At 34.6% G+C, this 118,755-nt stretch overlaps 7 protein-coding genes across 10 annotated transcripts; 2 read left to right on the forward strand and 5 right to left on the reverse strand.

Annotated features, from left to right (window-relative positions):
* The first annotated feature begins 6,310 nt into the window (after positions 1–6,310).
* LOC138316693 (uncharacterized) lies at positions 6,311–8,764 on the forward strand. The gene has a single exon (XM_069258355.1). It carries the CDS (start codon positions 6,311–6,313, stop codon positions 8,762–8,764), a length of 2,454 nt encoding a protein of 817 aa, XP_069114456.1.
* A 2,946-nt stretch (positions 8,765–11,710) lies between these two features.
* LOC138316694 (sulfotransferase 1A1-like) lies at positions 11,711–20,319 on the reverse strand. Its single transcript, XM_069258356.1, has 6 exons — positions 20,289–20,319; positions 16,046–16,246; positions 15,407–15,724; positions 14,832–14,932; positions 13,609–13,789; positions 11,711–12,276 (listed from the first exon to the last, which is right to left on the reverse strand). Exons 1-6 carry the CDS (start codon positions 20,317–20,319, stop codon positions 12,167–12,169), a joined length of 942 nt encoding a protein of 313 aa, XP_069114457.1. The 3' UTR covers positions 11,711–12,166.
* A 66-nt stretch (positions 20,320–20,385) lies between these two features.
* LOC138315824 (protein-glutamine gamma-glutamyltransferase E-like) lies at positions 20,386–41,306 on the reverse strand. 3 transcript variants are annotated; one of them, XM_069257114.1, is made up of 16 exons: positions 41,131–41,303; positions 39,674–39,869; positions 39,260–39,505; positions 36,439–36,717; positions 35,431–35,582; positions 34,509–34,622; positions 30,744–30,921; positions 30,286–30,430; positions 29,655–29,767; positions 29,009–29,171; positions 28,500–28,606; positions 28,019–28,107; positions 27,587–27,797; positions 26,316–26,476; positions 24,925–25,064; positions 20,389–23,489 (listed from the first exon to the last, which is right to left on the reverse strand). In XM_069257114.1, the coding sequence occupies exons 2-16, from the start codon at positions 39,795–39,797 to the stop codon at positions 23,348–23,350; spliced, it is 2,364 nt and encodes a 787-aa protein (XP_069113215.1). In that variant the 5' UTR covers positions 39,798–39,869; positions 41,131–41,303; the 3' UTR covers positions 20,389–23,347. The 3 variants fall into 3 exon arrangements, with proteins under 3 accessions (XP_069113216.1, XP_069113215.1, XP_069113214.1); XM_069257113.1 differs by having other exon boundaries at positions 41,127–41,303; XM_069257115.1 differs by lacking the exon at positions 34,509–34,622 and having other exon boundaries at positions 20,386–23,489; positions 41,127–41,306.
* A 1,652-nt stretch (positions 41,307–42,958) lies between these two features.
* LOC138315826 (glycine cleavage system H protein-like) lies at positions 42,959–60,380 on the forward strand. Its single transcript, XM_069257118.1, has 5 exons — positions 42,959–43,117; positions 53,219–53,298; positions 53,903–53,966; positions 55,565–55,696; positions 58,452–60,380. The coding sequence occupies exons 1-5, from the start codon at positions 42,991–42,993 to the stop codon at positions 58,544–58,546; spliced, it is 498 nt and encodes a 165-aa protein (XP_069113219.1). The 5' UTR covers positions 42,959–42,990; the 3' UTR covers positions 58,547–60,380.
* A 2,306-nt stretch (positions 60,381–62,686) lies between these two features.
* On the reverse strand, positions 62,687–81,747 carry LOC138317012 (phosphoethanolamine N-methyltransferase-like). 2 transcript variants are annotated; one of them, XM_069258646.1, is made up of 12 exons: positions 81,413–81,747; positions 78,437–78,608; positions 77,042–77,191; positions 72,129–72,262; positions 71,470–71,597; positions 70,476–70,670; positions 69,703–69,792; positions 68,901–68,993; positions 65,336–65,461; positions 64,769–64,900; positions 64,329–64,445; positions 62,687–63,541 (listed from the first exon to the last, which is right to left on the reverse strand). In XM_069258646.1, the coding sequence occupies exons 2-12, from the start codon at positions 78,604–78,606 to the stop codon at positions 63,428–63,430; spliced, it is 1,449 nt and encodes a 482-aa protein (XP_069114747.1). In that variant the 5' UTR covers positions 78,607–78,608; positions 81,413–81,747; the 3' UTR covers positions 62,687–63,427. The 2 variants fall into 2 exon arrangements, with proteins under 2 accessions (XP_069114747.1, XP_069114746.1); XM_069258645.1 differs by having other exon boundaries at positions 70,476–70,673.
* Positions 81,748–97,777: 16,030 nt separating this feature from the next.
* LOC138315827 (uncharacterized) lies at positions 97,778–105,806 on the reverse strand. The gene is made up of 5 exons (XM_069257119.1): positions 105,650–105,806; positions 104,939–105,137; positions 103,709–103,848; positions 99,003–99,156; positions 97,778–98,039 (listed from the first exon to the last, which is right to left on the reverse strand). The coding sequence occupies exons 1-5, from the start codon at positions 105,675–105,677 to the stop codon at positions 97,865–97,867; spliced, it is 696 nt and encodes a 231-aa protein (XP_069113220.1). The 5' UTR covers positions 105,678–105,806; the 3' UTR covers positions 97,778–97,864.
* A 1,082-nt stretch (positions 105,807–106,888) lies between these two features.
* Positions 106,889–112,924, reverse strand: LOC138316695 (uncharacterized). The gene is made up of 5 exons (XM_069258357.1): positions 112,894–112,924; positions 112,298–112,574; positions 111,900–112,039; positions 109,254–109,407; positions 106,889–108,423 (listed from the first exon to the last, which is right to left on the reverse strand). Exons 1-5 carry the CDS (start codon positions 112,922–112,924, stop codon positions 108,243–108,245), a joined length of 783 nt encoding a protein of 260 aa, XP_069114458.1. The 3' UTR covers positions 106,889–108,242.
* Between the last annotated feature and the right edge of the window lie 5,831 nt (positions 112,925–118,755).

The raw sequence follows: 118,755 nt of genomic DNA on the forward strand, positions 1-118,755 counted from the left end.
AGCATTGTGCTTGCTACCCCGATTGCAGGATTGTAAAAGGCAACTTAATTTAGGATCTTCTCTTTTCTTTCTTCCTACTTTTGTTTCTTCTTCCTAACGTCTCCCTTGACACGACTTCACTTTTGTTCATTGGTTGAGATTTTGCCAATATGATGAAGGCTCTGGGTTTTGTCTCCTGACCAAGACACACAATATTCTATAAAAATGATAGTTTCTTTTCCTGCTTGGCAGACCGGTCTTAGCAGGTAGGGCGTTAGAATTGTACCTGCATGATCGTAAAGGCGACTAAATTTAGGATATTATCTTTTCTCTTCTTCCAAACTGACTTTATGTTTCCTAATGCCTCCCTTGGCACCACCTCACTTTTGGTCTTGAGTTGAGCGTTCGCCCCTGTGAAGTAGGCTCTGGGTTCTGTCCCCTGACCGAGACACATTAAAGTCTATAATAGTGATAGTTTCCGCTCCTGCTTAGCGCTCAGCAAACAGGGAGTGGGACGACTGGTTCACCCGTTGTCAGTATAATGTGAGACACAAGAAGACACAACACAAATATACCTCAGTATCCCGAAACACGCACCTTGCACTTCACACACGCTACACACTGAATACATGGGAGGCCGTCCTTACATGAACCTGGCTGCTAATAGGACGTTAAAATAATAAAACAAACAAACAAACAATCCTGCTTAGCGCTCAGCATAAAGGGAATGGGACGACTGGTTCGTCCGTCGTCAGTATAATGTGACCGAATGAGAAGTGCTACTTGATGTCTTCGGCGGCATGTTTCAGTGATAAAAAGGGCAAGAGTTCCACTATACAAGAAACACAACACGAACATACCATAGTCTCCCAAACCACGAATCGCACGCTACATACACACAAAATACTGCATAGATGGGAGGCCGTTCTTACATGACCCTGGTTGTTAATAGGACGTTAATTAATCAAACAAACAAAATCAAATATTTCAAAATGATCTAGATTCTAGTTTGTGACAGTGCAACGAGTTAAACAAAGTTGTTGACAAAGTAAAAATTAAAAACGCTCAACAATGTTTATCTAATTAGTAAATATTTGTCTTCAATTTTTTTAATAGTTTTTTTTTATACTTTTAGTTACATTCCCATGGGCAAGAAAATATCTAGGAGATTCACGACAGTCTAAGCATGGGGTAAGTCTTGAATCTCATCCTCGGGTACAGATTTATCTGTCCTACACTTGAGGTACGGAAAGAACCTATTAGCCCATTGCCCAGATGCTTTATTTAGGCCGATGTTAAACATTTAAAACATTCTATTATGGTGTGGCGCACTGGATTCGTAGGGGCAATGTCATGCGGTGTGACGCCGCTGAACGGCGTGGCTGGGGGTCCCGGAACTTCAGATGCCCGGGTCCGGATTTTACTCACGCCGCTGCGCGCCGTGTGCAAAAAGATGAAGAACGCTGAAGAAAGTTCACGTGTTGTTGTTACAGTTAACACACGTCGTAAACTGCATCTAAGATGCCTTTGTTGCACAAATACGGGACGTGCCACAACAATGTAAGTAAAATCAATAGTAGTTTGTTTAGGACATTTAAGTGATTCCTCCCTTTGTTTTGTATCAATTGTAATTTGTTTAGGACCTGTAAGTGATTCCTACCTTTGTATTGTCATAATGTGAGCATTCAATATCATACCTACACTTATGACCTCTTTGTTAACAATTGTAAGAAAATCTGTTTTTTCTTCCTGTACTTTCAGCATTTACAGCTATCTACTAATAAAAGATTACAGCAAATTTGGAGTTTGTTTTGGTAGAAGCGACACAGTAAATGATTGTTTCCAGACTGTCCCCAGTGAGAACCCATGCTGCGACCGCAGGTAAACAACCCGTATCCAGCATCCGATGTACGATCGACCTAGCCAGCCCACAATAGATGTCAAGGACTTCATGTCGGCTCTTTGCAACTTGAACGAGTTTGAAGACTATGTTACCGTAGTGGTGACATCATATGGTAAACACCCCCTCCCCAGATGTGAACTTTGAATACAGTTCAAGAGACTGAACTTTGTGAATAGGCCTAATCCAAGTATCCAATTGTTGACATTTCATTTAGTAAAGCTGTGTTGACATTTCATTTAGTAAAGCTGATTAACATTTTAAAGACAATTATCAGCTACCCAATTAGTGAATCATTTCTATTTTAATTAAGAAGACTTTGATTTCTGAACAAGTTTAAATTTAGAATTTAGAAATTGAACATTTAACACAAATCAGAACAAACATTTTCACTATTGCCTAGTAGGCAAAGGTTTCATGTGTTGAGCATATTTTATAAGAAATTGATTTGTTGTGTCATTTAATCATTCGATTGATACAAATCTTACAGTTGAATTTGAGAAACATTTTATATCCTTTCATTGTGTGTTTAATTGTACATATATATATCTGCATAGAAAGGCTACTTCATTAATGATCAGTCACACAAAGAACATAGTTAAAAGTAGCACAAAGGTTCAAATTCATATTTGAATTGAAATCAGAATTTGGTATTTCATGTGACGCTGTAATTGATAATCATTTATCGATTAGTGGTTTTACAGACATTGAGGTATTTAATTTTTATTGACATTATTATCATTGAATGTTGAACTTTGATTACTATGTGAATTTATTATGTTGTATATTTAATGCTTAGTTACTATAGAATTAGTGTAAATTTGTTGCCTATACAGTGTGTACATAAACAAAACATTCGAAAATGTCTCACGGTAAGCCTGAAATTGTGACCGATCCGTCCGATTCTATAAATCAGGCCGCGTTACCTGAGGAATCAGGTTCGAATGATGGAATTAGCGATTCTGAGACTTCGCGAGTGCGTAGGTTAACCGAACAAGGTAAAGAACTATTTCGACTGAATTTAAATGAATTATGTTATAAAGCTGACCAAAAATGGTTAGTGATAGAAAATATTGGAATCCGAACTAGAAGTCAGAACATTACGACAAATGAAAACTGATGTACAAAAGGTGAGAAAAGAATTTCTGGATAAGTCTAACGCAGTGTCGGAAATTTCTTAACAGAAATAGGTCAGAGGAAAGTGTAGATGAACTTAAAACACACGAAGAACAAATGGAACGAAAGGTAAAGATAATAGCCAGACTCGCTAAACGAATAGAGGACGCATTGTTAGACAAGACGGAGACTGCCTCAAGAAGCTCCAGTTCATCAAAGGTAACGATTCATAAAAGGGAGGCAACCCTCGCGAGAACACGATTAGATTTTCTAAAAAGGGAAGTTGAAATAAAACAAGAACAACTGAAGCTCCAGGGTGAAATGGAAATTTTAAAGCAAAGCGAAGTTGTCGCGCGTGCTGAAGTTGAGGCTGAAGACGCTGATGATTCAGATAACAGTAGTCACTATATTTCACCAAGGGTTGAAACCATGACTGGACCTCAAAAGGTACAGAGTTATTTAGATGAGCTTCCTCCCATTAGTCAACCTACGGTCACGGCGCAAACCGGATTTCCGTTGAATACTATGGTCACATCGCAAACCGGATTCTTATATAACCCCAACGCAACGACATTTCAACAAAAAATGAACACTTCAAGGTACGCGTTACCTAATCCTACGCATACTGTTACGACGGCGCCAACAGGGTTATTCACCATTACGCCTACTACCACGGTCAGTAGTTCGAATCACATTCCGCTCACAACCACGGTGCCTATAACGTCAACCGTCAGTAATCCAGTTAATCCGATAGACAATTTAAATGTATTCTCAAACTACCTCATGAAGAAAGAGTTGATGATTTCAAGATTTACCAATTTTACCGATGAACCAGAAGCATATAATGCATGGAAAATAAACTTTGAATCCATTGTGCGTGATCTATCGGTTTCTTCATTCGAAGAGCTACAACTTCTTGTCCGGTGGCTTAGACCCGAATCATCTAAGTTCGCGAGCAATATACGTCAAGCTAATGTGGAAAACCCGTCTGAAGGGGTTCAAATGATTTGGAATCGACTGAACGATAGATACGGAGCTGCGGAGCTCGTAGACAGTTCCCTAAAGAGTAAATTGGAAAAGTTTCCGTCGCTGACAGTCAAAGATACTAAAAAACTTTTCGACTTAGCCGATATTCTTACCCAGATTGACGGGATCAAAAGAAATCCGCAATATGGCACTATGTTCTCGTATTATGACTCGCCTGTAGGGATCATACCCATCATCTCTAAGTTACCTCACCCTTGGCGCGAAAAGTGGACGACAAGAGCTTCCGACTACAAAGGAAAATACGGAGTGCCATATCCACCGTTTACCGTCTTAGTTCAGTTTGTACAAGACCTCAGTCGTACCCGCAACGACCCAGGCTTTCAATACCGCGACATAGCTTCAAAGAAGTCAGAAGTAGTTAAACCTGTGTCCGTTCATTCGAAGAAGACCGAGTGTGAAGGTGTTACGCGGGAAAATGTTCCTAACGGCCAAGTTAGCAAAAAGTGTCCCCTACACCCAAATGACTTCCATGTAATCAAACGTTGTAGAAAGTTTTGTTCGCTTCCTATAGAAGAACGTAAATGCTTGATAAAGGAGAACGGTCTGTGTTACCGCTGCCTTGAGTCAACCCATCTAGTTAAAAACTGTAAAGCAAAGCTAAAGTGTGAAACTTGTGGGGGATCCCATTTAACCGCCCTTCACATAAAAAGAGATTGCGGGAAGAAGGACGGCGGGGAGAAACCAGTTGACGATACTAAGGTTAAAACTGTTAACAACATGTGTACGAAAGTCTGTGGACCTGAATTTTCTGGTAAATCGTGTGCTAAAACTCTTCTAGTCAATGTTTACCCTGATGGACATAAAGAGAAAGCAAGACGACTATATGCTATTCTGGATGACCAGAGTAGCCAAACTTTGGCCAAACCAGAGTTCTTTGATATGTTTGATACAAGTACTACGACAATTTCCTATAACTTGTCAACATGTAACGGTGTCTCGGTGAACACAGGCAGATGTGGCCGGGATTTTATAGTCGAACCTATAATCAATAGCAGCGTTGACAACGCTACCAACATACATCTCACGAGAGTTATAGAGTGTGGTGATATTCCTGATAATCGATCAGAAATTCCCTCTCCCAGGGTAGCCCAAGCTTACCCTCATCTATCCGAACTTGCAGCCGAAATTCCGGACATCGATGATTCGGCCGACATTTTGCTCTTGATCGGTCGCGATCATGCAGATGCCCATCGCGTTCTGTCGCAGAAGACTGGTCCTCGTGGATCCCCGTTCGCTCAGAAGCTTCCGCTTGGCTGGGCCATCATCGGTGAGTGCTATTTAGGCAAGGTCCATCAACCTTCAGTGATAGTTACAAATAAGACACACATCTTTCCGTCAGGTCAAGGTACTACCTACCCTCCATGTCTGACACATCGCAAGATAACGGAAACTGATAAAGATCAGGACAGTCTCAATAGCAGGATCCTATCTTCCAACTTACTCGCGACGACAATGAACTTGGATTGTCCGTTGAAGATCGTGAGTTTCTGGATATTATGGACAGAGAATGTTTCAAAGAGGATGGTTATTGGACAGCACCACTGCCTTTCAAGAAAGACAGACCCAAATTACCTAACAATTGTGGACAAGCTCTGAAAAGGATGAATTCCCTCGCATCAAGCTTCAAGAAAAATCCGACTAAGAAAGATGACGCCATAAAGTTCATGGAACGCGTTCTCAAAAACGGACATGCTGAAAAGGCCCCACCTCTAGAAGAAGGTGAGGAATGTTGGTTCTTACCGATCTTTGGGGTATACCATCCCCGCAAGCCGACCCAGATTCGTATGGTATTTGATGCTTCCGCCTCTTTCGCAGGGAAGTCGCTGAACTCTGTTCTCCTACCAGGGCCCAACCTGACTAATAGTCTACTAGGTATTTTACTTCGGTTCCGTAAAGAACGTGTTGCGGTAGCTGGTGATGTCGAACAGATGTTTCACTCGTTCAGAATCAGAAAAGACCATAGGAACTTTGTACGTTTCGTTTGGTTCGAGGACAATGAACCCGAAAAACAGCTAGTTGACTACCGGATGTGCGTTCATCTGTTTGGCAATTCGCCATCTCCGGCAGTCGCGACATACTGCCTCCGTAAGTGTGTAGGTGACTCATGCTACCATGATGTGAAGGAGTTTGTAGACAACAATTTCTACGTGGACGACGGTTTGGTCTCGTTTACTACAGGACAGGAAGCACTTGATGTTCTCCTACGCACCCAAGCTACTCTGATGGAAGCTGCGCTTCCACAAATTCGCCTCTAATGATCCACATGTGATGGATTCCCTTCCCCCGAGCGACAGAGCCAAAGACCTCAGCGACATAAACCTTGAGCTCAGCGCTGCTCCTACTCAACGTAGTCTAGGTCTTGGCTGGAACCTTGAGTCAGACACCTTCGTCTTCAACATCACCCCAAAGGACCCCCAGGTTAAGGTTACGAAAAGAGAGATACTCTCAGGCTTGAACAGTCTCTATGATCCTCTTGGGTTCTTGGCCCCCGTCATTTTACAAGGACGATTTATCTTTCGAGATGTCGTTAACTCCACCTCAGAATGGGATGAAGCAGTTAAGCCGGATGTTGAGTTAAGATGGAGAAACTGGTGTCACTCCCTACACAACTTATCGGACTTGAAAATGCCCAGGACATTTGTACCCACATCATTGAAGGATAGTGAAAGGATCGAGTTACATACCTTCTCGGATGCCTCTGAAAAGGCAATTTCTGCGGTTTCCTTCCTTCGTGTTACCAGTGGTATAGACACCTTCGTTGGATTCGCCTTTGGTAAATCGAAACTATCTCCATGTCACGGGCATACAGTACCGCGTTTAGAACTATGTGCTGCAGTTATGGCTACGGAAATCGCTCAGTTTGTAAGTAAGCAACTTGACGTTACGATTCACGAAAGGAAGTTTTTCACAGACAGTCGTGTAGTACTCGGGTACATCTACAACAGGACCAAACGTTTTCATACCTACGTGTCAAACCGGGTCCATCGTATTCACCAGGAAACCTCACCTGAGGAATGGAGTCACGTTCCAACAGACCAGAATCCAGCAGACATAGGAACAAGATCATGTATGACAAATGAACTCTCAGATGGAATGTGGTTGAATGGACCTACCTTTTTGCGAGACGCCAGTGATGTGAATGAGGTAACGGAGTACCCTCTACAAGATCCCGAAGACGACAAAGAAATCAGATCGGAAACTATGAAGACCTCTGTCGGTCACACCCTAGGTCTTGAGAGGTTCGAACGATTTTCCTCGTGGGTCTCAGTGGTTCGAGGAGTCGCCAGACTACACAGTTATGTCAGGAAGAAGCAAGGACGTCCGCCGTACGACGACACGAGAACATATAGATCGACAGAGACTTACCTTATAAAACTCATGCAGAACGAGAAGTTTCCTCAAGAAATTGCTAATCTCCGCAGTAAGAAGCTTGTGCCAAAGAACAGCCCGTTAAGATACTTAGACACCTACCTCGACAATGATGGCATTATACGCGTTGGTGGTAGAATCCGCACAGGAGATGCATTATCTGGTCAAGAAGGACCCATTGTGATCCCTGGGAAAACTCACCTGGCCCGACTGATTGTGCTTCACTATCATGAGAAAACAACGAAACATCAAGGTAGAAACATCTTGGAAGGCGCAGTCAGATCGGCTGGTTATTGGATAATTGGTGCCAAGAGACTCATTACGTCAGTCATCAACTCATGCGTCATCTGCAGGAAACTTCGCCGGAAATTGGAGTACCAGAAAATGGCTAATTTACCTGAATTCCGCACGCAACCTACTCCACCGTTTACCTACGTAGGTGTTGACACCTTTGGTCCGTGCCAAGTTTCAACTAGGAAAACGCGTGGTGGTGCAGCTAATGCTAAGCGATGGGCGATACTTTTCACTTGTATGACCAGTAGAGCCGTGCACATAGAACTTGTAGAGGAAATGTCTTCAGCAGCGTTTATCAATGCTCTTCGTCGTTTTGTCTCATTGCGCGGAAAGGTTACACAGTTCTACTCTGACCGAGGTACTAACTTTGTCGGCAGTACAGACGCACTTCAAATGAACACCGTAAATGTCGAAAGTCCTACTGTTAAGAAGTTCTTGGTAGAAAACTGTACTACATGGATCTTCAATCCACCACATGCATCGCATATGGGCGGTGTCTGGGAGAGAGCCATCGGCACAGCAAGGAGGATTCTCGAAGGAATCATCGTATTAGAATCACGACGGAATCTTACTCATGATATTTTAAGTACATTTATGTGTGAAGTATGCGCGATTATCAACAGTCGTCCTATCGCGCCCGTGTCGGTTGACCCCTCGCAACCATCTGTGTTATCTCCGTCAGTTCTCTTAACTCAGAAAGTGGATGTGGACTTGGAACCATTTGAGGAAATCGACATCAAGGACGCGTATAAATCAACTTGGAAACATGCGCAAGTTCTAGCGAACCAATTCTGGAAAAGATGGCAGATCGAATATCTACATTCGCTTCAGTCGAGACGGAAATGGCTCGACACTAAAGACAACATTCAGGAAGGAGATGTTGTTCTACTGAAAGAGGAAGGTACGGTTAGGTACGACTGGCCTCTAGGACAAGTTCTTCATACTTTTCCGAGCAACGATGGAAGAGTTCGCAAAGTTGAACTTCAAGTAGTTAAGAATGGTCAAAAGGTGACTTATGTGAGACCGATTACTCGGATTGTGTATTTGTTTTCGAAGTAGATGTGTGGCGTCAATGAGTGAATGACGCCAGGCGGGGAGTGTGACGCCGCTGAACGGCGTGGCTGGGGGTCCCGGAACTTCAGATGCCCGGGTCCGGATTTTACTCACGCCGCTGCGCGCCGTGTGCAAAAAGATGAAGAACGCTGAAGAAAGTTCACGTGTTGTTGTTACAGTTAACACACGTCGTAAACTGCATCTAAGATGCCTTTGTTGCACAAATACGGGACGTGCCACAACAATGTAAGTAAAATCAATAGTAGTTTGTTTAGGACATTTAAGTGATTCCTCCCTTTGTTTTGTATCAATTGTAATTTGTTTAGGACCTGTAAGTGATTCCTACCTTTGTATTGTCATAATGTGAGCATTCAATATCATACCTACACTTATGACCTCTTTGTTAACAATTGTAAGAAAATCTGTTTTTTCTTCCTGTACTTTCAGCATTTACAGCTATCTACTAATAAAAGATTACAGCAAATTTGGAGTTTGTTTTGGTAGAAGCGACACATGCGGTTTACTTTCATAATTCGCCGATTTCACTGAAAACGCGGTGATAGCGAATTACACTACCCGCGAAATTACCACTACAGTGTATCAAAGGTTTACAATGTAGACATTGTATTTGTACCATACCAGTCAAATATAGCATACACGACAATAATAAGACATAGCGTACATAATTATGTATTCATATACAAAGAATAAGACATAAGAAGTTTGGTTCCTTATATTTGTTTATTATATTAAAAATACTAAATCATTAGATTCACATATATTTCTTCGGGTTTTTGACTTCCTACAAACGTTCTTACACCTGAAATTAGAAAGTTCTTAAACCTGAAATTAGAAAGTTTTCAAAATTACAAGATTTTATTTGAAATATTCGCAATGTTTATCAACGTTAAAATATCGCCAAACACAACAAGAAACTGTATCTGTCGGCATTGGCTGTTTGTAACGGAGAGAACCGAGTGCCTCTTTAAGTTCGAAATCGGGGTCGCTGAAAATCTCATCTAGCTAATGGATATAGATGTAATGAAAACACTAAGATGCCACTTATATTTTATCGGTTACATTGGCCTGATTAAGTGTTATAGCCGATACATTTACAGCGTATTTCAGTGGCGTAGGAAGATGAAACGTAATGGGAAATGGGGGGGGGGGGGCGGCAAAGGTCCTCAATATTTGGACCTCCCCTCCTCGCCACGCACCCACAGAAGGAGATTAATTCTTTAATTCAACACACAACCATATATACTTTTTTCATATATGGTTAAGTAGAATGCTTTTACACATTTAAAATGAATACGCAAATTACCATGCGAGCGCCGAAGGTGCAATATTTTGGTGTTTTGGGAGGTCCGAGAGTCTCCTACGAGAAAATAATATTCCGATTTAGAATGGCTTAGATGAGTTTTACGATGCATTTTGATGAATTTGCGAGCGCCAAAGACGCAAGAATTTGGTGTTTGAGGGTCCGGTGGTCTCCCCCAGGAAAAATATTACGATTTAGAATTTTACAATGCATTTTGATGCATGTGGGAGCGCCAGAAGGCGCGAGATTTTGGTGTTTGAGGGGGTCCGAAGGTCTCTTCCCCTTGTGAAAATATGACGATTTAGATTGGATGTGATGAGTTTTACGATGTATTTTAATGATTTTAAAGCGTTCTTAACATGATGCTTTTTATTTAAAGTTACCTGCATTTAGAAATGATAATTGTGAATGTCGTCACATCATTATGCAACTCTGCTCGTTCTGAACATACCGGCTTAACACCATCGGCACATTGTTGTGTAACACAAAATAATAATGAATTAATTGTCTTGCTAAGTCATATAAACAAATGAATCTTTTAAGAGAATTATTTCAAATAGTAAGTAGAATCCCTTCATTGAATTTTTAGTCTAGTTCAACGTTTCAACATTATGTGCATACATGAACGTTTAAGAAAATGCGTTGCGTAGCGGAAAATTGTCTAAAATAAAGTACAAAAATGTGCAGGAGGACCCTTTTTCTTTCAAATGTGCAATTTTAGAACATTTCAGTCGGTGAAAATGAGGGAAAGAGGGGGGGGGAGGGGCGGTGGGGGGGTGTTGTGTTCAAAAAGACATGTTTGCCCCCGTCAAAAGGAAGGGAGACAATTGGCCTCCGACCCCCTCCAACCATCAACCCCCCCCCCCCCTTCCTACGCCCCTGTATCTAATTGCCAGTAAAACAGCATACGTTCTCTGAAGCTTTAGAGTATTTGATGAAAATATGACAAGAAGTGAGAGGTATTTTCACCCGTTAATTAATTATGTAAATATTATACATGAATACAGGTATACATATACATTATTAAGGAAACATATACATAGGTCTACAATGTATATATAAGGGATATTTTGCTTTGAATACATAAAAACACACATAAAATTTAGATATATAAATAGGCTGATTTTTTAAAGAAATCAGATCGAAAAAGATTATATAACTAGTGACATGTAGGGGAATGTCCATTAGACGGATAAATACTATAACTACATGTAGGTATATAAAGGGAATGTTCATTAGACAGATATATATTATAACTAGGGCTATATAAGGAATGTCCATTTGACGGATAAAGACTATAACTAGAGATATATAGGGAATGCCCATTAGACGGATAGATATTATAACTAAGGATATACAATGTATAGGGAATGTCAAATATTGATATAATGATAAAAGAAATAAACATACTTACTAAGTCCGCTAAACATGCCTATATTATCAGTTTTTCCCCATTTTTTCCTTATTATAAACTCTATATATGAGGCCAAAAAAATTAGTCTAATAATTATTTCAGGTTTAGCAGCCTAGTACCTATTATCATGACAAATGGAAATAAAACCATATAACATAACGAAAACTCTTCTTTATGGCTGCAAAAACCTGTACAGTATAGGATTATTTACCTTACATAGTGTAGAAACTCTTCAAAAAACTTCATCGTTTATTAGATTTCACACAGTAATCAGGAACCTGTAGTAGATAAATTTGTGTTTTCAGTCAATAGCAGATATGTCCATTAGACAGATGAGATTTCCTTCGATCGGATGTTTGGAATGTTCACGCATCGCGCATGCACATAGTTATTGTTTACACTCGCCGAAAGATAATAATATGAAATAGTGTCTAAGTCGTTTCTATTTATCTTCAGTTTTTCTCCATTTTGAACAAAATGGTTATACAAACTTTGAAATTTTCTTATTAACACAAAGTACACAACCTTTACAATTATTTTCAGATCAATAATTCTTTTTATCTTTTATTACATGATTTATTAACGATTTAGTCCCTTTAACAATTCGAGTATTGATTAAGATTCAAGGTAACATCTCTCATTCATTCTGCAAGAAGGCGCATCATTTTTATTGTTACGAAAAGTCAAACTTAAAGGAACAGCCTTCCATCTTTTCGGCGAATAGTTCGTCAAACTGTTCACTTTGCGCCACTGTCATCATGTTCTTCCAGTCCCCGATCTCACCTTAAAACAAAAGTAAGGTTTTAATGGAAACGAAAGAAACAAGAGATGCTACGTAAGTCTGCAAAATCGTCGAAGACCAAATTTATTGAATATTTAAAGAATTGCAAAGTAAGCTGCTATACTGGTAATGTAATGAAAGGCATAGAATCTGAAATTTACAACAGATGTAATTACTATGTATGTGTGCGTAGTTATAACAGTATCACTGAAGTAATACAATTCTTGACAAAGGAAGAGAGAACTCAATGCGGAATGAAGAACGAAATGTTGAAACGTGATATTGTTTTGGAGATGATATGTTTTACGGGTTGTCAACAGACCTTTTAAATCAGGCTTAACGTAACGCAATTTGTTTTCTTATCTTTTTAATAATGTAGATTGACACTAAATTGCAAAATTAATATCTGATACGAATGCAATATATAACGTCGATGTCAAATCACAAATCACTTCTTAGTGTTTACAGCTTACAGAATGGACAGTTACGCTTTAAAGACACTACCTTCAAACACCATGTCTAAAGTAATTCTTATTCTCTGTTGCTGGGATGATCGATGTATCGTATGAGACAAAGGACAAAAAATATTTGCACGAAAAATACATTAACTGGCTTAAAATAGATGAGTAAGCATACGGGAGTAAAAAACTATTGCATAAATATGCCGATTTAAAAATCCGTACTCAATATTCACATGTTCTAATATTTTTCAAATACTCTTAGTCAGTAACACAATTATATATAGCATACGAGACCCTTATCTTTCTCAACAATATTGCTTTTCCTAAACCTATGATGGTGAGTAATATATGTATCAGGAAAAATACCATCGGTTTTATTATTTAGTTTCATGAAAATGTACTAATGAATCGCGGAAGATGTGAAGCGTTTGACGATATTTGGCTATTTGAATATCAATCTTTAAATCGCATCTTTGTTCAAACCAAGTTTTATCATGGACTTTAAATATCAGAGAATAAAAAGGAAAACCTATATCCCGGAGACCATTTAACGCTTCGTTAGACAAAAATTAGTAACATTTTGATATTTAATTATGGTTGTTTTGACATGTGTAAAAGGAAACGCGCCAATCATTCGACATCAAAAGCGACCCCGTCCAACGAGAGCGTTTGCTAATATAATATGATGAGTAAGTCATTAGACAATTATTCTTATTACATACTGTTGATAATTTTTGATTGCTTATAAATATTATATGCTGAGCGTGATAGCGATTGTAGTATTAAACCGTTACGGTATTTAGGGAAAATGAATGTTCCTTCATAAATATATACGATATAACTTTCAAAGTCACAAACTATGTAAATGCAAACCTTTTCGGTAATGGGCTCTCATTAAGTCAATCTCGAACATGAATTTTTCCATTTCTTTGACGTTACCACTTGCTTGCTTCATTTTGTTGAAACTGCATGAGTCTGCCACTGTCCTGACAAATATGTCGTCACGATCAGTGCCGAGGAATTCCGAGAGACTTTTAATAGCACGAACAGGATCCTAAAACACAGACACCCTATAAACTAACAAACATCATAACAATTAACTGGACAATTAACGTTGCGACATTATACTAAAAATGACCAAACCAAGTACAGTATACCAAGGTTACACCGGACTACTAAGGATCAACAAAGTTACCTCGACATACACATATGACGTACAAACATCGTTTAGAAACCGTGAGTATAAAAGAAAAACTCTACGTTATGATCAGAAATGTGTAGGGAGTGTGTTCGATATAAAAGTGTTTCAATAATATATGTGTTTTGTTTGCTAATGACTTAGATTCGATATTTATAGATAAAAAAACCTAGGTATTTCGCAAACATAATAAAACATTTAATATATTAGAAGCTGAATAACATTTATACAATAACCCGTAAAATTGATATCGCATATTTTTCATACGTTTACGATAAGACATTATACATTTATTGCCCTGACGGTAGGGAGACATGACGCTTTGTTTACCCAAAGCATGTCATATTTCCCGAGGGCATAGCCCGAGGGAAATGTGACTTGCCGCGGGTAAACTAAGCGTCATGTCTCCCTACCTTCAGGGCAATGAATTGTTTATTATACCGAACAAATAAAGTTTTTCTCGCGCTAGAATACAAGTCTAACGTAATGGCTAGACTTTAAGTTGTTTGCCCAAAACATTGTTGCCGTGTTGGGCTAACGCTAAATCAGCCCAAATCAACTCCTTAGCATGTTACTTCATATAAACATTACATGGAGTTTAATTGTGTTATCTGTATCCTTTATCATAAGAATATGAATACATTTCCTCGGACGGGAGCGTCGTCTGCCATCCCTTTTATTTGTTATCGGAATACCTCGGAGTGTTCCGTTACACGAACGATAACTCTTGCTAATCGTACGAGGGGCTCCGCATGGGGGAAACATGATTTTTGAACATGACGTTCAGCGGGATACACGATGTTTTGTCGCCCTCACACGTGACGCCCCTCAACCAATCAGCGACTGTGACTCATCGGTGAGGTATAATAATAGCAAATAGCTCCGAATACTCCGTTACCTTCTTCAGTTCCTCGTAATAGATAACATGGATATCAAGCTCAGTGCCTTGAACAGCTGCCGCAGCCTCCAGGGTATAATCAAACCAACTCACCATAATACCTATAGTAACGAAATTATTCATAGTACAGTAAAACATACACTGGTTTTTGACTTGTTATTTCCAAAATTACCTTGATGTTTAGTTGTTCTCTCCAATAAATTAAGTATAAGTTCAAGTTTAAGTTACGGTAACGACAGCAGCTTAACTGTACTACTAAGTTATCAAGTTTTTTTTTTTGTTCTGTTTTTGTGTGTGTGTGTGTGTAAGGTTTATAAATTCATTGCCAAAAATATTTAAGATTGTTAGATAAACACACAAATAAACCGAACTATGAATACTGAGCGAAGTTATGAATATCCTAAATTACATACAAGTAATGGCATTTCAATTAATAAACAATTTTAAACAAAATTATTTTCGTTCAGCATAAAGGGTATGAATAAATCAAGTTAACGATGGGTGGTAAAATAAAAATGTAGTCATTAAAAATTAAGAATAAAGGATCTAGGTAATATATAGATGAAGCTAAATACCATATTTTGTAAAGAGCGTAAAGAATTCTTCAAATGTTCCTTCGAATGGCGACATTTGTGCTTTCTGAAAAAAGTGAAATGCCGAAACCATAACATCCTTAGGGTTTCTTTGTACAAATATGATCTTCAGTTTTTTATCTTTCACTTGCTTTGGCAACATTTTTAGTGGAAGGTGTGTGTTAAGTGCCCTTCGAGAAGGAATGAAGTCTAACTCCTCCGGATAGTTGAACTCCAACATGGCGGCCTCCTTCGGTAGAGTAAGATATTCGTGTTTCCCTGTTGTCAGCATGTTGGTGATTTCCCACACCCAATGTGTACCTAAAACGGCATATACCTACATCATAAATAAGGAAGGGTCTTATTAAATGCCAAATTCGTTTAATATCCTTCAATCGGGACTTATATCAATTATTTAAAGTTCACTTCATTTTATTATTTGAACGCAAGTATCGACATCTGTGAGAAACTTTCTAAATCGTACAAGTTCCGTTCTTATACATTGGACTACTATACATTGCAATTTTTGTTCTCATTCTCTCTTTCGGAAAGCCATTAAGCATTTTATTAATGTATTAGTGAATATTAGACATTTACCAAAGGATGAAAAATATATAAATACAATATCTCTTTAACACCGACCTGATCTGGTATAGGCACAAATGAAAATGTCGTCATCTCTACATTTCATTTCGCGGATTTTCTTCACGTTTTCTCTCATATCCGGGATGTTTCCACTTTGGATCATTCCAAGAGGGACCACTATGTCCTCAACATTGATCACTTCCTTTATGTTGCCGTCATCATCCTGTATTCGGACAATTTCTTCCTCATTTATTTCGTCTGTTATCAAACAGAAGTCACAGTTTACTAAGTATAGGACACCACATGCCTTACTTTGTATTTGCAAATAATGATACAATTTCCCGTGAAATTTCATATGATACAATAGGCCATGGGCTAGGAGGGTCCCACATGCACCCCCCCCCCCAAACCTCCGAACCAATATTTTTCTTAACCCTTCTGACCCACTGATCACAAATCAAAATGTTAACATTGCATAAGTTGGGATGAACTTCCGGTTATGACGTCATCAAGATGGCCGCCATCTCGAATTTCAGTAAAAAAATGAAAATAGTCATAACATTGACATTATGCAACCGAAGTAGACAAATGAGGTATCAAAATGACCATAATAGAACAACTTATACATATCAGGACCAAAAAATCCAATATATGTAGTGATTTTTACGCAGGAAATGAAAAAATCGGATTTTAAGCGCAAAAATGGTAATTTTTTTACCAAATTTTTCATATATTGCTTGACGCAGCAAAAATGTTTTCCAACAGCAAACTATTATTTCTAATAAGTTTTTTGACCACTTATCAATCAGTTCAAAAAAAAAAAAAAAAAAAAAATGTTAATATTGTATAAGTTCCGATTATGACGTCATCAAAATGGCCGCAATCTCGAATTTCACTAAAAAAGTGAAAAATATTTAAAAATAGTCATTACATTGACATTTTTCAACTGAAGTAGACAAAAGAGGTATCAATATGACCACAATAGAACAACAAATACAAATAATTCAATATATGTAGTGATTTGTACGCAGGAAATGAACAAGATTTTAAGCTCAAAAATGGTAATTTTTCAGCAAATTTTTCATATTTGACTTGAGCAGCAATAATGTTTCCCAACAACAAATTATGATTCGTAATCAGTTATTTGATCTCTTATCAATCAGTAAAAATAATAACAAAAACAAAAATGTATAGAAATTGCAAAATATATGCCCTCATTAGGTTTTCAAAACATCATCAGGTGCGTATAATGGGCATATGCTATTTTTCGAACTTCAAACCGTTGACACTACCGTTTCCTGGTGTATTATATTTTTTCCTTAAATAGAACATTGACGATTGGCGATTTATAAATAGAAAAAAATAATGTAAAGTTGACAGAATATCTAGGTGGAACAAGTAACAGTTTAACATAATCCATGTTCATGTTTGAAATGTTGGAGATTACCAGCGTCTCAAAAATACCTACTGATAGCGTAACAAATGTAACCTAAGCTAAGCCCGTGTTTCCGTTAATATCATTAACAGTTTCCAGAGAGTTTGTGTCTTTGAAAATGAACACTTTCATTGTTTATTCCCTATGCATAGCATAAGCAAAATGTCAGATGGTTACTACAGTGTCACATATTTTTTCACTGGTTCTTTATGATAACCATTATCATTGCGTGTGCTTTTTTGCCTCACTGCTCTATCCACTGAAGAGACTCGGCATGTCTGGTAGCTGGTAGTCCAAATCAGAGTAATCGAGATATCAGTATTAAATTCGTCGAAAGCCATCAATGCCGATGAGCTGATGTGACACTACATTACCAGTGTTGTTCTAGCCTGTCTTCTTTTATGACCCATCCATGGCCAGAGTTCATATCAGGAACAACAGGTTCAGAGATGTGGGATCTCCTTCAGATTCTTAGATATCGATATGCTGTTTCAGACTTCTCTGGCATTATGGAAATTACACCAGAACCACATTTTTCGAATGGTGAAATTGGTTCTCCTTTGCACATTAGCTTCATAATTCGTATGAAGTACCATTCATCCATCTTGTGGACCCTTGTGCGACCATAAATGGCACATGTGTTATCATCGAGGTCATTAATGAGGCCATAAATGTTAAATGTTTTTCATTGGTCTGACTTTCCCACTCCCTGGAAGGTGCTGGTTGTGTCACATCTGGTATTTAAGTAAAGAAACCATTGAAGACTCTCAAGAAAATAGTTCTCTACAGTGCTTTCCAGACTTGACGAATAGTGGAACTTCACTGCAGACCTCATATATGACCTCAAGAATCCTCCTGTGCCATCTATGGTCACTAAGGGTTCACAAGAATGAGGAATTGTGCTTCATGCGAATTAAGGAGAACCAGCTCAATCCTTCGCAGAATGTGGATCTGGTGTCTTTTCCATCATGCCGGGAAAGTCTGGAACATCATATACGATATGGGAATCACTAGGCTGGAAACAGGAAGAGCTCCCACATCCCTAAAGCCGATGTTTCTTATGTTAACTCTGGCCATGGACGGTTGACAAGTTAGAACCACGATGGTAACCCAGTAATGTAATGTCACATCAGTTCATCAGCTCATCTATTAGTTGGCGTTTTGCTGTAATAATTCATTTTGAGACGGTAATAGGCTCCATAATATCGAACATGAAAATGGATTATTTTGAAGTCGCACTTCAGCCAACTTTAAATTCAAATTTGTTAAGATTTCAATCGTCAATAGCCAGTGTCATATTCAGGACATTCTAAGACACCAGGAAACTGTAGTGTTTGTGGTTTGGAAAAAATAACAATCATATGCCCTGTATACGCATCCGATGATGTTTTGTAAACCAAATGATGGTATAACAATAGTTCTCTTTTGCATTTTTATATATTTTGTTGTTATTTCTACTGATTGAAAAAAACATCAAATAACTGATTACGAATAATACTTTGTTGTTAGGAAACATTTTTGCTGCGTCAAGCCAAATATGAAAAATTTGCTGAAAATTTACCATTTTTGAGCTTAAAATCTTATTTTTTCATTTTCTGCGAACAAATCACTACATGTATTGAATTATTTGGTCCTGATATGTATTTATTGTCCTATTGTGGTCATTTTGATACCTCATTTGTCTACTTCAGTTGAAAAATGTCAATGTTATGACTATTTTTCACATTTTAGTAAAATTCTATATGGCGGCCATTTTGATGACGTCATCACCGGAAATTATACAATGTAAACGTTGGTTTTTGTTGTTGTTTTTGTTTAAACTTTCTGTCCCCTGGCCGAGACACACCAAAGTCTATAAAAGTGGTAGTTTCTGCTCCTGCTTAGCGTTCAGCATACAGGGAGTGGGACGACTGGTTCGCCCGTTGTCAGTATAATGTGACCGGGTGGGGTGTGTTGCTTGGTGTCTTCGGCGGCATGCTTCAGTGATATAGCACTATAAAAAGGGCAACAGTTCCACTATACAAGAAGACACAACACGAACATACCGCAGTCTCCCAGTACACTCACCTCGCACAACATACACGCAACACACCGCATACATGGGAGGCCGTCCTTACATGACCATAGCTGTTAATAGGACGTTAATAAATCAAACAAAAACAAAAACAAACAAGTTTAAACTGATTGATAAATGGTCAAAAAATGTATTAGAAATAATAGTTTGTCTTTGGAAAACATTTTTTCTGCGTTAAGCCAAATATGAAAAATTTGCTAAAAATTTACCATTTTTGAGCTTAAAATCCGATTTTTTCATTTCCTGCGTAAAAATAACTACATATGTTGGATTGTTTGGTCCTGATATGTATTAATTGTTCTATTGTAGTCATTTTGATACCTCATTTGTCTACTACGGTTGAAAAATGTAAATGTTATGACTATTTTCATTTTATTAGTGAAATTCGAGATGGCGGCCATCTTGATGACGTCATAACCGGAAGTTCATCCCAACTTATGCAATGTTAACATTTTGATTTGTGATCAGTGGGTCAGAAGGGTTAAGAAAAATATGGTTCGGAGGTTTGGCGGGGGTGCATTCGGGACCCTCCTAACCCTTGGCCTACAACATTTTAGAATAAAACTTAAGAATCAGTTAAATTACATCAAAACTAAGTATTTACAGATTATGTATCAGAAATATACTGATTTATGAAATAGCAGTCTATGACTTTGCCCAAATCACACTAAAACGGTTCGTCATTTTAATTACGAAAGTTTGAAATCCAGACGATTTTACAAAACACCTTGTTAATGCTGTTACAGAATTATGAATCAGCATCAAAACACCATTTAAACACCGTAACTTACCAACTGTATACCATGGTTTGTCGTTTGCCATTCTTGTACTGATAGCAGGTCAAGAAATAAAATTAAGCTGCAATTAAATCAAGTAATATTTTTAATAGAATATTATGTAGCTTGTTTAATACTGTTATAATACATAAATGTTTATTTTATATTTTTGAAAAGATATATTCCTAATTTGTTTTCATTGAATCATCCTTTACTGTATCAGTCTGAAAAAAGCTTACGGTCCACCTTTTGATATAATTCAGAATTACTTGAACAGAAATAGTTCCTTCAAGGAAAGGCAATTTATACCGCATGTGAATCCATAATCTTGATTATGACAAGAAGCTAATCCTCAATCGAAGTGTGTTTAAAAACAAAAATGAAATGAAAACTAATTGTCGATGTATTTTATATGTTCTTTGACAACTATCTTATCTATAAAGTCCTTTTGTTGATTATATAGAACCATTGACTATCATTATCACACAATAGCGTTCAGCAAAGGTAAAACATATATCTTACCGTATACCAGATGGTTGTTCTTTACACTACACCTGTGTTGAGATGTTTGTTACGTCTAACTATGTTTTACATACGGACCATACCATCTTAACGAAACATGTGATAGTGACAGATAGCTTCAGCTGCTGGTAGGTGTGTCGTCAGCGATGTATCAATTTGATATGCTCTATCATTTTGTGAAAGTTGCATGTCAAAATGGTAATAATCAAAATCGATACTGTGTCGTTTATATTCGCGAGCGGGAACGTTCGGGACCAGTTCGTCGGTATGAATAAGCTTTTATAACCATTTAGATAGCCTTAAAGGACATTTTCTCACGATATATACGTAACTGGCATTGAATGATCCACTACAGGTCATTCTTCATCCTCATAAAACACATATAGTTTCATCAATTAATCAATTATACTTCCAAGAAGTATGGTTGGTCATTTACAGATTTATTATTGTTTCGAAGTAATTCATCACGAGGAATACAATCGTGAGTATTTATTAAGGATCTGGTTCAATTTTCTCAAAGATTAATCTCTTCCTAGAGAAAGACAAGACATCCCACAATGGCGTGGGTAAAGTTGGTGTGTAAAACACAATACAAAATGTCGACCAAACGTTTGTTAATTAATATGTAATGATCAGGGATTGGTCAGCCAATAAAAAACGTTTTGGCTACCGAGCCATGTGGAAACTCAAAGTGATAATTTAAAGGCATATCTAGGATATGTAATCGTATTCCCTTATATATATATATAACATCTATATACAGGAATGGTTTAATTGTGACATGTTTACATGTAGATATTCGCTGCGTAATTTGAGAGCAATAGTTATTTCTACACTCATATGTCTCACCCGTCATGTGGGGATGTGAAATACATCCATGTACATACATAATTGAATAATTGGAAATTGTAAATGCATCGGAATATTAGTTAACATCTTTGTTTAATTAATCCATATATTTTACAGTTTAGAATACAAAAATATTATTTATTATCCCGACAGTTGCATAATTTTTAAAATACCCCTATTTTCGCCCGTCATTCATAAGTCCCCACTAAAAGTGAAGTGATGACCCCACGTTTCCTGCCGTATTTCGGCATTGACAACAAAAGAAAATAGTTCCCCGTTTCTTATGATTTTTCACGGTCACCATGTCATAAAAACATTCATTTTTAACAAAATAAATAATTGCCAAAATCAATTAAATATATTAAACAAAGCTTTCATGTCTTTACAACATTTCTTTACATTTTGCAATATGAATCGGCGCACGTGTTCTTCTATCATTATACACTGATAATGATAAAACTAGAAAGCATGGTTATTGAGTCCATGTCAGTGCAAACTGTAAATATAAGACATTAAATGAATATGATTGGAAAATTTCGTAAATTTCGAAAGCACTGAGTTATGACTTATATGTGTTAAAGTCTGATTTTGTAACATATGAACTGTATGTTGATCAATACCTGCTGTATACCCGCATTACGATTAAACTATATACGTCAATGTTTTGTAGGTTTCTTTTTCGTGATGATACAGGTAGGGAGAACAGGTGTTGATTGTAACAGATTCATGGCTGCTTGATTGAAACTCTTGAAGAACAACCTTACAGTAAGTGTTGCAACAACACACTCCCGTGCTGTCAATTACAGTTGCTAGTCTATGGCAAGTTATTATTGCTTAATAATGTTATTATTGTATGAAGTTCCACAAGTGTTTTTTTTTCATGTTGGGTAGTTCGATCGAGTTCTTAGCCTCTACTATATCGCCCTTGGTTTTTTCTTAGATTATACACACACACACATATATAAGCGGTATTTGTAATAGGTATAGGTTAAAATTTAGGTATATACGTTTACAGCAGTAAGTCGTTATATAACGGAAAGGATTACGTCAATTTGGAAAATGTTTGTCAACATGTGTGTATATTTTTAATTTGATGTAATGGAATGCTTTCCTAATGCGCCCGGCGGGCTAGGTTGGCAAACTGATATGTTTGTGTTGTGTCTTTTATTTAGTAGAGATTGGACGTCGGGAACAAACACTATAGTCCCCTCCGATTTCACCGGCAGGGAACTAGTACAGATACCTTATATAATGCTGTCCGTTAGTAGTAAATATGTTGGTAAGTAAATCAAGTAGTAAATATGTTGGTAAGTAAATCAATTTCGTCCATTTTCAATGCATTTTACTTCTATTTCAGAATCACAATATATAATCACAAGTCACGTATATACCTGTAATGGTCGAATCATGAATACGAATCGAGAAGTGAGAAGAGTTGACAATAACCACGTAATGAGCTAAGAATATAGTTCTCTTTTACAAGTATGCACGAAGATCGTTTCCGCATATACTCGATAGGGCGATAGGCTATACTTCTATAACGTCGGCCGTCACATGTAAATTCTCCGTACGTCCATTCATACTTCTTTGAACTTTGAGTATTGCATCTGTCATACACACATGAATGTTGAGTATTGCATCAGTTATAATCCTTGAGATGGAGTATTGCATAAGCTATTCATCCCTGTCTTTTGATTATATAATCAATCATACACCTGCAGCTTTGTCACTCCTTGTATGCCTGGTATTTCTTTACATTCGAATGACACAAATATAGTCCCTGTACCTGACTTTTTCGCTGTCACTGGTACTGTCATGTGCCAGCGGCCATGAGGCTTTACGTTCCTACAAACAGAATACAGTTTCAACACAAATGACATAAATGAAAAACAAAGAATATGTGTGGTAAAGTATAGTCAGAAATGACGAAGTTGGAATATTGTACACCAGTGTTTAATCGTTATAATTAACTTTGTACATAGCCCCCTTATTATGATAATGGAAGCTCAATCGGTGACAAGGGAACGCTTGCAGGTGGATTAGCTATAGATTGTACACTCGGATCGACTTTACACTTTACAGAATGCAAATTTACACTAAATATAAATTGAAAATAAGATAATAAACCAAAGTAAAGAAAATGAATAGAATAACGCACTATAGAAAAGAAAAGTATTTAAATGTGTAGATTTCAAATTGTCCACAAAAACCCGAAAACCCTCCGTAAGATGGTTATTTTGATGGTTTGAGAATAAGACTGGCACGGAGCGTACATGTTTGAATAAGAAATCTACCATCAACAATAATACAAATGTACTATATTACATGAACTATTTAAGGATGCTCCACCGCCGAAAGCGCATAAACAATATCTATCATTTGAACAATATCTGATTTTAATCGTGTGTATTCATGTATGTCTAATTAACACAGAAATTTTAGCGTTCCATATACGGCATAGTGTCAGGGGTTTATTCAGGATGCAAATAATTATTTTAGATAATTTTATATTGAAGTGAAATAAGAAGCTCAAACTTTCCACTGATGGTAATAGTGTAAAATAAGTTACTTTTGCTACTGTAGTAAAAGACTAATTCATCTGCTTCTGTTTTTATTAGATAAAAATGCCATTCGTCGGTGGTGTAGCATCTTTAAAAATCTTATAGGTATAAAATCATATATAAAAACAGTTTTAAGGTTCCTCATTGACCGGATTTGATTGGGCATTGATTCGACACTACGTGATAACTCGTTTTACTTTTGTCGATGATTTACAATTTTCACACCTGTGATTTTATATGTAACCCCTAAAACCCCACTGGTTCCCAGATGATTAAGTAGACCGATATAATCTTTTTGTTGATGTCTGATATAGCATTCATTTTAAATATTTCAATGTAGGTATGAATAAGGTTTACGTTTAAGTACCATACCGGCGATTAAAACAGCGAAATACCACACAATGTTCAGTTACAATTTTGCAATGTCATTGAATACGTAAAATTAAAATCGGGTGAATTTATGAAAATCTAAAACGTCAAGATTTAGAAAAAGATAGGTGAAAGAAAGTTGCACGAGCGCATAACTACCCATCTGTAACATCTCTATCTTCTGCATAAATATAATCAATAATGCGTTTATATAAGTGGTAATTACAGTCATATTGCCGCATTGATTACAGATTTAGACCGACAAAAAATACCTTCAAAATGTAACAACTAACTTATTGATAATTGTAAATAAAATCGGCTGAAAATAACTACTCTGTGAAAATACATACGGCTGTGGTATGGGTGGAGGTGTTCCGAATAAGTTTCCTTCAATAGATACCACACAGAACGTCAACCACGTGTCATGGAACGGATTCCGAAGGATCAAATGAACATCTGTCGGCTCATCAACTTTACAGTGGCTCTGGGTCTGGAATGTTTAATAAATATGGAGTTGGCGGTAAAATGTGCGATTTCTGATCGGGACCGGGCAAAAATCATCTCAATATGTAATAATATAATTGTCGTGTAGTGTAACAAAGGTATTTTAATAATGTGCGTGTAAATTAATAATTATACAATTTTGGTTCTTAATACCTACAGAAACATCCAGCTATAGCGAAGATATAACATGTGATGTAATCTTAACATGGGGAGATAACTCTGTCTAGACTTATGCGACTCGGTGAGATGTTAGTCTAGTTTTACAAATGCGCTTTTAACAATATGACCACGATTTTGTGAAAAGACATTACAAGGATAATAAGTTTCACCTCATCTAATATGTATTGAAAGCGCATGATAGCAATAGAGTGGATTGCTAAAAATGGTAGGCGTAACTTATTTTTAATGCAGAATATTATTTTTTTGTTGTTGCACCCATTGTCATAGATTACAAGAACAACGTTTCCGCAGGAAATGGTAAAAATGTAATTGGCCAAATTCAACTACTGTCTAAGATATCAATGCGCCACAACCCAATTTGTTTTATTGTAAAATAAAATAACGCAGGAAAACTAATACCTAATATTAGTACCTCACTGAGTTATTTAAATCAAATTGTAATCATTATTTGGGATAATGAAGTGGCGGTTTGTCTATGACTTATGAGACCCAAAGGATAATGAGAATAATGCTTAAATACACTTGAGTGATACTTCTAACATCGAACAGAAATCAAAATAGAATTAAACCATAGTAAGCTTATGAACTTGTCTATCAGAGAAACACGTGCCGAGTGTAGGAGGTGGGTGAGATAAGCTGGCAACTACTGAAAAAACTGGTGTGGAATGACAAGTGTCAATGTTGATATGTGTAGACACCCTTACAGTTCATCCACCACTAGCCCCATAACAATGAGTCACTGTAAAACATTAAGTCTACTAACATTGTTTCTATGATATATTCTTTACTATGTTTAGATTTGTGATGCTGACTTATCAATATTAATTTTAGCTGTTTCGCTCATTTTGGCATTCTTCAATGAAGCAGAGAACTATTAATGCAACTAACAATAAATACTCCAATGATACGAAATTCCATTCTGCAACAACTATAATGTTAAACATTTACTTTAGTATCTTTAGTATATTTACACGGACTTACCTAGAAATAATAAAGACTTCAGTATATTTTCTTCTAATCAATACGATTATTGAGATGTAGTCCTTATCAAAAATACCTGTATGACAACAGTAGGAGGTGTAAGACTATAGTCCAGCGCGGCCACGGCAATATTACCGGTCTCTTTCACATTGGCAGTAGCTTCCACCTCAAATATCAAAAGTGGTTTCAGGCCGAGGTCGTAATCTGCCGGCGAAACCCGTAACTGGTAGCTCAGTACTAGAAACAGAACACACATAGAATTAGGGGTGATTTCTGACATTGACAATTAAAATATATACAGTCAATTTAGAAGAAAGAGTCAAAACATTGGCGATACACATACATGATTGATATCAAACCACTTATTCGCACTGTTAAATATAGCATAACATAATAAAGCTAAAAGCATTTAATCATCCTTGTATTCAAACGTTAATACTGTCATCTTTTTTTAAAGGTTCTATATTTTTCTATATTTTGTAAGAAATATGTCATGAAATTTTGTAAGATAACACTACTTCCAGATCTTATCCTTATTTGACATGAGACCTACAATGTATCATGTACTTGGACAATTGAAGATGAATAATTTCCTAGAACTGGACGAGTATTTAAGTACTGTGTGTAACGAATTACGTTACATAAAGTACTTGTCGAGGTCCGAGGATTGGTGTTTTCCTATATATACTCCTTACTATATGGGAAATAAATACAATGTGATACTAAACAAAATTTGAGTTGGATGTTTCCACTATACTAACCTTGCCTGCATTTCAGTTGAATATTTCCACTATACTCACCTTTCCTACATTTTAGTTGAATATTTCCACTATACAAACCTTATCTGAATATTTCCAATATTACTAACTTTGTCTATATTTTAGTTGAAAAGTTCCAATATACTAACCTTGCCTACATTTTAGTTGAATATTTCCACTATACAAACCTTATCTGAATATTTCCACTATTACTAACTTTGTCTATATTTTAGCTGAAAAGTTCCACTATACTAACCTTGTCTATATTTTAATTGAATATTTCCACTATACTAACACTACATTGTATCTATGTTTTAGTTGAATATTCCATACTAAATTTATATATAATATAGTTGAATATTGATACTATATATATACTAACCTTGTCTATATTTTAATTGAATATTTCCACTCTACTAACCCTACTTTGTATCTATGTTTTAGTTGAATAATTCCTGCATAATAACCTTGCTTATATTTTAATTGAATATTTCCGCTATACTAACTCTACATTGTATCTATATTTAGTTGAATACTTTCTGCATACTAACCTTATCTATATTTAGTTGAATACTTCCTGCATACTAACCTTGCCTATATTTGAGATGAAGGCTACTGTACACAACCTTTTTGAGTGGCGTTACATCCCCACCAGTATATACGTGAGTTGTTACCGTGATAACCAGATTACCAATGGTCAGTTCTTCATACTCCCGGCTGATATTGGTAACTTTAATTGTAAAATACACGTCGGAACCAACCATTTCTGACCGCTCTGACACAATATCCAGCACGATATCCTGAAGCACCGTGTCCAAACAATAATACAAAATATAGTTATACTTCACTATAAAGAATAAATGAAAATAGGTCAATATTTTCAACATTTTTTTATGATTTTATCTTAATGTTAGGCATTCAAAAATAAAAAAATATCCAAGGCTACTATCATGAAAGGAACGTTATCGCCATATTTTAAGTGTTCATTGAGACTATAACACAGAAATATATCAACATTCACCTGTTTTGCAACTTCGGCGGTCTCTGATTGGCGTTGTACCTTCATGCTACGTAAGGCGTTCCTCATCACGATCTCTGATTCTTCGCTGTCTGGTAGGACAGACCGTTATTAAACAGCAATTACCAGTAAAAGAAACCAATATCGTATCATATAAACATTCCAGCTTTAGCTCATAACATGATTCCAGCTTTCAATCTTTTAGTTTCTCATAAAGAAGCTTAGTTTCCCAGGCGGCTAAGCTAGTCATTATGTATTTGCGATCCTTTTTTTGAAATAAATAATTATATTATTTGTTTTAGCTAGCGAAATTAAAACAGACACATTTGTGTCGATTTCCACGTTGACATGCAATGAACAAACATATAGACCGAATGCTTCAAGAAAAAGATGAAGGAATTGAATTTGAGAAACAAAATTATCTCGTTTTGTCAACCTGGAAAATTAATAGATATGACAAAATAACGGAATATGCACTCATTACCTTCCGGGTACTTGTAAAACTCCGTCAGATCATATCGGTTGGCTTCCGTGTCCTCCCCAGTGTATGGACGACCGTCTGGGTATTTGGTACTGATCTTTTTTCCTGAACTAAACCGATTGAAATAGTATACGGAAGTTAAAGGAAAACCAGGAAAGGAGATGTTACATGGCCGCCCATGATCAATTTTAAAGTTTTGAGTACAAATGCATCAGTGTTTATTTCATGAATAAAGTATTCCCGCCCTTATGTACAGCGCTACCTTTTATCAGTTGTACTTCCGACTCCTACTTGTGTGTCTTTAATGTAACCTATATGTAACACTAAATCAATATAGTGAACAAATAAATATGACAAATTCAAATGTATAAAAATTGTACATTGACGGTAAAGTTAAGTTCTAAAACAATACTTTGTATGTGTAATAACAAAGGCATTCTTGATAACCAAGGGCAAAACGTTTAATTTGAAAAAGAAACAAAAAATAATTGAAATGGAAGAAAATAACCTACATATTAGAATTTTCCTTGATTTTGACCCAGTTTACCCCGGCTCGTCTCTGCCAAATAGTTCTACCCGCATTCACTTCGGAGAAAACAAAGGCCGTGTCAAAAGCTATGTCACAGAGCCCTTTCCTCACGGCTGTCACTGGGGTAGGACCACACACGTATATATCTGTAAAGAATTATTGAGTCAACCACGGTATAACACGACCTAGTCGTGTGTACGTTCTTTTGGGGTGTGGGATTTTGATATAATTTCGTGCTTAGACGATAGGGCAATAACGTATCGTTTTCTAAATCCAAGGTATCACAGCAAGTGGCCACACAACATACATTTGATGCTATACAGTACATTTCACTAGGTCTGAGAACACATTTTGTATTGCTGTAAATAAATGCAGGTATAAGATTCAGCTTTTGACACGGCTTGCATTTATAGATTTGTATCTCTAGTGTGTCGTACTTTGAAAGTTTGGTATTTTCTTCACATTTCTTTTTTTCGCCTTCTATTTTCCTATCCTTAATAGTGTTATACTTTCCGAAAGGTAATGCACCAAATGGGACCATACCTTTCTAAAAACTACAATCACAACAGTCAAATCAATATCAAAAAAATGTTGTAATGTTACAGAATACAAAGAAACGTGCTTCTTACGTCCTGAAGGTTCTTGTGGAGTGGGGTCGAGAACCTGCCAGCCACTTAATTTGTCAGGTTTTTCTGGCAGGTCTGGTCTTTTCATCCATACCTCATTCCACACGTGGAAATCCCTGTCAAAGAGAAAAAAAAAATTGATTACTCTTTTTTTCATTCTGAAAACAAAACAAAATAGTATGGCAAACATTTTATACAATACATGTATACTTGTATAAATTGAATTTGTCACTACAGGTCGTATTGCGATAATGTAAAATAATGTGTTCTTGCAATGGGCAAATACATGAGACACTTTTTTAAAACCGATCTTAAACCAATAATTGCCGTAGTAGGGTAACGAGCTCATTTGATACTCGTAACATACGGACATAGATATATCTTATCCTTATCATGCGGTAATATTTATAAAATAATTTTCTCTAATTGTTCCATTTTCCCAGTTGATAAATGATTCAGCTCGTCGCAATATTCTCTTATACAGTTAAGATTACTCCGGTGAACAACTGTTCTAGGAAACTTATGGTAATGTTTCAAATAAGCCTGCTTTCGATAATAAATAACAGCTTGAAATACACGTAACAAAGAAAATGTACTTAATTCGGCGTAATAATATTTTCGAGCAAACTCTCACCACAGCGCATGTGTATCTACCACCTTCTCCACTCCGTTAAACGGGTCAATTGTGTAACCTTTGTCTATGGAAAGGTTCCGGTCGGGGTCATGTGCAGATACAAAGTTAGTGACACTTCGGCACGGCAGTCCAAGTGCCCTACAAACTAAATTGATGTAGACAGGATTAGGGATTTAACGTCCGATGGTTACAAAAAGAAAGCTGTGCTGGTGTACCTTGGTTTGGACTATACTATAATTACAGATGTTTCAGTTATTGGAAAGTGGTGTAATAATTCAACTTTGCAGCGAAAGCAACCTGTTAATAAACACATTAAGAATATTTATATATCATTGGCTTGACAAAATATATTCGTATACGTGTTTTCTGTTGTCACTAACATAGAAATCGTCATGATCTCATCGTAGGAAGAGGAACAACTCTAGGTAGCCGTTACATACATTATATACGATACTTACCGGTAGTGTAGACCCCAGAAAACACCCATGGCTGTCCGTATTTGACAGGTAAACCGTTTTGTTCATTATACATCTTCAATATCCGTGGACTCCCTACCCATGCCGTCGGTCGAACACCGTCAGCAAAGGTCCCGCGGTACCTCCCAGTCATTACACCAGAACCATCTATATTGTTTATCTGGTATAAAAAGGATGGTACCATGGTTACTATTTTACATTGTAATGTCTACTTCGGTGGAAAGGTTACATTTTTGTATCGTTAGCTTTCTTAATCAAAATAAGGTGTTCTATAAAACTACGCAAATGATTTGTATAGGCCACGCGTACTGCGAAACATACTGAAATCTGAAATACATGCTACATGTAGTAAAATGATATATTATCATATACTCTCGCTCTCAAAATATTAAAATATACGATCAAAACAAAATTATATGATGTACGTATTACGAACGATACGACCACTGATCTCATTTGTAGGTTGTAAGGAATAGGAAATAGATGTGCTGCGGTAATAACATAATAGTCATGCCGAATCAGGTTGGCATCTTTATTTACTTTCTTAGAATTTCTACATTATCTTATATTACTGCCCAAAATATAAGCATTTTCGTTAATGTATCAAACTTTAAAATTAAGGTTTCTTTCCGAAACAAGATTAAATATTGAAATCTGCTCACTGCTATGCTGTGCTATAATTATAAGTGTATGGGTTTAATTGTGTTTGAGAGTGAATAAATAAATGAACTAACAACTCTTGTTAAGGCTATTCCTATTTGTGTTTAGCCATTATAATCATGAGTCATTAACTGTCTAACATTGATGTTTATCTTAATATAACGGTTTACCACAAAGCTAATGAAAGTATAACGAATACTGTGGCACAAAACTGATGAAAGTAATACGAATACTGTGGCACAAAACTGATGAAAGTAATACGAATACTGTGGCACAAAACTGATGAAAGTAATACGAATACTGTGGCACAAAACTGATGAAAGTAATACGAATATTGTGGCACAAAACTGATGAAAGTAATACGAATACTGTGGCACAAAACTGATGAAAGTAATACGAATATTGTGGCACAAAACTGATGAAAGTAATACGAATATTGTGGCACAAAACTGATGAAAGTAATACGAATATTGTGGCACAAAACTGATGAAAGTAATACGAATACTGTGGTACCAAACTGATAAATGTAATACGAATACTGTGGCAGCACATTGCTAAATATAATACTAATGCTGTGGCACCAAACAGATAAAAGTTATAAGACTACTGTGGCAAAAAACTGATAAAAATAATACGAATACTGTGACACAAAATTGATACAAGTAATGCGAACACAGAGGCATCAAACTAGTAATACAAAGCTGTAAGCTGTAGTACCAAACTGGTAACAGTAATATGAAAACTGTAGTACCAAACTGGTAACAGTAATACAAAGCTGTAGTACCATACTGGTAACAGTAATACAGGTTGTAAGCTGTAGTACCAAAACTGGTAACAGTAATACGAAAGCTGTAGTACAAACTGTTAACAGTAATACGAAAGTTGTAGTGCCAAACTGTTAACAGTAATACTAAAGCTGTAGTACCAAACTGTTAACTGTAATACAAAGCTGTAGTACCAAACTGGTAACAGTAATACAAAGCTGTAGTACCAAACTGGTAACAGTAATACGAAAGCTGTAGTACCAAACTGGTAACAGTAATACAAAGCTGTAGTACCAAACTGGTAACAGTAATACAAAGCTGTGGTACCAAACTGGTAACAGTAATACAAAGCTGTGGTACCAAACTGGTAACAGTAATACAAAGCTGTGGTACCATACTGGTAACAGTAATACAGACTGTAAGCTGTAGTACCAAAACTGGTAACAGTAATACAAAGCTGTAGTACCAAACTGGTAACAGTAATACAAAGCTGTGGTACCAAACTGGTAACAGAAATACAAAGCTGTAGTACCAAACTGGTAACAGTAATACAAAGCTGTAGTACCAAACTGGTAACAGTAATACAAAGCTGTAGTACCATACTGGTAACAGTAATACAGGTTGTAAGCTGTAGTACCAAAACTGGTAACAGTAATACGAAAGCTGTAGTACAAACTGTTAACAGTAATACGAAAGTTGTAGTGCCAAACCGTTAACAGTAATACTAAAGCTGTAGTACCAAACTGTTAACTGTAATACAAAGCTGTAGTACCAAACTGTTAACAGTAATACAAAGCTGTAGTACCAAACTGTTAACAGTAATACACAGCTGTAGTACCAAACTGGTAACAGTAATACAAAGCTGTATTACCAAACTGGTAACAGTAATACAAAGCTGTAGTACCAAACTGGTAACAGTAATACGAAAGCTGTAGTACCAAACTGGTAACAGTAATACTAAGGCTGTAGTACCAAACTGTTAACAGTAATACAAAGCTGTATTACCATACTGGTAACAGTAATACAAAGCTGTATTACCAAACTGGTAACAGTAATACAAAGCTGTAGTACCAAACTGGTAACGGTAATACAAAGCTGTAGTACCAAACTGGTAACAGTAATACGAAGGCTGTTGTACCAAACTGGTTACAGTCATACAAAGCTGTAATACCAAACTGGTAACAGTAAAACGAAACCTGTAGTACCAAACTGGTAACAGTAATACGAAAGCTGTTGTACCAAATTGGTAACAGTAATACATAGCTGTATTACCAAACTGGTAACAGTAATACAAAGCTGTGGTACCAAACTGGTAACAGTAATACAAAGCTGTATTACCAAACTGGTAACAGTAATACAAAGCTGTAGTACCAAACTGGTAACAGTAATACGAAAGCTGTTGTACCAAACTGGTAACGGTAATACAAAGCTGTAGTACCAAACTGGAAACGGTAATACGAAAGCTGTAGCATCACAACGATAAAAGATGCGAAATGTTAAGTATATAAAATGTAACTGATATATGAAGATAAAATGTACCTGATAATTAAATATGCTCCACTAATGACAAACAGAAGCAGACTGCTTATATTACATCATTACCATCATTGAAAAGTTTAAGCTTTTAATTTTACTTCAAGATAACAAGACTAAAAATAAATTATTGCGTCCCGAAAAACCATGTTCAATATGGAATGAAGTACTGATTGCGCATGCACCAAAAGCAAAATAAATTGGTTCTTTTTGTGTTAATTATACATATATATACACAATTTAACAACAATTATTGGTCAAATAATAAGTATCGTTAATGCTCTGTCGGCGATTGAGTGTCTTTAATTCAATATGAAAACGATAAAGTTGACTAATCATTTTGTCATCTCATTACCAAAGTCTCCATATAAATGATTGGATTAAAGTGTCCGATAATGTTTTTCAATTTTTTTTACTTCAGTAAAATAAATGGCAGTTTAAATATTGTTTTTTAATTTGCGTAGAAAGAGACTTCTTATTAAATCATTAACGTCAGGTATCATTATTTGCAAAATATATATAACATGTATTACAAACTTTGCAATGAAACTTTTAAAAGCAGAATAGAGCAAAAAAAAACCAGTTAACGAATACAAAGTTACGGTGAAAAAGTCGATACACTTTGTTTTTGATAACAATGCTGCAAAACTTATATCATGGTAAAATTCCTAATGGTGGATGAAATTCGCTGAAACGACTCAGAAACCCGCAATATGTGCAAATATTCTTTGTTCGGTAAAATCAGTTCAATGTCAGATGGATGCGATACCTAGCCCCACTTGTTACTTACCACTTTAGTGAGGCCCCTTGACACCAATACGGGATCAGACAACTGACTCGTCACCTCAAAGTTAAAGGCCTTCCTCAGTAAATGAAGACTTATTTTCAAAACGTCCTCATCAAACTGAAAAATTCAATTTTTACTTGAAGGAAAATAAATTTGCTCTTATTGATCTTTTTTGTTACATCTTAAACACAGAATGTTGATGAATCCATATTATTGGTGATGTTTAGTTTTGTCGCTCTTTTCTATCGCTAGATAGGTAACGGAACACCCGTCGACAGTTCAACGGAACACTGATGTCTGACATATACATTCCCGTTGGGATTACTGGTTTTGGTGCATGGCAATGAAACAAGGAAAACAATGCTAACTACAACTAGAACACTGGCACGCCGGAAGGTGCCCCGCTCAATGTGCCTTACTATTAGAAAAGTAACATTTGACAATGAAAATTCATAGTTGAAGATATGACTTGAAAATGACTGATGGCAGTATTACAAGAAATCCGGTCGTAATGGAATCTACTAATAAAATTTGAGAAATATACCTTCAGCACTTTCTGAGAAATAGCGGTAGAAATTTTAAACTTTCAAATTCCAAAATGCATCCCTGGCGGCCATCTTGTTGACCAATCGATCCCAAAATGCAATATGCACAATTAGGGTTCTAGGGGAACCTACATATGAAATTTGAGACAGATCCTTTTAGTACTTTCTGAGAAATAGTGGTAAAAAGAAAAACGGACAGACACGCGGACGAACTGACAAACTGATTACTATAGGGCACCTGCATCTCGATGCCGGCCCAAATGAACATGCATGCAGAGGAAAACAATTTAGATAATAGATATAAGTGATTAGCCAATCCCCCAGAGAATGCATAGATATCACAACTGTATAAGTTACGTAAAGTACGTTCAGGCACATACCTGTCCATAGTTCCATGGTTTGGCCACGATTTTGTCTTCCCTCCCCATGAAAACAATTCCACAATCATTAAGACCGTACTCATCAATAGGTTCAGTGCGACCTCTCACTCCAGCTTCCGGACAGAGAACTCTGTCTATGTATACCTGATCAGCTGTCATGGAAACCAAGCATCGTCATAAACGGTTAGACGAAAAATAGACATATTAACATCCACGACAAGGGATACAAAGATCCATATAACTGAAAACCGTTTCTCTGAAATGTTCAACTCATCCGAAAGTAACAAATATTTAATGTAAATAAGGGTAAAGTTTGATACGTTTAAGATCGGATGAAATATCAAACACTAGATGGCACAGACATGGAATGTCGTAATTATAAATCATTTCTTCCTACCAAACTAAGATTAAAATTAGTTAACTACTTCATTTTTCTACATGCCTTGAGTGGGGGATTGAGAAGGTCACACCAATTAACACGACATGAGATAAATCAAGCGGTTCTTGTTGGACAATCAATCGTATACTGCTAATTAGTTGGGTTGTGTAATAGAACAAGGTTGGCGATAAAGCGATGTCCTATCAGCAGGCAATAGATAATATCTAAGCTTCATAAAAATGTCCGGCAGTTATACTGTCGATAAAAAGAAGAATTTATGCTACAGTAATTTTGATGTAACAATAAATTGATAGCTTTTATAACTAGCTCTCCTCTCGAAATGTCTTACTAAGGACAATATGTGACAGCTTCCTATCATTGCCTGATTTAAACATCAGTCGCCATATAATGGTCTGTTTTGTAATTAAACTCTAATGAAAGTGTAGCTCTTGTATTAAATAAAGAGTAGCACAGCCCAGAGTATTCGCCTTGATGTTGCGCAAACTTCAATTAGTTTATTAAATAGAATGCTTAAGAATACAATAAGCAGCAGCGCAAATGAAAAAATACATCGAAAAATTTAGTTCCCCACGCAATGGTTCTTGAGAAAAAGTAAAAGTAAAACGTACCAGGATTCCAAGGATTGAACAGTATGATGATATCCCCAGGGTATTCATATCTCAGCTCTCGTTTAGCAGGTACGTAAATCCCAAGTGTTGTCGAAAATATACTGAGCACCCACTCGCCAATCGTGCAATTAGGGGGCGTGGTCACCTCGAGTACCATGGACTTGTTGGATGACCTGATGACGTACATTCGCCAGCCATGTTTCTTCCGGAGTCTGTCGTACTCATCCTTTACATCTAGTAAAACCCACGTACCGTCCGCAGGATTCGGTCGGTCACTTCCTATTGAAAATGAAATAGCAATATCACCATAAACAACCGATATTGTAAGAGGAGTTTCATAAACATTATTTTATCGGGTTGTGTCGACTTTCCTGTTTCCTTTTTGTTTTATTTAACAGAAAGTAAAACTGGAGTTACTTTTTTTATTTGTAAAATTACGTTGTAGCATTTTTGATATAGTACACTGCTATCAAAATATCCAAAATTGGTTTGGAAGCATTCTTTTCAACATTTACATTTCAATTACATTGCAATATCATAGCAGGGATTAGAGAAGGGAATTATATCATTTTTGTAGTGCTTTTCATTGTGTCTATGGACATGATCACAGGGGAAATGGAGACATAAGGATTACTGTCCTAGATTACACAACCACCAAGCAGTGGATTCCTGGATGATCTGGCGATCACGGAAACAACCGATGTACAGCCATGGTGGATTCGCCCTCCATCAATAGTAGTCAACCTTATAAAGTGTTTTAAGAAATAGTACGATGACAGTTTGAAGGACTCCAACAAAAACGGAAAAATAAAGCAGCATATTTGTAAAGGACTGAGAAATATCGACAAGAAATATCTACTAGGAAAGGACTACATTACTGCCGCGGCTATCCTGACCACAGACAATACTTGCGATACCCTTATTAAAGTTGTATGGTCTATAACTTTTGTCATAGTGAAAACTGTTTTAAGTGTTATACACATTTTTTTTCTCCGTCTGTATGAGGTTTAAACTTCCCAATTTTACCACTTTTTATAAAAAAAAGTAAAAAAATCTGTTTAACGTGTACACGTGAAAATAGGCTCAAAAGATGCAGAATCATTCCGAATCATTCTGAACTCTTCCGAACATTGCCGTGACAATCTTGAATTAACACGAGAGTTGTTAAACCAAGAGTAAATGTCAACAATTTTTCATTAACAAAACATGACATCGACCTCAGCAGAGTGGATCTACAAAGAAAATAATGCTCACATATAACGATATTTGATACACACAATATTTACGGCAATGTGTGAATTGAATGTTTTAAATACTCATTCTGTGGACATATACCAACATGATTTGCTCATATTAGCCAGAAGGAAACGTTAATTTGCGTACAAAACACGTGTGCGCTTACACTAGTTACCAGCTGGCTCACCACGTGCAGGCCGTGCATGTCGACGTCAGTCATGTGATACGGTTCAGAATCCGACAAAACTCGAAGTCACTGAACATGGCGGTAATTGAAGGTGCTTTATTCAAAATCAGGAATATATTAAGGGAGCTAACTCATCAAGTTACATGTCAATGTTCAAATATCAATAGATTTAAGCGACATATCGTTACAGTGAAATTAGCATGAAATGTAACTTTATCATGGAGGGACTGGACAGAAGAATAAATATCTCAGGAAATGGTACGGCAGAGGTAGAAAAGAACAGACTACACCACAACGTAAGGGCATCGTTGGAACAGTCTGCATAAAAAAGACATAGGTTGGGATTAGATTCGGTTAGGTTGAACCAGATAAAAAATGCTAATGCTTAGAGAAAATAGTAAGCTCATAGCTCAACAGAAAATTAGACAAAAAGAAGAGGCCAGGAGGGTGGGTGCAGTGGGGATGGGGAGTCTACGAATACGGTGGAAAAACAACAGAAGAGATCAGAAATACCAACCATGGCAGCTCAAGTTCATTCTGAGAGCAGTCTATGATGTACTTCAAACCATGACCAATATGTGAGAGATGGAGATTCGTGAAAGACCAAACATACCAGCAGTGTGATAAGGACGGAAGCTAGAGGCCCATAATTTATCCATGTGAATTCTGCCTCGAGGTCGATACTCATGGAGACATGACTAGGCGTTCAGGCAGCGTGCAGACACTCGACAAAAGAAAGGAAAATATAATGGTAATGGTGGAACTGGCTGAGCTCTGGAAAACAAGATGTCAATCGGCGCACGAGTGTTAATTGCCACGACAATGTATACTGGGTTGACGAAAGAATATGGAAGGGTTGGAAGGCATGTAACTTCCCTGCAAGGTAGGCTGTCGATGATTTTCTAGCCAGTCATGCTGGAAGATGTTTGGAGCCCTCGGTATCACAGGGACGACAAGGAAGACTGTCGTTTGAGAGTTAGGGAAGGGGGCAGATAGGAGAGAGCATCCCGCTGGCTGTGGATGCGCAGAGGCACAGCGTAGCTGGAAGCCAATCGTAAGAGAGGTGGGGACTGATTACCACTACTGACCCACTACCACGAAGAGTGCCAGGACTAGGATTGAAACCCTCGACGATGAAGGGATCTGGCTGACAATTAGAACGGTTCAGCTGCATTATCAACAGCAGTATTACGGTGCAATATCAATTACTGTTTGTTTTACTTTATTTACCATAAAGACAATGCATAACCGATGACTGAAATTGTAACTCAGTTTCATCAAATTGAAGTCTTCATTAGATTGCCAACTCCATTCCCTGGGATTTGACTTCACCAAGACCAGAAATACGTGACCTTGACCGATAGCCTAATGTAAATTTTATATAACTGTGTGTATTACCTGTAGAGAAACTTAACTGTAGGTCATGTTTCCCCCTGTTGAACGTTTCATTGAGACTCACAGCAACAAGGAACGGTTTACCACGCCTTACAATCAGATCAGGTTCATTGGAACTCTCCTGTCTCAGAATGAATCTGTCTGTATGGTGTTCCTCTGAAGCTCGATCTAGATACAGCTCCACGCCTGTCACACACAAGTTGTTCTCAAGGTCTCTTTCACGGGCCTTGTCCTCGAACGGTCTGGGATCTGTCAGAAAAAAACCCACCAGTGATATTATTTATTATACATGTAACAATATAAACATAATTCCAAAACCCTCTACACTGTCAATTTTATGTTCAGAAGGTAATATATGTTATAAATGAAAGTGTAGTAAATGATTGAAGCTCATTGATAATAATATATCATACATACGCCCCCGTCTCGTGAGACGCAAGTCCCTTTCCCATGGATATTCTTTCGTTCTTTCCGGGCCGTAACGTAGGGAGTTCAGGCGGATCTTCGGAGACGTCCGTGGGGTTATGTCTGAAGGAGGCATATCTGGCCATCGGAAACCCAAGTCCTCTTTCCTGAAAGGTCGTACTTTCTTTCCCCTCAGCTCGTGAGAGTTCTGGACAAAATAGAAGCTTTATTTATCCTATATTCACCAGAACAAATGTATATTATAGATATGAGATCCCAACATTTATTTTAATTGATTGGATGTTTTGTTGTTGGAAGATTTGTTTTAATTATTATTATTAAAAGACATTGTATGCATGCACACAGCCGGAAATTTAAAGGAACTGTACAATTTGCGTTCTAGAATAGTTAAATTATAACTCTCTTCAAGCGAAATGTCATAATATATATTTTTAAGTGGTAAACGCGTGCACAAAAAATATTCTTTTTTATACCACTGATATTCAATACTCATGTCATCAGTTTTTCAATTAGAAATATCCCAGCACTCTTTTTTGATATTCAACGAAAATTTGAATATCTCTGTTAAAAACCTCTAGTTCGGTCTCAATATTACTTTTAATGAATAGTCTTATTCTGTTTAATGATTTTATCAACTCTATGTATGGCCCTCGGAAACTGATAATCTCAAAAAAGCAAGTTCACTAAACTAATTAAAAATATAATTGTCATCATTTATATCAAATTATTTATTTTTTATTAGTATATAGAGATGTATTATTAATAAATGCCAAACATTAGTTGGAAAACGTTGCTCACTAATCCTTTGTCGTGTTATTCCAATTAAATAGATTTAAACTAAACTTAATTGATACTATCAAGATCATGTTTTGAACGAAATATCAACTAATTATCTTTTTATGTTTCATATATGTAACATTAGTTGTTTAAACCCCTAGTCTCTCAAAACACGCTTAGAATCAATCCATAATCTATATATAAAATATATAGCACGCCCTATTTTATGAAATGCAGTATTAAATTGTCCTATGTTTCAAGTTTATAATAGATACGCAAACCAAACTAGGAATAACACGATAGTCTGATAAATATAGTAAATACACAAATCACTACACCTTTCTTAGCTGTATCCGACAAAATCATTTTTGAGCATACCTGTTACAAATCATTTGCATGCTAATCTAACACAGTGTTAAAATAGGTACACTAATATATTTCAAGTCGATTCTTTTATACACATTAAAAAGACATAGTCGATATTACATTTTCGCTATTCATAGCTTAGTTAGATGACATAAGCTTTATTGCATTGTAACAAGCAGGTTTATACAAGAATCAAAATAGAAATGAGGATTAAGTATATTTCATACATACTTGTATAATGAAACTTCGATTATTGTGTAATTAAAAAGCAGTATACATAAATATACATTAATGTACTTACATACATGTTTATTCCTCTTCTAGTAGAGTTTAGGCAAATAACACCATTTAAAATAGTTTAAATCTTGTAGCATTTTTGTTGCGTATACATGCCCATGAGCACTATTTGACTTTTACAAATATTTCGTTCTGTGTTAAAATAGTATCCATTTTAGCACGGACTTGAACTTATGGTTTGCCGTAATATAAAGTTTGAGGTCGAAAACATAGGGACATGTGAATCACACAAAGTATACATGTTTGTAGTAGGTAACTGTACCTATAATAAGCATACGGTATATATTTCAGTTGCTCAAAGAAACAAAATAAATGTTGTCTAATTAGAGATGAAACAATTATGTATTTTGTTATCGTTTAAGTTGATAATATCATATAACCGAGTGATTTAACTTCATGTCATTAAACTGCAATCTCGTGTTCCTGTGTTTACTCATTAAAACAATATACCGATATGAAGGCGCACATGTGTATTGTTGTATGTAGGTTAATACAGTTAGGTCTGAGGTCGCCACGCTATGTACATATACTTTGAAGGGTATATATATATTTGTGGATATATATTAGTGTCTATTGTGTCATTATTGATACACATTATTTACATGTAGAACAGGTATTGAAATCTCATCGCTATTAGATCGATACGCAAGGCCAAATTGAGTACAGAATTTATAATATATATACATACATGTATATATTGTGTTCAAGTTGCCACATCATCGAACAGAGAATGACGCGAAAACCCGACTTTATTTTGACGTCACAATAGAGACGTCGACGTTGCAAAGTGATTTAGAAAAAAAATCCTTTAGAAAATCGTTGGAATCGTATATTTAAATGTATTTTGTATTATAAAGAGTCTGAAAAATTAATTATAAGCATTAATGTAACTATTTTTTAACATCATCGGAGTATGAAATAAATTTAGGTCCTTTATGTCTATATATCCTCTATGTGTAGAATTTATTTTTGGCATATAATTAAGGATTAACTTGAATAGATTTTTTTATGTTATGGAGACATAACATAATAAATCTATTCACATTATCCTTATCATTCAATTTACTAAAGATAATCTCTTTAATACTCAAAATTCATTTTTGGACTCTTTTGTCTATGAAATCATTACGCCGTCATCTCAGCCAATCAGAAGCAACGTCACAAACGACGAGGCCATTTTTTCCTTTATTGGCTGATAAAGTAATTTTTAAGCCAATGAAAGCGTTTACAATTAAACAAATATGTTTATATATTGATAATTCAATTTTGCTTGAAAGCAGCGTTTTCAATGGCTTAAAAATTACTTTATCAGCCCATAAAGGAAAAAATGGCGTCGCCGTTTGTAACGTCGCTTCTGATTGGCTGAGATATGGGCGTAATGATTTCATAGAAAAGAGAGTTCCAAAATGAATTTCAAATTTTGAAGAGACACGTATGTTTAGTAAATTGAATTTTAAAAAAGAATTAATTTGAATAGATATTTTATAATATGGAAATATAACACAAAAATCTTAGTGTACTCTAGATTTACAGTGAAAATAAACCGAGAAACAGCGAGGTTTTTGTGATATATCTCCATAACATAAAAAAAAAACTATTCAAGTTAAACTACATATGTAGTCCTAGCCCATTTCGGTCGGACTCAAAAAGGTGGTCTTAATACACAGGTAGATGACCACAAAGGTACATACACGTGAACAGTGTACATATAAATGTAAGGTTTTATTGTGTTGATTTAGAATTCTGCGATTGATTTAAAATGTACAACTTCTTGTGAAATTGAACACTCGTCGATCGCTGGATACGAAAATAATGCGGACTCCGAAAATAAATCGTTCGAGCATGCGCCAACCGCGAATTTAGTAAAGATGGCGGCTCGGGTGTTGAGACATGCGATTCAGCAGCAAGTTTGCCTGCAAAAAATGATATCTAGCAATATAGGCGGGTGTCGTGTGAATGTGAGATTGATTAGCACAGCTAACAGACTTTTATCAAGTAAGTATATAGCTAAGATCTCGTTTAATGAGTGCTTCCCGCAATCCGAATCCATGTGATGCCGATTGGTAACCTTGTCACTTGCACCTAAGTCAGTAGCGGACGTTACGTACTGGGTCGAACAGTCAAGGGTTCGTTAAAAGGGCACTTACCGATGGTATTGTTTACATGTGACATGTGGCGACAGTGCGATTGCATGTGCATGTAAGTACATTGAGGTATACTGATTCACTTACATGTACATGTAAGTACACTGAGGTATACTGGTTCACAAAGATGTGACAATACTAAATAATATTGTTTCGGTTGTGATCTGTTTGTCTGTGTCTATCAGAACAGAAGAATCGTCTGTTTTCGCTTTTAAATGTCATACACCTTATTCCAGGTTATTGCAAGGGTTATGTCACTAAATAATTTGAATAGATAGTACAATGTTCATAGAATCAGAAACATTATTACTGTAATATAATAATGGAAAAGTTAAATTTAAATATATTAGTTGTACCATTGAAATACAAATATGTTTTAACAGTACATGTATGTATTCGCAGTCCATGTCTGTACATGTGGCCTAGCTAGCCTTAGGGACCTGTCGTCGTGTCGCGTAACATGTTGTCGAGACATTGATGAAAGCTATTTAACCAAACAGTTATACATGACTATGATTTATCATGTCTGCTAATGGTCAGCATTTCGATGTAACTCAGAATGACTCTGTGCTTAACATTGATTTATAGATATTACTCAACACAAACATGTAGGGCTATTTAAGGCCACCAACCCATGCATAGATTGTCAACTTTCCCCAGCATTCGACCATGGGTGCTGGGCCATACTTTGCCATGCGGAATAAAGTACTGAAACTACATTGCTGCGTTTGACTCAACTTTACTCTACACCAACAATACACCTCATCGTAGATAAAGAGACACAAAGAAAAGAATACTTCATTTGGCGCTGTGCAGAGAAAAACAACCTGGGTTTGGACACTTCACGAAACTACTGCCACTAACGATCATTGGTTCACAGGTACGTGGATTTGTCTAAACTCTTTTAAAAAGCAATTATTTGTACCACAAATTTTTCCTTGCACAAAATCATATTACCGTTTTACCATGGCTATTTCACCACTGAGAACCATACTTATTCTTAGTGTGAATTATTTTTAACATTATATACAATGTACATCTTATGAACTAAAACCAGTATGTAGTTTTACTTTGAAGTACACACATAAAACGTACACAAAAACACAGACATGCACCACAGGGAGTTGACCACATAAATACATCTATCGCACACATTTACACCAAAATAAACAACTCATCATTTTGTTATGGAAATGTTTGATTCTATAAATTTATTAATAACCTTGCTAGATATTTTGTTTTACTATGATAAGTTGCCACATTTAACATATCCACTGTTTTATCAATTTTTATCACTGATACTACTTTTTCTCTCCCGTGACATGTTCATGAATTAGGTCGATTGTTTTCATCACGAATTTAAGAGGTTCCTTAATGTTTATATACATATACTATTTTTCTATTACACAAATACACATTTTACATATTTTTACCTAATGGGAAGTTTTATCTCACGTGATTACTCACGGAGAAATATATGTCTTAGTAACTTTCCATTTATTATGTTAGGGGCAGAGTAGTGATGTGATTAAACACACACGTTAATTTGTAGTTGCTCTGATATCCTCATATAACGTAATACGTACATTATACTTTTTATATACATAACAATTTTTCATACAACATAATACACATGATGATTATATTATTTATTGCATTATTGGAGGAAAGTATTACCTGATGCAATTGAATGCAAGGTTTTATTTTTAATAGTTTTCTCCTACATTATTCATTTTACATATACACTTATTAGACTTATGGAACTTTCTTTGATGAGTGGTCATCTAGATTGCATCATGTCTGAGTTAAGCCGCAAGTACGTACGTCGGCCAGACGCTTTACTAATTACTTGTCATTTACCCTATGGCAATAACATCGTGAACATGTCCTCGAGGTCGTAATTAGTACATATTAGCTGATACATAAGTATATAGGTTTTTTCCCTCAAGCATTCCAATCCAATCATATGCAAGGTTAAGCTAATCGAATCAATAAAGTAACATTGATTATATATATTTACTTACACATTTTTATGAAATTTTGCAGGTATAGGTATATTTTTCTCATACACAACAAAACATTTTACATTTTATCTAATACAATTCACAAAGTTACTTACTCAAAAAAAAAAAGAAAAAAAAAGAAGAAAAAAACACAGAGTTAAAAAAAATGTAAGGAAAGTAACTCATAAACTATACATGTATGCTATACTTTTGTTATGTTATCATATAGTTTGCACATATTCAATATCTGTGCTTTTGCAACATAAAGAAATAAATATTGATTAATAAGTAATAATTATCCAATAAGTGTTGCATATATGAAATTGTTATAAGTATCAAAATGTTTTACCCGTAGATAATACCCGTAGATAAAGAGACAACTATATTGTTACATTTTACATACGGTTATGTTAGTTTTAACGCTTGAAAGCGCAGTTTACATGTTTATTTTTATACTATTTACAACAGCAGTTAATATAGGCCAATAGAACACTACAAGTTCAAGATCGTTTGTTTTGAATTAATTGGCTTTTTAACACATTATAATATATATTCCTCTGGATATTTTTTTTCTACCAGTTAAAATACAAACTAATTATTAGTTAAAATGTTACATGACAGGTCCCATTGTCTCTATGACAAATAAACAATCATAATACAACTATTTATTGATACGTATAAAGTTATTGAGTGATTAATTTATTATCTTTTATTCTTCAAAATAGTTTTTCTATATTTCTGGTGATGTCATGGTATTATTAGTAATATATTTGTGATTGGTACAATTATTTGCAAAGAAAAGAGTGAAAAGGTAAATCTATCAAAACTTGTCGCTCTTGATTCAAAAGAGAAAAATCTTCATCCAAGCCACAGAAAAATCATCTTTAGTACAGCCTCCAGTGATAGAAGAGGATATGCAGTAATCCAGTATACTTTGACTTTAAATTGTCTTCGTTGTGTATTGACTTGTTTGTGTATGCCGTATCATTTAGTCATCAGAGTTCCATTTCTACACATCTTCATCGAAGAAACTTTTACAACATTTTACTACATTTTCAACATTCATGGAAGAAACTTCTACATCAATACCAACACATCAAACATATTTTACATCTTCTGGATAGTCCCCCTGATGTGATTCCTCACCAGGTTGTTATCGTAAATTAGGACTATGCCAGGCTATGTCAGAGTACAGAGACTGTGACGTGTTATTTCACGCACATTTTATATTATATATCTCTGTACTCGAAGACATGAGCATCAACATACCACATCAACACATCAACATTCATCACTTACAGACTCAACGGATTTGGAAATACCTGATGCAGTCTAATGCCAGGGGAAACGTGTTATATTTTCATCTCCGAAGAGGATCCACGATCAACACTCAACTTATATTTAACATTTTTAAATGGAACTCTGACATTCATTATATATATATTTCTCAGCCTTGTTGTGCGAGATTTCATCGTTGATTTCAAGATGGTTGTACATCGTTTTCAACACTCATTAACTTTCATCACGTGACGGCATATTGATAAACATTTCTATATCTACGTTGGATAATTTTAAAGATGTTTTATATTTGAATGCTGTGTTTTCATATTCTATGTGGAAGTCTACGTTTTTAGATACTATAATTTTTTTTTTTTGTTGCTCATATGAATTTCCCTTCAACATTTTTATCAGTATCAATTATTTCCATTTATGGATAAAATATGAAAAAGTTAAATTTTTAGAAATGTAACGATCTATTATATCAAATTATTGCTAATTTGATCTAATTTATAACAATATGACGAATGTAATATAATAATGGAAAAGTTAAATTTAAATATATTAGTTGTACCATTGAAATACAAATATGTTTTAACAGTACATGTATGTATTCGCAGTCCATGTCTGTACATGTGGCCTAGCTAGCCTTAGGGACCTGTCGTCGTGTCGCGTAACATGTTGTCGAGACATTGATGAAAGCTATTAAACCAAACAGTTATACATGACTATGATTTATCATGTCTGCTAATGGTCAGCATTTCGATGTAACTCAGAATGACTCTGTGCTTAACATTGATTTATAGATATTACTCAACACAAACATGTAGGGCTATTTAAGGCCACCAACCCATGCATAGATTGTCAACTTTCCCCAGCATTCGACCATGGGTGCTGGGCCATACTTTGCCATGCGGAATTTCATAATATATTATACCAATTTATAGCTAAATTGTTATAATTTATAACATGGAGACGAATGTGCCATTATATGGAAATGTTAAATATTTAGAAAATTAACTTTATGTATAATTCAATGAATACACTTAGTCTACTATAGGTACACATATAGCCTTAGACATCAGGTCGCAGTAACCAGACGGTTATAGACGGTTATATGTATATGCCTTGTAGCTATCATGATCAAGTCAACAGATTCTGATACACTATTACTTAAATGCATATTCGTGACAAGAAGTGGTCAGATTACTTAAGAAGGATATGTACTCTGACATTTATTATAAAACTGATTGATGTTGATTGTCCATGTATCTCTATATAAACTAAGATTTCACAAGGCAACGGAGTCGCTCTTAAGGACTCCACGAATAAACACCAGAAGCTACCAACACGTGTTTGAGTCCTACATATACACACCACTACAGAAAATACAACAAACTACAGAACTTCTACATTTCATTACATAGATATATGTGTTTCTGATAGAATAATGACAAAAACAAATATATAGCTATTTGTAATTCCAGTTTTGTATGGTTCCTGGCTAACATTGAATTGGTACAAAGAAATTTCACAGGGGTCAAACTGTATGAATTCCGGAAAGAGCGATCACTGAAGCCAGACATTTTGTTGAAGATATGCATGCAGTGACCCAGTTAATTGTTGATCATGTCATTGTGATAAAGAGGGTGTTTGTGGCATAAAATGATTAATGTGTAGAAGAACAGGGAAAACACACATATGATACCTGTTGAGTGTCTGACCAGGAATTCGAAACGAACCTGGGTCTCTGTTGCGAAAAAACTATGGCTCTACCGACTGAGCCAAAGAAGCATGCTCCATCAGCTGAGAGACAGAAACTGTATCTATCTACAATAACCACACCAACCCACTCTTTTTACACAGCTCCCCTGTTTTTCTTGAGATTTCCTTAATCTCAACCTGAGATTCACTATATAACCACCTTAAGCTTCCATGGGTTATTTAGTTCGATGCCAATGTAGAAGAACTGGAAAAGAATTACATATTCCTATCTAGTGCCCTGTTCAGGAATCAAACCTGGGTCGGGGCGTGTAAATCACAGCTCTACCAACTGAGCCAAAGATGCATGCTAGCCTCCGTCAGCTGAGTGTCAGATATCGTATTTTTTACTATGTACAAACCACACTGACTCGCTCCTTATACAAATGCATCCTAAGACCAACCTTTGATAAAAACTGGAAAATTCCAGTAACAACTTTAATTAGCACTTAGTCATCATGCCTCGAGTTTGGTTATCCCTCTATTTTTATTTACAACCATTGACTTTAATGATTCAAAGAAAATGTAATTACAATGAATGCATTTATTATAAGTGTTAGGTCAAGTAAAAAAATATTCTTGTTTCCGATAACACCCTTTAAGAATGAAGGGTTAGGTTAGTAGGTAGGGATTTTTGTTTTTGGGTGTTTTTTTAAAATATTTTTTCTCATCATCCCAGTTTCCTGCAGTGAAAAACTGAAATAAACTTTATTGAACCTTGTATAAACCATGGGTTTGATTACCAGGTTATCATTGGTGTCTTAAATGTCCAGAATTTGTACAGTACCCATATTCCTGATTTTGTGCAAAACCAAAAAAAACAAAACAAGGTCGTTATTTGTTTGCTGGAGGGCAAAACTGATAAAAAAGGTTTTGAGTAGACAATGATTTTATAAGGTTGGTTGGGTTACCGGAAACACAAATATTTTTTTGTATGGCCTTATTTATGATTAGGTCAACCCTTATTTAAATAGCACCCATGCTACTTTATGGTTAATTGATATAGCAAAGCAAATTCACTATATGTTGATAGCAATTTCAGCAACAAACCATACAGTAGCCAGCTGCCATTGAAACTATGGGATATACACAATCCATCCAGGCACTATAACTTCATACCAATTATCCTTGATTGCCCTTTGATATGTTCATTTTTTATTAGCAGTCTCATTTCATAACTCATCAGATTTATTATTACTAATTCATATTTATATAATATATGCAGAAATGCAGTAAACTCGAATGAAAGTGTTGGTGATTTGTCGCAGATTATGTTACATGTATGCGAGTTTAAGAACACAAATACATGATACCTGAATATTGTATCATAATTGTTGCAAATAAATGCAGGACTTTTTTAGGTAAATTTGGAAAAAGCCTCCAAGTGAATTTCGGAAAAATCATAGACATATCGACAAAAGGTTCTTTTGATATGACCAAATATGCATATTATTAATTCTTTTAACTTTATCTTCATTGACAGATACCTAGATTTATCTAGGTGCTTCCATGCCACTGAAAATAGGATTAAATATTTTCAGTCCTGATTAGTCCCGTAAATGACTGAGCATTGTATTTTTAGGATGACCTATTGTCATCGTGTTTTGTCCGTCATCGTGCGCCGTCCGCCGTGCGTCGTGCATAAGACTATTTATACAAAATCCTACTCCTCCTTCATCCTTAGATGGATTACATCCATGTTTAGTGTGAAACATCATTGGGAAAGGACAATCATATTTTATATAAATGAGTCTGGTCCGACCCCGGGGCTGAGGGGTGGGGCCCCAAAAGGCAAATTTTCTTAATTTTAGCTTTAAAATCATACTCCTCCTTCATCCTTAAATGGATTTCATCCATATTTGGTGTGAAACATCATTGGGGAAGTACAATCTTATTTTATATAAATGAGCCTGGTCCGACCCCTAGGGGCTGAGGGGTGGGGCCCCAAAAGGCAAATTTTCTTAATTTTAGCTTTAAAATCCTACTCCTCCTTCATCCTTGAATGGATTTCATCCATATTTGGTGTGAAACATCATTGGGGATGGACAATCATATTTTATATAAATGAGCCTGGTCCGACCCCTAGGGGCTGAGGGGTGGGGCCCCAAAAGGGCAAATTTTCTTAATTTAAGATTTTAAATCCTCTACTCCTCCTTCATCCTTAGATGGATTACATCCATGTTTAGTGTGAAACATCATTGGGGAAGGACAATCATATTTTATATCAATGAGATAGGTCTGACCCCTAAAGGCAGAGGGGCGGGGCCCCAAAAGGGGAAATTTTCTTAATTTAAGCTTTAAAATCCTACTCTTCCTTCTTCCTTGGATGAATTTCATCCATATATATTTACACTTGCCAGGCTTGGTCACTATACGCTAATACTAGCCGATTTTGTTTACCATAACTGCATGGTAACATTGAACTTTGAACTTGCGTAAGGAAATGTTGTGTGCAACGTAAAAGGACTACTTTTTTTAAAAAGAAACACATGGCTTTGTTTACATTTTGACGCAATATTACGTGTATATTGTTGTTTTTCATAGAATTTTGGGAAAATGTAAACAATATATACATGTTTTATATTTATAAATGATTCAAACAATTTTTAAATCAACAATTGTATAAAGAAACGGAAAATTATCCCGACCGGGCGACGTGCTTTCATTTTTGTTAAAAATGATGGGTGTCAAATGTAAACATTACCTCTGTGCCTATGTTCGTCCTACGATCGAGCCTTTGGGGTGGACGGGTGTGAGACCCTCTGATAGAAGTCAGTTATAAACATATCCTCTTGTCTTTGTTCTTTGAGTATTTAATCATGTGTATTATAAAACATGCACTGCTAATAATCCATGTGTTGACAGTTCCGCATCACCACAAATACATTGTATCCATCGAACACAAGTGAATTTGTTTCATCTATCGATGGCGATATGGATCTAAGCGTAGATTATATAATCACATGGCTCCCAAGGATGTAATATCGTCAAGTCAGACGACATCTAAAACACATTACATTGAGCTACTTGAAAATCGGTGTTTTGACAACTTCGGCAAACTAAAGTGTGTAAGCGTACGTCAGCTTCGCCTCGCTACACAATAATGGTCACCGAGTTCACACATGTAGCCGTGTACAAATTCTTTATGTTATTACGCTATATATTAACTTTTAGCAAAATTGAATAAATAAAATTATCTCTGAAATTTACTTTGTTTGTTATGTTTATTTTACACTAAAATATTGAACTTTTTTGTCGTCGCGGATGAATAATTCTACCTTACGTAAAGCGTCATCATTCGCTGTTCAATTGAGTAAGCTCCTCCCACTTTTGACCGACTTTTATTGAATAATTACGTCACTTTCAAATGACGATTTTATTGCATGAAATATAAATAAAAAGTCGTGTGAGTGTAAATATAGGGATTGGATTTCGTTTTTATGTTAACCATGCTTGTATGGAGCAATTCCTCTAAGAATATATTCAATATATTCTTAGAGGAATTGCTCCATATATATATTCTTAGAGGAATTGCTCCATACAAGCATGGTTAACATAAAAACGAAATCCAATCCCTATTTGGTGTGAAACATTATTGGGGAAGGACAATCATATTTTATATAAATGAGTCTGGTCCGACCCCTAGTGGCTGAGGGGTGGAGCCCCAAAAGGGCAAATTTTCTTAATTTTAGCTGGCCCACTTCCTGTTTTCAGGTTTCGGTCTCTGTTCTCAATGAAAATTAGTCTATAGGGGTTTAAATTGATGCCGAACAACATGCAAACATTTTCGTAAAGATTTTGGTATTCCAAGATGGCCGCTGACCCACTTCCTGTTTTCAGGTTTCAGTCTCCGATCTCAAGATAAATTGGTCTATAGGGGTTTTAATTGATTCAGAAGGGGGAACTTCAGGTGAGGACAATCATATTTTATAAAGGACCGAGCTAAGACCCTTGGGGATAGTACGGCGGATGTCCAAAATGGAAGCTTTGCTGAAATTTGGCTTTAAAATCTGACTCCTCCTTATATAAATCCATGAATGGGTTACAACCATATATGGATGAAGTGCTACCAAGTTTGTTCAACAAATGACATTTACCTATTTCAGAAACTTACATATTCAACTAAGGAGTTCCTCGTATTGTTTATATTAATCTTTAACCAATACTTTATACTGTGACTTTGCTGTTTCAACGCGTTTTCAGATGGGGAACAATTAAAGCCCATGGAATCCGAACTCTAAAACTTATTGGGAATGGGGTCGAATATTGGCCCCTACGAGACCCTAGAAATAGCCCTGAAATGAAATAATAAAGACAAGCCCATTGAATCTGTTTTGACTAATTTTACAATTTTGTAAGACTTTATTATCATTAGAGAAACCTTTGCAATATAAGTGCATGAAAACCTCTTATTTTAATATGTCTCTTTGGAGATCACTTTTTCTGGAACACATACAGTTGACCAAGTTAAACCCCTGTAAAATTTGTACGGCTTTATATATACATGTATGTACATGATGTATGTATCTGCTATACAACTTTATAATGTACAGTAATATAAGGGAATGAAGACAGCAATACAGATTCTTTTTTGTGTTTCGATTTCATACCATTTTGTTCAACCTTGTAGTTCGTTATAGTTGATTGCAATAACAAGCTTTCAGATAAATTTAAAAAAATCCAGTCTAGTAAATTTATGCTCATTATTTGTTCTATACAAACACTTTTTATTCACTCATGTACACTTTTATTGTTAAACTTTACAATTACTGCATATGATAATTATGCATGTATGCTTATATGACCAGATATGCTAGATCTACAATACACAATAAGATACAAGATACTCTGCAAAATTAAAAATTGCATAAATTCAAATTAATTTATAAAATTAACTTTTCATTTTTTAGACAAACTATTTTCTGACAAACACGAGTGGGTGACAGTCGATAATAATGTTGGGACTGTTGGAATATCTGACTATGCTCAGGTAAGTTACATCTAGATCTGTTTGGTTGACCATGCAAATCATAATCTTGTTCATTATACCTAATATGCTATATATAACTCAATGATTATTGCGTTTAAACTATAAGTTGAGATATTTGGACCATGGCCTTCATACATATACATTAGAGTTTATATATTACCAATATATATAGTGATTCAATCGCCTTCAAATTTTCACTTAACTGGTGTATTGACTAATATAAAACAATTGCTTTCTTGATCCAAATTTTTCTGTATCGGTTTATAAGGTTGATGATCATGAGGTTAACTAGCTAGTGTTTGTATGAAGATTTTCTCAGTAAAATGTGGAAGTTAGTCTTTAAATCTAGATTAATTCCTTATTTAATGAGAATTAGAATTTAAGGGTTCTTTCCTTCGATGATGTTTCTTGTGTTAGAGAAGGAGTCAGAACAAGTATATCTCTTGGTTGAATAACATAATTAGAGCTCCATATGCAATCAGTCAAGTGAAATGCATTACCAATTTACTAGTAGTTGACCAAAATGAATCATACAGATGTCATGACACATTGTTCAGATATGTCCTGTATACATTTGTACATGTGCAAAATTTTCTTATTTCAGGATGCTTTAGGAGAAGTAGTATATGCACAACTTCCTGAGGAAGGAACAGAACTTGAGAAAGATGGTAATTGTTTGTCTGTTCAGATTTGTTATTCAATATTCATGACCCAATTGTAAGCAATAGCTATTGTCATAATTATGAAATCATTGAGGTGATAAAAAGAGCGTAGACAAGTATTTTGGTCTGATGGAGATCTTAAAGGAGGGAAATAACTCCTATTTCATTATATGATCTTTTTTTTTATAAAGAAAGTAAAATTGTGTGTACAAAATCATGAAAATAAAGTATTTTAATTAGTATTGTTATATACATGTATCGTCCATGCATCATTTTCACCTCAGCAGATTTTTTTTAATGATTTTATAGCCGAAGCAAATCTTTACAAAACAAGGTAAAACCTAAAATAATAAAAGTATTCAAAATTAAAAACAATGACCAACATTAAAGATGCACAAATGATACTACATGTATATATGTTTAACTGTTTATGTCCGCCAGAGAGAGCTCAAGGTTGTCATATGTAATCACTTCATTGTTGTTGATGGTTTTTGTGTTTTCAGTTACAGCATTATGAACTGTTAGTACAAGTGTAGACTGGCCACCAGACACTAGATAATATTATAAGACTCTTTCATATGTGGATATGAAGGATAGGGATATTCTACCCGAGGGTCACAAAATGTAGGAAAACCCGAGGCTTGCCGAGGGTTTTGCAACATTTTGTGATCTCGAGGGTAGAATATCCCTATCCTTCATATCCACTTATGAAAGAGTATATTTCTTACATACCGCGACGTTTTATTACAATTTAACAGCTATAATATTCCGCCATTTTGAGATAAATTCGAAGAAATCCACGACTAGAAGTCAATTTTCCATACATGAAAAATTTCGTGATAATATCAACACAAATTCCGTTGTTTGCATCTTTTATAGTAAAACCAGTCATATTTGTGAAAAAAATGTTAAAATTTTACCGAGGAAATAGAGATTTTGTTGACGCCGTGACGTCAAAAGGCTTTATTGCATGGGTAGCCATGCAATACAGCCTCAGGCGACATGAGTGTATTGCCCTAGACCAGCCAGTATTACACCCGTAGGTATGAAAGAAAATTTAGTTATATTGATAAGTCTTTCTCAGTAGAGTTTAATAATAGATGATCTACCCCAGTTTAATATTCTAGAGATTGATGGCTGATCTAGATCTAGTGTTAAATGCTCTTGTGAGGAAGGGATGTCGGAGATTAGCTATACAATTCTCAAACAACTTTTATCACACAACTGGCATATTAAGTCATATCATACGCCCATGTCATAAATATTGTAACACACACGTGTAATAACACCATTGTAACATCACTGATAATTATGAGGTCAGTATCAAAATATGACATTGGACGATTGTCTCAGTAGACGAAAACTTCAAATCTAAGCCGGATTTTTACTGTTTTATGTGGAGACGAAAGTAATTGATGAAATTTAATGTTTTTCTTAAATTTCTATTTACAAAAGTTATGTGATTAATAAAATCTTATACTCTTGACTATGTGTTATTAAAATCAAACTCGTTAAATGATTTGATATATATGTCACTTACCTTAAAGCTCATGGCATATCAAATTATTGAACTTGTTTGATAGATTTGATGATTTATTTATCAGATGAAATTGGAGTGTTGGAGAGTGTGAAGGCCGCCAGTGAGATTTATACACCAGTATCTGGTACTGTTGTCTCAAATAATAAAGCCGTGGAGGAGGATCCAACGCTGGTCAACACCTCCTGTTATGATAAAGGTAAGCTCTCCCCGCCCTGGTCAACACCTCCTGTTATGATAAAGGTAAGCTCTCTCCACCCTGGTCAACACCTGATATGATAAAGGTAAGCTCTCCCCTGCCTGGTCAACACCTGATATGATAAAGGTAAGCTCTCCCAACCCTGGTCAACACCTCCTGTTAGATAAAGGTAAGCTCTCCCAACCCTGGTCAACACCTCCTGTTATGATAAAGGTAAGCTCTCCCGGCCCACCCTGGTCAACACCTGATATGATAAGGGTATGTAAGCTCCCCCCTGTGACCCCACCCTGGTCAACACCTGATATGATAAAGGTAAGCTTTCCAACCCAGGTCAACACCTCCTCTTATGACAGGTAAGCTCTCCCACTTTGGTCAACACCTCCTGTTATGACAAAGGTAAGCCTTCATATATACGCGAGTTGTTCTGGTATATGTTAAGGAAAAGTTTGCCCTGATTTATTCCTTGATAAAACTGGATAAATGATAAGGCCAAATTAAAAAATATTCTTGTTTCTCGTAACACTATTTAAAAATGAAGGATCACTACGTAGGTGGAATTTTTTTTTTTTGGGGGGGGGGGGGAATATTTTTTCTCTTCATCTCAGGTTCTTGAAGTGAAAAACTGAAATAGACTTTATTAAAACTCATATAAACCATGGATATGATTCCCAGGGGATTATTGGTATCTTAAATTTACAGAATTTATGCCAAAATTCCTGATTTTGTGCAAAACCAAACAAAAATTACAGTGAAATGCGTTCAAGCGTCCGGAATTGCCTTTGGGATCGTTCAAACCACAAATCACGTGAATAGTTTCAACCAGTCGTATGCGCGTTTATCGGCTCGGAATAGCGTCAGTCAAACTGTGGGCGGAGTTTAGTAACAGCGATAGTCTAACTGAGGGCAGAGTTCACCTGTTATAGTTGTTACACATTCAAAAACTTACGCAATTTCAATCATTAATACCGCAACAATTTGGTATACAAAATCGTAAAATAGAAGCAGAATTACATGCATGTATATAATCATGATCTACATGTACATATAGCCATAGTCACAGCTAGGTTAAAGTGAGTAGAAATTTGGTATTTGGTATCTTAACTTTACAATACTACATGTATCTTATTTGAAATCACAGGAGCCAGAGAGTCGTTACAAATGTACTTTATACATGTACATATATACATGTATATATATGCATTCCAAACGTCAAATTATGCTTTCTTGAACTACAATAAGAGTGTTTTTAGCACAACTTATCATAGGTTTGAATACATATTTACAAGCACACTTTTAAACATCACTATTACAATTCATACAGCTAGCAATGCATAATTAGTGGTGAGATGTCTTCTTCCGGATGAAACATCTTCATTAGGCCAAAAAAAGTCTGTTTAGGGTTACCCGACCGACCCTATTTTTTGTACCTAAAAGGATACTCCTATTAATAGTTTAACTCTATGCCAATCTGAGCTGTTACATGCAATACTTCTTTCTTAGTCAAATCTCCAATTATTCATATTGTTAAATAAAGAGTCAAGAGTGAAAGACACTAATGTTTAATCATTTTATTAATAAATAGGAGCCACATGTGTTTAGTAAACAGCTCGCTATTGCATCTGAACTTGACAAAAAATATTTATATAAAAAGAATCCCTACCTACCGGCCGTATTTTTTTTTGCCAATGTAACCCTAAACAGATATATTTTGGTCTTATACATGTATACAATGTATACAGCTACAACCGTGTATGTTCCAGGGAACGTTTTACGAAGCTGTCAAGATATAGTGTTGTTGTCTTTGATGATCATATATGGTACGATTGACTTAAAAACATGTTTGAAACCTTTTTATCTAGAAATGTATGCTAACAAATCTTTGGTACAAAGATGTGACCGAGTCAAATCGGTAGATCCCTTTGAAGTCAACATTGTTTGCGCTACACCACATGGAGTCTAACCAATCGAGGCAACTTTCCAGAGTTTTCATTGGCTGTCGTTACAGAATATTACAACATTTAAGGGAGGAGTCTAATCCGGACGCTTGAACGCAGTTCACTGTAAGTTGTTATTTGTTTGCTTGAGGACAAAACTGAAAAAAAGTTTTTGAGTAGGTGCTGATTTTATAGGGTCAGTCGGGTTACCGGAAACACGAATAATTTTTTTGTATGGCCTTATGGATTTGTCCCTAAATTTGGTGTGTTGGGCATGTGGAAGGATTTGTAGGGATGAGTATACGTACCGTAAGATTTGCATCATGTTTGTCTATTGTCTTGACATTACATGTTTTGCTATACAAGTATCTCATATACTACAAGTTTATCGTTAGAAGGTCGAGTATTTGTCTTTAAATTCTATCTTTAGACAGGTTACTACACTATTTTCCAAGTGTATATCAAAGATACTTCCATTTGGAATAATTACCCAAATAAAGATGAAAAACTCTGTCCTACAGCCTTAACTGTTACCTGCTGAACAATATCTGATGAAGATCATTTATTTAGTGCAGACAGGATACAAGGTGTTACAAAATGAAAAAGAAATTGTTCTTGTTTTTATTGTATTATTAATTCAAATGAAAATGAATATTGTAGACTTGAAATGTTAATTCTACATGCACATTGCTGTTGTGTAAGATTTTTTTGCTCTTCTTAAAGAAATCTATTTAGACAAATCATTTCATTTTAATTTGATGTTCGTAAAGTTCAAAAGATGCAAAAAGTTATGTAGATCTTTTTTTGCCATCTCTTTACAGGATGGTTATTTAAACTGGAGTTAACAAACCAGTCAGAGTTGGGTGGATTGATGTCTGAAGAGGATTACAAAGTGTTCTTAAAGACACTAGAATGATGAGAAAGACGACTTGTTTAGCTGTTGGTCTGTCCCATTGTGTAACAAGCTGACAAGTGCTGATGGCCAGGCTCCCATTGTGTAGCCTGGTCCTAGAGTGTTATGTTTTACTGTTAGCGTTTTTATGCTGGACTTAGTGGTGTATGATGGAATGTGTGCACTCAAATAATATTCTGTGTGATTTAAGCCTGAAGTGAAGGTAGAAAACACCCAAATGAAATCGATCTGTGGGATACTACATATATTTTTTTTTAATGATTTATTATTATTTTCTCATAGATCTAACACTATAGATATAGAAACCTATTTTACAAGTTGATATTTCATTTTCTACAAAAAATAAATGTTCAGATAATAACATTGTTTTTATTGTGTTTTCCCTAATATCTACAAAATAATCCTGCTGCAACATTATTATCTAAAACTCTATTTATATATTTATGTTTTGAAAATATGCTTTCTTGGTTTTTTTCCAATATAATTGGATGCTTTTTTAAAAATCATAACAAACAGCAGTATTTTTGTAAAGCCAAAATAAGATGTTATTTCTGTCATAGTAGAAATTTATATATACAGGCAATATTTCTTCATGTAAATTTCATGTGATTTTTTTCATGTGAAATTCATATGAAATTCATGAATGTTTTCTTTACGTGAATTTCATGTGAAAATTTTCACTTGAAATTCACTTTTTTGCCCCGGAAAATTACTTGAAATTTACTTGAAATATTGCCTGTGTATATACTGAAGGCATTATCAACAAATGCTCAGGAAATAATTATGATATATTATTTGTTATATCAGAGGAATCTCAAACTAAAAGAAAATCATATTCAACAGTATTCTCTGTTTTTGTATATGTTTATGTGGCCTATTAAAAGCATTCATAGGATTCTGCTGTCAAACATTCCCCAATTAGATATTGTCTTTGCACACCTAATGATAAATTACAAACATGTTGACTGGGCATATGTGGAGAAAGTTTTAAACTAATTCTTGTCTAGCTGTACAAACAGAACACACACAATAATGGTATGCATTCTCCTAGTATTTCAGTTTCTATTTAAGTGAATTTTTTGTCCAAGTTTTAAGTCAAATTCTTTTGAAAGTATTTGATGGGCCTAACTTCGTTCTCTAGACCAAAATTCTTTGTACGTTTGTATTTCTTCTCAAATAATTATAATAATTCACATGTCGACAATACCTAGAAATGCATAAATTACACAAATTTTACCAAAACATTCTTGCCATGTCATGATGATACTACTTTGCACATGTTAACAGGGAATCTTACAGCTATTAATTAGTGTGCTAAAGTTAAGATATAGTGACATTAGGATTTATTTCACCAGATCATTGTATATCTTATTATTTATTCAGAAATGCATGTTAGAATAATACTGTAATAGTAAATTAACATACAGCTTTAAGTGAGTGGTAATTATAAAGATTTAATGATGTTAGTGAGGATGTTTCCACAGTGTACTGCTTTGTATAGTTATCTCCCCTTCATCGTAATGAAAAGCAATATTCGGGAATGGACCGAAATCTGTATGTATTGTTTGTGTCAATTTTAGCAAAACAGCAAGAATTATCTGTTCGAAATGCATAGTTAGATATAAAGTAGATACTCAATTAAGGTATTCTATGACATTTGATGTATTTTACTTTTGTTTGCATTTATGATTTAATTATTCTAAGGAATTTAAAATAAATCTCCGGCTTTGTTGATCATTAGATTTGTGGTAACAGATGGTGTGTGAGTGAGAAGTACTTTGTGTCCTATTTGTCCATTGTCTTTCAGAGATTAAATATAATAAACCTTATTTGCATACAGTGTTTTCTAATTTTATTTTTGAGTCAGAAGATAAAGTTTGAAGTATTTTATCTTGTACTGTTGTCATCCATTACCCAACACATGACTTAAATTGTACTGGTAAATAATATATACATGTATATATATATATATATGCGTGTGTATTTAACCTCCTTGATAATCAAGCTTCAATGTGCTTGGTTATAAATGAATATGAATGATTAGTATAACATATACAGTATATAAATGAAAATACGACACTCATAATTGAGGGGTGTCTCCGAAACAATTTTTGAAAAAAAAAAAAAATTCAATATATTATTTTTAAACTGACAAATGTATTTTTTTAACTTGCATTGTTAGCTTTAAGGTCCTAGTCAAAGAAGGGTAAAAATAATAATAACTTTTATATCAAGATGTTTTTTACTTAAGACAAGAAATTATATGATACCTGATCAGAAATTGCCATTTCAATTGATTATGATGGATGGAAAAGTTTTTAAGTATGTGCATGTAGCTCAAAGTTTGAACTATGCTTTCGATGGCGTATATACCTACATTGTATGCTGACCATGGTATTTTGTGTTGTGATTCGTACTACATGTAGATGCTACTTTACCTTTGACCTCACTTTGTTTAGATTTGATCATAACAAATAGAAACCTGTTTCAAAGTTGACTATTATATGCAAGATAAACTTGATACGACCATATTCCTGACCAGGTAAAGTCTTTTGGTGACGACTGTTGCCAGATTTCCTGAATATGTCTGAAGGAATTATTTAAATATTAATTATTTTAGGCTTTTCGCAGACCATATGTAATTGAGAAATATTGACCCCTGAAAATACCGGCTATTAGGTTTTGTGATATGAAATAACACATGATATGAAAGAATAAACAATCTTTATTTATCTAAAGTTAGAAATACTACAACATAACATCATTTGTATTAATCATAATGGAATGACTGAAAAACACAACATTTCAGGAGACAAATATGAATTTGAGTGAAATAAAGTCGACTGCATACAATTCAGTGTGACACAAAGCACTTAGTGGTGACAAATACTAATTGTAATAAATACATAAAATGTCAATCATTTAAAAACATTGATTCGTAATCTCATTCATAGTGGGTAAGTCTTGGGTAAATTACTTGTATATTAAATGATATGTCATGAGTGTGTAACACCTGACCCTGGCTGACCCCAATACGTCGCTTATTCGTCTAATGGAAGGTTAAAATTAGGGTTTACGTTATCACCAAGGAGAGATTGTAACTTTTGGTTTCTGTCATCTGTAGTTCACGACAAGTATTGTTTAGTCATAATACTAATGAAATGACAAAAGGGCGAGTTTTAATGATATTCTATTTAAATCATTGTTATTGTATTGTCATACCGACTGATTGTCGATGCATCATTTTCTACACGAAATAACTTTCAAATGCACGTAAAAGGGGAGGAACTCCTGAGACACAAGTATAAATAAAAAGGTAACAAATTTTATCTGTTGACAGAAGTTGGCTTACACCTGTTATAATGTACACACCGTCAATGTATAAGGGCTTCCTCCAAAGTGAAAAATTTGTTACATATATGCTTGTTAATTGTCTTCCTGTATGAAAACAAAGGAACATTTTACTTTATCCGGATTTGTGTTTATGCCATACTCGTATCCTTTTGAGCACTGATAATGAAAAGGACCAGATACTTTCTGAAAGTCCATAGCAATTGCAAAACGTGTTACCATTTTATCTGAGAAGGACCCCATTTATAGAATGCTTAGCACAAACTCTGTACATGAAAATACATAAAATGTAACTTAGCAATGATGATGATACAACACTCTTACACGAAGGTAACACGACATCATTCGCAGTATAAAATTCCAGTTACATAAATGTAGAATCGTCGTGTATATAAAAATACTTCAAGATGACTAGTAACTAGGGCTGCCGCGATACGGCAGAAGCGTACCACGATATATTGCGATACACAACAACTGTATTGTGATATGTATTGCAATATTTTGACCTTAACATATGTGTTGTCTATTTTGTATATATTCCATAGTAAAAACACCCATTACATTATACAAACATACAGTGCTATGTTATGTAGTTTTACATCGATTTGAACCATGTTGTTGAGTAAGAAAAATGTTCAAATGTGTTCTTGTTTTAAAAAATACGAGTCTGTTTGTGAAAACGCTAGGCTAACTGTTACAGACGATCGTAACCTAATAATGCAATAACTAAACATGATAGTGTCTGCAAATATTTACACTTTATGCAAATGTTTGAATCATTTGAACATACACGTTAGTTACAAACATTTGACCGACATCTGAATCGAATGAAAACGAAAAGGATACCCACATGGCTTCATATTATCGGAAAGGAAAACAAATACAACTTGCTGGTTTTGTTTTAATGACAGGACGTTTTAATTATATCAAATTAATGAAATTATGATACTAAGAAAATATATCGTAAAAAAACCGGTACAGGTAAACTGTATCGCGGTACAATATTTTTTGGTGGTGTATTGCAATACCCCAATATACCGGTGAACCGCGGCAGCCCTACTAGTAACCCATGAAAAATTTCCTCAAGAGGTTTGATAAAATCATATTCTTTTACCTTGAAAATAATTCAATGATATAAAAATAATTCACACATCGACTTGTAAAGGTTTTTACTGTGACTATACGATATATCGGGCATTTGATACATATATCTATATTTAAAAAAGGATGCCAACGGAACAGTTACAAGTACATTTTTTTCATTGAAAAGCTACAGACAAACGTTTGAGTATGTTTCCCCAGAAGAAATCTCGTATTTTAGTTGCATTTGTAATTCATCATTAATGACAATATTCTCGAAAAGATCATACCTGAACTACACTGCAATGCTCTCTTAAAGTTTGATATCTAGGATGGTGAGATGGTTGCTCATAAAATCATGAAACATTCACTTCATTTCAAAAGGAAAGCACGGGGTACTTCAGGGTTATTAAGGCTTAAATTACGTCAATAGTCATCGCATTGCAATGCAAATTATTTAGGATTTTCTGCATAGAACAGTCCAAGAATTTGATCTCCTACGGCAGCACACTTCCGGGTATTGCTCCACATTGTCGAAAATGCTTCATAGTCTTCTAGGGAAAATTCCTGAAAGACAGACAGATAACGCTATTTCATTGCTCCTAGAAACCAGTCCTAATCATCGTTAACATAGAGTAACGAATACTAGTAATAGAATAGCAATAACCAAGCACATCAATATATACTTACAAGTAGATATATCTTTAGCTGAGATAAACATAGAACAAGCAATTCGTTCCTTTAATCGATGTGTTATTTACTTATCTCATTATCAGTTAGCTTGTTCCCCAGACCAAATGAATGGAATGTTTTATTTCAAAAGGAAATTGGTTTTCTGGAATGATGATGGTTTCCCAGATCAACGCATGAAAATACCGAAATATACCCATATAATTTAATTATACATGGTAGCTGAGATCTTTGTTTTCTCTCGGCAGTACACCACCATCCCTGTCACCAGAGGCCTTTGATCCTCAATATATTAGTGTTACACAATACTATTGCTGATTTAATTTGACATGTCGACAGGATGGCCGACGTCTTTTGTACAACTCAGCGCTAGGTTACAGAAACACAGCTCATGTTGAACTGTTAATAAAATTCTTCCCTTATATCCCCTTTTATCTCATTAACGTCTTATTGGCGACTATATCATTAGTTCCCGATAAACGATTTATGTCTTTTTAAAACCACATTGTGTTACATCTCCGTAAGAAGTAAACGCCCATAGTACATCCTAATTAAATGTAGCGCATTAATTAGTCTCAATTAATTAAAACACCAATCGATAGACATGCATCATTTCAGCCTTATACTTTGTGATGGATCTGGGACGTCTGGCAGACAGTGGTACCTCTATATATTCCTGCCTCCGACTGACTAGTCGATCTAACTCCTGTGTGGTGGTTTTGATGAATAAATCAGTCTTGTTCTCGGTATCTATCTGAACAAAGCCAGCTTCTTCCAATGTCTGTAAGAGATAAAACAGATAAAATCACAATCAACAGGTATCGTACATTCGGAAATGTCTTATTCTGCAATCGACTAACGTATAATGTTATCCTTAATGTATAACTTCCGAAATACACAACAACGATAGGTTTATCTCATATGTCTTTACTACTAAATTCTAATGTTGGCAAAGTCATATATAAAATCTATTACATCTGTGTAATATACTCTTTTTTCAATTTCGTTAAAATGTTGATTATAATCGGGACGAAAAATGTGTTGTTTATCTTATCTTTGATTTATTTACTTCTATTGTCTATGCGAACTGAGGTAAGTGCTTACGGCACAGTATTCCCGCTGTGATAGTATGCTGTACCCAAACGTCTTCACGTAGTCCTTGAACTGTTGGGTGTGCTCTCCTTCGCTACAACAGTAATCTGACACTAACACTTGGCCTCCGGGCTTTAGGAATGTCTGCAAAACAACATTTCATCATCAGGTTCATTATAATGTATCGGTATTGCAGAGGAATAGTTAAATTTGTTAAACCTATTAATTGTTTGAGCCAAAAACAAGGTAAACGAATTTCCCAACAAATTGCTCCTACAAACTTCAGATGTCTTAGTTATGTACATGTATGTATCTCACTATAATTTTTCAAATTATCAAAAGATTCACATACAAGTACAGGTTATTTCAGCATCTGTTCATCAATCTATTTTATTTTGCAAATATAATCAATCTAATGCTAAGTATAGTTAAATCCGTGTATTGATTTTGGGTTCATTATCATCAGCCTATGACAAGTTTAGAGAAAATAATCCTATTTAGAAAAAAAAATACTTCCGATAGAGTTTCTTTTTCTATCAACGTACATAAAAACCTTTATCCAAGCTAACATTGACGTACCTTAAACTTTTGGAAGAGTTGAAGCTTGCCAGCTATGTGAAGTATGGTATCTCTACTAAATATGACGTCAAAATAATCCTCTGGATACTCTCGTTTCGTGGCGTCAGCAACTTCGAAGTCCACGTCCTACAGATAAGTGAAAACGGAGAGAGGTAGAGAGATGATTGATAGGAATGTCAGGAATTATAAGAAGATCAAAATACACAACATAATTATTTTTCATTGAGTTCCTTATCCGGCATTTTACGCAACGATGTTCTTGAAACAATGCATACACTTTGTGGTTGATATTCACTCAAAAATCTTTTTGTTGAGTTGAAAAACTTTAATTACCTACCTTTCTTATGATTATAGAAGTAAAACAATACCTTGCACTTCATTATTTAACTTATCTAATTATTTGATTAATTGAATAATTATAAAGTAATATTACAACGCACCGCATGACAAAGTATAGTTAGATTGATAACCGGAAGAAGAGTTACGAAAACCTTTGATGAAAAAAAATTCGAAGAAGATAAATATAATTTCATTGCAATTTAACTATTATTTAGTAAAAACAATAGTACATTAATAATTCACAGTAATATCCATCAAATGGATTGTAATGCACACAAAAGTGGCAATTGGATCAATGTGCTTTATATATATATATGATGTTTGTTTCAGTTTTAAGCAAATGCTTTCATTGGAGAAATGTATAGATTAGCTAACTTTCATACGTTAGACACGACACATAACAAAATATCGATTCTAGATCAGAATTAAAATAAAATAATAAGACCATCAAAGTTGCTGATATACATTATACACCCATAACATTCATGTAGGGAAACCTGTCTTTGTTGAGCAAGTCTACCGAATATGTATAGAAATGCACTATATTGTTCCAAATAAACACAGAAGTATCCATCATCCGCTTTATTATTTAACACCACTAGTTAGAGGAGATGTAATCTCCGCCTTGTAAATAGATCATTGCCTTAAAACATAAATCAATTTAAAGTGGGTTAGAGAGTACAGGTTACACACTGCTGTCTTATCGATGCAGCAGTCCTATATGGTACGATGGCGAAGCACTTGTTTTACACTGATTTCCCCTATAAAGGGGTAATTACCTTGTGCTTCTTACAATACAAATCAATTGACTATCTAAATATTTATGTGTAATTGCTACATAACGTTCCGAAACAAGTGGTATCGTGCTGAAGATGGTGTCAACGTTTCCTTATATAAATCCTATACGATTTGCTTTATTTTAAGATGGCTTCATGTTAAGCCAAAACACTATAGCGATCAATAATGGCACAAAAAGCTCAGTAATATTGTACTACATACGGAATTTCTAGTAGGCGGCAAGTGAGAGGATTAATTTCATTTTTGTTTTTAAATCACTAGATAACTTCATTCTACGGAAAGAAATCACGATGAAATTTATCTTTAAAATCACAACGTAGTAAATTCCGTATTCATTTTACTTTGCATTCATTTGACTTGGTGGCTTGGTTGTTGGCCTTTCATTGATTTATATTTTAAACGAAAATCGAGCTTCGAATAGCCTACTCAAATTCTATTTATCCCTGCTATTTTTTGTCGTATGAGGATAACATCATTTTGATAAAGTTAACGCACCTTTGTCTTACTTAATCAGAAATTTATTTTGAAAAAGTTCATAAAATACCTGAATTTAATCCTAATAAGAAAATGACTTCAATGAAATCGTTGAAGATGCTCCACCGCCGACAGAGCATAATTGGTGTTTACTCATATAAATGTAGAAACACAAAAATAATATAACATAATTTATTTTGCTTTTGGCGCATGCGCAATCAGTAGCATAGAGGACATAGTGCCAAGGAATTATTTCAAATATTTTCATCTGAAATAAATTAGATGCTCAAACTTTTTAGTGATTGTATTATGTAAAGTAAGTCACTTTTGTAACTGAAGAAAATTCTAATTCTAAATATGTTCCTGTTTTTGGTATAGAAAAAAAACATCAGCGGTGGAGTATTTTTAATATAAAGTTATGTACATTAATGGATGCCTTCCTGCTGATGAAAATAACACTAGTACTGCGCCTTACTTATGTACTAGTTTAACTATGTCAGCAAACACAATTTTATCCTATCCTTGCTGTATTTCTATCGGCTAAAAGCTCTAATTATATAACTGTGATGGAAAGTGTATCGCGACTAGCGGCTATTGAAATGGAATTTATATCACACACATAAGAAATTTCTTAAAATTGACACTTGTCACATTTTCAAGCTCTTGAGTTTTGTAACTTTAAACGATTGATAACGTGTGATTTAAAATAAACTTCTGGTTGTGTAACCTCATGAAACTTTAATTACATATTACTTGATGAATATCAGATATACTAAAGAGAGTTGATGAGTCTTATCATTACTAAGCACGTAATAGGTCCGAGAGTTACATAGCAGTTGATGACCTTAATAATCACTGACAAATCTATGACTACTTAACAGATGTCATCAATGTGGAAGGAGGTGGCGATCTTATAATGATATAACAGAAATCATTATGAAGAGAATAACGACTAGTCAAAATAATTGGTTTCTATGTAATCATTCTACAAGTATAGATATTTCGAGCGAAATAGATAACGCTTATTAAAGATGCTTCACCGCTGACAAATGGTATTTTTTCACTATCAAAAACAGGAGCAGACGATTTAGTATTTTTCTTCAGTTACAAATGTTACTTACTTTACACCATTACCACCATTAAAAAGTTTGAGCATCTAATTTTATTTTAAGTTAAAAATACAAAAAATAATTAATTGCATCCCGAAAAAATTCTGTGGCAACTGTATTTTATATGGAATGAAGTACTGATTGCCCATTCACCAAAGGCAAAGTAAATTATTTTACATTATTTTTGTGTGAATTAGACATATATATACCTGATCAAACACCAATTATTGTTCAAATAATGAATATCATTTATGCTCTGTCGGCGGTGGAGCATCTTTAAGCGATGATCGCCAGTTTTAAAATTATCTTCTTAAATATTTACTGTATAACGGCAAATGCACATTAAAATATTATAACGTCGATTACATGTACAACAATTTAGAGGAAAACATATTGGCATAGTTGCAATGTGTGTAGTCTTCTTACCACTTTGTTATATCTTTAGCAATAAAGTACCCTCTTTGAATATTTTGTTCAATTGCGGTTTCGTTACATTGATATATTACTCGTTATCCCTAATGAGTATCGATTAACTACTGAACACAGAATCAATAAACTAATTAATTAATCAACTGTACGTCAGGTTTGACCTTGAATTCAGATTCAGGAGAAATCCCTATCTTATTCTAAGCACATTTCCAATTTTTAATGTTGTGCTATCTGTAGAAATATTACACGTTTTTCATATACTGCTTATTTTATTGACATATTAGAGGATGTCAGAATTCTTACACATTCCATAGCTGTCTATTTTATTGTTATTAAAGGTACATAGTTTTTGTTTTAGACGTTTAGTATTTTTTCATTCTTTGCAAATTGGATCTAAGAAAAATAAAATAACTTACCGATTCGGACACATCGAGTTCTTTTGCTCGCTCCCTAGCAATGTCAATCATATTTGATGAAAGATCCATAGCAATAACTTTCACTCCGAATTCCTGAAGCAGGTTATTGATTGTTTTATACAAAATGTAGAATTGTTTTCAAAGACAAAACTTAACTGTAGTAATTTAACGAAGGATTATTATAGACTGGGAAATATACCCCTGTTAGAAGAAACTCTCCTGACATTTGATTCTAGGGCGATACGGATGTCGATATATCTATCTCCACATGTCTGTAAATGTTGTATTGTGCAAATATGAGTGTATTGAATGAGTCCCCTAATTGATTTAGAACAACAATTTAACGACGTAAAATTATTTTCTAGATAAAAATGGTTCTATTGATTATTTGTATTTTGACCTATAAATGAGGGCATACCTGACATCCATTGACTTAGAACAGTCTTAGATACAATTTTCATTTAAAGCAGATGATTCCTCAATTTTCGAACCATATGGGACAAAATCGTCTTTCTATTGGTTTCGCAAACACTCTTAAAACATTGGTCATGATATTCAATCTAGATCATTGAAATGGGACATTTTAATGTTTGATCATTATAGAACAACGGTAGCCATCTTGCTGAAAGAAAAAAAGGTGAAAAATTATTTGCTTATTAGTTCACGATGAATGGACAGACTGACATGCAGAGAGATGTCAATACTATGTGGGTCTCTCATAATTAGTACTTGCATAATTTGTATAAAGCCATTCGCAGAAATAAGTAAATGGTACTTGATACAATTATCATCATTAGCATACCTTTGCCATGTAGATTGCGTTGCCCCCAATCCCACAACCAACATCCAGCACCTTCATTCCAGGGCGAAGGCAGAGTTTCTTCAGGAATTGCTTTAAAGATGACAGAAATGCAATAACTGTTTGTGCTACTTTGATATGTTTTCTCTATGTATTTAGTATTATCCTCAAACATTTAGGATTTTGTTCTTATATGAAACTTTATGAACCCGCTCGTAGAACATGATATATTAAAATATTTCCCATCCTTTGTAAACAAGTATTACAATATTATGACAATTCATTTACATAAAAAGTTAAATATGCGTTATAGCACAACGTATTTTGACAGACCTAAGTCTATCTAGTCATGACACCTGTAACACTGACATCCCATCATCCACATCATAACCTTTTTGATATTCATATGTGTATATATACATGAACTATGATATCACGTAAATTTAGTGCACGTAAAATATATTATCAAGTAAATTTATTACACGTAAAATATGATATCAGGTAAATTTATGGGAAGGGACATACGTAAAATATGATATCAGGTAAATTTATTGCATGTTTGGAACAAACGTGAAATATCATATAAGGTAAATTTATTGCATGTTAGGGACAAGCGTGAAATATGATATCAGTGAAATTTATTGCATGTTTGGAAGAAACGTGAAATATTATATCAGGTAAATGTATTACATGTTTGGAAAAAACTTGAAATATGATATCCGGTAAATTTATTTTATGTTATGTGATAATGTGTGATAACGTAAACGTATTGTTACCTTTGTTGCAGTAAGTCCGCCAGCGCTAACAAATGTCCTTCCAAATATGCTTTCGAGCTGCCTAATTCGTACCTTGGTGTAGAGTTGATTATTGAGTATTTCCTGTAATGTTGTGAATGTCATGTCTGTATTTACTTTCCTTTTGACCTTTTGAAATAACCACATCATTTTTCTGTCTGCCTCATTTTCACGTTGCTGCTAAAATAGAAACATATTTTATGTTCAATTGAAAACTAAGTAATGTATATCGCTAGGAAAGGTTCTGAAGAAAGAAAGAAACGTCATTTAACTTTATTCCAAATATAGGAAACAATGATTTGCAATTTCTATTTACGGAATACAGCATAAATCTATGTTCAAGAGTTTTTGTGCAACGTTCTTCCATTCATAAAATTGATCGTTTATGTAATGCAAAATATGGTCAAAATTGTATAAGTTGTGTATAAGATATTTATACAATATCAACCTAGTTTTCACATAGTCATCATCAAGCCTTTACTATAACATTGCCTTTAACCAAACATTACATTAGTTGTCACATCTCTTTCATGAGATCTAAATATTTCGGCAAAATTTGAATGCCGTCAGTGGCCATTTCTTTGGGTTTGCCTTTTAAATCATATGGTTATCATTGCCAATGACCAAATTAATCATTGAGCTATTTTGTTCCAAATGAATATTGTGTCAAAAGAGGTACGTTTTCAGTTTCTATTAATAATAAATAAGTAATATGATTATATATGCAACATAAAGATAAACAATGAAAACAATTGCATCTAACTTAATATTCGATCAAATGTGGTCACTTAAAGCTAATTTAAGGAACAAACAGTCCATATTTCCCTGGGGAAATAAATAATCCGTATCAGTACTCTCTAACACGTAGCTGTAGAAAGACACATTAATTCACATGCTTAAATTGTAATGTATTACATTAATAATGCAGCTCTTGGAGGGGAAATAGAAGAAATGTGAACAATGTAACAATACGTACTGTGAAAGGCCCGCTGATATGTCTGATTAGTATAAGATCTAGCCCGAACACCTCCTCTGGCTGTGTGCCATTATAGGTCGCCGAGGTGATCCGGCACAGAGTGTCCGTACTCTGCTGTACACTGTTCTCTATAGGACAAAATTCATGAATCATGAGGATAATTCACCAAGACTGAGCGAAGATAATGAATATCGATATACTTACAGAAACATGTTTGAACTCAATCTTAACTTGTCAGAAGCAAGTATAATCAAGCAGTCATTTTTTAAGCAACACGCCCTACCAACAGCTACCATCAACCGAGGCCATATCCGTGTATAACTCATTAAATAAACAATTTAAATTATAAATTATTATTCTCGTTTGACACTCTGCAGCGTTTATGTGTATACATACTGATCACGTTACATTTATAGATCTAATTGTTTTGTTTTGTTTGATATACTATAAACCGATTTCCATTTCGAAACAAATTCGCACAGATTAAAATCTACGGATTTAAAAATTTAATGAAATTCCTACCAATATAGATGATGTAGATGTCAATTCGCGGAAACAAGTTTTTCTAATTCACTCGAATCACGAAATTCGCGAAAGCAAATTGCACGCTAGAGAAAATTATACGATTTTGAAGCGAAATAATTTGTATTCGAACCCACCTTTCCCTGGATTTGTCGTCTGTAAGAAGCAAACATATCCGTGTTCTCGTACCCACGATAGTGATCGCTTCAGGAAATGTTTTTGTTCTTCGTTAATAAGGCTCACACGGTGATCGTAAATAAGCAGATCTCCACTGAAAATTAAAATTAAAAGTTAGAAGAAGGGCGATATGCTGTCTGTGTCGTTTCGAATTACAATAAAAACTATATATAATAATTTTGTAACATTGTCCAGCGTCAGATTTTCATGTAAGTATACAGTTTTTAATTGAAGCAATTTATTCAAATTAAGGCTTATTCTAAAAAGATAAGTATTTCTTATAAAATTATAACAGTATCTTCTGATACCTGTATTGGGGTTCACATTATTTGTGCCTATTCTGAAGGGACAGACGCTATCTGTATTGATGAAATATGACCCACATCAGCTTATCGATCGGATCTGTATACGGCATGCTGGATGTACTTTGCGAGTAAAATAGGTACAAAATATGACCGTGTACTACCATACTACCATTAGAGTGCATATAAGTGTAGTGTAAAGTGAAAAAAAAATCACTAAAAGCCAGATACTGTATAACATTTAAAATTAGCGGCGATTTCATTACGCGTTTTCATGTCTACTAAATCTTCCACTACGTATTAATTTCGTGGTCTACATTTAAACCGTCTATTTTACTTATATTATTTTGTTTTGCTAACTATTGCAATATCCGCACAATTTAATCACGCAGTTTGTGACGAAATGTTATTATAGAAGTGACTACGAAATTGTCGTTTTAATCAAGCATATATATAAATCGTATGGCGTTGCGGTTGTTACATTACATATCAAAGAAGAGCGTGTTTTGGGAGGTTTAGGGATGTGCTCATACGAAGGAAATGCATTAATGGACTAAAGGTCACTTATTCATAAATGAAAACAATCTTATAGCTGTATATTCACAATATTTTTTCGGTTTATGAAGTCATAGACAAAGAAAGGAATGACATTCTTGTCCTTTCGTTTTTTGCCTATTGTTTCATAAACCCGACATATATTTGAACAATGTTTATGATTTTATTAATAACCTAATATTTACAATAAAACCAGTTCAGTTGTGACACATCTTGGACCTTAGTTTGGCCAATGCGTGTATCACTTTAAATCTCCCACGAAAATGTTCTTTGTGTTTGACGTCATAATATTCGACATATAATTTGTTCAGACTATACAAAAGTAACCTCAAACGTCTAACCAATGAAAATGACTGTAACAAATGATACTATATTATAAAGAAATAATATCAGGCTTTCCTGATATGTAATTGTCTTGGTGTGCATGACCAGGGTTTAGGTATCGGAGTTAGTGTCATCAGTCGTGCTGGTATAATGTGGTGTTGACATATGTTATAGCAAAACTTCGACATTAAAGGCAAATTCGTGTGGCGCTTAGACCAGTTACAACCTGAGAGCCGCCCTATAGATATATAAAATGACCATAGAAAAAGAAGTGTCTAGTCTATATGTCGTGATGTTGTTTAGCTGTTGTGACCATCAATCTGACCGTTCGTCTAGCGGGTTACTGACCTCTACTAAACTGCTTCTGGTACAAGGTCATTCCCCTTCTGGGGTGGTACTTCTTATTGCCATGATCGATTATACCTGTAAATCATTCTATTGGTCGTTATGGTATAATGAAAATTCCTTCATGACTTAGTTACAAGCGTAAACTACGGGTTTTGTATTGTGCGTTGAATCAAACATTCAATCATTACATGCATTAAGAATGTTCACGTAACCTTACAGTATCATGTATATACAGGTAATACTTGCAACGTATTGAAATATAAATAAATCTGTCTGAAGAAAAATGAAGTTCTTGTACAAGCATAGTTGGTAATATATAAATACAAAAACGCATATTAACAAGGAATATCAACTTGTACTGGCCATGAGTTCGTCAGTAGGACCGACATTATAGGTTTAATAGCTGACTTTGTCCTACAATTGTTGGTATTACCTCTAACGAACGCAGACATCAATAAATACTAGATTATCCGGGGGACACACCAATAAACACCGACCACAATATCGTGTTCGTCCCTTACTGGCCTATGTAATGACAACGTAGGGATATATATCCAATAAATTACTAACGCTATACCTATATGTGACGTCATTATTTCAGATTATTTTGATTTGTGTTATTTTTCTAACAGTATGGTTGTTTGATAGCATGAATTTCCACTCACCTTTTTATTCTTTTTGTTTTATTTTTTAACAATTAAAGGTTGGTATAAACGTCAATCTAGAGGAATTCCTTCTTTTACTATATTGATGTCATTGTTGTATATTTTGTTTTAATTTTTCTGTGCTGTGTTTCTGGACATATCATTGTTTTGTATTGTAAAGATGACATTTAAATGGCGTTGCTAGAACTGTTTTGAGTAGATAGAGTACTGATACTGATGACTTCAATCTGGCAAAACCAAATTGAATTTAAATGCTAAATGCTATTATACTGACGAGAAATGCGTTGTAATATGGTTCTTTTTTGTTATCTTGATGCATTTCAAAACTGATTCATAAATTCATAATTATTGTAGGATATACTACATGACTGAAAGTTATTGAAATAAAAAAGTGAAATCGATAGAAATAAAATGCCAATAACTTTAGTATTCTGACACGTGGTTTGTACTTGACATCAATAGTTACAATTCAATATTCCAGCGCATCGTTAACGGGAAAACATGAAGCAGACCGATAAGCATTCAGCAACCATGATCTTCCTTTTTCAACGAAGAATCAGTGAAATGGTTTTCTTAAATCCTCGAGTGTAGTAAATCCCCTGTTACTTAAAAGCCATGTACACAAAACGAGATGCGTATACTACCTATATAGCTACCAGACGGTGAAAATAAAGTGATAATGCACATGTACAGTACGTGTATATGGTTTTAATGTTAACTATTGTCTTCAATGGCAAAATGGTTGTTTTTTTTTTATAAAAGAAAGTGGTTAAATGCAATATCCTTTTTCAGGTACATATTGAGAAATTTGTGATTACCATTATAATACGGAAATATAGATTGTCCACAAGGATTTGAGATACTGGGAAGGATCACATCTGTATTTCCTAAAGTTTATGTCAAGATAATTGTGGCGCAAATCACGTAGTTATCAATTTCAAATGGCGCTACATTAATTGAATTTAATCAAGACCCTGTAAAACATGCTGGTGCGATTCGTTGAGGCCCCGCATCAGTGCCCTCTTCAGTGCCAGAACGAAAACCTGGTCAATATTTAATCATGTGAGAATATTTGTCACTTCTAAAATCAGCACCAGTAGTTCACGGTGGGAATGTGATGCGACATGTCCTCTAAAATCAACACCAGTAGATCACGGTGGGAATGTGATCCGATGTGTCCTCTAAAATCAGCACCAGTAGTTCACGGTGGGAATGTGATGCGATATGTCCTCTAAAATCAACACAAGTCGTTCACGGTGGGAATATGATCCGATATGACCTCTTACTGTGGATTACATGGTTCTTCTATGTCTCTACTCGTGTTTTGATAAAAGGACCGAATCAATTAAAACCATGACAAAAGTTTTGATAATGATTTGAGTAAATTATTATGAATGTCATTATTATTGATTCACGATTTATGACAAATGAAGATAATGACACTCTCTGATCTACATGGACAGGATGTGGTAATCTCAGTGATGTAAGTAAAGATGATAAATAAAATCGTTCTAAAACAAGTTTCATAAACTGGAATAATAACATTGTTTTACCCACTTCCTTCATGCTTTGTTTGATATTGCTTCCATACCACACACTATCCCCATAACATACATGTAGTAAAGCAACACTTGGATACCGCATCGCGTATGTTGTAATAAACCTAGAGTGAACCATGCAGAACACAGCGTTACGGATATATCCATCGTTCACCCGAATTGTGTTTATTTTCGGTCGACTTTCATTTTATCATTTAAAAGAACAAATGATCTTTTTACATTTGAAGAATTTCATCTTGAAATAATTTATTAACAGATACTCATATATAAAATTGAGTGATATATGCAAGTCAAATGCAATATATTTAAACTCCAATAAATACAGTTCAATATATATGATATTTTCAAAATGTCCTCGTAAACAGTGGATATACAAGAACACCAATCATTTCTTCGGTGTAGTCCTACAAAACGTCTTTTTAACACAAATGTATTTGTCCAATAAAGGCAAACTTGTTTGACAGATTTTTACCTGGATTTTTTCGACCAGTTTGATTGTCGAATAACCTAAACTTTAGCAAATGTCCAGATTTGTTTTTACTATTTATATGTCATATCAGTAAATATACAATATGCAGGAACAACTAGGTTAGTGATACAGCAAAGAGGCGGAGATAGTTTTAAAAGAATCTCTGATGTTGTTGGAATAAATTACGTAAGATTTACTTTGTGTGACGACAGTCGTCGTGCATATTTCCCTCCACATTCAAAGTACTGCGCACCAATGTACTTTCGACTATACGATATTTATCTTCTTTGTTATATTCGCAAAAAAGGAATTCGCATTAGAGTTATCTTGCGAAAATGAATTACGCAAAACTTTGTATGAAATAGTGTACAGTATTCCATACTGGTTTTTATATTTTTGGAAAATAAATATAATTTCTGATTCTATGAGCGTTTATAATTGAGCAATGTAGTTGGTGTATCGTAAGAGCATTCTACCGTAAGAATTTATGCAGCGTTTTTTTTAAATAATAGGAAAAAAACATACCGAAGAAGCCACAAAAATACACCAATGCATTCATGCAAAATTACATTCATTGCAATTGGTGCTATTTTAAAATGTATAATAGTACAGATGAACAATGAAAATGTTGTGTTTGCAGGGATGATGTACCTATTTTCAGCGACCATGGTTTTCCTTGAGTCTCCTTCAGGGACAGATGGAAAGTTCCTTAATCGTATAGTAGAGGAGTGATAGTGCAGCTCTCCAGGATCGATACTGATGACTTGTGCGGCCCTCGCAGCTACTTCGGAAGCGCTAAGTCTGTAAACAGGTTAACGGTCTCAGAGTGTAAAAACTTATTACTAAAACATAAACTGCCAATGACAGTACAGAGGGTTGAAAGTTACTGTTGCTAATTTCATGCATTTAGAATTATCTTTGAAATTAGGTTTTGCACCTTAATTATGAGTAGAGGGATTACGGACACCTCATTAACAATATAGTTCTATTTTTAGTGTTACCGCTCACGCACGCTCAACCACATTGTCTTAAAACATATAACTCCTCCATTGTCATAAACATGATGGCTATAGAAGGACGTGATGGCGATAATTCGTCAGCAGTAATGAATAAATATCATGGTTAGGAAAACCATGTCGTAAAAGATCGTTGTATGATATAATTTTACCGCGCTGTTTACTCATGTTGTCTTTGCCCTTTACACAACAATGGCTGATGTTTTATTTTGGCATTTAGCATTGGATCATTACACGTATCTATCGTTATAAACAAGGCGATCATAGTTCGATTCATTTAGGGGTCGTGGAAACCGATTATTAGCCTCTGATCAACGGTATGTTTATAGATCGAACTTGTATCTTATTTATAACTCTCCATAAGTACCTCTGTATTATCAGTAGAAACTATTTTACATTATTGAGTTACCATCTCGAATATGTTAAACATAAAAACGAGTTTTAAAAATCAGTTTTATTAACAATTTGAAGGATTTCTTTTAGAGAATTACATTTGCTTCATACGATAAACCCGATGCAGATTTGTGATAGACAGTAGAACTGTTATTATAAGCATTGTTTATTCTCATTAGTTTCTTTTTCTTTGGTATTTTTAAGAGACAGAATTGTTGTAAAATAATAAATAAGATTCCACTTCTTTTCAAATAAATAACCAACGTAATTTAAAATTTATTTGAAAGATAGATAAAAACAGCTATGTATAAATAGAAACAAAATATAAAGATTCAGAAGTAATCAGACACAGAGAAATAAATACACGTAAAACTTAGTAAAGTGTATATGATAGTGCCAATTATTGATTTCCATGCACGTAACCTCTACCACAGTCTATAGGAGAATAGTACTATTGCATGCTGAGCAAGACAGGTTACCTTTACCGTCATCAAATATATAGCCCCTGTCATTATTTAAATAAAATTAATTGACATTGGGCACGTTATGTTTAATTAAATTTTCAAAAATCAATATTTTCCTTATATGGAAATAACACAACATGAAAATAGAAAGCACTGTCATGGAATAGGGATACCTCGCTGAGTTTCCGATGATAATAATCCTTCTCCCGTCACATCTTGGAAGGTATGACGTCACGTCGTTTAGTAATGTAAGAGAGGCCTCGCCTGGGTCTATAGGTGAAATCTTCCCTTCTTCTGTTTTATTGCTTAATGTCGCCATAGATCTATTTATATAACTTTTCATTTCTGTAAGAAAAAGGGGTGATTGCAATACCGTATGTGTTTAATAATATCTACTAAATAGGGCGGTACTTAGGCAATATTTCTAAATCAAATCATTTGATAAAATGTTAAAAGCAGAATCTAATATTTTTTTTTTAAATTACGTAATGGATGAAAGCAGCAGAAAAAAACCCCCAAAAATCCAATGCTTATATACCAATTAGAAAAGTGTTATTAGCCTCATGTTACTGTTTAGTGCACTGTAGTTAGTTAGTCGTTTGTGTTAATGTAAAGTCTTTAGATTTGATACGACACAATTTCAGCTAAGGTTTGGGATACATGATGTAGATTAAAACGGAGAATGACAATTCCAAATAAATTTGATTTTACTATATGAGGGGTAACATGACATACATGATAATAACAATGTCAGCCATGCTACATAAACATATATACAACATTCGTAATATCTTGATTCTTATATAACACTAGAAGAGTGGTGCAGACCTATACTGACTGAATTCTTTGCAGTCTTGTGACATGTTTTGGTGCTCAACTGCTTTGGTATATTTGATAAGGGATATTTGATATCACTATCTGATGTGAAGAGTTTTTATAAATAGTCCCAATCGATATATAGGTTTAGTACATGCTGAGTTTAACGGCTGCTTTGATGCCCGAAGTCTGCCTCATTTCAAATAAGACGGTTTTTTTACTGAAAAAAACCAAAACAGCATTAATGTACCTGTCTGCAGACGTTGTCATGGTCTCCTGTTCTGAATACGACGGTTTGGATTAGTATATGTTTATTCAATGAAGACATACAAGAAAATACAAACATGAATATGATGAAGAAGAAACAAGTGCTAGTGTATTTGTATATAGTTCTTCTCATCATGCATTATATAGACGTAACTGAGAATACTTCCTTAAACGAATATAATATAGTTGACCAGATCTAGATCCAATATCGAAATAATCAGTGGGACGTCCTATTGAGTTGCGACTTGGAAAATTTATAAAAGAATACAAGGATGAATTATTGCGAATATATTTCTACGATATCTTTCCATAGGGTTAAAACTGATGGACGGAAAGACTTTCTGTAAAATTCCGCCGGACACCTGAAAGAAATCGTTTAATCGTTACGTGTATTTTTATTTGTAACGCTGATGATTTTTCTCGGAAACCTTCAGTTAATAATGAAGAATGGTAGTATGAATATTTAAGCGTAGCAACAGGATGATGACTTCACGGATACGTTTTGTGTTATGTACGTGTTGTTTTTCTACATCATTGTGCTGTTGATCCAATCCTGTTCATTCATTTCGTTAATATTTATAACAACGGACAAGCCATTGCCCCACTCCTATTATGCTCAGTGCTAAGTAGAAGTAGAAATTCCCACATTATAGATAGGAACACGTTAAATGGTGTTATTTTAGATTTATGTATTCATTGCTGAATATAAGAATACCACATATTGTAAGTAAAACAAAGTTAGTATGAAAATATCTGTGTTAATGAAAGTTCTAATACATTAAGAAACCTTGAAACAATTACTAAATAGTAGATAGATGTATACAACAAAGAGGACATTTTTAAATATTTCTAAAACACAAAGTTTTGCATCATCAAAGTATTTTGTTTTCTCTTTCTCCCTTTCTTTAATTTCTGAAAAAAATCACTTTTTGAAATTGTTCTTGTACAAGTAATGACAATAACTTTACTTTCAGGTTTAAACAACAATTGTTTACGAAAATGGTAACTTGTTATTGGTAACTTGTTATTGGTAACTTAATAAATGGTAAAGACATTATCGTACTCGTACTATCTTATGTGGAATCAATACAACGTGCCAAACTAGGATAATAAACATCTCTTCACCTATATATTCCTACTTTAATATGCAATGTGTTATTAACAGGTAACCAATCTACCTTGAAAACTACTGACTATGACAAGGAGTAAATGTTGAAGATATTGCTTGTGATGAGGACCAATACATTATTTATCACCTAACTTAATCACTTCTCGTTAAGTTTACACAGCGGCGTTTCTGCCTTTACTGTATCGTAATTGTTTATAAGGATAAAAACTTAACATAGGCACCTGTATTCGTCATTGGTTCAGTCTCCACGAAAAAACGTATTATTCGTCATTATTTCAATCTCAAGGGAAAACGTATATCGTTAAATTATGCTTATGTGAATTTGAACGGTTGAGCAGTCAAACTGCTTTGTTAGTCAGATATAAGGATACATGCATCATTATCTATACTGAGATAATTCCATTCTCTTTATCACTGCCCCGAAAATGTTCGATTACGTGATATACTTTGGTGTCACTTGCGGCTACAGTAAAACGTATCAAACCCGGTCCTTGTTTAACCAGGACACCTACATGTATGTCTATTTAAACTATTAATAATATCTGTCTGAATTTGTAGTGTGATTAAAACCTCTGTAATCTGGAAATCTGACTATACCAGACAAATAGGCTGGCCCCGGTGACATCTAGTTTAGCCTGGCCACACTGTATATAAACACTACTATAAATGACAGAAGAATTTTTGTTTCAAGTAAAATTCATAATATCACATTGACTTATATTTACTTTTTAATTAAAGTATGTAATATCAAGTATTATCGATGTCATTATCGTATAATACTTAATTACAATTACATGTGGTTTTTAAAAGAGATACTAGTTAATTCATCAAATTCTTCTATAATTTACTATATCCGATACCTCTGATAAAGATAAAATGATGATCACCCATAGAGGATGGACGTATAAATCGGTTAGACGTGGCCTTGTATACTTACCGACACTGCTCCGTCCTACCCTAGAACCGCTTGCTCACTAGTTCCATTGTGTTGATATGATTTGAAACATTGTACCTAGCACATCCCTGCTTCAATTACCACAGTCGGCGTATAGCAGCACGCGCCTCCCCGACAAGTCGCACATCATCACATTCCTTCACACAGACGACAATGGGAGACATACATCCAAGGTGTAATCCATTGAAGAAGTCACGTGATGGCCAGTAGACCGGTAATGATTGAAATGTCAAATTTTGATATTTTAACGTAAAGATCAAGAAAGTACACTGTGTCATTGTAAGGTCGATATTGCTACTATACTCTATCCAACACTTGGATAATAAAGTACTGTTAGTTGGGCAGAGCTGTGTCTGATCCCGGAATTACGGCTTGATGTGACGCCTCGCTACAAACAGACTGTCGAAAGGTATACAGAAGCCAGCGGCCATGCAAAGACAATGGACAAAAGTTAATTACTGATTGAGCTTAGTAATCAATTTAATTACTTCAGTATACAAGTACAAACACGCATAGCGATATGTACTTCATCCTGAGAATACGTGCAATAGGTTTTAATCTGTACCTTACAAAGGAAAAATAAATAAAAAATGTCTTAGTCACATTCCAGAGTGAAATTTGATAATAATCAATTTTGAACAGCAATGATGGTGACCTAAATATATAGCTATGTTATTTCCTGATCAAAAGGGTGGGGCCTTGTTTTAAAGTTCCCTTAAAATGTGGTGCTGGACTATAAAGATGCAAGTTCCGCTATCCTTATGAGACAAACATGACAACACATCACACTCAGTCATCACAGGTATGCCGCCAAACAATTCGCTTTAACTGTTAGATAAGATCAGCAGTAATATCTGGTATAATGTTACACCATTTCTATTTTAGTTTGTTTATCAGCTCCAACTTCTTTTCATCTTATCTGTGTACGTAGAGTCGGTCATTGCACTCTATATTTGTTTCATATGACGCTGGTTTTTTAAAATCATGTTTGCATTACGGTAATAAAAGCATTAAAATAGTACATTGCTTTTTTAAGATTGATTTTGTTTAATAATCTTTAGTTAGAAGAGCATTTCGGTTCAAGCATTGGCGTATGCTTCTTGGCTAAACAATGCGTGCTCGAATGAACAGTCATAATCGTTTTGTGGCGGAATTCTAGTGAGTAAATATATGTACTTTATAGAAAACACACCAGTTTATAAGTTGATTATATTGATTGTCCAATGACACAATCATGTTACTAGCGTCCAGTTCAAAGAACTTAATTTCAGAATAACTTTTGAAAGATAACAACATTAAGTATTGGCATGATTATTGACAAAAGGTTGTAGTTTTGATCATTTTTTTCAACCACAACACCGTGAAGTGTGTTGCGGTTATCATATATTTTTCAGTTAATTAGCCATAAAATAGGAATAGTCTTGGCTATTCTTGAAATGAAATTTTCGCATTTTTTCAGATTACCTTACGACAGCAGGATATTCGTGGATGGAACTCTGCATCAATGCATCTGTATATCAATGCATCGGTACATCAATGCATCTGCTATACAAACATTTGTCTTCGTCGCTAGGCCATGTGACCCTATGTTATTACCATCTTCGGGAACAATGTTAGAAAAAACGTTTAAACTTGTGGGAGTAAAAGTCAATTCCAAGATAATATTTGGATGCAAAATGGACGATTGAAGTAGAATTATAAAAGCATTAAATAAGAAAAAATACACCGATACCTATACCCCTCTTTACATCCCGTTTCCTTCGTTGCCATTGTTATTACCAAACCAATCTAAGTGTGGTTGGTAATGGAAAGTAAATCTCCATTTAATGTAGGAAATGCTTTGATCAACAATATAATCAACTGCGATATGAAGCTGAAACTGAATGTAGAATTTGTATTTCTGAAGACATTGTGTGTTATAATCACATATACAATAGACTTCCACCAGCCAGATCAATTGTTTATTTCACTGATACAAATGTAAAAACTAGGCTTTGGTTTTAGGAGAAAATGAAGATATTCACACATATAAACATCTGCCAGTGAGATTTACAAAGTTCCCCTGTTTACCTGTACTAAGACCAGCTGATCTTGAGTTAGTGTCTGTAGATACCACTCTAATGTGAACAAGGATTGTAGTTGTGCCGCGATATGTCGCCCGTGCCACAGGGAATCCTACACGGTGTTGAAGTACATCACACTTCTGTATGACACATACACGTCATATGTAATAATGTGATTAAGTAAAGTTATTTCTCATAGAAAAGACATTGTCAGTTAATGTCATTCCGTCTATTGGTGGTTGAAGAAAACAGAGAAACCCCGAAAGGCATTAAAAACGTTAACTGGTCTACTAATAGTGCCAAACTACATCTTAGCTCTTCCATCTAAAGGTGAAAATGTCACCGAGAGTTGTACAGTCTTGCAGTTCCATTTTGTGTCGTGTGTAAAACGTAATGACCTAATAACAAACAGATCATTTAAGGACGGTCTCCCTTGTTTTCGATATGTTTAGTGTGTAAAGTCCGCGTTTGTGTTGAATATCAGTGAAATCGTCATGCAGTTTATTTTCATAATTATGGAACTCTTTCTCTTTTTATAGTGCTATCTCATTGAAGCATACCGACAGTTGGGGAAGGTTCTTGGATATGAAATACCAGGTATCCAGTCATTAGAGGCCGACTTTAACATAAATCAAATATTTATTCGCCTTTTACAAAAATGAAAATTTGTATTTGAAGACAGTAACACATCACACCATTAGTAAAGAGTTATCAAAACGCTACACGTACACTTATGTATAAATGTCTGTAAACTCAAAACACCTTCCTAGTTAACAATGTACATTGACTGCATCGTTGATATGGTTAAACAGGAATTTCAATGTACAAACCACGCCGACCCCTTCCCTACTCTACTCTCTGTTTTTCTTGATATTCCCTAACTCTCCACCCTAGACTCTCAAACCACCTTCCGTCGTTTTCTAATTGAGCACCAATGTAAAGAAGAACGGAAAATACACTAGATTTTTTTCGAGTTGCCTGATCAGGAATCGAACTCGGGTCTCTGGTGTGAAAAAACTACGGCTCTACCTACCGAGTCAAAGAACAATGCACCCTTAGCTGAGTAACCGTATTTATACCCTATGTACGAACCACAGCGAGCAACTCCTTTTACATCTACATTGAAGTTATTATTTAAATGTACTTTTAGTGAAATGCTTCTCTTGTAGGAGATTTCAATCATTTTTCCAAGCGCTAGCATACTGATTTATGCGATGATTCTTCCTGGGCTGTGTCATGCTATCATATCAATAATGGAAGCGCCTTTGGACTTTAACTCAAAGATACAAATGCAAAATAATGGAACTCCTCAGGTCCTGTTGTGCCAAGATTAATTGATTGCTTGCCCAGTTATAGTTCATTTTAAGAATAAGAGTGATATAGTAATTCAGATATTATTATTGTTCAATCAAATGCATGATAAGCTAGTTTCTGTAGAAGTAAAATCAAAATACGAGGTCAATTTATTTCCACAAACCTGCCTCTGCATTGATATTTTGCTACGTACATTTTCCCATTGAAAGTCTTTGATTTGTTTATAAATCAACTCTTCCTTTAAAACAGGATAAGAAACAGCATATGATTTGGACTTGGATTTGGTATTGTTTTATTTTTAATTTGGCATGAGCTGATATATATACTTGGGTTGGTAAGTAATTGCTGATGATCAATTTCATAAAATAGAATTAATTGTACATACTCATATTTACGTATATACCGTGCATCTCCTTGGCCCTTATGACCTTAATATAGGACGAAGTCAATCATATTAACAGACTTTTGACAGCCATTTATGCCAGCATGCTACAGACTTGCTATTAGGCATCTACGCCTTCTGGAACTTCACAAGAAGTAGTTCAAAGATTTTAGAATCCTTAGCCCATGTGGCCTTGAATAAAGGCTATGGTCATTCATATTAACAAACTTGTTAGTCATTTATGTTAGCATGCTTCAGGCTAACGATAAGTCTCTATGCCAATTGAAAATATAATATTTGTATGCCCCTGTGTCCTTGAATACAGGTCAAAATCAATCATATTAATAAATCTAAAAGGCATTTATGTCAGTATGCTACGGTCCTGATATTACGCCTCTAAGCCTTATAGAACTTCAAAATAAGTCATTTCAAGATTTTAGGATTTTTGGGCCATGTGACCTTTGAATGAAGGTATATATATAAGTCATTCATATTAACAAACATGGTAACCATTTATGTCAACATGTTACAGGCCTTTTATCAGATCTGCTGTCACACCTTCAAATCATGCCTTATAATATGGTGACACGTTCATTGACTTATCTGTTACCATTTCCTTTGTATAAACTTACTGTGGAGAAGAAGGATAAAAAACAGAAGAAAAACAAAAGGTTTTTTCACCAATAGGTGAAAAGCCCTTATAATTGCTACTGGTTAGATACACCATAGGAAACATAGGTAGTCACTGTTCTTGCTTGGCACTCATCACTATGGGAGAGAGACGACTTATTTGCCCGTTATCAGTAGAATGCGAACTGTTGAGTGTGTTATTTGGTATCTTTGGCAGAGTCCTTGTATACACTTAGCTGTAGATATGGTATAATAATGAAGAATAGGTTCAGAACAGCCGTCCTTGTATATACTTTGCCCTAGATATAGTATAATGAAGAAGAGGTTCAGAACAGCCGTCCTTGTATATACTTTGCCCTAAATATAGTATCATGAAGAAGAGGTTCAGAACAGCCGTCCTTGTATATACTTTGCCGCAAATATAGTATTATGAATGAAGAAGAGTTCAGAACAGCCGTCCTTGTATATACTTTGCCCTAATATTAGATGAAGAAGTATTCAGAACAGCCGTCCTTGTATATACTTTGCCTAATATAATGAAGAGAGGTTCAGAACAGCCGTCCTTGTATATACTTTGCCCTAGATATAGTATTATGAAGAAGAGGTTCAGAACAGCCGTCCTTGTATATACTTTGCCCTAGATATAGTATCATAATGAAGAAGAGGTTCAGAACAGCCGTCCTTGTATATACTTTGCCCTAAATATAGTATAATGAAGAAGAGGTTCAGAACAGCCGTCCTTGTATATACTTTGCCCTAAATATAGTATAATGAAGAAGAGGTTCAGAACAGCCGTCCTTGTATATACTTTGCCCTAGATATAGTATCATGAAGAAGAGGTTCAGAACAGCCGTCCTTGTATATACTTTGCCCTAGATATAGTATAATGAAGAAGAGGTTCAGAACAGCCGTCCTTGTATATACTTTGCCCTAGATATAGTATAATGAATAAGAGTTTCAGAACAGCCGTCCTTGTATATACAATATACTTTGCTCTAGATATGGTATAATGAAGAATAGGTTCAGAATAGCAGTCATTGTATTTACCTCGCTGTAGATAACGTATAATAATGAAGAAGAGGTTCTTGGGCCTTGCGTTCTTGGGCCTTGCATAACAATTATCTGACAGTATTATTTTATGAAAGATTAAAAGACATCTTGTCTACTTTCTATATGTAGCGTATGGTTTAACCTTTCTTTTGTACTAGATGGACGGCTATAGAACAGCTGTATGGTGTTTTTTTCATCATCACAGCTTAATATATTTTATGTATAAGAACAACCCATATATGGCAACATATATAATGATACCGATCTCATTGGTATTATAAGAAACACAAAAAGTACAAAAAAGAAACGATATGAGGTTAGTCTCATATTTGAATTGGGGTCAATAGGTGCAAGTCATTCCCAGGAGTAATTTAATCATTTCCGTTCTGTATAAACGTAGTGTAAATTGATATATAAAGTACTAAATATCAGATTGTGTTGATGTCAACCTTTTATCAGGCAGCATGAACCCCGTTGGGACTACAAAATTCGTGTCACTTGGTTTAATTTTTGTCTTTCGACGTTGAGTTTTTACAGAAATGTCGTGAGAATGTAACCGGCTGCGCTAGTACTATCATTAAATTTTCTTACATTGTAATAACTGGTGATAAATTAATATAATGTATTTATTATATCTCACTTAATTTAGTCTCACATCTAGTCTTTGTTTAGCTCTACAGGGTTGATTCGTTTGTCTTAAGTTTAATGCCAGCGCCTGTTGGGGGTGCTCAATGTTTTAAAAGTCTCCTTACATTGGCTAAGGCAAACCATATTCTATAAAAGTGGCAGTTTCTGCTCCTGCTTCGCGCTCAGCATAAATGGAGTGGGACGACTGGTTCGCCTTTTGTCAGTATAATGTGACCGGATAGGGTGTGTTGCTTGGTATCTTCGGTGGCAATCTTCAGTGATATAGCACTATAAAAAAGGGCAACATTGTCACTAAACGTACACATAAAGACACAACACGAATATACCGCAGTCTCCCAAACCACACATCCGCACTTCATACATGTATGCATGGGAGGCCGTCATAACATGACCCTGGCTGTTAATCGGACGTTAATTTATTCAAACAAACAAACAAACAATACATTGGCCTTGTGAGAGAGGCTCTGAATTCTGCCCCCTTCAGTTGATCGTTCGCCTGTGTGATGGAGGCTCTTAGGTTTGTTACTTACAGTTCAGAAATCGTGCCTGTGAGATATGTTTTCGGTCCAGATGTGTAATAATGAATTATAAAAATGACAGTTTATATACCTGATGCACAACATATATAATACTAACTGTTTGCGGTTGTTGTAAGCGTTATTTATCATATTAAGTTACATTTACCTTCTTGGTTGGAAGAATATTAATGCTTCAGTTAGAAATATGAGATAGGAATAGTTAATTTTTCCATTGATATACTTCGATATGTTGGTTGACTGCATAAACTAAATCTGTGTGTAACTGGTCATTTCATCACACAGTCTCCACTCTATGCAGTGTGCTGCATGTGGAAATGTTTAAGTATGGTTTACGAAGATGAAGTATATTCGTGTCGGGCAGTACAGTGTGACTGTTGACCTTTGACTTGTTATAGTGCTATCTTACTGAAGCATGACGCCGAAATCTCTTCCATAAAATTAGGAACAATAACATAGAATTAAGGTTTAAGACACCGTTTAAACTAATTTGTTATGCTTATATATATCACTTCTTAGGGGTACTTGAACATAACTTAGTAGAAATAAAGTGTATCCGTCATAACCTTAGATATAACTGTAGACTTGTAGAATGTTGTGTTGTTTGTAAATTTTGGCAAAATATGCAAAAAAGTTTAACTTTTTTTGTTGCAAGTCCATATGGTTCAGTACATATTTCTGTCACCGAATAGCCATGCCATTATGTTTACTAGTATTTATTCTCCGGACACTCCGGTTTCCTCCCACTGTAACATCCGGTCATCGAAAGTGATATGTTGTATATTGTTGAACAATCGATGTAAAATAGATAAAGTTGATAGTTTTAAAAGTCGTATTCAGGGACAGCCATAAAGCCTAAATTACATGTTATGTATATTAGGTATCGTATATAAAAAACTTTTTTTTTTTTTTTTTTTTTTGCATAATTCTTAATCAACATTATGAGTAAATGGAACGATTGAATGTTAATGTATTTAACCTGCCATTTTGTGTTGCAGTATAAAATGCGCAAGATTAATTATCACAAATGTCATAATTTGAGTAACATTTCGCTTGAATCACGTAACATTATCTACCAAAGAGAAAGATACATCATATGGCATTATAACCTAATTTTAAAACAGCGTTATGTGTTTGACATTGGACCTTTTCAGAATCAACAATTGCATTGTCACGTTTTCAAGTTGTGAAGCGCCACACTAGCTCACGTAAAACTACTGTCTCCCATACTAATGCGACATAAAGGTCCACACCCTGTGGGCTGATGATTGCCTCCAAAGTGATATATATCCATTAGGATTTGCAAGACATGTCTTGCGGGCCGCATGACATTTGCTTATATGTCATGAACTCACTAATATGAACGTGAAGGTAATCCCTCTGTGTAAACCTCCAACGTACTGATAAGCATAATACCTTTCTTAGAACAAACAGAGACCAATCAAATCCCTGTACTACTGGAGGATCGACTAGACTAAATACACGTGATATTCTGACATGATGACTCCATGTAAATACACATTTCTATAATGTGCCCCGACCAGGAATCGAACCTCGAGCCACCGACTAAGTGAAGCGGAGTGAGAGACACCGTATTTTATATGCCACACCGACCCGCATCATCAAAGTCTTTAATATTGTGGTAGTAAGTATAGAAAAGGAACAGTTTTGAAGGGTTTCATATTTTTCTGTTCTAACTACATATCTATATAATCTTCTGGCTTCGTTTAATATTTTAAAACAAAAATAATACTGAGGTAGCTTCCTAATGATGATAACGAAATTTGGTAGCTTTGTTTAGTTATGGTTTCATATTGTTCTACAAGAGATGTTTACATATATCAAATTCAACTGAAACAAGAGAAGATTTAATATTGTTGCCAACACCGCATTTGAACTCTGGACGATCTCTACAGCTAAAGGTACCTTGTCACTGATGTTCCAATTAAATCTCTCAAGACATATATATATTTGTAAGCGATATTTCTATCATGGAAGCCTAGAATTATTGTATCTGTATAATATCATATTTTATCTTTATATAATGGGCTGTTTTTGTTTATTCACCGAGCCACAGGATCAGCGTCGCCAGTTCTAAATAGCGAAACCCGTACTTTGGCGTGTGCCGCCATGCGATAATGATAAAATTAGCTTTGAATTGTTTAATCACACGAATGATGTTGCCATATTTTTGATAATTCAATCAAACTCTGCTTGAAATTTCTGCGGTCTTTGATCAGACAAAATAGAAAGCAGACAGCATAAGCTATGGACTATTATGTTTGTTATAGGAACGGTTTTATAGAAAAAAAATGTTATCAGTGATATTTGGGGGACATAATATCACTCGTAAACAAGCTTATTTTATCAATGCCAGAAAATAGGAACGTGTCCAATTTTAGAGTATTTTATCACACTTTCTTCGATCGACCTCGAATACTGAATATAATACGGCTGAAAGGTTATACACATCGGAATTTAGCATGCATGCAAGGGTAAATTCTGATAAAATGGGAAAAGCGTTACAAAACACACAAATTGTATGATAAAACAAACAAATGACATACATGTATACTATCAAACAAAATTTGGAGAATTAATAGAAATTTCATATCATTTACTCTTTAAATTATAAAATTACACTAGCTAGAAATTTTACGACTCATGGTTTGAAGAAAATGTGCATTTGTTAGAGAAAAGTTGTGCTTACTTCAGAGCTTCCTATACGATACAATTGTCTCGTTTTCCTTCAAAGCTTTATAAGCATATCACCACACACAACCTCACTATAGGTGTAACAGTAGTGGTGGTTGCGAATAAAGTATTTTCCAGAAAACAATGTATACTACACGACCTGTTAGCACGTCAATAAGACAAACGTGAGGTATATACCAACTACATATCAGCCTAACCAGGGCCAAATTCACTCAGTCACTCTCATTCACACAGCAATTCTCAGCAACGAAACTTTCACTGTATGCGATGGTTGTGGCCTCCCTAAGGAATTCGTATGTATCCTTACTTACATAAATAGATCAATGAAAATGGCCCCGCATGTTTACCAGCCAGCAAGAACATTGGAAATAAAGTACACGAATAAATGTTCTTTCAGATATTCTCTTTATTTTAGAGGATTTATCAAAATTTCATTGTTAGGTTAAGAATTGTTAATCTCACAAAGTATATTTGTTATCAGTACATATATTACAGTTAAACTTTGCCATAACGAATCCCATTTGAACAAAAGAAGTAATTTGTTATAAACAGAAATTCTATAAGTTTCTTAAACTATAAATTAAATAAAATCATTAGCCGATTGCACCCCGAATCAACGTAGTTACCAAGCTCACTCAACTACTCCAATATCAGTAATAATGTCTTCTTTGGCAGATTTTCCATTATCGACAATACTGATACACTTGTTTGATCGTATTTCATTGTCTATCAATCAATTCCTTTTTAGGCCCCAAGTTTCACTTTAAAACAAGGCTACATCCAACACTTTATGGACGAATTTATTATAAAGCAAACATTTACCTGATGGAACCACGAAATCACTTCGTATTAAAAGATAATTCATTATAAGCAAATTCGTTATACGTTTCACAAAAAAAAGTATAGATAAAGAGAAGCCAAAACCGGGGATTTGAATTTACTTTGTATGAATAAGCAAAAATTCGTATCAAGCAGATTCGTTTAAGGAAAGTTTTACAATAAACATGTACATGAAACAAATCAGAGTATTCATATACTTTGTTACTTTCAGGAGGACAAGATGAATGCGTGTATGTTTGTCGGGAAAATGAAGGATACATAAGTATAGTGTAGTATAGGACATGGGCAGGCTAGTTAGGATTAACAATTGATTCCTACGTACCCCTTATTCCATTACCCTGTACCGCAGCCATCCTTTGGTTATTCAGGGACTGTGTTCAGTTAATATATGTAATGGTTTCATTTGATTTTAAACTGCTTACGTTACATGCTTACCACTATAAAAGACAAACGAGTTCTGACAAATTAAAAAATATACGTCCTGTGTCTCTTTGTGATAGAAAAACTCATTTCCATTTCCAAGTTTGGTTTAGTTTCGAATTACCTAACATCTTATTAAGAACTATGGTCAACCAATGGTGGCCTTCTCATTACGTAAGGAGAGAAGTGGATCCATGTGTTATGGGAGACTTCGGTATGTCCCTGTTTTTTCCTTATATTAACATCAAATATTGACAGGAAGCATATCATCAACGACATCAAACTGTAAACACGAGTCGGTCACATCAGACTGGCAGGTGGCGAACAACATTTAAGCTGATAACGAAGGTGGTAAACTACTTTAAAGACTTTGTTGTGTCCTGCCAAGGACATTATCCAAAGTCGTTATTACGGTGATCGAGAGCTGTACCAACTCCGTGTCAAAATTAAGTTGCGACAAGGGAACATGTTAGCAAGCCGAATTATGGAAGAAAACTAAAAGTAATATCCGAATTTAGCTTATTTTTTAAGGGGCGAGTACAGTTTTAATAGCATACCACCCGAATCATAAGTCTTGACGGAACATTGACACAGATGTAATTTAAGTAAATAATTTCAAAGGGCTGTTCTATTAATATATTATTATTATATGGTAACTTCCAGTAAATTTCTGAAATGTGTTAGAATCTGAATATTTCAAATAGAGGTTGGTTGATCCTTGTATTATAATAGAAGTAATGGTTTCTTAGAAGACAGCCTGCACTTATCAGTTAATTATTATTTATTTATTTGTTTGTTTGTTTGATAAATTCACGTCCTATTAACATCTTCATGTAAGGACGGTCTTCCATGTATGAAGTGTGTTGCGTGTATCTTGTGCGAGGTTCGTGTTTTGGGAGACTGCGGTATTTGAACCCTTTCTCTACCGAAACACATGGTTCATTGGCCATGTGCCTTACACACATTATGATAAAAGACCATGGTGCGTATAAAATGCATGAATTAACAAACACAATGATTTTATAACCACTGGTTACAATAGTAGTCAGCCTTTAATACCTCCCATTTTATACCTTGTCAAATAGGTTGTATACCTTAAACTGACATCTTCCTGATATTATTGTACCAGAGTAGTCTTCTCAATCCATTTACAAAAGGCATTTAATAGTATTTGGTTCTAATCTTGTCCTTGTTGTCCCTAGTGAATATGTTGTAGTAGAGCCATACTTGACTGACTGCTGTTAAACGCTGTCCTAACTGCCGCCGGCAGGCAGAGGCACGTAGTGCTGCTGCCTTGTCTATCTGGACCATAAAACACTAGACGAACACAATACATATATTACATTTTATAAAGTGCACCTGATCACTGCTAGCTTTCACACCATTCTGAATTTGACTAAAATGTATTGGAAGGCTTTATCTATACCATGTGAGATATGTGTAGTTAAAGAAGAAGTTTTATTTGACAGTTATTTTCAAAATGTTGAATGTGTATATTGTTCAATATTGATCAGGCAACTTTTTTATTTTATCTGGTAAAAGGTATTTCTCCTACTGCCTTGCGTCATTGATATAGTCTGGTTCGAGTGAACAGTTTTTGAGTTTTGTTCTCAAGCTTTATGGATCCCTTCGAACTAATTAGCATAGTACGTTTCTAATTTTAAAAATCTACCTATTAGTAGATTTTAATGCTAGATAGAACAAATATATATACCGAATTAATTATCAATTTTATAAAAGTTTTCTGATGTAATTTGTTCATGTCCAGTTTATCTCCGCTGTCACTGTTTACAAATATACACTGCCCTCCAAAAGTTCTGTTACATATGTTAGAATTTGCTAGCAATTTATCTCTGAGAAAACTCTCCAAAATACAATTAATGTGTTAGAGAAGAATAAGTTGATAAATAATATATACTGATGTCTGTATTACCAAGATTTACATATTTCTGTACTTTATGTACATTTTTAAAATTGCACTTGTAACAGAACTTTTGGAGGGCAGTGTATGTATAAAATGTATAAATCCTGGAACCACTTTAATTTGATAAATTACTCTGATAATCAACACTTCGCATAATTGTTTCAATAAACTATAGTCATATAAATACAAAGAATGTTTGGGGTGGCATATTTTTCATTAACAGTTTGAAAATATTCAACATAAAATATATATTTTAAAGATATTATTAAATTAACATAATACCTTAATTATCTATTTGAATTAATATGCGTCTTGTTGATTTACAAAACTATGTCAATGAATTCATGCAACATCATCATAAACACATGAATATACAGTAAAGTTACTTTCGTTGTTTTAGTTTTATATATATTAAAATTAATTTCGGCTTTAAAACTAAGGTAGAATCCGGCTCGTCTTTAACTTGAATTGCTTTAGTAACTTCCAGTAATTAAAACCTATGTAATCCGGAAACCTGGATATACCGACTAATTATGCTGGCCTTGGTGACATTTGTTTTAGACAAGCTGCACTTTATTTATTCGAATTTATTCTTCTACGATGTCATTTAATTTCTTTGCTCCGCATTTGGATTGTTTTACAGTCAAATAATAATACAATGGTTATACGGCTACACGTGTGTTACGCACGTATCTCAGGTATCTATGATGGTTATTTGAAATCCAAGATTCCCAAAGGTGCTATGTGGCCAGTATTTTACACCAGCAAGTCTAGGACCAGGATTACAAGGACATCCGAAATAATAATATTTAGTCAGCAGGCGTTCATAAGTATGTATATAGCCTATTATTCTAGATTTCGATATCTGATTCCTATCCCATATGTGGTTCTAGGGTCCCAGGGGCCCAATGGCATCATTCGTAAGACGTACTGAATAGCAGAACTAACATATAAGTCAAAGTGACAAAAGGCAATACGTTTTCCACAGTTATCATATCTCAGAAGACCTTTGGTGAATATCGGGTTTGATGATTATATAAGTCGCATACTGACCTATGTATTCTAAAAAGGTCTAGAATACTGCTGTTGTCTGCAAGTGAAATATCAAACTTTCCTTTCAGGCAAAGGGATTGTATTGTAAAGAGCTTAGTAGTCACTGATGCGTTTATAGTCTAGATAATGGAGGATAAAATTACAAAAAAAAAAAAACACCCAATGATAACAACTGATATATGCATTAGCCAATTTGTTACTTATTGAAATTCTTGTAGTTCGGAATATAGCAATTGTATTAAATACGCCTTTTAAAACATGAAACATGATTAGGAGAAACAGATGAATTACCCGAATTTGAAATCTACACTATTCAGCCAAATAAATACCCGAATTTGAAATCTATGAAATGTTGTTAATTAAGCATTGAACTGCTTTCAATTGACAAATAATGGAGTTGATCAGATGGCTGCATCGTCCTTGACGACAATGGATGAAAGGTACAGTATAATCCTCAGAGACTGGTCATCGACAGACATTCATATACTGGACAAAAACTGGTAAACTATGTGTGTTATTTTCGTTCTAATGAATTTCATCTTGTAGTTTAGCTGTCGGGCATGGCGTATTTTTCGAAGTTAAAACACTAGAAATACACTTTGTAAACATTTACAAAGAATTGATTCAGAAAAGGAGAAATGTATTCCCAACGTAATGCATATGATTGACGAGAGTAGATGGTGTTATTGGCATATATGTGAGGAAAAGGAGATATGCTACTATTCGAGTAATGAGAGGTCTGTGGCAAATACGAGTTCGATCTATCAGGGATTTTATTACATGAAATACATAAGGAAGATATAGGGACAATATTATAAGTTCGAAGAACTGGAGGTATTCTAAGAAAACGAGTTCGAGTTCGAGTTTTTTTCAACTTTAGAATGGGCTAAAAAAGAAAACATTTCAAGATATGTTGTACTATACTTAATACATGTGTCTACACACACGATATATTACATGGAGGGATACGCCGTTGTTAAAAGGTTTGAGTTGTTGATAGGACGTTAATCAACCAAACATTCACCTAGGACGGTACAACCGTTTCAACTGTCATCATCTCCGGTTATTTGGCACGATAATTAATACGTAAAAGCGTCAAATAAACGACTGAAGCCATGGCAGAACAAATCATATTGCGTTTGGTAAGGTTACGTTAAGTAAAAAATTAATATTTATCTCAGAAAGGTATTACTTATAATTCACCTGAAGAAATCGCAATATAACCCCTTTGCAAAAATAGTAATACATTTCTCGTGTTTGAAAGCAAATCCCTTTTCGCTATTTACTATTGTGTAAAATGTTTGTTATAAATTATATTTACACTGTGCACTGACATGGACTCAATAACCATGCTTTCTAGTATTATCATTATCAGTGTATAACGATAGTGCAATACGTGCGGCGATTCTATAGTTACGGGAATAGCCACTGGCGTAGCAACGTGAGGTCATGACCCCACTTTTTGTGGGAACATATGAATGACTCGATTACAATCAGTTGTTCAATCGAATTCGTTGACGATGGGGGTGGGGAGAGAAAAATATGGCTATTTTAACAAAACTAATATGCAACTGTTACGACAATAAATAATGTTACTTTGCGTGAAAAACTGTAAATATAAGGAATAGACTTATTTTGTTGAGGTGATGAAGGTATAATGATAATGAAACACGGGTATATTTTATGTAACCCCGGCCCGTGTCAGTTTTATGTAATTTAGCTTCGCTAGGGTTACATAGTTTACACGGGCTACATTATCATTATACCATCATAACCTCAATAAAATAAAAATATATTCCTTAAAAAGCTGTGTGATCAGCCTCGTTTACTTTTAATAATAATCGCACTGATAGGACGAAGGTTTTCGAAATTGAACTGTTTTATCTAGATCAATGATTTTATCTCACGGCCATTATCAAAAGTTTGCTGGTTCAAGGGAGGCCACCTTATCCCAACTGGCTCTCAGATTCTTCAGGAAAAAACCCAGTTGCTGTCATTTAAAGGATAAATAATACTAATAAAGCCTTACTTTGATATTAATTTATTTGTTAGAGATTAACTGTGATTATTATTGCTGAGGAAACCATAAAATGGTTCTATTGAACTCATTTGAATTCATATAGCTAGAAACATATATTAGAGGGATTGGAAACTATTTTACGATCGGCAGATAAACCTCTGTATGTCCATAGGTTTTTTTTAAAATAAACTTTTAGCTATTAAGATACAGAAGAACAACTTTGAAATGTTATAAAAGTTCAGTAATTTTCAGATGGTTTGAGTACGATTGTGGAAAGAAAGAAACAATATTGTAACTTATATATTAATAAAATAAAATGCACTTCCAGTTTTAAATGTCCGTTTTTCGAAAAACCAGGTATAATGGCTTATTTGCATGCTTTCAAAAATCATATTAAATAACATGAACAGGGAAAACTGGTCACATCAAACCATGAAATAATGTTTAAACTTTGTGTTAATGCAGAAATGTCATTTTTAAAAGAATATATTCAAAAGTAGTAAGCCAAGGGAAAATGCCTATAAACTAGAGGTCCCTCTGCCTGTCAACAAAGTTGCCATGTTTATATATGTTTCGGATATAACATATTAGTACTCTAGTAGATAATATGCCGTTTTTTCACGTATTGCGCCAACGATGACATATATTTAGCTATACTTACCAAAATATAATGATTTTGCTTTCTTCTAGTTGCTAACCTTTCATTTTAACTATATTGTACTAGTAGAGCAAATACAAAAAAATCAATGAAGTAGCTTGTTTGTTTTACATTTATTTGAATGTACTATTGAAATATTGAAAGTAAACAAAATGCCTCATTTGAACATCGTGTTCCGGATTCAAGCCATTACATTAGAAAAGTCGTCAAATCCCAGCTCTCCATTCAGTTTGATTGGCTGAAGTTGGATAAGCTCCGATATCAGTGAGTAGATCTTTAGGTCGGCAAGACTTCCACAGCCTGGGGCTAATCGTACCACCTGGGGTATTGCACATCGAATGGCCGCTGTTTTTCGTCTGTATTGTATATGTGGATAATAATGAAAAAAATAACTTCTCGCTCAATGAATATTTGAACCAACCAGCTATGTTACAAACATGTCTAAAACACTGTCCTTGAGCTTCACTCTCGGTTAATACTTGCACTTGCTAAGTTTGCATAATAACATATTGACCTCACCATAGAATAATCATATAAACTGTGCTAGTTATAACTAGAGGTCAAAAGGGCATGTAAGGACTCACTATGCTATTGAAATAGTTCAATTTCAACAGAAACAGACGGATTACAGAGAGTGTACTAAATTCCCCTTTAAATATATATTATGTACTACGTGCGGATCATTTAAAGCAAACCTTATATACAACGATGGCTCTCCTTTTACTACATGTATCTGTCTTTCCTATTTTTGATCCCACCTCCTAAAAATTTCTTGAACTTTTCGAGAATTTAATATCTAATTACATCATTAAATTCAATGTAAATTAAAACATGAGCCCCTTGAAATTCATTAAAAGCTTCAGGCGTTTAACAATTCCTAGGGATAACCTCGATTTATCCTTTTCGATACTCACTCAACTGTCCAACAAAGCCAGAGAAATGTTCATATTATTACAAATAATGTTTCTTTTTCACCTAATATGGTTCTCTGGCGGCACAGAGGTGACACGAATTTTTTTAATGTAGGACAACAGTGCTTTATTTTATGTAATGTAAAATACATGTAAAACATTTTGCTTAAGGCAGAAATGTTTTTTATATATATTTGTAGATTGCAATATATATATTTTTTTTGTAGTGTGAAAAATGTGTTTTTGGAGATAAAACGACAAATATTTTATTTAATGTACATATTTGTAAAATGAAAAATATTTCACGTTAGCACGTAATAAGTATTACGTAATACATAAAATAAGAATACACCTTTCCACACTACATAAAAAAATGTTCATGCCATTCTGTGTGGTCTTATAGTTTACCTCGAGGACTCTGCGGAATCTCTTGCCAGGGTCATTTCTGGGTAGGTGGGTCCATTGTCACTAAACATGGTGTTGATATCGCATTCTGTATATATGTCGCTGTAGGCAAAGGTGCACTCTACAGATGTGTTAATTCTCACAAAAGAACTGAGTGCTGTAAATAAAGTTAAGCTATATTGTAATGTATTGTAGCACTCTTAATGTATCATACTATACAAATATTTCATGGGTTACTGTGCTCTAGTTCATAATATTTAACCCGAGGTGATTGTAATCAACAAATGTTATATTGCACGAGGCCAAAGGCCGAGTGCAATATAACATTTGTTGATTACCATCACCGAGGGGTAAATATTATGAACTAGAGCACAGTAACCCATGAAATATCTGTTTTATTACATAATCACCAGTTTTTCAGTTGAATATTTTTTTATAAAACGAATACGACAATCACTTAACAAAATCATCAACACCGTACCGTACGGAAAAAATCCTTAATATCCTATTGAAGATTGACGTAGAGCCCACGTACGTCACGTTGTAACTCCGGTTTGGATGTCTTATTGTCTGTTTTCACATTATTAGACCTGCTTGCAGCCTTTTGATATAATACATTCATCGTGTCCGTCCTTTACTCGGTACAGTAAACGTCTACATGACGTGCTTGATTCGAGATCTATAAATCCGGCGCGAAATTGAGCGTGAACTTTTGTGACGTCATAATAACGTAACTCACTGTTACTCGCAATTCCTCGGAAGTTTTCTACAAAACTGGACAACAACAGCGAGGTGTTCCTAAAGCCGTGCAATAAAACATCTCGAACCGTGCAATATAACGTTTCCATGGAAGCGTGCAATATAACTTCGAACCGTGCAATATAACAAGGTTTTATTGAACGGTCGGTGTAATAGTTGAAAATATTATATTTCTTCATATATAGATTGGTATAAACAAATTATGTAATAAATCAATTTATACCATCCCGGCTTTGTAAGAACAAAAGATAAAGGACGACAAAGTGTTTATTTGTTGTAAACATGTTACAAAACTGATTATTATTCCTAATGTACCTCACTTTAATAAAGAATAATCTCATTGTATTTGTTGGGTGTGACTTCATCATGGAATTGATTAAGTTTGATATTTCATCAGAATTGGGAGGCAGGGAAATAACTCCATGGAAATAACCCATGAAGGAAATAGTCCTGAGAAAATAACCCTTTGGAAGAATAATACAAGGACATAGTCATTCAGATCCCCCGCCAATGGAGATATCAAAACTGAAGTAAGTTTGATTTTGGAGACTTATGTGTATGAAAAAAAACAGGAAAAAGGAAGTTGAGCTAAAGAAAGATGGAGTATAATTCAAGTAGAGCGGGGCTGCAATTGTTGAATCAGGTATACAGCCTTGACATTTATATTAGACTATATACACAAAGATGGGTGGAGTTTTGCAAAGTAACATTTACCATTTACCATGATATTTTCAGCAATGTTTCCATGGTAACGGAAAAAGTGAAAAAAAAGAAAACCTAAAAATAGCAAAAGGTACTACTAGACCATAAAAAGAATGTGTCTATGAAGTTTCATGGAAATATCTCTGCTGGTTTTAGAGTTGTGCTCCGGAAACGATTCTTACACAAAAATCTGCCATTTTCAGCAATGTTTCCATGGTTACAGAAAAAAGTACAAAAAGTGAAAACCTTAAAATAGCAAAAGGCACTACTAGACCATAAGACCAATGTTTCTATGAAGTTTCGTGGAAATATCTCTTCTGGTTTTAGAGTTATGCTACGGAAACGAACCTGGTACAAAAATGTGATATTTTCAGCAATGTTTCCATGGTTACGGAAAAAATGCAAAAAATGAAAACCTTGTGCCTATGGAGTTCCGTGCATATATATCAACCGGTTTTCGTGGAAATATCTACTGGTTTTAGAGTTATGCTCCGGAAACCATTCGACGGACGGACGGACGGACGGACGGACGGACGGACGGACGGACGGACGGACGGACGGAACCCATTTGTATATCCCCCGCCAACTTCGTTGGGCGGGGGATAATGAAGTGGTCGACGTCTGCAACTTCAACCAAAAAAAGCAACGATGTTGTTCACATTTTTGACTACACAGATACTACAAACAATCAAACGCAATCTGCCGTACAGCTTTTAATGGCTTATATCATGGGCGTGATTTTATACCAGGGCGGGATGCTGATCTCATCGCAGTCAGACGTATTTAATAACGTCGTAAGCAAATATCTTACTAAAATTAAAATAAAATATCAAATTGAATGGCTTTTTTGTGTGTGTTTTGGAAAACTGCAATGTCTTGGTATTTTGTTTTCTATGAATTTCTTCCTTGTTTTTTATGTCATTCTATTAAAGTATATCACTGCTGAAGACATCACACATAAAATTCTTCTTGGTTACACAATATTTATTTATATGCTTATTTTGTTGCATTGTGGTAGCCAGTATTACACTTTAAATGAATTACATATGATAGTGTCATTGCAGTGTAATTGAAAAACATGTAAAATGGAAATTATAGATTATTATAAAGGAAAATGAAGATCCAAGCGTTATCACGATTTGGGATGGTGTATGTGCCCTCTTTATTGCATTGAATAATGCAAATAAACGGAAGTAATTGCGCAATTTACGTTATTGTTACTAAATATAGAACAATTTATAAATGATAAAAGATACCATATGTAATAAGCATGACTTATCTAATTGTTTATCACCCACACTTACTTTAATTGCTATTGGAATAAATCTAAATATCACAACTGAAACAACTGTCAAAACGAAAGTGAAAAGGACCCATTATAAAAATAATATAGATGTATTTTGCAGAAATGGACATACTTCAATTTGCATCATTATTCAACAAATGACATAAATTATACAGTCATTATTAGTCATCACTGTCAGTAGTAGATGAAATGTCAACAATGTCAGCATATTTACACTCACTTGCCAGTTTAGATTAAACTATATACATGGAGACATCAGCTGATCATCGATGTTCTTGTATGAATCTCATCAGCTTCAGACAGAGACCTCAAGTATGAGAATTGATATAAATACTGTGACAGGAGAGGAGACAATGCAGAGACCAGACCGGGACTCGAACCCGGGAACTCCAAACACTTGCAGGGTGATTTGTTCTACAAGGTTTATTATTCATACTAGTCGGGATGTTCTACCGATTGAGCTGGTTCAATGTGTCAACGTACTTCGGACTTAGTGTACAATATACAATGTATATATATAAACTCAACCTTAAACTGAAATGAAGTTAAAAATTTTTATTGTTCACACTAGTCGGATGTTCTACCGATTGAGCTAGTTCAATGTGTCAACGTACTTCGGACTTAGTGTACAATATACAATGTATATAAATAAAATCAAACTCAAACTGAAATAAATTAGGCTTTTTAATCAATCATCATCTTAAAGTATCACCTATCTTTATGGTATCCATAAAACCAGACATCTTTATGGAACCTATATCACTCATTGCTCATACTCCGTATATTTGTGACTGGTAGGCACTTAGTGGTAAAATACTATTGACATTTTAGTGCTGCCCATTTACAATGAATGTCCGGATGAGAGATTAAGATTAAGTTTTGAGTTTTAAGTTATAAGCTATGATCATAATCAAAATCAAGTTAAGCTAAAATCAGATTTTTTTTATTAAAATGGCTAAAGTCGGTAAAAATGGTGTGAATGTATCCAGTATAATTTCTTATGAAATGGAAAAATAAAATCTCTCGTCAAAATCTGTCTGCGTACGAAGAAATTAATTTAAAGTATGGGAATTCTAAAACGTCCTCCCGGCTCACTATGTCCGTGGTTACATTTCCACACAGCCTCGCTTTCGATGCTTTCAACTTTTCTTTACTTTAATGGTCAGAACTGGGAAACTAAGCAGAACTTGACCGTCGTATTAATATGTGAGAACTTTTGGAAGGCCAATGAACGCATTTAGACTGGTTTTCTTTGCCCGACTATTCACTTTAATCCTAAAAATGATTTAATATTATTTTATAGATCTAGTCCAGTGCAAATATGCTTTAAAAGATGTAGTATGTTTCTAAATTATATATATATTTTTTGTAATACTTGCATGCAATCATATGGAGAAGGTATATATATGCTATGCCTGCTGCCCGATCCAGAATTAAATCTTTTGATTTAATGAAAATATTTTGAAATGAAAAACCTATATAACAACCTATTATTATGGTATCTGTATAAGCACCTATTTTATAGTATCTTGATAACCACCTATTATTATGGTATCTGTATAAGCACCTATTTTATAGTATCTTGATAACCACCTATTATTATGGTATCCATGTAAGCAATCAATTAAATCAAAAACAAGAGTATTCATTTTTTTGCTGACGTCATTAAAGAATACGTGATATCAATTTATATATCAAGTATATAGATCAAAACATTTGTTTTAACTTTAGAACGAAAAAAGATATGGTGTTATTTTGGACTACAGAAGGCCCTATACTGGCTGAGCATACTATATTTATAATATCTACATTTTCCATTGAAATTATATTTTATTTTACTTTGAATTTATTTTGGCCTTTTATTTCGGATAATTAATATACTAGCTTTATACCGTTTTTACCTCATTATGAATAAAAGATATAACAACCAAATGTCACTTACCATTCCTTGTAGCGGTAGATACGTTTCCGTTTTCATCACAAACTGCACCATTATGCTGAAGCAAATTCCGGACCTCGTCTAAGTTAGGACAATTACTCTCCGCTTGTTGTCGCAGCCAAGCTAGGGTTAGGTTTTTTTGGCTGAATTGTGAGAAAGAGTTTATATCGGTAGCTGTTATTTTTCTTTTTAGCACAAATAAAAACACGATTTGTGTGTATGTTACTAATCATACATATACTGTAAATGAATTCTAAAGTAGTTTGATTATAAAGAGTTCAAATATATCTCAATACATCTAACCTAAGGTAAAAAATCCACAAAAAGCGTATCTGATGTTTGCAATCCGAGCGGAATTATGTGTTTTAAAACAAAGTAGATATTTGGGTTATAAATTATTTGCAATAAGCACCATAGAATAATATTATCTATCGCAGGTTAGCTTCAATATCTCTTCTTTAAGGTATTTTTTAAAAATATGTTTCCCTTGATAATAACTATTTTCTAGACTATGATATCAACATTTTTCTCTCCCTTGATAATAAGTATTTTCTAGACTATAATATTAATATTTTTCTCGTTCAAGAAACCTGTGGCTGTCTATTTTCCAAAACACACCACCGCCCATGTCTTGCCTACCGCTCCTGGTAAAAAAAGTCAGTAAAAATTGATTTGAAGTTAGAGGGTCCTGCTACGTGTAAGCGACAGAGAACTTCAATGTAGTAACGGTAAAATGTTTGATAGAGGCCCGCTGTCACAACACATATATCTAAAGTATCGCATAACACCTGCACACTTCATAGAAGAGACGTGGTTTAAAAACCGGCATATTTGATAAATTAAGCTGTAAAAATCATGTAAATGGACAAACATGTATGATGCCTTATAAACATTAGTTACAACACAAAATTTATGCAAGACAAAATTCTTGGTTTGTATCACAGCATACCAGTCACTTTGCAATTTCTAATAACGATGTAAAAATGAAAAAAATAAATTCTAGGCAACAACTTTGCTGCATCTCATTTCAGTGTAGATGTAAATATAATGTTTTTTTGCAGTACTGCACCTGCGCTAAAACGCATAAAAAACTCACGTTATATTGACATCAACAAACCCAGATATACTCACTCTCGTGACATGTATATGAAAACATGCTGAATGGATGAGGTCTCCGAATAACATATGATAATGTTTTATCTTAACGTATTTATCAATTTGTACAAAACATACCGACACATGTAATTCAGTTGAAAAAGCAGACCGTCTTTGTTGATACTGTCACTTGTTTCGATGTTTAAACGTGTCAGGAAGTCACTGATGGATTCATAAGGTTCCTGTTCGTTCAGTCTGTATACCAAATTAAGACTTGTTGTGTCGGTGCAATAGTGGCTAGGCAGCGATGATAGCGATAAAGCTAGCGGTGTTACACCTACAAAACGTGGTGGCATAGTACCGTAATAGTTTAGGTTTAGGCTCAATATACATAATAATCACGAATTATCACCAGAATGACGGCAGTGATATCTTAATGATTGTCTTTATTAAAGAAAGTTCGATGGGTTTTTTGACGGTTAAGCTACATATATTTGCACATTTTTTAAATTAATTTGTAAATCGTTGTGAATTAAGAATAATACGTTTAAGGTATGACCTCTTCAGCACACACTTAATCTTCGTTTTGACATCTTTGTTGAATAACATCAGTTACAATAAACATTTCCGAAATACATTTTACCTTAACTTCTGAAATACAATTGCCCTAACGAGCACTTCAATGTATTTTGAAAACCATTTCGGTACCCAGTGGTTATGAATAAGATAAAATATATTTTTTACAATATTATCGTATCATGTTCCCATAATAAACATAGTATATAATAGCTTTGGCAGATATCACACCCAATATAATATGAATACTAGACCTCACAGATCAGAACCTACCCAGCAGAACTGCCAAAATCAGGATCATACTGATGCTGTCGTTGGAGCATTTATGTCGCCGGCTAGGATGGTGCTCCTCGTATGAACAGTTATATTAATATAAAACCTTTTTAAACAATTTTTAACCAATGAACATCAGGTCGAGGCATTAGTGGAAAATTTGGGCCCCACGGCGAAACCTATCGTGTGTTAGATTGAGGATAATTAGGTTTGATTAATGCATTTATGCATCATCATGCTGTTACTGGATGGACAGGTTTATAGAACAATTGTGTTTGATAATAATATCTCATTAAGTCTTGCCTTTTCGAACTTAATATAATGGATTTTTTTATACATTGTCATCGTGTATGTTGAGTTTAAGTTCAACTATGTCACGAGTGAAGTACATGCATTGATGTATAACCAAGATGCCTGAGCAAAAGCTTATCTGAAACAGTGTATAGCGTTTTGAACAAGTGGCATGTTCATATATACGTATGGAAAGATAAAACGCAACGGCACATGCTAAAAGAAAACTTCGGAATAAATATATGCTTAATCCGTCAACACGAAATGCTTTATCCGTCAATACGAAATGCTTTATTCGTCAATGGGATCATGTGAATATGCTATATACCTGACTTGACACTTCCGGTGAATGTAACGTCATTCAGTCCCGTTGAAAAATGACGTCACATCCAATGGAATGGCGTCATTTTTACCATATCGAAATTCTCGTAATGCGGTGTCGTTTTTTATTGGCCTAAGGGAAGATGTATATTGTAAAGTAATTCTCTATATAAGTTTAGAAGTTGAAAAATTCATCGTTGAATTCTATTTTTTCGATCCATAAACTCCATATGGACATGTCCTTTTTTCGTGACATGTATGTGTGTTTAGGTAGGAATATGTGTGTATGTTAAAACGCAAAGGATAAATCTCTTTGCTTAAAGACCGTCTTTACATTATAGAATTTTCTTACTACATAGATTTCTCATACAGTATATATTTATTGAAAATTTAGAAACATATGGAATGTGAGTACATTAACTAGATTAATAATGGAAAGAATTGAAAATGGATCCAATATGCCTTGGTTTGATTCATTAGGTTTAATAGATAGGTCATTTAAGCACAGCCTCACTTGTATGCAATGTGTTGTGTGTGTGTATGAATGTCTGTGAATGCGACATAATCGTGTTGTATAAATTGGTCAGGAGGATTGAGTACACTTAGATAAATTATGGTTGAACAACGTTTGACATTCGGCTTATTCTTTATTTTGCTTTTGTATATATGACTACGAAAAGTGTTAAGTCTGGTAATATAAAAATGACTACTTGCGTAGTAGCTATCGCACTTGCTGCCCTCCGTTTCGACGGTCAAAATAATATTTTATAAATAGGAAATGATGTTTTCAAGACAATAGGTAAGCTTAATAGTTTATGAGAAGAAGTATTGTAACAAGGGCTCTGATTCTAGTCCAGTTCTCATTAGTATAAAAAGGCAAATAATCATCAACGGTATCACAATAATACAATAGAAGTATGACAGCTATTGTGAAAATTAGTTTCTTAAGCATGTGTTGTCATATTGTTGACATGCATTCGCGCGTAACATACATTTGGTGTTTTAGCATGGCCAATGGTGCACGTTAGCTCACCATGATAGATATACTAGAACACCCAATGTATGGTACACACCAATGCACGTCAAAACATAACAATCAAAGCTTGTATTTCATTTATAAAAAGAAAATAGATAAAAAAATAAAGCATGAAAATAAAAGTAATACGTCTGCATAGAGAAAATATCATTTGATGGAACAGTCGATGATTTGGCGGGAAAGAGTGAGTTCTAGCAACTTTCGGTGCGTTACTATACACAACCGACTAAATAATAACAGAAGATGAAATAGTCCCATCGATAAAACGGAATATACAACGATAGATACATCACTTCAATCCATTTCAAATATTTTGATTAAAAAAATATTTTCATATTGATAAATCTTCAGAAATGTTATATTCTTCAGTGAATTTTCACATTGACATAAAATTCAGTCTGTTCTTGACCTCTCGAACTCTGATGAAGGTATTGGTGAGGTAGAGCCTAACAGCCAATGTTAATACTTGAAAATATCATACATTGGGATACGTAGCAACATATAGCTATTGTGCAGTGACAATGTAAATATATTGGATTGGATAATTAATTTTTTTGCGATTTGATCTTAAAACGGCAAAATCAAATTGCAGCAATTTCAACTTTTCGCTATTTGAATTTTAAAAGTCGATATCATTTTACTATTACTCATTTTTTGCGTATCAAATTTTCGTTATCATAGCAATGTGCCGCGAAATCGTGAAAATGCTATCTCCGCGAAAATAACCGGCTATATAATATGCTATTGCCCAAAATGATAATTGAGGTTCAAAGAACCAATCTCAATCTTGAAACTTTTTTTTTACAAACCGTCAAAAGTCTGATCGAGGATTATTTAACTGTTTGCACCTTAAAGCAGCACAACACACACAACTGAATAAATATTTTGACAGGGGCTGAAGTTGAAGACTATTTAATGGAGTATCATTTGGCTGTGTTTTGTCATTCAAACTGAGCTTATAAATTCTGTAATTGTTTCAAAATCCACCTCTCCTCGTAGCTTAAATGGCTGCTTTTGTAAAAGCTCAGTGATGAGCCGATATATTTGAATGTCGCCCAGACTTCCACAACCCGGGGATATATATCGCAGTCGGGGAAGAGTACATCGAATGGCAGCCATAGTCCTTCTGTAAGAATATAAAATACTCATCACACATGTCTTGCAATCTCATTTCCGATAAAGTAGCGATGTATACAATACTAAAGAATATTTTCACATTATAGTATGTTTATATAGAAATGCAAGTCATATGAATGTCCTGAAACTCATATGAGAATTTATTCTATTACAATTATGTAACAAGAGAGGTATAACAAAGCGCCATTTAATCTATCTATTAAGTAAATATGTAACAATGAACCTGTTATGGTGATTCAAACAACACTTGAAATCATACTTAAACATTTTTGTTTAGAATTAACGACAACTTATGATACATCAAAAATCGTGTGATTTTTGTTCCTAGTGGAATAATAACAAAATTGTTTAATAAAGAAGTCATGAAGGAGATACCTCTTCTCAAGGATAATTGTGTAATGGCTCTAAATTAAAGTCAGTGACCATTTATTTTTGAGATTTGGTAACCTTGGCTGCAGTTGTATTTATACTCACGATAAATTATAATATCCCAGTGACGAAAATTTACAGACAGTTGTATATTTGTCGTTACTCTCACACAATGTCATGCAAATGTACAGAGCTGTAGTGTTTGTAGAAAAAAAGTAACTAAAATATAGTATATATCAGGTATGTTTAAATATAGTATAACAAACCTACAGGATATATTACAATAATAGATGTAATACTAGATAGCTTGTAATTCATAACCTCTCTTGTAGAAATATCGCCTAACATCTTATAAATGTATATACAGCATGTGTAGCAATTTTATCGAGGAACTAATTATTGTAAAATACCAAGCAAATATTACTGTATATCACATGATGCCAAAGATACCTTGTTTTTGCGTCGATTTGTTTGCCCAACGTTTGTTCTGTAACCATGGGAACGCCGATGTTGAACAAAGCGTCTATCTCACACTGACTCTGTATTGACGTTAGAGCGGTCTCACATTCGTAGGATTTGTTTATGTTTACAAACGACATGAGGGCTGAATTAGAGTAAAGTATTTGATTAAAACGATGGTTAATTAATAAGATTTAGATTTATATTGATATTTAGAAGAAACAAATAGTTCCGCACAAACGTTATCGGGTATCACGTGGTACGTGAATACATAAGTCCCATTGTCTCTTTGGATTAAGTTTGCGTTATATGGGTTAAGAGACTTTGCTTTCAAAATAAAATATAATGCCAACATATCCTCTTATTACTAAACACAATGTAACATATGCACTATGTGTTGTTGATACATAGGTATAATTTGACAATTTACACAGTGGTCATGTCAGTATATCGAACCAACTATATTACTTCGTCATAAAAACGTCCTTTTTGGGGACGTGGGTGTGGTGCGGTGCAGAAGGCGCAGGTATGTTTGGCTAGGCGATTGGGTGCCGTAGATCGGGAGTTCGAGGCCCGGATAGGGAACAAGTCAATAAATTGCCACCCTTTGTTAAATTGTGTTTCTTTGATATGTAAAAAAGAAATAAGATACAGTAAAATGTATGTTATTAAATTCTTTTTAGGCTACAATTCTTTTTCGACGAAAATTCTGGTTTTTGTAAATTTCTTATAAAAAAAATTGGGGTTGGGTCATTGCACTTCCGGTCCGGTGCGAAGTACAAAGCCACAAGCAAGATCTGTGCTAAGCACAACACAATGGCTGAGTACATTGTGAACCCGGCCGGAATGCCTATACTCGGTTCTAGGAACACAGGCTCCATATAGAAAGCCATAATCTCTCTAATGCTCTAGCTAAGCACTTCCTTGAAAAACACCCAGGAGACGGGGGCTGCGGTGGCCGAGTGGTTAAGATATCTCAACATATTACCACATGCCCTCCGCCTCTTGGTCGTGAGTTCGAATCCCATGTGGGGCAGTTGTCAGGTGATCGGTGATTTTTCTCCGGGTACTCCGGCATTCCTCCACCAACAAACCTGGCACGTCCTAACATGACCCTGACTGACTGTTAATAGGATGTTAAACTAATAAAACCAAACCTGGGAGACGAAGGTGACATTAGAAACTTCAAATGTGAGTGCATCAAGACCTTCTCCACGTATCAGAGGCGGTCACTATACACGGATCAGTTGTCGACATGTTCCTCAATTCTAAGTCGGAATGGGAGCAACTAGTCCGCTAAAACTGACCTTATTCACAGGCTCAAAATTCTGACTGATCGAAAACATTTGGCACTCACTTTAATACATGTCACATCCCAACTCACTTCATTAATGATGCTATGTCCTTGGTTATGTTCAAGACGTCCTGAATAAATGTTTGGGTAGCCATTTTTGAAGACTGAAAGTTAATTTTAACACCCAATCAGACAGCTGGGATCGATTTCCGGTGAAATTCGGCGATTCTGATTGGGTATTAAAATTAACTTTTGGTCTTCAAAGATGGCTATCGATTCTTGGACGTTTCGAACATAACTAGGGACATAGCATTATGAATGCGATTCGTTGGGATGTGACATGTATTAAAGTGAGTGCCAAACGTTTTCTTTTAACTGTAGAGGCATGTTCGACCCCAAACCAACATGTATAATTCCCATAATTGCTGTCGCCAGATTTGTATTACAGTCCCCGGCTTTTCAAGAGCAGTAGGTAGCTGACCATAAACAGGCGATCAGTCAGAATTTTGAGCCTGTGAGTTTGTTCAGTTTTAGCGGACTAGGGAGCAACCTGCCGTAGAAAGATAATTGGTCACTGTAGGGAACCACAGCTGTGAACAGCAATATGTGATAGGCAATCTGATTAAAATGCAGATCCTTATGTTAGATGACCTTTATACCACGTGTATACTTAAGATCACATCCATACTCTGCACCTTGCTGCATCAAGTGATAACGACATTTCATCCCAGTGTACGTATACGGTTAACTATGTTGTGCTCTTGGGGCGAGATCATTACATTACTGTCAAAAGTTTTTGCAGACAGCAATTTTATTGGCTGTTATCATGGGTTACATGGACGTGGCCCCAAGTGGGATTTTATCGGATCCCTTTATCAAACGATTAGATTGATGAGATAAGCACTATGTTTGCAGCACAGTGTGAGGTACGAGTTGTCTCAAAATAACAACACATCCTTTGTCGATTGTCAGACATTTCGACCGCAACTTTGACTTTGTTTTTATTGCCACCTCGAAAACTAATTGCATATTCTATCTCATTTGATACGTCAGTGTCATGTTCATGGCTACAGGAGACAAAGTATGTTATTGTTATAACTATTGTTTAAACAGACTGGGGTTGATTTTAGGGTCGAAATAAGCCGCCATAAACATCAAGTGGACCTAGACATTTCGTACCTACGCACAATAAAAGTAAACAATCATGTAGACGAACAGACTCTGTTAGTGTTATTTTGGACTAAAGAAGGCCCTATAGTGGCTGAATATATATACTTTGAATTTATTTTGGCCTTTAATACACCGTTTTTACCTCATTGTATTATTCCTGAAAATAGCTTTACCTTTCTTCGTTAATTGGGTAACGTTGCCATTCTGGTGACAGATAACGCCACTAGGTTCTATCAGACTCCTGATCTTATGCGTGTTGGGACAAACTCTATCTGTCTGCTTTAACAACCATTCCAGCGTCAGCGACCGACTTCTGTATTAAAACAACAACAAAAAATCAAAGACGAATGGTTTATTTTCTGATTTAAACCTGATCACCTGATTACTTTTATCATCTACATCTATTTCTATTTCATCCAAGTCAATTTTAACAACAATGTACCGTCACAATTAAGCAATTGTACACCTTAATTTTCAATTAATAAATTATAGATTTAAAGCAGCTTTATTCTCATAAAAGCATGACATGTACAATACTGCATGTCAGCCACACACATTATTTACGGCTTACCTGCATTTATCATCAAGCCAGATGAGAAAGTCATCTCTACTAAGATTATCGTTAGAGTTGATCCTCAACAGTTGATTTACTTTTTCAAATGAACTGTATTGGACAGATATTTCGTTCAGATCGTATACCAAGGCCAGGCTTGAAACGTCATCACAGTGCTGTCTGATGAGGGAATTTCTCCCGGCCAACGAATGACTAACAATGCCTAAACAATATATATAACGGTGCAAGTTATATATATAACGTTCATTAAGATATTTTTCAGTATACAGTAAAAAGATAACAATATGTTTATAATAAAATTATATTATGTGAACATAACCATTACAATTTTCTGAAATATTATCAACGTTATAAGCTATTTCATATTTTATCAATATCATAAGTTTAAAAATTATAACTGGATGAATCGTTATTGTACTTGATTCATTACAAAACAGGCTGAGATTATACTTATAGGAAACTTAACATGATGCTACTGCTAAAAGAGTAAGTCGTTATTAATCGCCAGTATCGAATTTAGAAACAATGACGTGCAATTCAGACCATTACCAAAGTCTTTTTATAATAATTTGGATAGTAATAAGAAAACATACCCGCCAGCAACGTCACGATCAGAATCACCATGATGTTTAAACGTGTTTTCGTTTCTTCCCTTTACATGTATATGGATCTGTAAGCCCAGTGTCGTAATGTAAACATAACCCCGGAAATACATAGCATACATTTCAACAGTGGGCATTATATACAAAAGTTGTACAGCAAGTTTATTTTAATTACCTAATATATAGCAAATGCTAATTTTAGTCATATTATCATTTATTATTTCCCTTATTATTTTTTAAATGTGTGAAGTAGTAAAGGATTTTTTTCTTTCAGCGAAGGACTTAGCTCATATGTTGATACATACGTACAGAGATTTAGAAAGAACATGTATATGGAATCGACTGATTTACTCGAGTGGACCAGGTGGACTGTACTATATCTTCGGAAGTATACTTCGGTCAAGTTAGAAACGAGTTTAAAAAATCAAGGACACACTAGAAATGTTTCAATTAATTATTTTTAAAACATATAGGACACAAAATGAATTAGATTATGTACACCACAAACACTCCTGTATGCCGCTTGTCACAGAGGCTTGGTGATATTGAATGTTGATCAATGTAGAATGATTGATAGGATTAGCATATTTTATTGTGGATATGCTTCAACATGCAGCTCGCATTAATGTTACATCATCGAAAACTAAAATAACTATGGCACAGGTGCATAACAAAAACTATTTATTACTAAAGAATCCTACCTAGCTACTTTTTGCGGCTTTTCAAGTTTTGTTTTTACGATCTTAAAGTGAAAATAAAACATACATGCGTCCATTGTAATATTATTAATAATTTAGGTAGTGAATATTACCGACGAGATTTGGAACGAAACGTTCTTACGTCAACGCGAACTGGTCGATGTTATATGATATCTTATATATGGTAATTGTGTATTTTAACTACTCTTAAATGAACTACAAGACGGGTTTGTTTGTCATCTACTTCCTATACCAAACATCGTGATACTGCATGGACTTGATACGCAGAATTTCGAGATATCACGGTGCTGTGTATACATTCAAAATTCCAATCATTCCAAACTTAGGTATACGTTACCAACTCGTGTGTGTTTTCTATCTTATAATTGCAAATATTTATTCCTTACAATTCACACCTTTCGATAAATCACTATCTCAATTGTGAACATTACGTTAGTATTGCCGAGAACAGCTGTTAATTTGCGTTTAGTTTCCCTGTGCCGAACTGGTCTCGACCGGTGGATAATATATGTTTTTACTCGTAATAGTTATAATATGCAGTTGCCGTTAATAACAACGACAGATATCACAATCATCATTTATTAAAACTGCTAACAACATCTGTTTACGCTGCATATTTGGAAAAATGAAATATTGTATAATTATGTAAGAATAAATTAACAAATCGTAGTACAGTGCATTTTATTTATGAAATATAATCTAACTGCTGGCCACAATACTTACAATATCAGTATTGCAAATACTTATTTTATCATTCAATCTTAATCTCTTCCACATGCACAACAATTCTAATTTAGGATATTACATCATGTATGCGATTTTTATTTGCAAGTGCTTCCAAACCTGTACTGATTTTAGCCCATTTCTTTGTAATTCTGTGGTTGTGCACTGCACCTGCAATTTCTTTAAACGTTTGACATTTCAATTTGAAACCCCCATCCAACCCTCAACAACAACGCCCCCTCCCCCCGCCCTACCCCCTGCAGTTCTGAAGTGTATTGATGTTTACCCCAATAGATTACGACAAAAATACATTAACGAATAAAATGAAATAAAATTTTATGACATTTTAATGAAACCCAAATAAATGTTGATGCCTCTAAACGGTGATACTTTTTTTGTCTCAATTTATAACAAATTGACTTCCCACCATTTTTCTTTACGTAGTTCTGATTTACGGATAGTTGTTCTGCTTTATTTATTCTATATTCACAACACAACTACTAAGGGGAACTACTCTTTTAACCCTACAAACATATAATACATGTATAATAAAACACTATTGCAAGTTACGTGTATGAAATAAGAAATTCAAATTTAAAACACCCATTTAAGATAGCATCTGTAATGAAGGTTTTCGTATCAATTGAATTGTACAGTACTACAATTCAAACCACAAGCAATTCCATCTCATATAACACATGCTAGTCCATATTCAAATCACCAATGTGTCTTTGGGATAATTTCATTATTGTATTTTCACATTAAGAAGACGTTTGTTATCGTAAAATTCACATTACGTCTAGCACATGTACATGTACATGAAAGGAAATCAAACGTAAACATACAGAAAATGACATTAAATGAAGTAATGTCACAGTGATATTTTTATTGTATCTGTATTCTTATCAAATTCTTTAGGAAGCATGAAAGATAAATAAATCAGCAGATTGTGGCGGTTAGTACATTGTAAATATTCAATCAGCAATCAGCAATTTCCTGTTTTGCTGTGTGTTTTGGGAACAGGTATATGAATATAACACTCTTTTATATGTGGATACGAAGGATAGGGATATTTTAACGGAGAGGAGGCTCACATTCTATTGTAAAGACCTAGGCTTGCCTAGGGGTTTACATTATTTTGTAATCCCCGTGGTAGAATAACCGTCTTTCATATCCGTAAAGAGAATTTTTCTCTCATTCTTCGATGTTTTCTTTTACAATTTTACAATTATGATATCATATACATATGCAAGAATCTTATAGAAATGCACCTCTATTTATTAAATAATAAATAACTAATCATGTCATACAATATTTATCGTATATCCTTATTACATGGATAGTTTGAATGTTCAAATACCATCGCGATTTGCATGGAATCCGCAAAGTTATCGGTAAAAGTGATACAAGTCACTCTTCTCATCCATACTGACAATTAATACCTCCCCGGGGCACCACTAACAGGACAACAGATATGTGAGAAACGCGCCATTGATACATACTTCATGTTAAGATGTGATGTTTTCTGTGAACATGTGTATATGTAATTTTAAATACTACCATTTAATTACTAGTAATAAAGCATGGACTGATAAAGAGCATCTTTGACGTAATGTGACCCCTATACTGTCAGTGGAAACAACATGTGCTTTTCTCTTGTATCCAGTGTAGGATTGCCTTCCGGGGACACTCATAATTAATTAATAAAGCTCAAAACCTGGGAGTTGAAAGCCGTTAACAACGTGGTGCGTCTCATAAATAAACATAATGCGAGCCAAATCGTAGACACTGAATGAACATGTGTTGCAGAGGAATTTAGAATATTAGGGGACCCTACATTGCTTACTATATAAATACTACACGAGTGTGTGAGCATAACTAGGTAACGTACAATGTATGAATAATATTGCATTGTTATAGGAGACATGTAGACATAATGATATAATTATGAAACATTATTGTACCATCATATATCTACATACATGTATATATCTGCTCTGTAAAGATATTTGTTTTTCTTTATGCTAAACATACATTATACTTTGTGTAAATTAGATTATCTTCATAATTATATACATGTTAAATACTATGCAAAGCATTTATAAATGAACGACATTCTTCTTTTAACGTTAAACTTTCATCTTTCAACTATAACGCCCATATATTTGATTTGTGTTTTAACAACAGTAAATGCGATCATAGACAATAATGATGCGTTAATCTATGTTATTTTGGAAGATATGATGATTTTAATGTTTCAATATATGTTTTGCCACTTATTTCCAGAATATATGTCATTAAAATAGCTTTGCACAACTGTTTAAATTTCAGCGAAATAGCTTTGCAACTGTAAATTTAAAATTAATCCTATATATTTTATAAGAAGAAGTCGCTCCCATGTTTCCTACAAAGAGCTTTTGAGCTGTATAACCTAGAAGTAAATAGGAATTTAGTTCAGACCAGATACATAACTACATAATTATGTTCAACACTGTAGACAGCCACCGCTATTACCAGTGCCGACTCCTGGTACTTCATTGATATAAAGTGCCGACGGTTTAACTCAAACTTTTATCTTTGTTGAACGTGAAACATTTGACTATAAATATATATACTAACTTACATCAGCTTATCAGGCATAAGTTTGTTATATTCCCTAAGTATGATATCAAAACTAAAATCAAGAAATAAAACGTAATGTTTGCACATGGTTACAACCGTATTATTATATCAATTAAGGGCCACAACATAATAGTTCGGCGCAACATCAATGTATCATAAAATATATAATGTGACAATTTGCAAGAATGTTTCAGACTTTTGACTCTGTTTTATAGCTGTCGTGTAGAGAAACGAACAAATAAACCCTTCGTTCAAACGACAATATCTGATACCGATCAAACATGCTATATAGTATTTCATTTCCATGTTTCCTTGTCACCAATGCAGATACACTATACTTTTATATGTAGAACAAACTAAAGCAAAATGTTATGTTAAAGTGTCTCTGAAACGATAGAAAAAGCAAGCATAGGTCCAGGACATATTTTCAATAATATTTCGTGATTTTTAGGAATTCTCGTTAGTAACATTTTTAAGGAGATAGCATAAAAGAAATTGTTGCAGAACTTCTATACTGCATTTCTATTGGGATTTATTTAAGTAGCATTTTCAATAAAGAAAACAACTGAAAAAGAGTTTTTGCATGACTTAAATATTGTATTTCAATTAGGAGTTTGAAGTAAACGAATTCCGTATAGTGAAGAAATGTTAATAAAACCAGGGTCTGAAGAAAGAGGCTGCAGGAAAGATTTAGCATTCATATGAAAAACATATATAAAGGGGAAAAAATACAGAAATGTAGAGAAAACAAGAAATATAAAGATAATAATATGGATGACGGAAGCTTTATGTTACAATTTCTAAAATATTTCTTATGTCAACACGAGGATATAAATGTCAGCTGCGTATGTGCCACGGCCTTAAATCATAGTAACAAACCGCTTTACAGATAGCTAGACGTAGTTTATTTTTGTTGTTTATTTTTGTTTAGGGTTAATGTCCTTCATGACATCAAAGGTCACATGAAGACAATGTACTTGGGTGTCTCACATGACTAAACATGAAGAAATGAGCACACATATTTTCTGGATCTTTGGACTTTGGGTGCTCTAGACGTCACTACCGTGATAAATTTAGCAAGGGTACATAATTATTTATTCTAGATATTAGAAATGGTTCATTAGACTTCAGGCACATGCATATACAAAATCGACCTATTTAATCCTGGAAGTCAATAATAAATGGGATCTAATCATTTACAGAATGCGACAACACCTGAGATTTGTGGTGCGATGGCAATCAAAGTATCATTAGAAACTCAATATTATTCTAAATGATGAGTTTTGATAAATAATACTTTTTTGGTGGTTTGGAACAATGAATAATACTTGACTGAGTGTGATGATTAATTTTAATGGTTAAATAACGTTATCTAGTCATTATCTAACACCCATGTTTGCCGATTCTGTTCGATGTTTCATCAAAACTAGGCCCAGTATTTAATTCTACATTTAAAACGCAAATTATCTATTATTTTAACACCTTCCCATTATCATCGGTACATCTGTATTGGTATCATTCTGACAACATCATCGACATCGCATTAAGCTTCAGGGTGTCGTAGAAACTTAGTCAACAGAACACATTTAACCATTTGTGTTTTCCCTTAAGCACAGTTTTCGATTAAACATCAGTTATTGTTGATATGATGAGTATCATTTATTCTTCGTCGATGGTGGAGCATTTTATTATAATTTTTTGTCATTTGAACAGAAAATGATCATGGAAATATAAAAATAGAAGGTTTTTGGTTTTTCAATATACACATGTAACCTTTATTTTAAAATAA

The sequence above is a fragment of the Argopecten irradians genome, chromosome 2 (genome assembly GCF_041381155.1).
Source record: "Argopecten irradians isolate NY chromosome 2, Ai_NY, whole genome shotgun sequence".
Classification (NCBI taxonomy): Eukaryota; Metazoa; Mollusca; class Bivalvia; order Pectinida; family Pectinidae; genus Argopecten; species Argopecten irradians.

What these genes read in the sequence shown, in the direction of transcription:
- LOC138315827 (XM_069257119.1), bottom strand. Translation starts at nt 105,677, where the DNA reads ATGATCCTGATTTTGGCAGTTCTGCTGG. An exon ending in CAACTGAATTACATGTGTCG is followed by an intron (nt 103,849 to 104,938) that starts GTATGTTTTGTA and finishes CTCACAATTCAG; the next exon opens with CCAAAAAAACCTAACCCTAG. An exon ending in ATCTACCGCTACAAGGAATG is followed by an intron (nt 99,157 to 103,708) that starts GTAAGTGACATT and finishes CTTTATTTACAG; the next exon opens with CACTCAGTTCTTTTGTGAGA.
- LOC138315824 (XM_069257113.1), bottom strand. An exon ending in ACAGTTAAGTTTCTCTACAG is followed by an intron (nt 36,718 to 39,259) that starts GTAATACACACA and finishes CATTTTCAATAG; the next exon opens with GAAGTGACCGACCGAATCCT. An exon ending in TTCTGGGGTCTACACTACCG is followed by an intron (nt 30,431 to 30,743) that starts GTAAGTATCGTA and finishes ACATCAATTTAG; the next exon opens with TTTGTAGGGCACTTGGACTG.
- LOC138317012 (XM_069258645.1), bottom strand. Translation starts at nt 78,606, where the DNA reads ATGAAAAGTTATATAAATAGATCTATGGCGACATTAAGCAATAAAACA. An exon ending in ATCATCGGAAACTCAGCGAG is followed by an intron (nt 77,192 to 78,436) that starts GTATCCCTATTC and finishes ACCTGTTTACAG; the next exon opens with ACTTAGCGCTTCCGAAGTAG. An exon ending in AACTCGATGTGTCCGAATCG is followed by an intron (nt 65,462 to 68,900) that starts GTAAGTTATTTT and finishes ACTTATCTGTAG; the next exon opens with GACGTGGACTTCGAAGTTGC.
- LOC138316693 (XM_069258355.1), top strand. Translation starts at nt 6,311, where the DNA reads ATGGATTCCCTTCCCCCGAGCGACAGAGCCAAAGACCTCAGCGACATA.
- LOC138316694 (XM_069258356.1), bottom strand. Translation starts at nt 20,319, where the DNA reads ATGGCAAACGACAAACCATGGTATACAGTTG. An exon ending in TACGCTCTTTACAAAATATG is followed by an intron (nt 14,933 to 15,406) that starts GTATTTAGCTTC and finishes TCGTTACTATAG; the next exon opens with GTATTATGGTGAGTTGGTTT. An exon ending in ATTACGAGGAACTGAAGAAG is followed by an intron (nt 13,790 to 14,831) that starts GTAACGGAGTAT and finishes TCTGTGTTTTAG; the next exon opens with GATCCTGTTCGTGCTATTAA.
- LOC138315826 (XM_069257118.1), top strand. Translation starts at nt 42,991, where the DNA reads ATGGCGGCTCGGGTGTTGAGACATGCGATTCAGCAGCAAGTTTGCCTG. An exon ending in GAATATCTGACTATGCTCAG is followed by an intron (nt 53,299 to 53,902) that starts GTAAGTTACATC and finishes TTCTTATTTCAG; the next exon opens with GATGCTTTAGGAGAAGTAGT. An exon ending in AACAGAACTTGAGAAAGATG is followed by an intron (nt 53,967 to 55,564) that starts GTAATTGTTTGT and finishes TTTATTTATCAG; the next exon opens with ATGAAATTGGAGTGTTGGAG.
- LOC138316695 (XM_069258357.1), bottom strand. Translation starts at nt 112,924, where the DNA reads ATGGTGATTCTGATCGTGACGTTGCTGGCGG. An exon ending in TGGCTTGATGATAAATGCAG is followed by an intron (nt 112,040 to 112,297) that starts GTAAGCCGTAAA and finishes GTTTTAATACAG; the next exon opens with AAGTCGGTCGCTGACGCTGG. An exon ending in TACCCAATTAACGAAGAAAG is followed by an intron (nt 109,408 to 111,899) that starts GTAAAGCTATTT and finishes ACTCTAATTCAG; the next exon opens with CCCTCATGTCGTTTGTAAAC.